Source organism: Lissotriton helveticus, chromosome 5_1, assembly GCF_964261635.1.
Source record: "Lissotriton helveticus chromosome 5_1, aLisHel1.1, whole genome shotgun sequence".
Taxonomy (NCBI): domain Eukaryota; kingdom Metazoa; phylum Chordata; class Amphibia; order Caudata; family Salamandridae; genus Lissotriton; species Lissotriton helveticus.
Window position 1 is genome coordinate 455,042,362 of NC_136065.1, and position 144,179 is coordinate 455,186,540.

Here is a 144,179-nt window from a genome sequence, read left to right on the forward strand (position 1 = left end):
GCCTTCATACTGAGGTGAAAAACTTACAGATAACCGATTTCTAAAGGAAAACAAGCACATGTGCACAGGTTAGTACCTGGTGCACAAAGTGTTCTATGCTATGTAGAAATTGTCATGCTGAGATGATTCTGTCTAATAATTCAAAGCTCCTAACAATACTTAATATGTTTTACCTACAATCTGTGCCCTGTTAGAAACATTTGCTGCAGAGAAAGAAATCGTGTGTGGAACATGCTGACCACAAGTCATCAACTGTCACCTTCACACCGTTAGTTTTCAATGCAAATATTTATAACAAGTTAAATAACTCTACAACCCTAAGATGCATTAGGAGCACATACGTTTTGCAAACACTTACACTCATTAGCTGGACACAGGCTACACAAAATTAGGTAGAAAATTAACATGGATCTGTCACTATGTAAACTATAAAAAATACTTGCACACTCATTGATTGATGTCATTAGTGATGTTTTCAGTTATGTCATTTAAGATGTCATCAGTGATGTCATGTCACTGAGCATGTTATGAGTGATGAGTGCATGGTGGGGGCGATAGTTATTGTTAGCTTTGAAAGCATACATGGATGAACAAGCAGCTTTTTAAATGGCTGAAGGGTGTTCCTATCAGTGTTTAACCAAGGGTGCATAAGAGGACTATGCCGTACTATTATAATACCACATTCTGGCAACCATTTTAGGTTTAAAATACAAGGGCCTTATTTATGAAGGCCTTGCGCCGCCGGTGCGTCACTTTTAAAATGGGAAAAAGTGACGCACCGGTGGCGCAAGGCCTTCATAAATAAGGCCCCAAATATTCTGCCTATCACTGTACTGATTTCAAAGATGGTATGCATCATCATAAAAATCACAGTTTTATTACAAATCCGATTTGGGCAGTGCAAAGCAAAGTCAGTGATGTTATATAATTGCACTACAGAAAGGCTGAATACTTAAGTCCCGTCACACAATCGCACTCTGTATGAGCTGCTCACCGTTACTCTCATGAACCAATATCACTCCATCCTACCTGCGTTCAGAGCAAAAGCACTCATTCCTGCTAGCCCCATTCAGCCAGTTGCCATGTTGCTTCCCAAATGAATGACCATCCAAAGGTGCCCTTCACCTCAGCCACGGATTTCAATAAAGAGTTAATGTTTTCCATGTATCACTAGTCCATAAGCGCTGGTTCTGGCATCAGATGAACAAACCAGCTATCCGGCAATCACAATCCATGATTACACAAATTATTTCTGTGTTTTTTTTAGTTCAAAACGTTAATGTTGTCACTGACAAATTCACCTAACTATAGTGTTACTTTAACCTTTGTATTTTTCAGTGAATATCTATATATATATATATATATATATTCCAAAAAACACCTTTGCAGGCAGTAAAAACGCACTCGAGAGATCTTTTCCTTTCAGTTATTTATTGCACACAGTTCTTGCAGTTACCAACGCGTTTCACCGCCCACAGACGGCTTGATCACGGTCAATACTCTTCCACTTTCAACTACCTATAAGGTGTGGTTTGTGCAAAGTCACGTGATTTACAACACTTCCTGTCAATGATAGAGGATTGTGGATGATGTAGTTGCATGGTATGTACATTTTGCTAAATACATTATTAATGACGCAACTCACAGTGCTTATACTTTTCTCTTTGATGTATAGTTATGACACCCAAAAAGATTTATCAATCTCGCCCTCTGGTGGGCCACATATGTATGATATTCTCAGTTGGTTTCTTGCCCTCCAGTGGGCTTGCGGCATCTGCATACTATATACATCCTTCAATTGTATGCAATAACCACGTAAGATTTTGTACTTAACCATCATATAACTCTATTAAATATGAGCTGTTACTATATTTCATTGACATTTTTTGGAAGAAAAAGAATTATTCTACATATATACAAAGTCCCAATTCGATACTGCTGCAGTTCAGATTCTTACTTATTTACAAATGCATTTACAAATGAACATAAAGTTCTTCACTCTGATTCAGACCTTCCGGATGTAATGTTCTGAAATTTAATATCTGCCGGGATTCCCTGCATCTTAGTTTCCGTTCCCTATCCCCACCTCTTTCATGTGGAACAATGGTTTCCAATGCGTAGAATTTTAGAAGTTTCCAGTCCCCGTTGTGTGATGTTTCCATGTGCTTGGCCACGGCATTAGCTCTGTCTTTATTTGCCGTTGCCCTTATGTGCTCTAGAATTCGTAGCTTTAACTCTTTCTTTGTGCTCCCAATGTACTTCAATGCGCACGGGCACTCAATCACATATACAACGTATTCCGTTTTGCAATTAATTAGTTGTTTGATGACCCAAGTTTTCCTATTCGGCAATGCTACTTCTTTCTTATTCACCGCAATTTGACAAGCTTTGCATTGTTGACATTTTTGAAAGCCCTTTGTTTTGAGCCATTGTATGCCTTTTTTCTTTATTTCCGGATTTTGGTGGTGACTATGAACTAGTTTGTCCTTCAAACTCGTAGCTCTTCTATATGTCACCTCCGGATGCTTGCCCATGATTTTCCCCACAGTTTCATCCAGATGCAAGATTTTCCAGTTTTTCCTTAGGATACTAACAATTTGTTTAGATTCTCTTGAGTGGTCCATGATTAGTCTTACTTTTTGATTCTCAATCTTCTTGGGTTTTGTTTGTAATATATCCTCTCTTTTTATCTCATTCGCTCTTGCCCAACCCTTCATGATAGTACCTTTTTTGTACCCTCGTCGAGCGAATCTCTTGGCCATTTCGCAACTGTTCGCTGTCCAATCCTTATCCTGTGAACAAATGCGGCGGAGTCTCAGAAATTCCCCGTATGGGATATTGTTTTTTACTGAGGGTTGATGGAAACTTTCCGCATGAAGGGTGGCATTTGTTGATGATTCCTTCCTGTAGAGCGTGGTCTCCACTTTGTTCTCATTGATGTAAATTTTCGTGTCCAAAAAGGTTACCTCCTGCCGATTGATAGTATAGGTAAATCGCAAATTTGTGTCTGTGGAGTTCAATATTTTGAAATAGATTTCAAATTCCTCCGCTGTTCCGTCCCATACTATCAAGAGATCATCAATGTATCTCAGCCATTTTGCTATTTTGTTCACATGATGATCGTTGTCTGGATGCCAGGCCACCTGTTGCTCCCACCATCCCATTGTGAGACATGCAAAAGCTGGGCTGAAGGAAAACCCCATTGCACACCCCTTGACTTGCTGATATATTTCTTCTCCAAAAAGAAAAATATTTTGAGTAAGACATAACTCAATCATGTCCAAAAGCATCTGGTTGTGTCTGTTGAATTGTATGTTCCTCTCTTTTAGAAAGAATGCGCATGCATTTATGCCAATGCTGTGATCTATGTTGGAATATAAAGCAATTACATCCATTGTAATCAACATGTAGGTAGGTTGCCATGATAGGTCTTGCAGGTTTTTCAAAAGATCACCCGTATCTCTTAGGTATGAACTCAGATTCAGAACAAACGGCATGAGGAAATAGTCAATGTAGTTCGCCACAGGTTCCATGAGCGAGCCCTTTGCCGAAACAATCGGCCTCCCTGGTGGTTTTAGTGGGTTCTTATGAACTTTAGGTAGGAAGTAGATGGTCGCAGTTACAGGGTGTTTTGTTGTTAGAAATTTACTTTCATCCATGTCAATTAGATCTTCACTACACCAATCCATTATTTTCTTATCCAGATTTGTTTTGAAAAGTTGGGTGGGATTTCGCTCTAATTTCCTATAGTATTGTTTGTTTTTCAACTGAGAATGTGCCTCAGTTATATAATCTTTCTTGTCCAAAATAACAATATTCCCACCCTTGTCGGCCATTTTTATTGTTATCTTCTGATCTTCCATGAGGTTTTTTAGAGCAGCTCTTTCTTCCATTTTTAAATTGTCCCGATATTTTGTGCCTTTAATTTTATAGATGTCTTGGATTACCGCATCTTGAAAGAGGTCGATCTTGTTTCCTTGTGGCAACTGTGGGTAAAACTTGGACTGTGGTTTTTTTCCACTGAGGCCGGCTCCTTTTTGGGGGCAGGCCACTTCTTCAGGGATCACATCGTTTTCCTCCGTGACGTCCAGATTTACGAGCGTCATTAGTGCTGGCAGATTGCTTGTTGTAAGGCCCTGCACCTCCATATTCATTTCCGTTTGTTTATTCCTTTTCCTTTTCGCAAAGTTTGACATTTCCAGATTTTCCTGAAATATCTTCGCCAGTTTGATTTTCCGGATATATTTGTATATATCTGTACGTGTCTGCGCCATATCCATCGTTTCTGTGGGGCAGAAGTTAATACCGTACTTTAATAGTGATTGCTCATTTGGGTTTAGGGGGAGTGATGATAGATTTATTATCACCAAATCATCTGTTGTATTGGCCTCTTGCCAATTTACTTCAAGGTTTTCTGACGCATGCTCCTGGTTTTATATATATATGCCTACTCCATCTAGGTACAGATAGAGCACTACAATTTGTTCCCGAGGCTACTAGTCAATCTTTTTAACTTTTAACTTTAATCTCATTAGAGTATGGACCACTGATTTTTGTCACTTTTATGTATTATACACACATTTATAGGGCACATGTTTTAGATCTTTAATCTAGGAATCATGAAATGGACATATGTATTGGGTTCCGTCTTTTTTAACTGACTTCTTACTGCGTATTTGTTTTTTAGATATTTGGGCTGTTGTCAACTGTGACTCCCCATTTATTATCATTTTAGGATGTGACACTGGATAGTGTATTTGCACATGTTCATAGATATAAGTTTACCAATGAATCGATTAACGGACGTACTAGTCCCTGGGACAGAGGCTTATTGATTAGCCCTATGGTCAAGTATTAGCACTCCAATATATAGCAGTTTACTCATTCTGTACAATTGTATATCTACTGGCCTATCAGAGTTGTGTGCACAGTAATGGATTTTTTATTCTGTGTATTTGCACAGTGCAAAGTATTAGTACTGTAATATTTGCGTATTTGCACGGTAATATCTATTTATTTATTGTACAGACTTTGCACAGGACTGTGTAATGTATTGGTACTGTAATAACAACATATTTGCACAGTAATATTTATCATGGCGTATCTTGCACTGGCAAAACTGTCTATTTTAGCGCATTTTGCACATAGAAATACCCTCAACTCTGTAGCATTAGCATAACCAAACGCAACAATGGATCTAACTATTTGGCCATCTACCATTATGATTGATGTTTATCTATCATCAATCGGATGTATGCTGATCCACAAAGCCATATCTTCACTGGGGCCTGTGCTACTTATTGGAAAAACTTATATTAAATTAAATGTTTCCATTCCTTCACAGTTATTGTAATTATTACGAAAAAATCGATAAGGGTGCAAACACGAAGATAAAGATCATAAAAGGTAGGCTGTGTAGCAATGCTTTTGCATACGAACTCCCGAGCTCTCAAAGAAAATAAAAATCCTGACAATGATACTTTACATTATAGATAAAGAAACACACGATCCAGAAAGTGAATACTAGAACATACGACCAGCAACGATTCAGGTACTGGTTTCGTTATTTCGCGAATGGTAGAGAGGTGATTGACAAGAATTCTATTCAAATACTAAAATAGAGTTTCATTTTTCTTTTTTACATATATCCTGTAGATAAATAAAAAAGACAGAGCCCTGATGAGAACCCATAAAGTGACAGGAATGGGTTCAAAACGCGTCGGCTTTTGAATCAGGAATGCATTAATTTGCAGCACATTTAATGACTTTGACAAATTTAATATGCATTAATTTGCTACTTGTTTAATAATAGTATCTAAATGTTCACTTTGTCCTTTGTTTAGTTAGATATTATTTATGTGAGTCTAATTGTTGATCCAAATGAATATGGTGTTTATATATGTAATGTAATTTATGTGGTGTTTATATATGCAATGTGGAATGTAATTTGCTTTGAAAATTTATGTTGGATTTGTTGAATGTATTTAAGTGTCTTTTTTGTACCTAAACTTTTCTGAATATAATGAAATAAAAAGCAAAAAGGTATTAAGGAAATATACCAAACAGACCATATAGTAATACTGGTTTGTTTTCCTCAATTGGGAGGTGTCAAGTAAGGTGAAGTAGGCAATTTTTTTGTACACTCTTATTTCCATTCAGCATTGTACTAGCTATACACGTGCACTTAGTTTAAATTATCTTTGTGCTTTACCATTTCATTTATTCTATCTACATAATGTCACACAGCGATAATAATGTTATTCAATTTAACTTTATTGACTAGGTACGCTGGATCAAATTTACATTAATGGAAGAAAGATGTTGTTTTCCCGATTTTGTTGATTTCGAAGTATGTCCATAATTATCATGATGATGTCACCAATCATGTGGGGTGAACTGATTTCCTTTATAAGGTTTCCAAAGACGCAGCGTGATCATGTGGTCAAGGCCACAGGTCGTGGCCGAAACGCGTCATGGGCAGCACGAGCATTCAATAAAACTGTATATCTAAGCACCAGCAAGATACCGGAGTTCATTGTATCTGTGGACGCTTGCATTTTCTACGTTTGGATGCGTGTCTTGTGATATGCATGTATATATATAAATATATATATATTCGTCCAAAGTTTGCCCCACACTCGAAGACGCACACAAAGGCAAGCAGCACAGCTTCCAAGCAGTGTTCTTTAGTTAGGCAGAAACAGCAGTGCTCTCAGATACTTCTTTGGCCTCTCCCAACGCGTTTCGGAGCACTAGCTCCTTGCTCACGGGACGGCAGCTTGCGAGCAGATGCACGAGTGGCAGTCTGTTGATCAGCTGTTATATCGCCCTCCCATCTGCAAATGGCAATGTGATCGGAGGCCCTATGGAGGGTTCAAAACTATTGCTTGTAATGCAGAACCCATTCAGGGTAATATTTGATCAAGAGGACTACGAGTCCCAGAAAACTGAGTGATATGACCCCATGGGAGGGCGCTATAACAGCTGATCAAGGGACCGCCCCCTCGTGCATCTGCTAGTCCCCCGAAACGCATTGGGAGAGGCCAAAGAAGTATCTGAAAGCACTCATTTGAGATGTCATCAGTGATGTCACTGACCATGTCATGAATGATGTAATATGTGACGTCATGAGCAGTGCATTGCTGGTGCGCAAGTTATAGTTAGTTGAACTAACTATAACAGTGGAATTTCTATGGTTTTGTTAGAGTGAAATGTCCAGCTAACTATAACATCCCTGAAACCTATGTTTTTTTCAGTGAATATATATATATATATATATATATATATATATATATATATATGTATATATATATTACCTACTGGCGATAGCCAGTAGGTATATATAGTTAGGATTTTTTTCCTATGGGATTTTTGAAAATTCTATGTCGAATAACTTTGGCGTTTGAGGACAGAATTGGCTGAAATTTTCAGGAAAATGGAACATTTTGTTTCTGAGCAGCTCCTGAAAATTTGGGGGGGTTTTGTCAAGGGGGGGCCGAGAAAAAAGGGGGTCCCAAAACGTGTTTTTCCCATGCAATTTTCCATAGGGCGGTTGGCCTCACTTTTAGCCTGAACGGCTGAATGGATTTACACCAAACTTGGCAAAATTGTAGGGACTGGTAGCCCGATGTGCCTTTGCTATGTCTCAAGATATAGGCTCCAGTGGTTTTTACGAAAATTAACTTTGAAAAATATATATTGGGCTACATTGGGCTATATATATGTTGGAGCCCAAATGTAGCCCAATGTAGCCCAATGTAGCCCAATGTAGCCCAAAGATGGCCACCAGAGACAAAAAAAACAAATGTAGCCCAAATATCAGCCAGATGTAGCCCAACTATAGCCCAATGACAGAATGTCCCAGAGTGTTCTAAAGAACAACTAGAGTGCTAACAGTCCTACTTATTACAAAGGTATGGCACACCTGAAGCCATCTTGATTGGAATAAAGTGGTAACTCTTAAAACATTTAATTTAAAAAGGAACAAAATGAGGGGGTTCATTTTGCCATAGAAAGTATGATTAGCGAATATATGACGAAATCCCGCATACCATCAGTCCGCAAAAAAAATCCCGCATGTACTATTAGGCCGCAAATTAAAATAACGAAAACTTTTAGAACGAATATGCCTTTAGCATACACTAAACAACTAAACTACCCTAAACCCTAAAATACTACCCCCAGCATGACACTACACAAACAGTACAACACTACCCTAAACCCTAAAACACTACCCCCAGCATGACCCTACACTACACAAACACTACAACACTACCCTAAACCCTAAAACACTACCCCCAGCATGACCCTACACTACGCAAACACTACAACACTACCCAAAACCCTAAAACACTACACCCCAGCATGACCCTACACTACGCAAACACTACAACACTACCCTAAACCCTAAAACACTACCCCCAGCATGACCCTACACTACACAAACACTACAACACAACCCTAAACCCTAAAACACTACCCCCAGCATGACCCTACACTACGCAAACACTACAACACAACCCTAAACACAACCCTAAACCCTAAAACACTACCCCCAGCATTACCCTACACTACGCAAACACTACAACACTACCCTAAACCCTAAAACACTACCCCCAGCATGACCCGACACTACGCAAACACTACAACACTACCCAAAACCCTAAAACACTACACCCCAGCATGACCCTACACTACGCAAACACTACAACACTACCCTAAACCCTAAAACACTACCCCCAGCATGACCCTACACTACGCAAACACTACAACACTACCCTAAACCCTAAAACACTACCCCCAGCATGACCCTACACTACGCAAACACTACAACACTACCCTAAACCCTAAAACACTACCCCCAGCATGACCCTACACTACGCAAACACTACAACACTACCCTAAACCCTAAAACACTACCCCCAGCATGACCCTACACTACGCAAACACTACAACACTACCCAAAACCCTAAAACACTACCCCCCAGCATGACCCTACACTACGCAAACACTACAACACTACCCAAAACCCTAAAACACTACCCCCAGCATGACCCTACACTACGCAAACACTACAACACTACCCAAAACCCTAAAACACTACCCCCAGCATGACCCTACACTACGCAAACACTACAACACTACCCAAAACCCTAAAACACTACACCCCAGCATGACCCTACACTACGCAAACACTACAACACTACCCAAAACCCTAAAACACTACCCCCAGCATGACCCTACACTACGCAAACACTACAACACTACCCAAAACCCTAAAACACTACCCCCAGCATGACCCTACACTACGCAAACACTACAACACTATCCTAAACCCTAAAACACTACCCCCAGCATGACCCTACACTACGCAAACACTACAACACTACCCTAAACCCTAAAACACTAGCCCTAGCATGACCCTACACTAAACAACCACCACAACTCTACACTACACTAACACAACACTACACTACACAACACTACACTACACTACACAATCACTAACCCACGAAAAAATTAACACAAACCCACTTACCTCTCTCGTCATCGTGGTTTTCACAACGCAAATGCATTTACCATACATGCCTTTAAAACGTAATTCTTTGTAAAGGCATGCGCGATAATTGCACATGCGTTTTGAAAAAATGCGGGATAATGGTATGCGAGGTCAATGACCTTGCGGGATAATGGTATGCGGACTGAAAGTCTGCGGGATAAAAAATGCGGGAAAATGGCTGCAAACCATGATTAGCAGCAGACTTCCCTGGTGAGCACTAGCTTTACTACAGTGATCTAATGAGCAACTAGAGTGCTAACATTCAGAATTTATGGCAAATGTGTGACACATCTGAATGCCTTCTTGATAGAACCAAAGTAAACAAGCATTGAAAATGCAATAGATCTCGCCCTCGTTTAAGTTAAAGCCATTCTGTTTGTAATGAGGTGGCTTTTTAGCTTTGCTTTTATTAGTGTTTTTAAAACTTTCATGTAAATAACATGCATATGTATGCATATATGTATATGTGTGCATGCATTTATATTTATATAGATATGCAGATTATATATGTTTATATATGTATATTACCTACTGGCGATAGCCAGTGGGTATATATAATTAGGATTTTTTCTCTATGGGATTTCTGAAAATTCTATGTCTAATAACTTTGGCGTTTGTGGACGGAATTGGCTGAAATTTTCAGGAAAATGGCACATTTTGTTTCTGAGCAGCCCCTGAAAATTTGGGGGGGTTTCGTCAAGGGGGGGCCGAGAAAAAAGGGGGTCCCAAAACGCGTTTTTCCCATTCATTTTTCCATAGGGCGGTTGGACTCACTTTTAGCTCGAACGGCTGAATAGATTTACATGAAACTTGGCAAAATTGTAGATATGGTTTGCCCGACGTGCCTTTGCTATGTCTCAATATATGTGCTCCAGTGGATTTTGAGAAATTAACGTTTAAAAAAATATATATATCTGTGACAGCGCTCCGGTTAGCGCCCCGGTTTGCGTACCTGACGCGTAACGGAACTTCGCGAAGCGAAGCTGATTGGCTCTCCGGTGTCTGTCAACATTCTAAACAGTCCGGAGCGGCCGCCATCTTGTCTCTCGGTACGATCGAGAGACAAGATGTGGTGAAAAACGAAGGGGGAAATGAAGGAAAGGGGGCAAGGTAGACCACTCCTGACCCCTTAGGATTGATGAAGGGGATATTAAAGTGCCCCGCGGGGCAAAAAATAAAAAAAAAATTTTTTTGCGATTTTACGCCGTAGAGGCGCGTCCCGGTACGCGAACCGGGCAGCTCACCGGGCAGCTCACCGGGCAGCTAACCGGGCAGCTAACCGGCAGCGTAGCTGTCAACATTGTAAACAGTCCGGAGCGGCCGCCATCTTGTCTCTCGGTAGGTTCGAGAGACAAGATGTGGTGAAAAAAGAAGGGGGAAATGAAGGAAAGGGGGCAAGGTAAACCCCTCCTGACCCCCTAGGATTGATGAGGGGGATAGTAAAGTCCCCCGCGATTTTTCGCGGTAGAGGCGCTTCCCGGTACGCGAACCGGGCAGCTAACCGGCAGCGTAACGGGAGTCCGCCATCTTGTGTTTTTGGAGCGTCCGGTTCGCGTACCGGGTAGCGTCCCGGTAAGCGTAACAAGGGGAAAACCAAGAGAAACAGTAAAAAGAAATTAAGGGAATAGATTTCCAGCAAACTTGGCAAAATTGTAGGGACTGTTTGTTTGATGTGCCTTTGCAAGGCCTCAAGATATGTGCACGTGTGGATTTTGTGTAATTAAGGTTAAAAAAAATATATATATCTGTAAGCGTGCTCCGGCACGCTTACGTTACGGGTTTTGTTTGCGCTGCAGAGCCGATACGTCATGGTTATGCGACGCGTCATGAGGCGTCTCACGTGGCTACGTGATACGTCACGTAATAAAGAATATATTTTACAGCTATAGATATTAGCTTTTAAAAAACCAATGAAATTCACTGAAAAAACCATAGGTTATAGACCATATATAGTTAGGAATTTGCATTTACAAAACCTTGAAAATTCACTGAAAAAACCATAGGTTAGAGACCATATATAGTTAGCTGGACATTTTATTGACATAAAAGCAATGAAATTCCATATATAGTTAGTTGCACTAACTATATATCTCGCACCCGCAATCCACATATTACATCATTCATGACATGGTCAGTGACATCACTGATGACATCTCAAATGACATCACTGATGACATCACTGATGACATCTCAAATGACATCACTGATGACATCATGACACACCAATACCAGTTACTACATACGCACTCACTGATTCCTACGTCTACACACACATTCACTCATTCACCCATACAATCACTCATACATACAGTCACTCATTATTACAACACTATCATATGCACTCATACACCTATGCAGACACTCACACACTGCCACTCATCCATGGAGTTACTCACACACCTAGTCAGTCCTGTAAAGAATCAATCACACTTCCATTTCCTCATCTATACAGTTAAACACAGAACACCATACTTCAGTGACATCACTGATGACATCACTGATGACATCTCAAATGACATCACTGATGACATCTCAAATGACATCACTGATGACATCATGACACACCAATACCAGTTACTACATACGCACTCACTGATTCCTACGTCTACACACACATTCACTCATTCACCCATACAATCACTCATGCATACAGTCACTCATTATTACAACACTATCATATGCACTCATACACCTAGTCAGTCCTGTGAAGAATCAATCACACTTCGATTTCCTCATCTATACAGTTAAACACAGAACACCATACTTTTCACACATATACTAACACATACTTACTCTCTTATACAATCACTGATACAAGTACACATTGATATGCACAGAGTCACACACCTCCCAGCCAGCCACACACACACTCAGTCTTCCATACATCCACTCATTCTTCAATATGTAAAACATATTTAAACTTTACAAAAACACACAGACACTAGATGATGTCATCAGTGATGTCATTTGAGATGTCATCAGTGATGTCATCAGTGATGTCATTTGAGATGTCATCAGTGATGTCATCAGTGATGTCACTGACCATGTCATGAATGATGTAATATGTGACATCATCAGCAGTGGATTGCGGGTGCGCGATATATAGTTAGTGCAACTAACTATATATGGAATTTCATTGCTTTTATGTCAATAAAATGTCCAGCTAACTATATATGGTCTCTAACCTATGGTTTTTTCAGTGAATTTTCAAGGTTTTGTAAATGCAAATTCCTAACTATATATGGTCTATAACCTATAGTTTTTTCAGTGAATATATATATATATATATATATATATATATATATCAAACACACAGAGTTTCCCATTTAGGAGAGCCACATCAGCAGGTAGGTTCAATTCTGTTTTATTCAAGAAGCTGCAGCAGAGCGGGTGAACAAACGCCATAGTTCATAGCGGCCTGACGCGTTTCATGCTATCAAAGCATTTCTTCAGAGGCACAAAGTCCATTACCAGCGTGCAGCGTCAGCACTCATTTGTATTCCTACCACCTGCCCCAGTGGGCGTCGGCTCTCGCTGAGCCCGATGGTCCTTGTAGTGCTGTTGGTATTGCTCCAGTGAGTTGCTGGCATGCTGTAACAATTGAGACAAAAAATAAATTCACAGTGGGTCTGGAGAGAGTTCATAGCACGCTGTGTTGCACCATACTACTTCAAGACAACAACCTCGCTGCCGGTCCGGTCCTGGTCGTGGGAGAAGCCCTGCCATACAGTCTGTGGTAAGTGCTGCAGTCACCCGACTGACGGCACATTTGGCAGCGAGGTTGTTGTCTTGAAGTAGTATGGTGCAACACAGCGTGCTGCAGCTTCTTGAATAAAACAGAATTGAACCTACCTGCTGATGTGGCTCTCCTAAATGGGAAACTCTGTGTGTTTGAAATATATATATATATATATATATTGGAACCACAGGTTGCTTACAAAGCAATAAGGACGCACTCAGGAAATTGCAGCAAAGCGGGTTTATTTATCCAGCAACACGCTACGCGTTTCGACAACTGATTTGTCTTGATCACACGTGAAAACCCCCTGGTGGTGACAATGAGTTATACATTTCGATCATGTAAACATAGACAAGGGACATACCAGCAGTTCCACTACATTAATGTAGAAAAGCGACCGCCATTTTGAAATGGTAAAAAGTAACCATGGTATCTCCTACTCGGACAGTGCCTGAGAACAAGTACTTGATGCAGCACAAGTTACTGCAACCGCATACACAAATATTTGAACATTTAAACATGTGAGGACAAGTGCCTTTATAAACTTTAAAAATGTTCAAATGAAAAAATGCGAGTAAATATTACTGTATCTCGTAGTAGGATAGTACCTACAAAACAAATTCATATTACCATGCAAGATATTATCATGCAACATTGTAAGGAAGGATAAGGACTAGTGCCCTTCCAACTGAACCAGTTATTCCGTCATAGATGTGAATGTAAGTCAGATTCACTAGGTACATTGGTTAAGGCGGTCTGGAACAGTAATCAAAACATGGACTCGTCAATAGACATGTATAGCCATGTACCAGAAAAAGTCTTGTAAACAACACGAATATGTATACATCGGACAGCAGGGAGAGTGAGAAGAAATCAAAAAAAGTGAAAATTCTACTTTCATTCTTGTGGTAGTGTCATTCATCCAAAATTCCATATGATAGAGGAGCGTGACAATAAATGTGACAGGATTGAACACAGGAATTCTCCATCATATCCTGATATGGTTGGGATATGGATGTGGTTGGGGGAGGGGAACCACACCCCCCCCCCCCATTTCCTGGGATCCCTTAGTTCTATGAACAGTATCAATGTTAGCATCACAACAAGCTGTGCAGAATGAATAAGTTAAAAAAGATATAATCATTCATGTTTTCCTTTGCAGGTTTACATTGATTTTATTTGATTTTAACTGTATGTTTTATGTGTTTTTTCAGGATATGATGGAGAATTCCTGTGTTCAATCCTGTCACATTTATTGTCACGGTCCTCTATCATATGGAATTTTGGATGAATGACACTACCACAAGAATGAAAGTAGAATTTTCACTTTTTTTGATTTCTTCGCACTCTCCCTGCTGTCCGATGTATACATATTCGTGTTGTTTACAAGACTTTTTCTGGTACATGGCTATACATGTCTATTGACGAGTCCATGTTTTGATTACTGTTCCAGACCGCCTTAACCAATGTACCTAGTGAATCTGACTTACATTCACATCTATGACGGAATAACTGGTTCAGTTGGAAGGGCACTAGTCCTTATCCTTCCTTACAATGTTGCATGATAATATCTTGCATGGTAATATGAATTTGTTTTGTAGGTACTATCCTACTACGAGATACAGTAATATTTACTCGCATTTTTTCATTTGAACATTTTTAAAGTTTATAAAGGCACTTGTCCTCACATGTTTAAATGTTCAAATATTTGTGTATGCGGTTGCAGTAACTTGTGCTGCATCAAGTACTTGTTCTCAGGCACTGTCCGAGTAGGAGATACCATGGTTACTTTTTACCATTTCAAAATGGCGGTCGCTTTTCTACATTAATGTAGTGGAACTGCTGGTATGTCCCTTGTCTATGTTTACATGATCGAAATGTATAACTCATTGTCACCACCAGGGGGTTTTCACGTGTGATCAAGACAAATCAGTTGTCGAAACGCGTAGCGTGTTGCTGGATAAATAAACCCGCTTTGCTGCAATTTCCTGAGTGCGTCCTTATTGCTTTGTAAGCAACCTGTGGTTCTAATTGGATTTTCGGCTTGTGGTTCGCCGAACTTGGACGCCACCTGACTTGGGAGGTACGATCCCGGTAGAACCCTTCTGTGCCTTCATTCATATATATATATATATATATATATATATATATATATATATATATATATATATATATATATATATATATATATATATATATATATATATATATATATATATATATATATATATATATGTATATTTACATATGTACATAGAAATGTATATATATATATTTATATATCTACACAAACATATATATATATATATACATCGTCAACGTTCATAGATGTGAAATTAAGAATAGTGAATGCATGCTTACTTATACAAATTTACCTCAATATCAATATTTTTGGTAGGAAGATGTTTTTATTGTTCATATTCTGACATACAATAAATCAATTCATGCTCTGTTCTAGAGTTCTTTTAGAGTCGTTGTCTGGTGCCTACAACATAAGGAAGGATCCAAGTCCTCCCCTGCGAACAACTGCACTTCTTGATGTTGAGTGGGAAACTATCCCCCAGATGCATCAACAACCCATTTTGCGATTCCTTAATAGCGAAAAATACCGATTCGCTGTTAAGGAATAGAAAAATGGAATGCATCAAGAAATCACTAAAAAAATTGTGATTTCTTAGAATTCCTTAATTGCAACTCGCAAATTGCAAGTCGCAATTAAGGAATACCTTCCCATTCATTCCTATGGGGCTAGAGGCCCATAGGGATGAATGGGAAGACAATCTCAATTTGCGAATCGCAATTAGCGAATCGCAAATTGAGTTTGTGATATCAAGGGTGCAGGGGTGTCCAAAAGACACCCTGTTGCACCCCTGAAATTGATCTGTGCATATATGTTGCGCACACACATGCCCTTAGGGCATATGTGTGCGCAACATGAAACTTTGAAAAATGCACTTTAGTTCATTTTTCAAAGTTTTTGCAAATTACCATGAAGTTGTACTTCATGGTAATTTGTGTGCCCTATTAGTGAATTCGCTATTTTTAAAACTTTCATGCATTGCATTTAAGGAATCTCAATTTGAGATTCCTTAAATGCAAATAATCGGAATTTAGCGATTTCTCAATTTGCGATTTTTGCATTTGGGATGATGCATCCCAAATGCAAAAATACCGGTCGCAAAGGGGCAGATTCTGAGAATCTGCCCCTTTGCGAGCCGATTTTTGTTTGATGCATGTATATGCCCACCTTTAATTTTAGAGAATTTGACACTATGGATTACAGCAATTCATTACTCTCGATTGTATCGTCTGTAATGTTCACAAGGCTTTACATGACAGTAAACGGTTGTTCTGAGGTTTCATATGTAATATAAGGTGGATTTGTAGAGCGCTACCTGTCACCAGTGGGGTATTCAGGTGCTGAATAGATTATTCAACAGCTTTCAATCAGGTAAACAGATAGTAACTGTTGAAAAAACTGGCATTGTTGGGACTCGGTTAGGGCCTCTGATGACATTAAAGTAATTTCAGCAAAGCCGTGTGAAGAGGGACTTTAGGAGAGATGGAGCCAGTACTTGAATATTTCAATCCAAGAGCTGCCTAAAGTATAGATGTGTGGTGGTCTCGACGCTCTCCAGTCTTTATATGGCCAATTTACTCGATTGCCTCAGTCTACGAGTGATTAACGCCCGAAATTAGGCTCCATGTGATCGTCACTCCTTATGTTTGCTGATAACCTCTTTTTGATATGCCAAGCGCCTATTGGCTTACAACAATAATCAGTAAAGCTGAGCCAGTTTAAATCTGAAAACTCCACCAATTTATAAAAATGTTATTTGGTTGAATCAAAAAATAAACTGCGCAGATTATGCTAACTCTGCCCCACATTCTCCACCAGTAAATGCAGTATTGAAACTATTTCAACAACATTCATGTTTTAGAATAATTTCTCTTTACATAGTGGCATGTGATCAATACTTTGACTATTCCAGACAGTGGGCGTGATTACTTCACACATTGTTTCAGGGTGGACTGAACCTCTGATTGCTGGCAGGAGAAGCCTTCTCATTTAATTTCTCTCCATGGACGAGTCAGGCTAAATTAACTTTCTGGGATTTGATCATTGTGCTGTTCCCCAATTCAAGAAGTTCAAAAATAGTCGCAAGGAGTCCTTCCATTTGAAAACTAACTTGATGAGCTGAGCCAGACAGGAATCGTGAGAACATTTTCATTTGCCATGCTTATCGAGTTAATTATATGGTACTTTTAATTTTTTTACTTCCAGGTCATCAACTGGCTCTGAGTACAACAGAAAAAATGGCTCAGCTGGAAGCAGAAACTAATGTGAAGTTGGGGCTGAGCCAGCGATACAAGTTGATGCTGCATCCAGTGTCAGCCGGTGCACAGAGCAGTGCCAAGGACTACGTACAGTTCCTTCAGTGAGTTTGTAGCAAACCTACTAAAGGTAGACTGAGATGATTGTAGTAAGAAATATCAAATCCTAAATATCAAGGGGGCACAATAGCATGACGACTTTATCAAGAGACAAAATATCAAAGAGGTAGGTAAGTATTTACTATTCTAAACTCCACATTTGCATACTTTGAAGAGATCTATAGCCCCAAGGTATGTATATGTAGAGTTAGGTATACAAATTTACCTTTTGATATTTTGTTACTCAATTTTGTGGTCACCATATTGTGACCCGTTGATATTTTGGGTTCTATATTCCCAGCCTGCACCAATAGAGCCCAGTATTCTTCTTAATCTTGACCCTTAATCGCCTTAATCCTTCTCAGGTCCCTTCATATCATCTTGTTGGATGAGGCTATTCATTTATGTTTGTACACTATTCTACTCTCTCCTTGAGTTTGCAGCTACTCACCTCTGTCACACTTAGTTGTAAACTCTCCGTGCAAGAAGCTCTTCTTCTTTATTCTACTTCCTTCTATGAAGTCTCTAGTATATTGTATTTTCGTCTCCAGTATGCCCCCTCCAATGTACCTCAAAATGTGGTGGCTTGTCATGATCCTCCACAAAGAATGGAAGCTCCTCATCTTAATAAGTTGGCACGTTTCTAATCACTCCTCTGGGCAGGATACCTCATCTTTATCATGCTCCTTTGAATACTCTCCATCTGCAAGAGTTTTGCCTCTTCATCAGGCAGTTTTGTATCCTATTAATGTCAGAGGGCACCGTCATGTGTTTACATCCCTTTAGTTCTTATCCTAAGAAGGACCCCTCATCGTCATTACACATGCTTCTCCACTTACCTTGAGATTAAGGCTCCCTATTTTCATCATGTATTTATCTTCTACCTCAATGGACTGACATACCTCCTCCTCATTGTGTTGCATTCTATTCCATCATCTTTAGTGCTTTGTTATTTTAATTGTTGTGTAAGGTTTTACTGTATTTGTTTTAAACCATGCTGAAAAGGCTTTGTGAATGGAGACCAAAGTCTTGTTATCTTCAAACTCTTTTTTTTCAATTCCTTTAAAGGGACCAAGAACGAAAAGTCGGTCCTGATGGATTTCTGGACTCAAAGCGCTTTACCAATAGCTACATAATAAAAAGTGCAACTCCTCGGTCCAAAAGCCTGTCACTTCTAAGTGGTTCACGAAACAGGACAGTTGTGGATCTCTCGGTAAAGAAAGCCAGAGACCTGGAGGAGCATGAACACAGATTAAAGGCCATCGAGGTAAGCGTGCCAGTACTAGAGTAGTGTTTCTGAGTTCACTTCTTCCGTGCTGGGATCTACTCAGCTGCAGAACAACCCACTTCCAAACCTCTAATTTTTTACACAACGCATGTGCAATTTAATACATTGTTGTTTTTCAATTACTTAATGATTATCTCTTTCTGTTGCACTGCACGCATTTATTAGGACTGCACATTGTTTAGTAATATTGAAAAGTCAACCTCATTATTACTTTTAGATATATATTCAAATATTAATAACTTGAAATACTATTTTGCTGATTATAACAGTTCAATCTCATTGCTTCAAGTGACTAAATGCAAATAAAGCAAAATACGTGTTGATTTTTATCATTTAAGGCAATAAAACCCAATATTCTGAGTATTTCGGGTGCATTCAAATTATGTTTTTGAGTCCATTGGTTATAATAGCTTCCTTATTACTTTTTTGGATGTGGATTCAAATAAAGTTAACTGCTTGTTACTTTTCCACTCAATAATACAAATTCAAATCCCTTTGGGCCATATTATCAAGAAAGGGCGATACATTATCGCCGCTTTTATCGGCAGGAAATTGCCGCTAAATCAGCAATAATGGGCTTGATAATATGCCCTTGTGAATTCCCATAGAAGCCCAGGTTAACACCAGAACCTGGGCTTCTATGGGAATTCACAAGGGCATATTATCAAGCCCATTATCGCCGCTTTAGGGGCAGTTTCCTGCCAATAAAAGCGGCGATAATGTATCGCCCTTTCTTGATAATATGGCCCTTTGTTTCTTTGGCATTCTCACTGATAAAAGACTATAGGCCTCACTTATATGTTAGTTTAAGGGTCGCATTTACATTATGGTAGGGCAAAAACTCCACTGTGATTCAGTACCCGCTCAACCAAACCTGCAGTTCTCCTGTCTCATTTAGAAGTGGGGTGATTGTTAGGTAGGCGGCATCGCTGTGGCATGTTTTTACTATTGCAAAACTGTTAATCTGTAGCCATCTACCACTGTCTTTCTGGTCAGTGCGTCACATCTCTGCACTCTTTAGGGCAGGCATTTCTAACATATATATTTTACTGTCCAGGCCCTGCAACACACAGGAGAACTGAGCAGGAGAAATGATCAATGGACACCAAACATCAGGAAAAAATTCTCTGTGTACCAGGCCAATTCATTTTAATTTTAATTTACAAACTAAACATCCACTTTTACAATGGAACTGTAGATACACCCTACAGCACGAAGAATAAAGGTGATAAATTGTGAAGGGGAATGTTATTTCTTTTCCTTTTTCATTTCTCACATGCCCATTGTTGGGAGAATGATTGAACTTTACACAACATGTTGGGAAGCACCATTTTCAATAAGATGGAAACATGATCATCCAGAAAGGGGGGCAAGTGGCCAGTTGAGTGAGCGGCTTCAGTGATAACCTGAACAAAATCTCCCAAGCTCAAATTCCCCAGCAGTTTAGATGCAGAGGGCTTCTACTCATGACGGTCCCAACAATGCAGGAGAGGGGCACACATTTATTACACAGGTTTGGGTGGCCTGATCAAAACATATTATGAATTAGCTATCCCACAAAACTGTCAATAAATTCAAATGCTCTCGAAAATCAGATCAGTTGCAAGTGCCATGTGTAGGTCGAAGATCTCACATTTGAAAAGACTGGTTGGCGACAAATATATGCAAAAAGAACAATTGATGGACATAATGCAGAACAATGTAAAACATTCACCCCAGTACAGAGATCTGGGCCTAAATCCATCGTTTTTTGCTCACCATGCCATTCCAGTTTGGACCCAACCATATGCAAATCAGTCTTGACCCTGCGCCCAAAGGGAACAGTCCAGCCCGAACTGCCAGGCCAGGTCCTCTCTGGACTGGAAACAAGCATCCTGTGACCGGTTTTGGGCTTTCATCCCTCATCAGCCAGGATAGCTTGACTCCAATGGCATGGAGAGCACCGGACCCACGTCTGGCATACCCGTCCAACTCGGGTGACAAATGCAAAATATATTAAAGAGAATTCCGAGAAAGTCATGCAACCTATATAGTGACAAGACAGTGGATAGAGCATTCAGGGAGACCACAGAAACATATGTGGACACTGCCAGCTGTGTTTTTCCTTGAAGAGGTCGGTGTAGCCACTGCGGCCAGCATGCCAGTTAATGGCAGGAGTGATGGGTGTGATCCCTGATCTATGGGTGAATGGGACCGGAACTGTCCTGATATGTACATAGGTTGTGACCCAAACACAATGCATATAACACACTATTGATTGATTAACTACCAAACGATGCATGCATCACCACCCACAAGGGTTGCTGAAAAATGAAGTCTATCAATCGTCCGGCAGGATGTCTGCAGGCAGACACACAGCAAAGAAACTGCCACTACCAGATGTTGGAGCTCTGGTAGAGTATTAGGAGATGAAGTCCAAAGCAGTGATGGCCTGGCAGCAGAAACGTGAACTGGTACACTGTCAGAATCAAATCAAATATGATCTGGACTGTGGCAAACGGAGGACAGAGAATGTAAAGGTGAAAGCTATCTGGAGAGAATAAGAAAGAGGACTGTGCTCAGCGCATGTAGTTCTGGTTCAGAAACCCACCGATGGATGCAACAGCTGCTAGTTGTTAGCAGGGGGTTGGTAGTGACACTATGTACAGTTGACATGCTCATCCCATTTTCAGCTTGGGAATGTTGAATGCTCCAGGAAGTAGTTGCTGTTCCTACCACTGTTCAACCAACATTGAGACTCTGTACCTTGACTGGCATTCCTAGTGCCAAATCTGCAATCCACAGTCAGCAAGTTGCACTGGAATGCACTGGATAACCTTAGCAGTGTGGCCTTAATGTCACTCTAAGATATCTATCTCCCCTAGCATCAGCCACATTTTTTGCGGTTTTATTGTGCCTTTTACCTTGGTATAAGAAGCTTCTTTGTGGCCTGGGTAAATACTTCTCTCGACTGAAAGGGTTCTTGCCAAAGTTTAGCTCCTTCTTTTACTCAACAATGCTTTATTTGCACGTTTTTAATTAAAAAACACCTCCAGAAATATGAAACTTCTATAGTTTGCCATGTGCAACAAATAATCTACTAGGTTTCAAATATTTCTCGATTTGAAACCTCGGAGTTGTAGTAAACTAGTTGGTTTCGATATTTGTCCTTCAATAGTTTCTTCCAATCCAGATTTGCTACCTTTAGCGGTAATGTCATTTTTGTCACAAAAGTCATTTTGTACCTGAACATTAGATATGAAATTGCATGACTTCTTCTTCAAAAACGTTTTCCAAAGCTCTTGGTGCATTTAGACGTTTGACTCTTTATTGACACGTGGGCAACATTTACATTCTTTCAAATACGGATTCTGGTGCTGGCTCCAAATTTATGCCGGGGGTATTAATCTCTGCATAAATGGATTATTTCAAGTTTTCTGATTAGGTTGCTGCTGAAGTAAAATCCTGTCTTGTGGCTGAGATCAAACACTGTGCCTCTGCCCAACATTAAACATAGAGGGCTCTTAATTAGTCACTTTGACATGTAAAGTTAAAGTGTTACAGATCACCAGAGAACACTTTCTTATTTCAATAGAAAATAACGCTGAATTTTTTGCTAGCATATTTTATTAATACATTTAAATAATCAACTGTAAACTAGTTCAGATGATTAAAACTAATGAAAAAAGTGATACAATCCAGTTCTCTACTTACAATATGGGATTCTACAAGAAAAGTAAGATGGATATTTACCCTCTGCAGGGCAAAAGCAATTTCATTTACGCATCTGCCTTTAATAACATGATGTTGCACACCCAACAAACCTTGCAATGTGTCTTTATATAAATAGTTAAATGAACATTAGAATGTGATGTCTTTACATAAACATTTAAATGAATATTAGAATGTAGTGCATAATATACTGTCAAAAAAGGATTACAATGAAAAGAAAGGTATTCATATTTCCAAGCAGTCACATGCTATTGCATGATAACTATTCAGAGCATTTTTCCTCTAGAACAGGAAATTAGGTCCATCCCAAAAGCCACATTTTCTCTAACTGTCACAAACAAAATTACAGACTTCACCAGAGAAAATTGTAACCAAAGGGAAGGCGAGCTCACGAGTTTCATTGGGGCAAAATAGGTTAATACCTAAATATTTAGATGTTTTTAGCAAGATGCAAAGGCAATATGTTGCAAAAGTGATTATGAACAAAGTATGATATAGGTTACCTGGTTAGACCTTCTCAATTCAAGGTTTCCTTGATTCCTTTCTTTGAGAGCGTCATTAAATAACGCTCCAAGCTGCTGTGTACTGTGGTTTTATTCATGACAACTTCTTCCAAGGTTGGTCATTTATTTTCCTTCCAAATGTTTGCATAGAGATGTTCCATCGGACACATGTTTTACCCTTGCATAGTTAGCGCTGTGGGCTTTGTCAAGGCTTGTGGTTAGAATTCAAAACTCGAGTTAAAATTATGGTAACCGTCATTGCTTAACATATACAATGTGAAGGGTAGCACACCATTTGTTTTGAAAGTAATCCTATTTTCAACCACATTTTTAAATTCAACAATGCGTGCTTTCACCAGTGGCGTGCTCAGCCCATCTGGCACGCAATCAACTGAAGAACATCCTAATGGGACCCATTCACGGCCCCAACCTGTGGCACAGCTTTTTAAATTGCATTAGCATGCATGTTTTTCACTTGTCACTTAAGTTTTATATGTATCCTCTTCATTCAACTCTATTAGCTGTTTCTACATTCAACACATTGACGAAGTTACCTGCGGGTAAGAAAATCAATGATTCAGGAAGTTTTGTGAAGGCAATAAGCGATGTCAGAAGCATACGTAGTAAGAGCATTGTGGCAATTATTCAGAGTAAGAGGGTGGATTATGGTAACTCGAGGAGTTGGAATTAAAAATAATGTATTAATAATGAATTATGGGTCCATTTGAACAGTGACTATTGTAAAAATAACAGCGAAATGTTTGAAAGTGTGATTTTTTGTGTTTAGCGCCAGGTCAAGCAATGCATGTTTACATGTTTGTTTTCAGTTTCCTCTGACGAAGGACCCTTGGAGGTCTGAAATGCATTGGGACTTAAATAAACTGCTTTTTATGGATTTGGCATTGGAGCGTGTTCTTGGGAGAGGTTTGGATGGCCCCGCAGGAACATAAGAAATATGGAAAATAGCTTATCCCTGCTTGTGGATGACAAATGTGTTGAATGTAGAAACAGCTAATAGAGTTGAATGAAGAGGATACATATAAAACTTAAGTGACAAGTGAAAAACATGCATGCAAATGCAATTTAAAAAGCTGTGCCACAGGTTGGGGCCGTGAATGGGTCCCATTAGGATGTTGAACCGTCATTGGTTGCCATTAATATTCTCTGGAGGATATTGTATTCTTTTTTGGTGGATTTGGAGAAAGTTTCATTACAGCACTCAGGGCCCGATGTAGGTAGCCCTTTACCGATCGGAATCGGCCGAAAATACCGATTTTCGGCCGTTTCCGATCGGTAAAGGGCTATCGAGATGTAGGGGCACATTTTCGGTAATTATACCGATTCGTTATCATTACCGAATCGGTAAATTTACCGATTCGGTAATGATAACGATTCGGTAAAATTACCGAAAATGCAATGTAGGTAGGCTATGTTCCATCAGCACATGGCTTACAGAATCGGTATTTTACCATGGAATACAAATCCATGGTAAAAAAACGATTCCTGTGTACATGCACATCTGTGCATGTACACATGTGCCATGTGACAGACAGACGTGCCCTTAGGGCATGTCTGTGTGCCACATTGCACACATGCCCGTTTTGGGGGTGCTAGAGGGTGTCAAAGTGACACCCCCTGCACCCTTGTGAATTCTTTAATTACCGATTCGGTAAATACCGAATCGGTAATGCCTAATCATTCCTATGGGCTTCAAAGCCCATAGGAATGAATGGGCATTACCGATTCGGTATTTACCGAATCTGTAATTAAAGAATTGTTAAGGATTCGGTAACGAATCCAGATGTTGGGACCTACATCCCATTTACCGATTTTGAAATACCGAATCGGTAAAATTCGGTATTTCAAAATCGGTAAATGGGATTTACCTACATCGGGCCCTCAGTTACTGCTGTTTGGAACAGATCATTCGAATTACCTGCATGTAATAGAAGGGTAAATGTAGTTTTAGGTCTAAGATCTGAGGATTTGGGGAGGTGATCAAACACCTAATGAGTGGGTGATCTGATCAGCTCTGACAGCAAGATCGGAGGCAGAAATATTTTTGTTCCTAAGAATGTCAGATCTAGAGGTTGTCCTTTTACATGTGTTGGATACACACCTACCCGTTTAAATGACAGAAAAGTTAGCTTCCTAAACAAAATTCTGTTGGTGTGACTGATCAGACCAGATTTTCAAAACACCTGAAATAGCTAGGTGGCTTAGCCAGATCAACAGCTGTGGAGATTGTTCATAAATGATTCAGCACATTCAGTGATATGTTTCCTGGTAAAAAAAAAGCAGAGCAATAAGGAAAACGTTTAATTAGATGACCCTTTGAATGTACACACAAATAATCACTCGCGAAGACTGGCTCGCGGGGAATTAATATAACATTTACTAAATTGTTACAGATTATCAAAATACCCCTCCTCTGACTCTTACTTTGGCGAAATGATTCATTTTAACATTACAGTTTCTGAATTACTGAAATTTCAGAGCCTAGAAGCCATTATTTAGCAATTAGTCAGTGAGAATGTGTTTGCATTGTAATTGTTGTTTTTGCACTTGTCAGGAGGCACAACAGTCAGTGGAAATTTGCACCCGTGGAAATCAGTCCACGTAGTATGGAAATGGAATTATAAAATCGCGCCACCTAAAACTAACCTATGCATTCTATCTGCTAGTATGCCACACTGTGCACACATTGTCCCAAATCCAGTCGATAAATTGAGCAGGACAAAAAAGCAGGTTGGCTGGTGTTTGGTTACTTTGTGACTTTTATTCAAATTGCATAAACTCTTGTTAAAAGTATTGGATATCCTTCTGAAAATTACATCAGCAGCCAGTTTCAAACAAAATGACATGCTTTTATCCTTGCTGCATAAATATTCCCAACGTTTGTCTAGATAGACTGTGAATTTGCCTCCTAATATATTGATTATGGTAACTTTATGGGAGGAGATGGAGCCGAGCGGCTAGAGCTGCTCCTTTAGGAGGAACCAGGGTGGAAATTAAATCCCAGTTTCCCTTCAACATCCTTTGATTCTGGGCAAATCAGTTAACCTACCCGTGCTTCACAAGAAAAAAAAACGTGTAACGTAGTCTGCGGCTGTAAAGTGCTCAAAAGCCCATGTATCAGGTTCTTGCAATTATACTGCAAAATAGTATTTTCACTTGCTCCCCCTGCTGGTTAGAACATACCAATGCAGCCTTTAGTCTTACAACTTTTTCAAGTAACGTGTGACGTGAACACGTGTAGTTTTTAATTATTAAATGCAACAGAAACGCCATGTATACTTTTTTTACTGCAGAATGCTATGTGGCAGCATAAACAGGAGGAGAGGGAATTGAACCGGGCTCAGGGGGATGTGATGAAGAAGCAGCGCGCCCTGAAGAGGATGGTGAGGGACTGTGAAACGGGTAAGGAAGTCTGTTCTGTGTCCACTTTGTAAGGCGTCCTCTGCAGATGCTCATGTGACAATCTACCAATCGGTTTGAAGATGGCTTCGCCATACAAGGTGAATGGATGCATGCATTCTCTTGCAGGCCACTGGCACAAGTCTGGGAAAAGTCCAGCCCGAACTGCCAAGCCATGTCTTCCCTGGACCAGGAACAAGCATCCTGGGACCGGTTATGGGCTAACAGCCCTCATCAGCCAAGCTAGCTTGAATCCAGTGAGCAAGGGACCCACGTCTGGGCATACCCTGCCAATTTAGGGCGAACAAAGTAAACACAAGGAGATGATGGACAGAGCCGCAGCGGCCGGTAGTAGGTGTAACTGTAGGGCGGTGACGTGGGGAGGGGCAGGGTGGGGGTTAGTAATGTATGGATTACGGACTTTAACAGGTAAGTAAACATAAATAAATAAAACAAATTTCGTTGCGCGCACTGCATCGCATTTAGTGATGTAGTGCACACAACAAAATTCATTTTATTTATTTATATGTTTACTTACCTGTTAAAGTCCGTAATCCATACATTACTACCCCCACCCTGCCCCTCCCCCTCCCCACGACACCTCCCTGCAGTTGCACCTACTACCGGCCGCGGCTGGGACAGAGTGCTGAAACTTTTCAGACTCTCACCCCCAGTCACAGATCTGGGTTGAATCCATCATTGTTCTTAAGCTAACTTCGCCACCCGAGTTCAGAAATCAGTCTTCACCCTGTGCCTCATGGGAACAGTCCAGCCCAAACCGCCTGATCTCCTTGTGTTTGCAGAGTATGCTTTGATGCCAGGACTTTTTAATTAGGGAGGGCCACAAACTTCCCACAGTTATGCAAATAAACACAGATAGGCTTTATCCAAATCCCAAGGTTAGCCGGTTACATTTCAAGAATAGAAATTAGATTTGATATTGTAGTTCTCTTTGGTGTCTCAGATTCACAGAAGGCACTTACTCATTTTGGTTTTCACAGAAGGCACTTACTCATTTTGGTATTCACAGAAGTTAGGAGTCCTAACTTAAGGACTCCTAAATGCCTTCTGTGAATACCGAAAGTCTTAAAGTTAGGATTTTTCTCAGTTTAGGAGTCCTAAAGTTAGGACTCCTAACTTCTGTGAATACCAAAATGAGTAAGTGCCTTCTGTGATGACCAAAATGGTAGTAAGTTTAGGATTTTGTCTTAAGTTAGCTCTGTGAATCGGGCCCTATGTTCAGTAGGTAACAGTGGTGGGGGGTGGGCAGGGTAAGGGGGGATTTCGAGGGTAGATGCAGAGGGAAAATTAATTATTTATTTAATTTTCCCTCAGCATCGTCCCTCGAAATCCCCCCTTACCCGGAACCACCGCCTCACCGCTGTTACCTGCACGGACCACGGCTGCCTGCTTTTTGAAGGGGAGATAGAAGCCAACGCTGAACGACCCCTCTGTGTCAGGAAATAAGCTGAGAAATGCTCATTGGTCACCACCACTGATCAGATAAAGGTGACCTCTCCCTGCTCCAGGACAGTAAGGACACTGCCTCTAGCTCTCGACTTATGTGTGATAGCTTCATGCATTCTGGGTGTGGTAGTCTTGTTTCACTTTCATATAACTAATTAGAATAACACACCTGAACTCAATAATTTGAAGGTGAAAAGTTCACGATTCGAAATAGTGTCCGTAATTAGTACCTTAGGGTACGGTGGTCGCTCTAGATCAGATTCCACAATAGAGTGCCTTAGTCATACTTTTGCAAAACTCATTGTTAGCATTACCTTCCAAACAAAGGACCAAATACACTTTTAACATTTATCGGATTAATAGGATGTAGGTAGCTGACTATTCAGAAACATCCACCATTTATTATTGCAGGATTTGTGTAATATGGTGTATGTTCCCCAGGCTGGTGTAGTTGTATTACAAGTTGTGTACCCTTTACAAGTATAATAGCTAAGTTGTTACAATATAGTTTAAAACCATCATTCTAATGTTCAAACCAACAAACATGCGATTTCATTTTTTTTCAGAATAAAGCTAAGCATCTTTCTAGGAAAGCAGAATTATAGCAATGGCTGCTTGCACAGGTAAATGGGAATGTTAAAAACAACTAAATAAATTAAAAAAAACTCTTACCTTGTGTTCGACCGCATCGCAGTCTTCAGCAATGCGGTGAGCCAAGGTAAGTGGTTTTCTTTATTTAGTTGGTTTTCCAGTCGTATTTTGGATACCACTATTTTAAGCAGCAGATACAAAATAAGTGTGATAGAATATATTGCATCAAATCCTTGATGTTTGATGGGCAGTTCCATGAAGGTAGACATGTTGTGATTTTTCGGTTTAATATCCTGGTCACAAATGATTATAAGGATGTTCCAGATCATGTTTTGGTTTCTCTGAAAAAACCAAGTGTAAAACAGAAAACTGCAGATTAACTGACCCTTCATACTAGAAAAATTACATTGTGCCACATTACAGAAAGAAATGGACCATGCAAATTTCCATACATGAATCATGATATACCAGTTTCCAGACAAGCCACCAAACATGTATTTTAAATAGTCAGCAGTAAAGAAGGTTCAACAGGTTGGCTCTTCTCCTATGTTTTGAGCCCCTAACAATTCAATTCTTGCCTCATGCTGAATCTGCTCACATTTAGTCACATTCGTTACAGCTTATCAGGCCTACTGAACATTATAAATACTCTATACATGCACACATGCTTCATTTAAATTATTATCACAGTTGGTACTAGTGTCCTACTTCTCTGTTGTCTCACCAGAGCACTCAACGACGATGTAGACAAATCTATTTTTTGACTGAAATCTGTTTAAACGTATATGGTTTGGGCTTGTAGATACTTGCGGCTAAATGGAGGATGGATGAAGCTAAGGGTTTAGTGCTGCCCATAATTACAGAAGTGTGGTGGATATAGATTGTTAAGACTTCTAAGGAAGAAGGAGGCATATTAAAAAACACCTTGATGAATACATTGGCAGGATGTACTATCCTCCTAACTAGTCATTAATAAATGTATTATTGAAATGTATAGCACTTTTAAGGGACATTTAAAAGGGGATACCATGAATAATGCAGAAAGACTAAAAGAGAGCATCTGAAGGCAAAGAAGCAGATGATTTAGGAATCTGATGGGCTGAAAGCGATTTGGGGAAAGGCTGTGTATATGATATGGTACTTGTCAGGGCTCATGGATTTTGATTGATAGAGTCTGAAGATATTCTGCCCCACAACCTAGCTCCACAAGTGTGTGAGTGAGCAAGAATAGCAGTATTAATCCCTCGAGGGGAATGGAAATGGAAGTGAGGGTAAGAGAAGAGACAGATGGAATGGAGCAATCATATCAACCACAAGTCTCTCAAACTTTAGGGGATTCAAGTTAACGTTTTCAAAGTTTAATGTCAAACTTATACTATAGGTATTCGGAACATGGTGCAGAAAGGTTTGATTGATCTTAGGGAATATGATATTGGTGATTGTGCCTAATGGCTTCATGATGACAGGGCACAGGGAGCCTAAGCCACAGATGTATTAAGCCAGTAACAGCAACAGTGGAATCCTGGGCTAGTGGCAAACCTGGAATTCATGGAGGAATCAATAGAACAAGCACAGCAAAACGTAATCCAAGTCACAGTTCAGGCAACCATTCAACAAACCCAACCAAATTGTAATCCTGAGGGCAAGTCAGAAATCATGCAAAAAGGTCAGGGAACCGAGAAAACCAAAAAGGGAGCAAAGCAACAAAGATGAGGAATGAAACAATAGCGAAAGAGCAATAGGCATGAGCCAATGCAATATGGAAAGTTGCATGGCACCTGGTTCTGCAACCACTCCTCACCTGGAGGTCCCTCCCCTGACTTAGACCAATGATGATCTTGACACCCCCAGCCGCCACAAACCAGTCCTACAAAACCATGCTGGTTTCTGATGCATATTCTAATGCGGCCAGTCCCAGGTGAATCCCTGAGTCTGCATAGCTCCCTTATTCCGTACTTCTTAGTTAAAGATATTATCAAAGACCAAAAAGTGAATCCCCGGGGTGGGGTAGAACAGGACTTGACAGTTAGAGTGAGCAGGAAATATGACAGAAAGGCGGAAGAGGAGATGATTGGACTCTCACTAAAAGTCATACGGCAGTAGTTGAGATAGGAGGCATGAACCACATTGGTGAGGTGAAAGCAGGGTTGTAAAATGAAGGAAAAGGCAGGCACACAGAAAGATTGGCGACATGGGAGTATAGTGAATGAAACAGCTTCATGCACCAAAGTGGAATCTGGAGACAACGGAAGATGTATAAACTACAAAGTGAGGGAACGAGATGTGAACTGAGCACACAATAGTTTCCGAAATGGCGGAAACTTCATTGGGAGTGGAGAGAAGGGTCAATGTGCGGCAGGAAGTAAGGCATGAAAAAGTCACACACATGATATGTGAATGGACGTGCAGGAAGGGGAGTTATCTTCCTCATGCACTTAAGAGGGAGAGACATGTCAGTGGCATAGGAGGACGGGTTGAGATTCTCAGTGGAGAAGTTGATGAAATAGCTGTGAGGGATAACGGAAAGGAGGGTCACACAACCACTGGCAGTGTATAGGGACACCTCCCTAAATTAAAGCATCACATTTCAGACGTTTGAGAATTAAGGACAACAATGTTATGGGACAAAGGATGATAGTCAATCATGTGCCTTGCAGTTTGAGGACATGTTTTTAGGGAGTGGAGACATTCATACAATCATGTAAAGGTGACGGTGGAAGTGCAGAAAGTAGAACAGTTTCTTTCTTTAGTCAGAAAAAAAGAAATGGAAATGGCAGTTTGATGGGAAGAAGAGGTATTTAAGACTTATCAGGCAAGAATGGTATTGAATAGATTCTATAGCACGGGAGCCACATCTGTGGTGGTGTCGGAGGGGCATACATAGTAATAATGAGGCAGATAATTAGCAGAAAAAATCTTGAATTGGATGTTAACATATGTGGCCCATTAAATATGTTTAAATTAATTTATGATTGTTGAAATAACCTACTTTTTCTTGTTTGTCCCTGCCTTTAACCCCTACCACTGACTTCATCTGCTGTTTGCCTTCCATCTTAACTCCAAGTTCACCTTTCATTTTACCATCTATTCTGTCTCCCGTTCTAATTTGTCTAAACCCAATTTTCCTCTCTTTATCAAACTTATCTTGTGATCTTAATTTTTTAGCTGTTCAGAGGAAGATGCAAGATGACCAAAGAAAAATGAAAGAATTAAAACTACAACAAGAATCTGCCAAGCAACAGTTCTTCCAGACAAGAGAACAAGTATGGCTTTTTAAACTACCATAATGTTAAATTGACTTCATCATCGTGTAGAATACACGTGCAGTACATTGTATGTAGATGATTGTTCCCTTTTATTTCTTATGCCGTTAAGTGCACTAATGATCTAGCAGGTACCCTGTTTGAAGATCTTCGCCTCGCTTTTTATTTCTTACTGACAACACATGGAATAGCCTCCAATAAGTCTGAAGAAAGAGTCATGTAGGGCATGTAACATGCTCTAAAAAACATGTGGATCTAGTTCTTTCTACTTGATTTCAGGGATAACTGACCAGTGCCCAGAGACCTCAGGTTATAAGGTACTGTGTAAATGTAGTTAGTCATTTAGTTCGAATATTGGAATATATGCTGACTGGCCACACTGGGACAAGAAATTGTAGAAGCAAGACAGTGTTAGTGAAAAGAGGATCCTTTGGGTTCCAGAACTTCTATCCTGCTGTCATGAATCAACATCATCTATTTTTGGGCAATATTAGTCGTGGGGATCCTGACATAGTTTGAAGAGTCGTGGGGATCCTGACATAGTTTGAAGACGAAGGAATAGAGGCATAGTTTGTGGACTTTATTCTTTACAGTTGTTCAACCAGAGCCTGAAGGAAGCTTATGAACAAGACAGTAATCTCTGAACAATAAGCTTGAATATTCAGAGCCATTAAAACCTTTTGCGGCCATGGTTTCAATTGTGAACATACAACCATGAGCTGAATTATTAACAATCTTGAAAGGTGGCAAGCGAGGCATAAATGTAGACACAGCGGATACTACTATGGTCATAATCAATTTCAATCTGTCAATTGCAGATATAAATGCTAGGCTTGAGTCAGGTTGCCTTACTTGCAAAGTTGTTCTTCTCCCATCTGCAGCTCTTGCTACAGGCCCTCACTTAACCTGCTTTTGCACCATAAACATACAGTGTCCTACCAATAATGATTCACTTGTGCGGCTGGGACTCCAAAACATGGCAGTCCACTTCATCAAAGGTCTAGAATACTCACTCTTTCTCTCATTCGTTGTGTAGACATGCCTCTGACTGACAATGAAACATCACACTATCTTCTCGTACCTCTGTGTATCACAAGAAGCATGTCAGTGTCATGCACCACCCGATCTCTCCTGAGAGTTCTTTATGATGTTATGTTATGTTAATCCTTCCAAACATTTACGCTCAGCCTTCCAAAATCAGCTTGCCACCTGGCAGTGGAGAGATAAATTAAGTGAAGGAAGGCCCTACTCTATGACGGATCCAAAACCTAGAACTCCTCCCAAGACACATGTATGCGGAGTGACTTCCTGAAGTTCCTAGTGAGTGCTGTGAACACCATTTCCTCAGCTAGTCATTTGGTTTGTGGATGACCACACTGTCAGCTGGGCTTACCTTCTCTTCCCCGATCTTTTGAATGTTCTGTTATTGTCTGGTGGTTGCTCCACGTCTAAAGATCCAAACTGTGCTTGCGGGGGATCCTTTTGCCAAAAGTGCTCCTAAAGATGGGGAGGAAGAACTTTCGGAAAAGCTTTAATGCCAAGCAGCCACATTGGTTTCGCAGTCATCTGACATTTTTTTACCTCCAGAAATAAGCCCCCAAATTGAATGCTTTTTTATGCAAAACAACAAAAATGTTGTGTCCATGCAAGCAGCTTTCTACTTGCATGTCAGAGCCGTTGTTCATTTTTTCTACCTGATTCAGCCATGTTTGCAAGTCAGACTTGACTGGAAAAAGCTGCATCAGGTCGTCCAACCTAAATAGGAAAGGCCTCCATCTTCAGTAAAGGCAGTCCCATTGGGGCAGTCTGACTCCCACCAATAATAATTGACCATTGGCAGCTCTGAAGGAGGCTCCGCCAGCCATTAATCTGCTCTCTCCCCTTCTTTAAATGGTGCAAGACTCCCAAATTTTGCAGAGCGGGAGTTCTGCAAATGTATGGAAAGGCTCCCACTACACCAAACACTAAATGACTTCCAAAGTATTTTCTATGAAGAGTTATTTCTTGATCCACTCTTAGAGGGGAATTACTCTTCAATATCCAGACCTGATTCACAAAGTGGTTTCTGTGAGTAGTTGTGCCTTACTCCGGGCTTACGTAGATCTTACTCATGAATTTGCAGGAGGAGCAAATGCTCACTCACAGAAAATAAAATGTAATGCGTAAAGCCTTTCGCTGTAGTCATGGCTTACTCTAAAACATTTTTAGAAGATAGTAGAAAAATGACATGAAGTACAATACGGAGGTATTAGTACTTTTGATGACATGCACTTTTTCACCAAACAGTTAGTATTGTGTCAAGGTCTTAAATGTGCGACACATTTGTTATTTCTGATCTGCTTCTCATGAAGTAAAAGCTGCAGACCATTGTCCTATCAAACAGAAGTTTAGGCAATAAAGTAGGATGTTGGCCAGTGTTAGCTCCTTCCCCCAGTGGATTGTTACGGTGCCTAGGCATGCGCTTTACACTTATTTCTACCAGTGCGTTCTTGGCTTCCTTAGCTTTTCTATCTGCATGGCGGTTCCGCGACCCGAGGCAGAATCATGGCGGAAATGGCGATTTGAGGAAGCCAAACCCCATGGGTTATTTCTGTTTACCCTCACTTAGTCTAGCCTGAAAGCCACTTTCACCACACTCACAATAAAGGGAAGTGCGACTGATGAGGAAAGTCATGGGGAAATTGTCTGTCTGATTTGATATGGGTCGAGGAGTAGCATGAGAGCTTAGATCATTAATGATCCTGATGCAGAGCATTTCCTGTAGCATGGAGCTCCAGGTTTGCTACTTAGTAAGATAGCTCAGTGATAACATGTAATTTCTGCGGAAAGGTTTGTGTCATCCACAGGACACAAGTTCTAATTCTGGTAAAATAGTTCAGTATGCTATGAATTGCCTGCAACCATCTAGATGTCACCTGGAAGGCATAATAAACACCTATCACCAGTTCCACAACAATGACGTTTGCATTGTGTGTAATATAAAGAGTCACTATTAGTGTAATTTCACACATAGACCAACATAACATATATACACAGGGAACTTGATAAAGTGAGATTACTCTTTTCTACTTACCTTTTGGCCAACTTGACAAGTCCCACCCATAGAGTACCTCCGCTTCCTCTGATGGCCTTTGGAGTCTGAATGCAAGCTATGCTCCCCTTGACTTCTGGTGCCCCTGATGCTTTCCAATGGAACAAAAGGCATAACTCTCTGTCCTTTAAAGGATTCTTTAGAGTTATTCTAAAGGTGGGGAAAAGAGACTTTAATGTGCCTAAAACTCCACATAGCAGTGTCGCTCGCAGATGTTTGTACCCGTGTCACCATATGACAATAGGACTTCAGAAGACCTGGTTCTTCGAGCAGTAGCGGCACCCCCCTCCCCTCAGCGCCTTGAGGCCCTCACGGGTAAGTAGCGCGCTTTACAAGTACTCTGATTGATTGATTGATTGATTGAGGTGGGTTACGTCTCCAAGTCAGACCGGAGATCTGGTCCTGGAATAGGAACAGACGTTGAAAATAAAACCCAGGCAGTTCCCACCCTATGCAAGCACTAGTTGTGATTGTTACTTTATTAGAAGTGAGTTTGGAATTTATTTGAAAAGCTACTGATACATTTGAGGTATTTTCCATGTGTTTTACTCTGGGTGGTTTTAAAATAGATATTAATCAGTAGCCTTTCAGCATTTAAAAATGAAGTATTCATTGCAAGTACCCTTCAGGTGGGAATTCCCAGCCCTAGATGGAATGGTACTCTAATATGTTGCAAACGAAAGGAGATGGTGGACTGAAACTTTTCACACATTCACCCCAGACGTGGGTCCCTTGCTCACTTTGCCACTGGATTCAAGCTAGCCTGGCTGATGAGGGGTGTTACCCCGAAACTGGTCTCAAGATGCTTGTTTTCAGTTCAGGGAAGACCTGGCTTGGCAGTTTGGGCTGGACTGTTCTCATGAAGCTCAGGGTAAAGACTGATTTGCATATAGCTGGGTCTGAACTGAGGTGGCGAAGTGAGCTAAAGAAGGATGAGGAATTCAACACAGATCTGTGACTGGGGTTCTAAAAAGTTTCAGCGCTCCGTTCATCATCTCCTTGTGTTTACTCTAATATGCCGATCAGAATATCGTCTCCCCTAAATAGAGGTAAAAACAGAAAATCTGCACCCAATAGAGTGATAATTTTGTATACTATATTTAGGGCGCTATATGAATGTCTAGTGATATTTCAGAAGATGACTTTTTAACATAGAACCGTTTAGAATATGTCTCTTCCGACTTATTTAACTATGGACAATTATTCCACAACACACTTCCCCCATTAATGTTTGAAAAAACTATAGTTTCTTCTTTTGAATGAAAGATTCAGCCAATCTTGAGTTGATGGGTTGATAAGCAACTAAAGATTTAGGACTTCTCAAGCGTGGTGCTAAGATGATTTCTGGGCAACTGGCTGAAGCCTGAAAGCCAATTCCTTCTGCCTTTCACTTTGAAAATGTAAATAAAATCTTTCTAACAAAATCGATATATCTTCTGTGTAGGTTTATGACCTTAAATCCTCCTATATGCTTGCCTTTTATGCAATATAAAAATGCATAATGCAGTGGACCAGATGACAATATTACACATGCATTAAATTGTTCTGTGAATCATATTGCTCAATTCTGACTGCTTTATAGGCGACCAGGGCAAATTTGCTGCAGAACAGACTGGATATACTGTCTACCAGAGACCAGGAGCAGAGGTCCAGCAGGACGCTGTGAGTGCTTACCTTGGGGACTTTAAATAAGGGGACGGGGCTTTGACATAGGTCTGCGGTTGGGTGAATCAAGGGTCCATCTTGAGTCTGGTTCCATCTTCTCTCCTGATGCATAGGACAAGATTGGAGCTACGATACGCACAGATGTTCCAGGAAATGAAGAAACGTCATGCAGAAATGGAAACGCTGCACCGGGAGTATGAAGAAAAGTTGAAACGAAAGGAACGCGAGGAGTTCCAGATCAAGAGAGAACTGGCAGAGCTGGCGACAGCAGTGAGCACTGAAGCACAAAGCAGTAGAACTCTTAAGAGCAGCCTGAGAAGGTAGACTGGAAATGGCAGAGTAAGGCATGCCTGAGAATACAGAGTCTAGTACAGCATGTCCCAAGCCCAATATGTGGAACCCTTTTCCAACTTGAGCTGTACACCCAGAAGTAGGCCAGAATACAATGAGAACTCCATTTGGATCCTGGATCAATGATCTTTAAAAACATGAGCCATCATGTCTTAAACTAAAGTGCCTTCTATAGCACTCACCAACCTTGAGTGCCCTTTGCTTCCCTGCACCAGCTTTCCAACAGCAGAGCCTCAGCTGTCTCCACTGGCAGATGCCGCTGACCATGTCCCATCCTCCAAAGGGCCAGGGGCCAATTTACTGCCTTTTCTGTTTGGTACAAACGAAAGTACTCCCTCCAGTACCTCACATCTCTATCTTTTCTTCTCTCTCGCTCTGTTACTGCATCGTTATGTACCAACACCCGCTCTATGATAAGCTCTCTCTGCCTCACCTATGTCTAACTCACATCTTTGTAAAAAAACGTGTCTCTGCTACACCTCTTTCTTTGTCGAATGACGTCACCCATTTCTCTACCACTCGCTGTGCCTGCCACTGTATTTCTTACTCTTCACATTGTCTCTTTACCTCACCTCTCTCTACCTCATTGTTCTGTTTCCCTCTATCTCTACTACATCAACGCCATCTCTCTCTCTCTCTCTCTCATCCTCATCTTACTCCTTACCTCACAACTCTATCTCTCTCTTCATATCTCTATACTTTTCTTCTCTCTTCATCTTTCACAGCTCTCTCTCTACATCAAATCTCTCTCCCTCACCTCTCTCAATCTCATATCTCTCTCTATTACGCCTCTCTGTCATCTCTCTCTACCCCTCTCTCTCTGTGTCACTCCATAACCCCAATTTAACAAACCATTCATTGACTATCTAATCTCTCCGACTAACCTCTTTCTCTCTTTCAACCCCTCTTCCCTCTACTTAACCTTTCTCATTACCTTCCTCCTTTCCCACTACTTCTGTTTCTCTATCTCTATCTACACCCTTCTCCCTCTGTCCCCACCACTTCTCCATTTCAACTCACCTCCTACCTCACCTTTCTCCCTTCCCATCCCTGCATATCTACCTACCCCACCTCCCATTCTACTTCTGTCTTAGAGCTCTCTCTCTTCCTCACTCTCTTTCTCTAGCTCTACGTCTGTATCAACCTCAGCTCTCTTTCTCTGCTTCACCTAAGCCTCTCTGCGTCACCTCTCTTCGCTGCACACTTCATTTTACTTTCTACCCCTATCTCTACTTTCTCTACCTTGCTCTGTGCTTGTGACCAACTGTCTCTCTAGACCTTTTCTCATGTTGCCCATCTCTCTACCACACAGTGCTCTGTCACGCTAATTCTCAAACTTGGGCCTGAATCACAGGGGTAAATTTACACTTTGTAGTAAGTTTACTATTTTTGTAGTATTCACAAACTAGGAGTTTAATTTTACTAATAGTGGGGCATAATACCAAGATTAAGCGATATTTATCGCTTAACACGGTTAGCGGCAATATTAATATCGCCGAGCTCCTCCAATTTTTATCGCAGATAAACCTTGCTATTATCAAGGTTTATCTCAAAAGCGATAAAAATCGGCCGTAATGCATGAATATCGCTGAAAAGTCAGCGATATTCATGCATTACCGAGCTAATGCTCTTAGCCATGTTATCCACCTACCATTCGATAACGTGGCTAAGAACTGCTCTGGGCAGGCGTTAGCTTTTGGAGATATTCGCGCTTAGCGCAAATATTTCCAAAAGTACGCCTTTGTAGGTAATAGGAGATAGCGATGTTAGCGACTGTTTACAGTCGCTAACATCTTGGCACACCCACTTTGCATGTCATTAGCGATAAATATCGCTGACATGCAAAGTGGGCCCCAAGATGATCGCTATCTCCTACTAGCTGTCACTAACTGGTGTTAGCAACAGCTAGGTAATAGGGCGATAAAATTATCGCCGCTTTAGCGGGAAAAATTCCCGCTAAAGCGGCGATAAGGCCCTTGGTAATATGCCCCAGTAATTTTATGACTGTGGAGACTCCACACTTGCGGCGGTGACCCCGTACATAAAAATACAGGCCTTTCATATCTTTTTATGTGCAAAGTTGTCCGCTCCGACTATTGGTAAAATTAAACTTGCTTTTGTGAATGCTAAAAAAGAGTAAACTTACCACAAAGTGTAATTTTACCTTTGTAAATTAGGCCATTAGTGTGTTTCTGTTTCTCTGGCTGCCAGAAGTCTCTCTACCTGTCCACTTCTACCTCTATCATCCTTTATCTTTCTAATGCACCTTTCTTTCTACTTTACTCCTTTTTGTACATCACCACTCAATGTACCCCCTTCCTCTCTCCTACATTTTCTTTTCCTACCCCTAGTGCTGTCTACCTCTCTTTCTGTTTCTAAAAGCTTATTATCTCTCTACCTATTTACCTACTTACATCTTCCTGTTTTTTCCCTCTGTATCTTTTCCCCTGGTCATATCACCTTTTCTCTCTTTACGTTACATCTCCGCCCTCCTCAACTATCTGTCTCTCATCTTTTTCCATACCCCCCTTTTCCTTATATTTCACCTCTCCCACTATACTCTTTTCTGTACCTCTCCGACCTTCTCCTTTCTTCCCCCTCCTCTTGCTTTTATAATACTCAGCAGTCTGACTTAATTGCATAGCCAGATCGAGAAGACCACACTTAAAAAGAGGTAAAGCGGGGAAAAAGCAGGGGAAGAGAAATAAAGATAATGTTATCAGATTTCAACAAATGGAATGGAGAAAATCCTTGGAGTTGAAGTAAGAAAGGCAGTAGTGAAAGGGGTATGTTTGTAATTATGAATATACAGCACTAAAGCTACTATTTCAAGTACTGTGTGCATAGGTCATATTTTAATAATATGAACTAGTCCACTAAACATCCTCCAAGTCGACCTTGCTGTGTCTTTCTTGCAATGGGAGGAACAGGCAGATTAGATACTGAATTCCACATAAAATGTTGTGGCAAGCAAAAAACGAATTTAGATCCTAGAGCTAAAAGGAATGGCTTTATCAAAGTTTGTTAAACCTTTCTTATGGTATTCGTTGTGTGAACACTGCGGAATCCTTGATGCCCAGCGGTCATAGCGGTCCTGCGGCAGTCCGACCGCCACACTCATAATACTGCGGGCAGCCAACCACTAAATTCATAATAATGCCCTAAATCAGCCGCCAACCACAGCAAAGAACCATAAATGGCAGAGGTGATGCCTGATACAGACAGTATAACAAATGGGGTTGGTGATGGACGGAGCTTCTGAGCCAATCAAACACTCACACCCAGTCAAAAGATCTGGGTTTGATCCTTCACCGTTCTTTAGCCCACTCTGCCACCCCAGTTCAGACATGGCTATATGCAAATCAGTCTGACCCTGTGCCTCATGGGAACAGTCCAGCCCGAACTGCCAAGCCATGCCTTTCCTGGACCGGAAACAAGCTTCCGAGGACCGGTTTCTGGCATTACAGCCGTCTTCAGCCCGGCTTGCTTGAATCCAGTGGCAAAGTGAGCAAGGGACTCACGTCTGAGCATACCCTGCCACACTTATGGCGGCCAAAGCGGTACAAAAGGGGGTGGTGATGGACGGAGCATCTGAGCCAATCAAACACTCACACCCAGTCAAAAGATCTGGGTTTGATCCATCACCGTTCTTTAGCCCACTCTGCCACCCCAGTTCAGACATGGCTATATGCAAATCAGTCTGACCCTGTGCCTAATGGGAACAGTCCAGCCCGAACTGCCAAGCCATGCCTTTCCTGGACCGGAAACAAGCTTCCGAGGACCGGTTTCTGGCATTACAGCCGTCTTCAGCCCGGCTTGCTTGAATCCAGTGGCAAAGTGAGCAAGGGACTCACGTCTGAGCATACCCTGCCACACTTATGGCGGCCAAAGCGGAAAAAAAGGGGGTGGTGATGGACGGAGCATCTGAGCCAATCAAACACTCACACCCAGTCAAAAGATCTGGGTTTGATCCATCACCGTTCTTTAGCCCACTCTGCCACCCCAGTGACATGGCTATATGCAAATCAGTCTGACCCTGTGCCTCATGGGAACAGTCCAGCCCGAACTGCCAAGCCATGCCTTTCCTGGACCGGAAAAAAGCTCCCGAGGACCGGTTTCTGGCATTACAGCCGTCTTCAGCCCGGCTTGCTTGAATCCAGTTGCAAAGTGAGCAAGGGACTCACGTCTGAGCATACCCTGCCACACTTATGGCGGCCAAAGCGGTACAAAAGGGGGTGGTGATGGACGGAGCATCTGAGCCAATTAAACACTCACACCCAGTCAAAAGATCTGGGTTTGATCCATCACCGTTCTTTAGCCCACTCTGCCACCCCAGTTCAGACATGGCTATATGCAAATCAGTCTGACCCTGTGCCTCATGGGAACAGTCCAGCCCGAACTGCCAAGCCATGCCTTTCCTGGACCGGAAACAAGCTTCCGAGGACCGGTTTCTGGCATTACAGCCGTCTTCAGCCCGGCTTGCTTGAATCCAGTGGCAAAGTGAGCAAGGGACTCACGTCTGAGCATACCCTGCCACACTTATAGCGGCCAAAGCGGTACAAAAGGGGGTGGTGATGGACGGAGCATCTGAGCCAATCAAACACTCACACCCAGTCAAAAGATCTGGGTTTGATCCATCACCGTTCTTTAGCCCACTCTGCCACCCCAGTTCAGACATGGCTATATGCAAATCAGTCTGACCCTGTGCCTCATGGGAACAGTCCAGCCCGAACTGCCAAGCCATGCCTTTCCTGGACCGGAAACAAGCTCCCGAGGACCGGTTTCTGGCATTACAGCCGTCTTCAGCCCGGCTTGCTTGAATCCAGTGGCAAAGTCAGCAAGGGACTCACGTCTGAGCATACCCTACCCTGCCACACTTATGGCGGCCAAAGCGGTACAAAAGGGGGTGGTGATGGACGGAGCATCTGAGCCAATCAAACACTCACACCCAGTCAAAAGATCTGGGTTTGATCCATCACCGTTCTTTAGCCCACTCTGCCACCCCAGTTCAGACATGGATATATGCAAATCAGTCTGACCCTGTGCCTCATGGGAACAGTCCAGCCCGAACTGCCAAGCCATGTCTTTCCCGGACCGGAAACAAGCTTCTGAGGACCGGTTTCTGGCATTACAGCCGTCTTCAGCCCGGCTTGCTTGAATCCAGTGGCAAAGTGAGCAAGGGACTCACGTCTGAGCATACCCTGCCACACTTATGGCGGCCAAAGCGGTACAAAAGGGGGTGGTGATGGACGGAGCATCTGAGCCAATCAAAAACTCACACCCAGTCAAAAGATCTGGGTTTGATCCATCACCGTTCTTTAGCCCACTCTGCCACCCCAGTTCAGACATGGCTATATGCAAATCAGTCTGACCCTGTGCCTCATGGGAACAGTCCAGCCCGAACTGCCAAGCCATGCCTTTCCTGGACCGGAAACCAGCTTCCGAGGACCGGTTTCTGGCATTACAGCCGTCTTCAGCCCGGCTTGCTTGAATCCAGTGGCAAAGTGAGCAAGGGACTCACGTCTGAGCATACCCTGCCACACTCATGGCGGCCAAAGCAGTACAAAAGGGGATGGTGGTGGACGGAGCATCTGAGCCAATCAAACACTCACACCCAGTCAAAAGATCTGGGTTTGATCCATCACCGTTCTTTAGCCCACTCTGCCACCCCAGTTCAGACATGGCTATATGCAAATCAGTCTGACCCTGTGCCTCATGGGAACAGTCCAGCCCGAACTGCCAAGCCATGCCTTTCCTGGACCGGAAACAAGCTCCCGAGGACCGGTTTCTGGCATTACAGCCGTCTTCAGCCCGGCTTGCTTGAATCCAGTGGCAAAGTCAGCAAGGGACTCACGTCTGAGCATACCCTACCCTGCCACACTTATGGCGGCCAAAGCGGTACAAAAGGGGGTGGTGATGGACGGAGCATCTGAGCCAATCAAACACTCACACCCAGTCAAAAGATCTGGGTTTGATCCATCACCGTTCTTTAGCCCACTCTGCCACCCCAGTTCAGACATGGATATATGCAAATCAGTCTGACCCTGTGCCTCATGGGAACAGTCCAGCCCGAACTGCCAAGCCATGTCTTTCCCGGACCGGAAACAAGCTTCTGAGGACCGGTTTCTGGCATTACAGCCGTCTTCAGCCCGGCTTGCTTGAATCCAGTGGCAAAGTGAGCAAGGGACTCACGTCTGAGCATACCCTGCCACACTTATGGCGGCCAAAGCGGTACAAAAGGGGGTGGTGATGGACGGAGCATCTGAGCCAATCAAAAACTCACACCCAGTCAAAAGATCTGGGTTTGATCCATCACCGTTCTTTAGCCCACTCTGCCACCCCAGTTCAGACATGGCTATATGCAAATCAGTCTGACCCTGTGCCTCATGGGAACAGTCCAGCCCGAACTGCCAAGCCATGCCTTTCCTGGACCGGAAACCAGCTTCCGAGGACCGGTTTCTGGCATTACAGCCGTCTTCAGCCCGGCTTGCTTGAATCCAGTGGCAAAGTGAGCAAGGGACTCACGTCTGAGCATACCCTGCCACACTCATGGCGGCCAAAGCGGTACAAAAGGGGATGGTGGTGGACGGAGCATCTGAGCCAATCAAACACTCACACCCAGTCAAAAGATCTGGGTTTGATCCATCACCGTTCTTTAGCCCACTCTGCCACCCCAGTTCAGACATGGCTATATGCAAATCAGTCTGACCCTGTGCCTCATGGGAACAGTCCAGCCCGAACTGCCAAGCCATGCCTTTTCTGGACCGGACACAAGCTTCCGAGGACCGGTTTCTGGCATTACAGCCGTCTTCAGCCCGGCTTGCTTGAATCCAGTGGCAAAGTGAGCAAGGAACTCACGTCTGAGCATACCCTGCCACACTTATGGCGGCCAAAGCGGTACAAAAGGGGGTGGTGATGGACGGAGCATCTGAGCCAATCAAACACTCACACCCATTCAAAAGATCTGGGTTTGATCCATCACCGTTCTTCAGCCCACTCTGCCACCCCAGTTCAGACTTGGCTATATGCAAAGCAGTCTGACCCTGTGCCTCATGGGAACAGTCCAGCCCGAACTGCCAAGCCATGCCTTTCCTGGACCGGAAACAAGCTTCCGAGGACCGGTTTCTGGCATTACAGTCGTCTTCAGCTTGGCTTGCTTGAATCCAGTGGCAAAGTGAGCAAGGGACTCACGTCTGAGCATACCTCTGCCACACTTATGGCGGCCAAAGAGGTACAAAAGGGGGTGGTGATGGACGGAGCATCTGAGCCAATCAAACACTCACACCCAGTCAAAAGATCTGGGTTTGATTCATCACCGTTCTTTAGCCCACTCTGCCACCCCAGTTCAGACATGGCTATATGCAAATCAGTCTGACCCTGTGCCTCATGGGAACAGTCCAGCCCGAACTGCCAAGCCATGCCTTTCCTGGACCGGAAACAAGCTTCTGAGGACCGGTTTCTGGCATTACAGCCGTCTTCAGCCCGGCTTGCTTGAATCCAGTGGCAAAGTGAGCAAGGGACTCACGTCTGAGCGTACCCTGCCACACTTATGGCGGCCAAAGTGGTACAAAAGGGGGTGGTGATGGACGGAGCATCTGAGCCAATCAAACACTCACACCCAGTCAAAATATCTGGGTTTGATCCATCACCGTTCTTTAGCCCACTCTGCCACCCCAGTTCAGACATGGCTATATGCAAATCAGTCTGACCCTGTGCCTCATGGGAACAGTCCAGCCCGAACTGCCAAGCCATGCCTTTCCTGGACCGAAAACAAGCTTCCGAGGACCGGTTTCTGGCATTACAGCCGTCTTCAGCCCGGCTTGCTTGAATCCAGTGGCAAAGTGAGCAAGGGACTCACGTCTGAGCGTACCCTGCCACACTTATGGCGGCCAAAGCGGTACAAAAGGGGGTGGTGATGGACGGAGCATCTGAGCCAATCAAACACTCACACCCAGTCAAAATATCTGGGTTTGATCCATCACCGTTCTTTAGCCCACTCTGCCACCCCAGTTCAGACATGGCTATATGCAAATCAGTCTGACCCTGTGCCTCATGGGAACAGTCCAGCCCGAACTGCCAAGCCATGCCTTTCCTGGATCGGAAACAAGCTTCCGAGGACCGGTTTCTGGCATTACAGCCGTCTTCAGCCCGGCTTGCTTGAATCCAGTGGCAAAGTGAGCAAGGGACTCACGTCTGAGCGTACCCTGCCACACTTATGGCGGCCAAAGCGGTACAAAAGGGGGTGGTGATGGACGGAACATCTGAGCCAATCAAACACTCACACCCAGTCAAAATATCTGGGTTTGATCCATCACCGTTCTTTAGCCCACTCTGCCACCCCAGTTCAGACATGGCTATATGCAAATCAGTCTGACCCTGTGCCTCATGGGAACAGTCCAGCCCGAACTGCCAAGCCATGCCTTTCCTGGACTGGAAACAAGCTTCCGAGGACCGGTTTCTGGCATTACAGCCGTCTTCAGCCCGGCTTGCTTGAATCCAGTGGCAAAGTGAGCAAGGGACTAATGTCTGAGCATACCTTGCCACACTTATGGCGGCCAAAGCGGTACAAAAGGGGGTGGTGATGGACGGAGCATCTGAGCCAATCAAACACTCACACCCAGTCAAAAGAACTGGGTTTGATCCATCACCGTTCTTTAGCCCACTCTGCCACCCCAGTTCAGACATGGCTATATGCAAATCAGTCTGACCCTGTGCCTCATGGGAACAGTCCAGCCCGAACTACCAAGCCATGCCTTTCCTGGACCGGAAACAAGCTTCCGAGGACCGATTTCTGGCATTACAGCCGTCTTCAGCCCGGCTTGCTTGAATCAAGTGGCAAAGTGAGCAAGGGACTCACGTCTGAGCATACCCTGTCACACTTTTGGCGGCCAAAGCGGTACAAAAGGGGGTGGTGATGGACGGAGCATCTGAGCCAATCAAACACTCACACCCAGTCAAAAGATCTGGGTTTTATCCATCACCTTTCTTTAGCCCACTCTGCCACCCCAGTTCAGACATGGCTATATGCAAATCAGTCTGACCCTGTGCCTCATGGGAACAGTCCAGCCCGAACTGCCAAGCCATGCCTTTCCTGGACCGGAAACAAGCTTCCGAGGACCGGTTTCTGGCATTACAGCCGTCTTCAGCCCGGCTTGCTTGAATCCAGTGGCAAAGTGTTCAAACGCTCCGTCCATCATCCCCTTTTGTATCGCTTTGTTCGCCCTAAGTGTGGCAGGGTATGATCAGACGTGAGTCCCTTGTTCACTTGGCCACTGGATTCAAGATAGCCTGGCTGATGAGGATTATGAATCCGAAACCGGTCCCAGGATGCTTGTTTCCGGTCCAGGGAAGACATGGCTTGGCAGTTCGGGCTGGACTGTTCCCATGAGGCACAGGGTCAGACTGATTTGCATATAGCCATGTCTGAACTGGGGTGGCTGAGTGAACTAAAGAATGGTGATGGATTAAACCCAGATCAGTTGACTGGGGTTGAGTGTTTGATTTGTTCAAACGCTCCGTCCATCATCCCCTTTTGTATCGCTTTGTTCGCCCTTAGTGTGGCAGGGTATGCTTAGACGTGAGTCCCTTGTTCACTTGGCCACTGGATTCAAGATAGCCTGGCTGATGAGGATTATGAATCCGAAACCGGTCCCAGGATGCTTGTTTCCGGTCCAGGGAAGACATGGCTTGGCAGTTCGGGCTGGACTGTTCCCATGAGGCACAGGGTCAGACTGATTTGCATATAGCCATGTCTGAACTGGGGTGGCTGAGTGAACTAAAGAATGGTGATGGATTAAACCCAGATCAGTTGACTGGGGGTGAGAGTTTGATTTGTTCAAACGCTCCGTCCATCATCCCCTTTTATATCGCTTTGTTCGCCCTAAGTGTGGCAGGGTATGCTCAGACGTGAGTCCCTTGTTTACTTGGCCACTGGATTCAAGATAGCCTGGCTGATGAGGATTATTAATCCGAAACCGGTCCCAGGATGCTTGTTTCCGGTCCAGGGAAGACATGGCTTGGCAGTTCGGGCTGGACTGTTCCCATGAGGCACAGGGTCAGACTGATTTGCATATAGCCATGTCTGAACTGGGGTGGCTGAGTGGACTACAGAATGGTGATGGATTAAACCCAGATCAGTTGACTGGGGGTGAGTGTTTGATTTGTTCAAACGCTCCACCCATCATCCCCTTTTCTATCGCTTTGTTCGCCCTAAGTGTGGCAGGGTATGCTCAGATGTGAGTCCCTTGTTCACTTGGCCACTGGATTCAAGATAGCCTGGCTGATGAGGATTATGAATCCGAAACCGGTCCCAGGATGCTTGTTTCCGGTCCAGGGAAGACATGGCTTGGCAGTTTGGGCTGGACTGTTCCCATGAGGCACAGGGTCAGACTGATTTGCATATAGCCATGTCTGAACTGGGGTGGCTGAGTGAACTAAAGAATGGTGATGGATTAAACCCAGATCAGTTGACTGGGGGTGAGTGTTGGATTTGTTCAAACGCTCCGTCCATCATCCCCTTTTGTATCGCTTTGTTCGCCCTAAGTGTGGCAGGGTATGCTCAGACGTGAGTCCCTTGTTCACTTGGCCACTGGATTCAAGATAGCCTGGCTGATGAGGATTATGAATCCAAAACCGGTCCCAGGATGCTTGTGTCCGGTCCAGGGAAGACATGGCTTGGCAGTTCGGGCTGGACTGTTCCCATGAGGCACAGGGTCAGACTGATTTGCATATAGCCATGTCTGAACTGGGGTGGCTGAGTGAACTAAAGAATGGTGATGGATTAAACCCAGATCAGTTGACTGGGGGTGAGTGTTTGATTTGTTCAAACGCTCCATCCATCATCCCCTTTTGTATCACTTTGTTCGCCCTAAGTGTGGCAGGGTATGCTCAGACGTGAGTCCCTTGTTCACTTGGCCACTGGAATCAAGATAGCCTGGCTGATGAGGATTATGAATCCGAAACCGGTCCCAGGATGCTTGTTTCCGGTCCAGGGAAGACATGGCTTGGCAGTTCGGGCTGGACTGTTCCCATGAGGCACAGGGTCAGACTGATTTGCATATAGCCATGTCTGAACTGGGGTGGCTGAGTGAACTAAAGAATGGTGATGGAATAAACCCAGATCAGTTGACTGGGGGTGAGTGTTTGATTTGTTCAAACGCTCCGTCCATCATCCCCTTTTGTATCGCTTTGTTCGCCCTAAGTGTGGCAGGGTATGCTCAGACGTGAGTCTCTTGTTCACTTGGCCACTGGATTCAAGATAGCCTGGCTGATGAGGATTATGAATCCGAAACCGGTCCCAGGATGCTTGTTTCCGGTCCAGGGAAGACATGGCTTGGCAGTTCGGGCTGGACTGTTCCCATGAGGCACAGGGTCAGACTGATTTGCATATAGCCATGTCTGAACTGGGGTGGCTGAGTGAACTAAAGAATGGTGATGGATTAAACCCAGATCAGTTGACTGGGGGTGAGTGTTTGATTTGTTCAAATGCTCCGTCCATCATCCCCTTTTGTATCGCTTTGTTCGCCCTAAGTGTGGCAGGGTATGCTCAGACGTGAGTCCCTTGTTCACTTGGCCACTGGATTCAAGATAGCCTGGCTGATGAGGATTATGAATCCGAAACCGGTCCCAGGATGCTTGTTTCCGGTCCACGGAAGACATGGCTTGGCAGTTCGGGCTGGACTGTTCCCATGAGGCACAGGGTCAGACTGATTTGCATATAGCCATGTCTGAACTGGGGTGGCTGAGTGAACTAAAGAATGGTGATGGATTAAACCCAGATCAGTTGACTGGGGGTGAGTGTTTGATTTGTTCAAACGCTCCGTCCATCATCCCCTTTTGTATCGCTTTGATACAGACAGTACCAATGGTGATGCTTCATACATACAGGGCCAACTACAACAACAGTATTTTTCTTTCAGAAAGGATGACTACACTGCATGTAGGGTATCCAGCCTTTAAAGCACTATCTACATAGCCAACTTTGCACAAAGGATGCAAAGAAATCTATAGCAAACGCCTTGCAAGATCTGTGCAGATCTAACTTGTGAGGTTAAAATTGTTTTCTCTGAGTAATGGTTGACCTAAGACCAGCAAGCAAAGTTTCTAGTATTAAGTTTAATCTAATTTAAGTAATATTGTACAGCAGTAATATCACGTAATATTACACACATAACCAAATGGACCCTTAGTGCCTTTTGGTAGCAGCATAGGCCAAGACATCGTCTCTCAAAAGGTTGGACGTGCCACAGTTAAATCATGCATGCTCTTGCACCTAATATAGAAACGTGAATTGATGTCCAGACTTTACAATCAAAAACGGAAATCGGTTTTATTAAATCACCCCTAAGAGGAAGAAAACGGCTTAAAATCTGTAGTTTTACCTGTAAAATGTGTCTAATGGGATGTCCCAAAGTCACTTTGGAATTGGAAATTCCTCAATAATTCACATTATAAACTCTTTTAACCTCTTAAGTGATTGATTAATGCACACAGTATAAGAAAATGGTAATTTGGAGTTCTCAAAGAACAAAAGTTGTAGTAAAGACAGAAAAGCGACCCAGACAAACCACAAAGTTTCCGCAGCTCTGAAGATGAACTCAGTTGGTCCTCCTAATCAAGTTTTGCTCAATGCAGTGGCATAGCAAGGGCAGGGGGTGGTTCACCCCACGTGGCACAAGTTTTGTTTTGGGGTGGCGGCCTCCCTCCCCCGGTCTTACCTGCAGCATCGCCAGTACCCCCTGCCCACTCTTACATACGGCCGCAGGTATCGCCAGCAAACCCCTCCCCCTCCGCTATTGCATATGGCCCCGAGGGGACCCCTGCAAGTACCGTCGCGGGTGGCAACTAAACTAGCTGTGCCACTGGTTCAATAGTACTTTTAATGGCTCAATTAAAGCCTGATTGGATGCTGCAGCCAAACTGGGGTGACAAAGACACTGCCTCCAGTGGCACAGTCATGGCTAGCAACTCAAATTTAGAAATAACCTCAAGGGCCAACGACTCCAGGTTAGTGCATCTAACCCATTTTGTTTCCTGAATTACGATATTAACTGCCCCATAGAAGAAAGCCCACCCATGTACCACCGCCTTTGCTGGTCTTTGCCTTCCAAATAGACCGCTGTCACAGGCTACAACAGCTGACGGCTGGAGTTCAGCCCCTGTTCCCACTGTCAAGATTACAATGTGGCTCACCGCCAAGCCAACTGTGGGAGCAAGACTTCCACACTCGACCTGGTAGAAACGCAAGATATAAGGTGAGAACTCACCTTATATCCAGCTTCCACTCCTCCTTCCGTCACGGAGACCATCTTCCAGATTCTCCCTTTGTTGCAGACCCTCGCCCACAAAGAAAATACACACCATTGATGTCAACTACTAAGGTAAGCCACTCGTACATTTCTTCACTGTTACAGTGGCTGTGGACCTGTGCTTTTGGACAAGGTATGTTTTTCATAGGTGTAATTCATATGTGTATATTTTCAGACTTGCTTTGTGTGAATACACACATATGTATTTGCACTGTGTAACAAATCCAAAAATAGTGAGGTTCCTAGCGCATCGACCCCCTTCCATCTGAAGATCACTGCTATGAGAATGCTAGCACAAGAGAAACATCGTAATATGGTGGGCAGGATGCCGCCAGCTTGGCGTCGATGACTGACCTGCCACGGGCCCGGGGTAAGACCACCATTGTCATAATCAATGAATCAATCAATCAGGGATTTGTGAAGCGCACTACTCACTCGTGAGTGTCTCAAGGTGCTGGGGGAGGGGGATACGAGCAGCTCCGTCTCATTCGAACAGCCAGGTCTTGAGGCTCTTTCTGAATGCTTGCAGAGTGGGAGTTCGTCTGATGCTGAGGGGGAGTTCGTTCCAGGTCTTGGCCGCAATGTAGTAGAAGGCTCTTAGTACTGTTCTGGCTCTGTGGATGCATGGGATTTTCACCAGGGCAAGGTCGGCAGAGCGGAGGTTTCTCTGCGGCGGCTTAGAAGGAGATTCTTTCCTTGAGGTATTGGGTCCAGTGTTGTGGAGGGATATGTAGGTGTGAGTGAACAGCTTGAAAGTCACTCTCTTTTCGACAGGTAGCAAGTGGAGGTCTCGCAAGTGCTGGGTGATGTGGTCTTGTTGTGGGATGCTGAGGATGAGTCTGGCTACGGTGTTCTGGATTGTCTGGAGTTTGCGGAATAGAGATTTTCTGAACCAGAGATTTGTTATTTAGGCACCTAATTGTGTTTTGTTGTTATTAAAGACACCAGAGTTCAACGCAAGGACAGCGCAGGATGGAGAACATTAATCAAGAGTCGGAATTTGTGAATAAGCAACTGCAGCTCGAGAAGCAGATGAAGGGCCTTGAGGCGGACAGAGGTGCGCTGGACAGAGACCTGCCAGTAGCAAGAGACTTTCTGAATGAGAAGAATGCAAAAGGTGATTGACAACCTCCCTGTGTCCTTGTGAAAAAGCAGATCTCAGAAATAGGATGATATTATTGCAAAATAAAGGGTAGCACAGCCCCATGTTACAAAAGGTCTCTGATATGTAAAACATGACACTGTGCAAAGTGTGTGCGGTGTGGCATCAATGATCAAAGTTAAGAATATTCAATAGCCATTTGTTAGGGGCTGATGGTCACTCTAATACTATTCTTTATATTTATGATTTAAAGCACATGGGGCAATATCCTCCACAAAAGGGGTTCAGTGACCGCTGACGTTTTTATGATGTCTGGTAAATCACGAAGGTTATAATCAACAGGTGAAAGACACAAATATTGTTTATAAAAATAGTGTGACATGAAGATTGTGCCAAAAATACTGTCACCACCAAACTATCATGGAGTAGAGTATCGCAGGTAAAAATATCACTTTTTTAGTATATAATATCATTGACTTTAAAATAGTTGTAAAAATATAGTTTTTTTAACTAATGTAATATATATTAGCATATTAATTTCAGGTGTTCTCATTGTTAGTAAAATTATTATTATTATTTTGTTATTTTAATTTGTAATTTATCATGTAGTAGTGGGTTACGGAGATTGTTGTGAAAGAGGGCAGTAAATAATAAAATGATGTATTAATTTAATTTTAAGGTTAATTAATTTTTAATGTATTTTGAATATTTAATTGTTTATTAAGTATGTAGATTGTTTAATTGTCATTTTATCTATTATGCCTAATTTGTTCATTTTAATGTACATCTTAATTCTTTTATTTTTGTTAGTAATTTATATTATAGCAGCGGGTTGTTGGGTATGATGGGGAATTTTAATATATTTAATTAACTAAATTGTTTAAGTGTTCTATTATTTATTTAATTTTAATTTTTACTTTCTAATATACTTTTACATTTTTATACTTTTATAATTTATATTTTGGTAGTGGGTTTTTGATTCTGCAAGGAAATAGGGTGGGAAGTTATTGAAATTAAATAGGTGTTTTATTAATTAATGTTTTTAATTAATTGATCAATTGATAAATAAATATGTATTTTTGTAATTGTTACCTTATTATGTGAATTATTTGTTGTATTTAAAAAAATATTAATATAATGGTGCATACTGTACATAATATTTACAGTTTATTGTTTATTTATTAATACTTACATTTGTATTGTTTTATTGAAGTACCTTATTGATTATTGTTGTATTTGTTAGCGTTTTATTCTTTTTAGTGTTTGTGGTTTTTGGGTTGGAAGGGGGAAGTACATTTAATTCACTTAATTTAAAGATTTGTTTAAGAATATGTTATAGTTTATTAATTTAGTATTGCCTGGTTTATATAGTATGTCTTTGTATATATAGAATATGGTTTAATCATTTCCCATGGTTCGGTATTTAAATGTTTTATAAAAATTGATTTTAAGTTGGAATGGGATATGTAACCCCTCTGAAGTCTACCACTTTCCCTACTACTGTTGCTCAGACTGGAGAGGGAATGGTAACTGTAACCCCTTCAAAGTCTAACATTGTCTCTACTGTTGCTTACACTGGAGATGAAATACTAGATCTAACCACTCTAAAGTCCAACACATTTCCTACTGTGGAGTGGATAGAGTAAATATAACCTCTGCGAAGTCCAACACTTTCTATACTGTTGCTTAGATGCGAGTGGGATAGTAAATCTAACCTCTTCAAAGTTCAACACTTTCCCTACTGTTGTTGAGGCTGGAGTGGGAACAGCTTAGGCTGGAGTGGGAAATGTAATTCAACCCCCTCAGATGGCCAACACTTTTCCCTACTGTTGCATGCATGGGAGTGGGAATCGTAAACATAACCTCTGGAAATCAAACACTTTCTCTACTGTTGCATATACTGGAGTGGGAATAGTAAATCTAATCCCTTTGATGTCCAACACTTTCCCGACTATTAATTTGACTGGACTGGGAATAGTAAATCTAACCCTTCTGAAGTCCAACATATTCCTAACTGCTGCATGCATTAGAGTGGGAGTAGTAAGTGTAGCCTCTCCGAAGTCCAGCACTTTACCTGCTGTTGCTTAGATTAGAGTGAAATAGTAAATCTAACCCCCTTGAAGATCAACACTTTCCATACTGCTGCTACACTTGAGTGTTAATAGTAAATCTAACTGCTCTGAAGTCCAACTCTTTTTCTACTGTTTGATTAATTGGAGTGGGAACAGTAAATACAACCTCTCAAAAGTCCAACACTATCCCTACTCCTATTTATATTTGATTGGAATTGTAAATCTAACCCCTCCGAAGTCCAAAAACTTCACCACTGTAGCTTAGACTGGAGTGTAAATAGTAAATCTAACCCCTTCAAAGTCCAGCACATTCCCTACTGTTGCATTCAATTGAGTGGGAATAATAAATATAACCTCTCTGAAGTCCAAAACAGTTCCTACTATTGCTTAGATTGGAGTGGAAATAGTAAATCAAACCCCTCTAAAGTCCAACATTTCCCATATTGCTACTTAGACTGGAGTGGGAATAGAAAATCGAACAGCCCAGAATTACAACACTTTCCCTACTGTTGCTTAGCCTTGAGTAGGAACTGCAAACCTAAGCTGAGTAAACAGCTGCTTTATGGCGTACCTTGAAGTACATTAATGGGTGCTTGAACTTTTGTTCTCTTATTCTTCATCGTTGCCATAAATTAACCTTGACTTTTTAGTGGTGTTGATGCAGTCCACTTATACACTTTCGTTTTCGATGACATAGGTCGGGGCTCGGCAGACAGTTCATAATATTTCTACTCAGGCATAATATTTATTGATGCACCACTATCGATAATGAAAGGTATTGAGCAACAAGTGACCTTTAGTGTGATCTTCAGACAATGTTTGAATAACTTTAGCACTTTGTCATGTCGGTTTCTCTTGGACTAGTGTTTTTCCTCACAGGAGGCCAGTCCAACATACCCAAGCTTTTCTGAGGTTAACATCGACATGGCACACCCATGTTCTTCACTTTCATTTGATATTGACGTGGAAGAACTATTTCACGAAGATTTAGATGTCAATCGACTTCATTTGGCATCAATTTACCTCAGCTGATGTCGTTTGACCTTATGGGCATGCGTCGAACGTCGCTTCCGGAATGTCCGAGCGCCCATTTTGTCTTTGCAGTACAGTAGAAAAGTGGTCTCAATAGTGGCAATTTCAAAGCAAAAAGATTAAAGCATTCACAGGATCACCTTCAAGAGTCTGCAATAGACGCAGTGTATTCTCAAAACATCAATGGATTGTTAAAGACATCACAATTGTCTATGCATTTGAAAAAATGAAAAAATGATGCTCAGGTTGGGGGGAGAGAATAACATGCTCAGGGTAAATGTGCTTTTGTGAGGGTTGTAAAAGAGGGATAGGTAATGTGCCATATATACATTATATTTACATGATGAAACCTGTCCAGCCTATAACAGGCAAATTACTACAACATAAACACATAGCAGTGTGAGGACGCTGATAACAAATCTCAGTTGTCAAAGCTTGTCTTAAAAGGAGCACAATTCAAAGTTTTGACCTACAATGTTCCATCAATGATCCAGCCTAGATTTCAATCCAGAAGTTGTACCTTCTTGATCGTACCTAGTAATTATCGGATGCATATAATTCTGAAAAACTTAAAATTCTGAACCCTCAGGGGTTTGTACAGGGGTCTGAATTTAACGGGCTACTCATAATAAGGGTCTTAATGTGGGCCTTAATATTCGTCTGGAATCTGGGTAATTTCATGATATTCTGATTTCCAACATGCTTTGTGCTCCTTGGAGTAATATATACACATCTTACCAACAGCCATGATTTCCTCCAACATGCAATTGTTTCACATTATTGAATAATCTTTTGACATCAGATATATATTTCCTTGTACAGAGACAAGAAATATTTTGGAATTGGCGAATCAACTAGAACAAAATTTGACGTCTCAGAGGAAAAATGCTGAGGAAGTTTCTATCCTGAAAAGCAAGAAAGTTAACAGGACATCAAAGGTACTTAGAAAGGCATGGGGTTTTGCAATACATGCTTGAAATGTGGTAAATGTACACTTTATATGACTTGTATTTGAATTGAAACAATAAACTACATGCAATTACTTACATTTTTTTAAATAAATAATGATTGTAGGATTTGTCAAATGTCTCAGCCCAAATGTGTCCATAGATACCCTATACAGACTAAAGTAAAGATACCCTCTGTGCCTCATTTAGAGTTGGATGGCAATGCAACACCACATGATAGGTGGTGTAATTTAATAGCATGTTTGAGGGATTTCCACCAGTGGTTTAACCTCTAGATTTAGCACATCTGCTGGAAATAAGAAAGTTTTTATTTGCCAACTTTGAATCATACCCATAGATTTTTAATGACTTTATAACTAGTTCCATGTCCTGTGTCCCGTGCCCTGATTACCAGCACAGAGCAAAAAATACTTTAAATTGGATCAGAAACTTTAACGTACATTTTAACGAGTGACCAAACCCCATGGGGAATTATGTTCTTATATTATTATTAATTAAACATGTCAAATATGTACAAGCCTTTATAAGCAAATTACACCAAGCTGTTCACCACTTCGTAAATCACACACAACCTCTTACATGTGCCGAATTAGTCACTATGACGAGAGTATATTATTTAACCAGCAACAAACCCATTAATAAAGAGGTTCTCTACATTAGAGAATGTTTTTCCTCGATACTGCGCACATCTGGCAGGTGCCCACCCAGCAAACAGCACATTGTATGCTGTTTGTCCTGTCCTCTGCTGATATCCTCCCTATTTTGATTATTTAGAGTGAGCCACTTGTACTGCCTCCATAAGTATTGTCATTCATGAAACTGATCACTATTATTGAATATAGTTCCAGGACATAAGTCGAGGTGGTGGAGGGATACACGCATTAGAGATCCTCTGCTTTCTAGTTTTGGGCCTACCAGGTACACTAGTATCCTCCGCAGATTGAGGGACATTTCTTGCTCTTGAGAACGTATACTATGGGAACTAACATTTATCGTCCCGTCACAAGGCTGCCTTTAGAATTGCCACCACAATGGGCCAAAAGGAAGACGCATGGGAGCTTTCCCCCTCCTAATAATGATGTTCATGCATGTGATCTAGCCATTGCATTCAGTTCTGGGACATTTCACCACCAGAATTTCATTGTCCCACACACACAGCGTCAGCTACCATGTGACACCACAAATTCAGCACTGCAGTCATCTCATTCCACTATGCAATACTCCCCCGTGACTATTTTCCTGACTGCCACTCTTATCTCTGCCCTCTCTCGCTGCTTCAAGGAAGACCAAAAGAGTCAGTGTAAATTAAATTGTTTCACACAGGTGTAGTGGTGGACCGTGGCCAGGAAGTGAAGCCAGGACTGATACAGAGATCCACCTTCATGTTTGACCACTTCCTTTAGCCTGCACATTTCTTTTTACTTGCTGTTTTAGGATGAGCCTAGGCAGCACACATGCGTTGTCTCTTGACATGCTGTATCTCTTTTGTGGGCTTTTGACACACCCATCAATTTGCATTGATGATTGTTTGTGTCGTTCTGAAATGTGTGTTTTTCATTGGTGCATTGGTTGTATTTGTCCCTCCTTTGTGTGCTTGGTTCCCTCCCATGGCGACAGGCCCTATTACATGTACTCTACACTCCTGTTCATTTATGCTTATTGCGGCACACTATTTTTGTTTTTCCTCACGTTTGTGTTATTGAAATGTGGTGTTATATGTGCTTGAAGAGTGAAACACATAAACACACTCTGCTGGCGGCATTTGGAACTAGGTGAGTGGGTACAAGTTTCTGCATTTAAATGCTTTTGTAGCCCACGTGGCTTTTCTTTTTTCAGCACGCATGGCTTCTTTCTCAAGGAGAGTTTAACAAATGCTTCAACCACGTTTTTTTTGCATCTGCCCACGTGGCTTCATTCACGGAGAGAGTTCAACCATTGCTTCAACCATTGGCATAGTTTTGTAATTTTGTTTAATTCCTATTTGGTTTTGATTGCCATTGTTTAAGTTTATTATTTGTTACGATCTACATGTTTTTTTAGGGGAGAGCCCAGTTCCCCAGTACCAAAGCCGGCAGCTCTGTATATAACGCAGCATCCTCTTAGATATCTACTTTGAAAATCAAACTTGTTTTGATGAAAGTTGACATTGCTGAAGCTTATCTATTCTGCTCCCTCTGTGTCCCACAATATTAGACATAATCATCATCATAATACTAATAATGATAATAAATAAAGTAAGACAATTCTAATGAAGAGAGAATAAATAACCACGTATGTCAAAATTTCCTTTAGTGTCATAATAACGAGGTTTTGGGGATGGGCTTGTTTCAGGTTTCTTTTCCTGGGCTGGGCTTATTGTGGGCTTGTTTTTCCGAATTCTAGTTCTTATTTCCTTTTTGCTTTCGAGAGTCTACACTTGATTTTGCCGATGTTCCGCACTCATTATCGCAAAACTGTGGATCTCACACTGTATGCTCATGTATGCCTGACTACAAAACCAAGATGCTCTAAATAAACTTTATGTAGACCCCGAAAAATAATCATTTTTCTCTTCCTGTATCACCTGTATTTAGTTCAACTAACAGTATCTCTCCGATCTATTTATTGAACATAGGTCACATCATGAGTGGCTTCAGACAAACACATGCTTACAATTTCAGCTTTTTTGTTGATTTTTTATTTTATTTTATTACTTGTAAAACATATGAGTTTCATGGGCATAATGTCAGACATGCTGCTTCATTTCTAAAAAATTCTTGCACATGCACTCTGACCTAATAGTATTGGATTTTACAAATAAACTACATTTGAAATTTTCTCTCCCACGCAATTACGTTAACATTCTTTACCGTTAATATAATCATTCCATCTTGTTCATAAACTGTTCTAGAAAAGTGTTGCAGAAAATACCAAAAGAGAAAGAAAAACTCACAAAAATCGAATTGAGAAATACAATTTAAATTCTTTATATTTCATTGAAGCTGCCAAAAAATCTCAGGAGTTTGTCTCCATTGTGCATGTTCAAGGCAAGTATTGTTGCTTTAATGAAACTCGTGGGAAGCCTGTTGGGTAATATACTTCCAATTAACGCTTTGAGAGCGGAGACATCAAAAACACAACATTCCTTGATTGATGCCTTTATTATGACACTTTTACTCATATGGGGAGTTTCTTGAGACCTGTGTTAGATGTGGCACACTTCCATAATGTACAGGTATTTTGGTTTTGAGAAACGCTAATTCCTTTTCTTGATCATTGATTATGTTCACGTTCTTCCATGTCATCCAGGAGAACATTAATGCATTGAGTTACCCGCACACAGTTCAATGTGTGCTTAGGTTGCACTGTGCTGGTGTTTTCTAATTCATTTTTTACACAAATTAACAAAAGAAAGAAAGAGACACCACCCACACCTAAGTACAACACTCCCTCCCAGGTACATGGACCCTGATGCAACAGTTGCTTCTGCCATTCCAGGTCCGTCCTTCGCTGCCCTTCCTTAGCCCCAGGCCGCATTTTGGGGCAGATTTACAAGAAAGTGACACATCTATAGAGATGCGTCACTTTCCCTGTGCCACCCTGAGAAACCCTTGCGACACCATGGATGCACAGTATTTACAATACGGCACACCATGGCACAAGGATTGGCGCAAAAGTCATGCATTGCTAGAGTCGTGTCGCAAGCACGATGCAACTGCAGCAATGCATGGGAGGTCTATCCTCATTGTGCTGCATCACTCCGTACTCCTGCTCCAAGCAGGCATAAGGTTTTGACACAGTGGCGTCCTAGAAGTGGCTCAGTGAAATCTTGTAGATTTCACTGTGTCACTTCTACGAGGCTTTTTTGCCTGGGAACTCCCACCCTACATACATTATACCTGACACAGGTATAATGTGATGCAGGGCTTCTCAACGGGACACATCTCCCTAGATGTGTCACATTGTAAATGGGCCGCATTTTTATGCCGCCGCTGCTTCACAAAAAGTGACACAACAGCGGTGCCAAAATTATGGAAGGGGCTTGTAAATCTGCCCCTTTGTATTTAGAGAGCCTCTGGGTTTTTCAAGCCCTGTCTGGAGTATGCTTCCAAGCCCCCGCTAGAAATCTTTTTTTCCGCATTTGTACACCAGCCCTAAAGGCTGAAGGACTAGCAGAACTGCAGGTGTTTTCCCTGTCCAGTTTCAGGCATCCAAGAAAGAGAGCTGACACCTCTACGTCTTGCTTGAAAAGTTTACAAAAGCGGGTTTGTTATTGGTCTTCAGGCAGCTCCGTGAATAGATCTCTTGTTGCATAAGGTTACTGCGAACCATCATTTCACGGTTATTCCTTCTCTGTCAAGTTGCAGAGTGTTCAAGCCGTTATCTAGTCCCTTTGCTCTCTCAGGTGAGTAAACCACTAAAACTACAGTTTGTACAACTGTGAAGTGCAGCCAATTTATTCAAATTGGTTTTATGGCAATTCTTTTAGTGATTAGATCACACAACTTTTGCACATTTATTGAGTCTCACTGGGGGCCTAAAGATTAATTTCTACGATGCTTAGTCTGAAAGGGTTCGTGTCTTGCTGTCAAGGATGCCTTTACCGATGATGGAGTCTGGAGCGACAATCATTTGTGGCACCCCCCCAATGCACTCCTTCTTCATGTATTGCCTCACTATCCCCCTCCAACAGTGCCCCTCCTCGTTCCATATCCACTCTCTAACATACATTTAATTTTTTTTATGTGCTACTCATAATTCACTGACACTCAGGGGCATATAAGCAAGAACCTCGTTAAAATTATCGCCGTTTTAGCGGCAGGAAACTGCTGCTAAGACGGCGATAATGGGCTTGCTAATATGCGTTATAGAATTCCAATAGAAGCCCAGGTTAGATGTCCTGCACATCTACCCGGGGGTTCTATTGGAATTCTATAAGGCATATTAGCAAGCCCATTATCACTGTTTTAGCGACAGTTTCCTGCTGGTAAAATGGCGATAATTTGAACGGGGTTCTTGCTAATATGCCCCTTAGTTCTGTGATCTGCATGGTACATGTTCTTTACAGCAGGCACATTAATCCTCCGTACTACTTTACGATGAGTTTAAACTGCCACTAGACAAAATTCAGATCGTTCACAGGTAGGAACATTGACCACCAGAGTTATCTTGACATTTTAATTGCTGCCTGAAAACTGCTCGATGCACAAGGAAATTCATGCGCTTTGAAACCAAAAGTTATTTTTAAACACGGCGCCTTCCACCAAAGTAAGCTGTATGTTCGGCTGCACGGGTCGCACCGACCTAAAGCAAGCCCTGTCTGCTCTCTTTGTTGTAAGGTGTGTTAGATTCCAAAAAATGTAATTTAATTTATTTAATATTTATAGAGCACAACATTCATCCCTGGGGATATTACGGCGCTAAGGACTACGGTGATGTGTAGGATCCACAAGATTGGTGGATCAGAAATCAGTCTTTGGGGAATAGGTGTGTTTTGAGTTGAAGAATGCTGTTAAGGATCAAGAAATTAGGAGTACCTTTGATCTCACCTTTTTACGTTTTAAATTATTAATGCATGCTTTAATTTGACACTTGTACAGTAAGCACTAAACAGATCTCTTTCAAGTGACAGCTTGTTTCTATAGCTTTCGCATCTGTTGCGTCAACCTAGCATGGGTTCTGTGCTCCCAAAGGGTGCAACACGCTCCATACATGATTTGAGCCAAATATAGTTAACTAAAATATCGATTTTTTTAATGTATTAAAAATAATATAAAAGTAATTAAATAATAAACACAATTAAATAAAACGTAGTTAAAATAATGTAAAAAAGCTTAAAATAATAAATGTAATGTTAAAAGATTTTTTTAACATACATATTTACTTAATAATATTATAAAATAATGATTAATCCTAATTATAAAATACTTAAAACATAATTACAAATATATTTACATATATATAAATAAACCTATTATCTAAATATAAACATAAATAATATATAAATAATTAAATAATACTTTTTATGTTAATTAATAATGTATTCTACATTAAATATAACAAAATTAAAAACATAGCTAAGGGAATACAATTAGTATTCATACTCCAACAATTGCAAAAGTAAAGAATGTGTTGGATAGAGGGAGGGTAAAAATTACTATTCCCACTCCAGTGAGTGCAACAGTAGGGAAAGCGTTGGATAGCGTAGGGGTAAAAATGACTATTCCTACTCCAGTGAGTGCAACACTAGGGAAAGCGTTGGATAGCGTTGGAGTAAAAATTACTATTCCCACTCCAGTGAGTGCAACAGTAAGGAAAACGTTAGATAGAGGGAGGGTAAAAATTACTATTCCCACTCCAGTGAGTGCAACAGTATGGAAAGCGTTGGATAGCGTAGGGTTAAAAATTACTATTCCCACTCCAGAGAGTGCAACAGTAGGGAAAGCATTGCTTAGCGTAGGGGTAAAAAATCACTATTCCCACTCCAGAGAGTACAACAGTAGGGAAAGCGATGGATAGCGTCGGGGTAAAAATTCCAATTCTCTCTCCAGTGAATGCAACAGTAGGGAAAGCATTGGATAGCGTAGGGGTAAAAATTACTATTCCCACTCCAATGAGTGCAGCAGTAGGGAAAGCGTTGGATAGCGTAGGGGTAACAATTACTATTCCCACTCCAGTGAGTGCAAAAGTAGGGAAAGCGCTGGATAGCGTAGGGGTACAAATTACTATTCCCACTCCAGAGAGTGCAACAGTAGGGAAAGTAATGATTTTATATTTAAATAAGTACATTAATTATCAATAGCAATAACAAAATAATTAAAATGAATTACCAATCACAAAATATTTCATAATTAATTATAAATATGAATAAATATTATTTATTAAAAAGTAATTACCTATTAATAATTATTTATCAACCAATTAAGTTTCAATACCAAAAATGTAATAAGTAATAAAAATGTTACCAATTAATAATTAATTAACAATAAATTATTCAATACACAATAATTTCAATAATTACTTAATTACAAATAAATGACTTCACACCCTATTCCCCTATAACCTACAACACACTCCAAATAATAAATTAATACAATTAACATAATTATCAATTAATGAATGATCAAAAATGAATTACCAATTAATAAAAAGTAATTACCAATTAATAATTAATTATCAATAAATTAATTAGCAATACAAATAAATGAAAATAAATACTTACTTAATTACAATTAAATTTCTTTCCACCCTATTCCCCTATAAACCCACAACCCGCTCCAAATAATAAATAATACAATTAACATAATTATTAATCAATCAATTAATAAAAATCAATTCACAATTAATAACAAATAATTACCAATTAATAATTAATTAACAATCAATTAATTATCAATACATATAAATAAAAATAAATATTGACTTAATTACAATTAAATTACTTCCCACCCTATTCCCCTATAAACCCACAACCCGCTCGAGAACTAAACGCAAAATTAAATTAAAAAGAAATAATAATTCATAAACATGTATATTTAATTTACGATAGTTAAACTACTTGCCACCCCATTCCCCTACAAACCCACAACCCGCTACAGAATTAAATTACGCAAGAATTAAATAACATAACATTCATTACTTTAAAAAAATTAAACATACATTACAAAAAAAAAATATAATTTTAACACATATACTAGCATACATAACAATAAAAAAATCGATATTATGGAAAATGATATTTTAAATTCGATATTTTGGAAATCGATATTTCTTACCTCAATTTCGATATTCTATCCAACTATATTTTGGTAATTCGATATTCTGGCATCTCTATATTTTTGATTCGATATTCTGGCCAGTCGATATTTCAAATTCGATATTTAGGGTGTTCACCTTTCTGAACATCTGCCTTACTCTGAAATTAATAAGGTTTCTTTGGGAAGAGCAACCAGTCCCTCTTTCTCTCTCGTACAACCAGCCCCTCTCTCTCTCTCGTACACTCTCACACCCCTCTCTCTTGCTTTCTCATGCACACTTCCTGCCTCTCTCATGTGGTTGACTGAAGGTCTAAGAACACAGTTTCTTTCCTGTGCCTTTGTAAGGTTTCCGTCCCTCAATCCCATGCTCTCCCCCTCTTCTTAGGGTGTCTACTGCATACACAGGCACTCACTCTTTAAGTGGCTGTCGCCTGCTTTTCCATTCTTTCTCTCTGTCTCACACACTCTTTCTGCTCCTCTATCTGGAGTTCATCCACACCTTTATGCAGAAACTACCTATCACTCTCTGTCTTCCTGTAAATCTATTCTGTGCAGCTCTCACCTCAATCCATCCACCATGTCACATAATTCCCCTACACAAATCCACTCTACACCACAAAATTCCACAACTAAAATTTCCAATCCAACCCACATAATTCCACTCTAAACCACATACATTGACTCCACTCCAAACAGAAACGACAACAGCTCTTACTCTCTCAAATGAGAGACCTATTGACATTGCCAATGCTTGTTTTTATTGCAGTGCCACTGCCATATCACCACTCCACTCCTTGTAATACTCCTTTTTATGGTCTGGCTGGACAGTGCAGGCAGCTATCAGCAGACAAATATATATGCATCACTAGAGAAGGGCTTTGGCTCTGCCCAGATGTTGGGAGCCAGAAATACATGTCTTGATTGGGCAGAAGCTGTGTGCTTCTAAGAAAAAGTGTTTGCCCTCCATGCAGCTATGATCATTTAGGTAATTTATCCAGCTGTCTGAGGTTGAAATTTCAGAGGTACGCAGATAACATTATAATGCTAATAAAGTGTCTTAGATAAGCAGACCATGTATGTTGTTTTTTGCCTGGCAACAGCACAGATGTTTGGAGGGTAACCATTAACCTACATGCATTTTAGGTCTGGCTTGACAGTGCAACTTTCACCTGACCTTTATCCCACTCCAATATTATTATCCAATATTATTATACCGTTCTATACTTCCGCACAAATACATATCCATTGCCACGAGATCTACCTATATTGATTCACATTTCCAGTGGTTCTTGTTTTGGTTATTTACTGCAAACCCAGTATACAGGTCATCGCTTATGGGAATCAGACTGATTGCCTTCTACTTCCTCATATTGATGTTTCTTTTATTGTGGCGTGTTAAGACAGTGGTTTATGCTGCACATTCTCCTGGGTTGTTATGGTAGGAAATGTCATCGTGCCTAGATAGCAAGTGTAAACTGGTATCCTAGCAGAGTATTGAACTTCTGTGTATATTTTATTGCACATCTTTTTGTATTGTGCTGTTTTCTCACAGGTTTTAGTTTAGTTCCTGGGTGTTTCATCTTATTTGTTTCAGTATGTTATGGTCTCAGACAACATAAAGGGTGTTACTCAATGACTCCAGGTAGATGTATCCTCTTTGAAGAGCTCTCACTACGTCATTAACAGGCATTTTTTAGGGATCAATGTGCATTGGGCTGGGCAGCTATTTGCCTGCTAGTTTACCTTGGTATGCACCTGTTACAACGCATTCGTTACTCCGCACTACCATTACAACGCGACTTTTATAACGCATACCATTACAACGCATTGCGCTGGGGGGCGCTATAGGATAGGGAATGGTATCATTTACTATCCAACACCTTCCCTAGGGTCCACGGGGACTGGAGTTAGAATAGTAAATTATACTTACCACTATCCAGCACCCCAAAGCGCTATGCGTTGTAATGGTATGCGTTGTAATGGTCGCATTGTAATGGTAGGTAGTTGTAACGGTATGCGGAGTAACGTCATACATCCGTTTACCTTTCTGTTCCTGCAGTTGATGGTTTGGACAGTACTGTTGTAAGCCTTTTTCCCTAATTAGTAACATCTCCCTCCTGTTGGAGGATGGCTGCACTACCGGGCTGGCCTTGAGGCAGTGTGAGGGATGTGGCCCCTCAGGGCGCTGACTTGGAGGGGGGGACACTGACATCTGGGGGGGGGGGGTTGCAGAGTTTCTTGTGCGTCCAGCTTTCAGGCAACAATAAAATTGTCGAAATCACTTTTGTGTTTAATGTTCCTGCGAGAAAAAGAGAGAAATCGTAGTTTTGCCTAGTGGCAGTTTTGACTCGCTGTAAAGTAGCACAGAGGGTTAATATGCCTGCTGCAAAGAACAGATATGTATTTTTTGTGGATAGCTGGGGGGGGGGGCAAAAACGATTGTCGCACCAGATGCACCAGCATTAAACTTGGCCCTGCTTCAAGTGTCTCAAAATATGTGCTCACATTGAAAGTCATTAGTGTTGCAGATGTGTGGGCAACTGCCTAAAGGTAGTGGCTGAAAATTCAGCACTGTGAAGTATAGTCACATACTGCAAGAACTCTACAAGGAAAAGGCAGGAGGACTTGGGGGAGATTTACAAAAATGTCAAGCAATGCAGCAGAGCCACCCCGCGAGGCTGTACTGCATTGCGCAACAGGGAAAGAGCATTAGAGGGCCACATCTTCAGAAATATTGCTCTCTCTCCCCTTTCAGTGGTCGTGCGCCATGCACACACCTTAGCTCCATAGCACAAGGGTGTGTGCATGAGTCTAACATAGGTTTTGTACAGGGAGGGGACCCTTCTTGTACAAAATACTATGCCTAGACACGACGGAAAGCGTTTCCCACTTTGTATGTGTGCTGCATTGTGCAGCACACATGCAAAGTCACAAAAGCACAGAGAAAGTTAAGCATTTTTCCTGTTAGAGTCTCCTTTGAAGGGGTTTTACATTTTGGCGCAAAACCATGTCTACCAATCTTTGTATATATGGTTTTGCATCAAAAGGCATGGGTGGTTGCATGGGAACGGCCATGTTCTACCCATGTAACGCCCCCTCGGCTGAGAGGGAACTTTTTTTGCGCTGGAAAGTAAATAGCAAAAAAAAAACATTTTGCACTGGTTAGTGTCACTTTTATGAAGCTAACCCAGCGCAAAATGTTTGTAATTCTCCCCTTCAATGTTCTAATTAGTTTCCAGTAATCCACATGGCTCTGAACCCTAGCCATACCCGTAAAGAATAACAAGGGACAATAACTAACTTTTATGTTAAATTTAAAGATTTTGTGAAGTTGCTTGTTTCTCATATATGACTCACACTGTTCTTTAAGTACTGTGATGAGAAATAGTTAGGCTCCTTAGAGTTAATAATAGAAAATCTAAACCCAATGATACGATATCTGTGAAACTCGATTTTTAAAATGATATTCTTTTATAATGACGTTTTTTTATAACTAATAATGATATGTTGACATACATTACCTGAGCATTACCTGAAAGTAATAATAGCATCATTGACTATCCTATGAAATATCAAACTTTTTTATTTTTAAACTAAGTTTCACAAAATGGTGTTTAGGGCCTAGGTAGAAGTAATAGCCACCCACAGGCATTACACACTAAGGTCATTTTCTATACAGTTTTTTGTGTGGTTTTTTTTGTATTCCTCATATACCAAAGATGGGTATTCTAGGTAGGGAACCCCCCCTCTCTCCTATGTTTAAGATGTTCCGCCTTCGGTGCCCAGCCCTAAGGAGAGAGAGAAAGGGGAAACCCCTCTAGCTTATACTGTTTGCTTAATCCACTCCAGTCCTCTTTAACCAGGGAGCCCTTTATTGGATTGGAGAAAAAGTCCCAACAGTACCCAGGTGAAATCATTGGAATATCCTCATCTGTTCCGCCATGCCACAAGGGCCGCCCAGATCTTATCATTGCTAGTGCTATCACAAGCCATATCCGATTTGCTGATATAGATGACATATTTCAGGGAATCTGGATAAGTTGGGGGTTTTACGTCCTTCCAGGATCTACATATTTCCCATCTTGTTAAGATCATCACATAGAAAATAAATTTATCCGCCATGTCATTCGGATGGTATTCTGCGACTAGCCCAAACAGAATTGTCCTGGAGTAACCACAATTCGTATTCCCAGTACCTCAGCCAAGAACTCTTCTATTTTTGGCCAGTATTCTATGAGCATTGGGCATTCTGCGAACATATGAAGATCATCAGCGGCAGGAAATTTGCATCTTGGGCAACCATATTCTAGGCTTGTAATTTTGACTAGTTTTTTCGGTGATAGGTATACTCTGTATAGAGTGAAGAGGTGATTCCTTTTGAGGAGGGCGGACTTAACCACAGAGTTTAACATCACAAAGGAGTCTGCCCACAAGTCTTTCAGGTTATCATGATCCAAGCCCGCAGCACCACACCACAACTTTTGAATTTCTAACTCTGTCACTCCCTCTGCCTCCAACATAGCCCAGTACCAGTGAGATATCTCTTTTTTCCATCCCCCCTTTCTTTTTACTAGATCGAACTTTGGATTTGAAGTATTGAAAACCCATGGTATAGTGGCCCACCAGGCTGAAAGCTGATAATATTTAAACCTAGTAGGTGTTCCCCCTGTTAATCTAGAAAGGGATTCCCAGTCCATAAGCTGTGAGTTGTTTTGTAGATCCTGCCAATACATTATCCCTGCTAATCTGAGGGGACGTGATAACTGATCTTTAAGGCACTCGGGTGTTCCCAGAGAATCCCATATCGGAGCCTGGGGCGCATAGTAAGGAATTCCCAACTTTCTTCTAAGGAATATCCAGTTTTTCAGAGCCGTACCCAAGATCTTTAATCTCACTTTTTTGTAGAACCTAGGGTCGCCAAACTTAAATAAAAAGTATTCATGCCCCTGCGGTATGCCATGCAATAATGCCTGAAACAGTCGGCCTAAAGATGATTTGTCAGCCCTATCTGCCAATAATCTAAAGTTTTTAAAATGAAAGGAATGGCAATAGATAAGTATATCTGGCAAAGCTAAGCCTCCTGATTTTAATTTTCTTCTCAACTTTTTCCAGGAGATTCTTGATAACTTCGAGTTCCAGATGAAGGAACCAATTTTCCCCTGTATTTTATGTAAGTTAGCTTTTAAAAATCAAAAATGGATTCAAGATCTTCTCTGCTCCAACCAAAAGGGAAATACTAGAGGAGTGGCGATGATAATCCGAGCCAATAGTGGGATTAGAGTAGAGAATTATGAGACTGACTGCTCGGGCAGATGGTTGACCACGTCCCTAGTCGTAGATAGATCTCGACTGGCCTGCGCAGTATATTACGGGCCTAATCGAGACTCCCCAGAATTTCTGATAAGTCTCAAATCTAGTCTCTGTGACCTAAACATGCCTGTTATCTTGGGGGGTGATTTCAATTTGGTCTTTGATGCTACTTTAGATCACACTTCTAGGGCCACGTTTACCCCTCCACATAAATCAAAAACGGAGCTAAAAATATCATGAAAGACCATAATCTATTAGATGTGTGGAGGATTAAAAATGGCAAAAGAAGGGACTATTCTTTTTTCAGTCATAGATACAGGCACCACTCACGAATAGACTTCTTTTTGGTGGAGCAGAATTTACTTTCAGCGGTCGATTCCATATTATACATCCCAGCCCTGTTATCAGACCACTCAATGGTAGAAATAACGATTAAGCTTACACAGGGGAAACAAGGAAGAAGATGGACCCTTGATAGAACAATCCTCCAAAGAGATGATGTAAAAGAGGATCTAGTCAAGCTGGTAGTCGAATACTTTGGGTTCAATAGTGGTACTGCACCCGACCAAATTGTCTGGGAGGCCTTTAAGTCCTACCTGAGGGGGCTCCTAACCACCTTTACGATAAAGAGAAATAAGGCCAACAGAAAAGCAGATGAAGACTCTCTCCTTATAATAAAACAAAAAGAACAGGAGCTACAGAGAGCCTCATTGAACCAGGAGACTAACTTGGCTACTATACAGAGGGAGCTAGATGGTTTAAAACCCGAGTACCAGGCAAATTTAGACAAAATAATTATAGACAGGTGGGATGCTAGTAAATTACAAAATTTCTCCTACGGAGAAAAATGTGGACGCCTTCTTGCTTGGAAGACTAGGTCGGATAGAGTCAGAAATCAAATAAAAGGATTAAATCTGCATGTTACGGGGGCTCTATCGTATGACAACACTCAGATCTCGGAGGAAGCTAAACTCTTTATGCAAGATCTCTATACAGAGAATAATGATTCCTCAACTCAAGAAGCTGTAGACTGGCTTAAGCAGCTGGAGATACCTCAGCTATCAGAGACAGATAGTGCCTTTTTGAGTTCAGCTATTAAAGAGGGAGAGGTATACAACCAGATAAAAAAGATGGCCAAAGGAAAAGCAGCCGGCCCTGATGGGCTCCCGGTTGAAATATATCAACTAGGCGCCGACATAGTCGTTCCTATTCTTATGACTCTGTTTAATAAAGTACACCTGACAGGAGAGATTACTCCACACACCTGGTCAGAAGCTACAGTCACCCTGATTTTGAAGCCTAATAAGAACCCTCTGGTCATCGAATCTTACAGGCCGATCTCGCTGCTAAATACAGACTATAAAATCATTGCGGGGGTTTTGGCAGCGAGATTGGCCAGAGTTATTAAAACTGTGGTGCACGAGGATCAGAGGGGCTTTATGCCGGGTAGCCAATTGAACGAACTGACCTTCCAGGCCATTGCTGATATAGATGTTGCCACTGACAAGAAACTCCCCCTGACTATTGTAGCCATTGATGCGGCTAAGGCATTTGACCAAGTTAATTGGTCTTATCTATGGGAGGCACTATCCGGATTTGGTATCTCGATAAATTTTATAACATCAATTAGAGCACTCTACTCTAATCCCAAGGCAAAAATTCTTGTTAATGGTCTCCTCACAGATTGGGTGACAATATCACGTGGTACCAGGCAGGGGTGTCCCCTTTCTCCGTTATTGTTTAATTTGTACATTGAACCCTTTGTTATTCGGCTAAGATCAGATCGTCTGATTAAACCCTTTAATATTGCAGAATTGTCTTTAAAATTCGCTCTATATGCAGATGATCTTTTAATGTTTACTTCTAACCCAGAAGAGGCAATCCCCCGACTCTTTGACCAGGCAGAAGCTTTTGGGGCTATTTCGGGCTATAAAATAAATAAAGAAAAGACGGAGATCATGCAGTGGAATCAGGAGGTGGTGCTTCCGGAGGTAAAATCACGCATGAGATATCTCGGAATACATCTGGCTCAAGACATCACGGAGTTATCTAAAATAAATGTAGATAGAATCTATAAGGAGATATGTGGCCTCTTACAACATTGGTCAGGTCTCCAGTTGAATATTTTTGGGAGAGTAAATTTAATCAAGATGGTCATCTTGCCCAAAATCACCTTTCTGTTCAACTCGATTCCACTAATGTTTAGTCCGAAAGACATAGCGAAAATAAAGGGGAAAATTTTCTATACAGTCTTACGACAAAAATATTCACACAGTCAAAATGACACCACAAACACAGATTTAGCACAAATGGGTTCTGACTACTCTACAATTCAGTTTGTTTGTTTTGGGGTTTTTGTAAAATAAACTCAATCTTTAATAAGTTTTTCGTACATTCAGTCCTATATATGGGCTGACCAGTTTCTTGCAATTAGGCTGGACGGCAGCGATATCCACACCATATCAGGCATTTTTTAACGAAAAGCCCAGGCACCACAAAAGGGTAGAGAAGGTTGTTGCAGGTCTCATGGGAAGATGAGGAACCCAGAGTGCACACTCAGAGCATGTCCCCAATGGACCCAAGTACGAGTGCGAACTAGGAGTGAACCTCCGTGGCAAATCTCTGACGAAATCTCAAAAAAAGATTTTAAACAAAGGGCTGGGGTATGTACCCACACCATTGGCGAATCAGTTCAAATTGCATAAAGAGTTACATGAGTTTTTCTGAGCAGTAAGGCGCAAACATTTTCTCAAGAACAAATCATACACACAGAATCAGGGAGACACAGGCCTTAGGATAAAGCCCACCTTCTGTCCACTGACTATGAGCACACCCCCTAAAATACTTACATTGAGCAGGCAGTATTCAAAGAGATTGAGGAATAGCATACAACAAAACGATTTGACAATCTCCTGAGAATTGAAAGGGATGCCTTAACGGAGCTCAAGAACAATCGAGATATTGCAATCAAACTGGCAGATAAGGGTGGGGCAGTAGTCATTTGAAAAAAGATGATCATTGGACTAAATATTTAAGACTGTTGGGTGACCGTAAGAAATACCAACCCCTTGAAACTGACCCCACAGAAGCCCTTTGCAATGAGATTAAATGTATGGTTGAGGGAGCAGAGATAGGGGGTTTGTCTCTAAATATGAGGAGCAGAATTCTTGGTGTACCACCATCCAGTTACCACCTACTTTTATACCCTTCCCAAGATCCATAAAAATATGATCCTCCTACCAGGGAGACCTGTAGTCTAAGGGATAGGGTCAGTGTTAGAACCCACATCATGCTTCTGTGACTTCTATCTGAAACCTATAGTCCAGAAGACTCTGACTTATCTTAAAGATCCAAAAGATCTCTTGAGATTGATTGAGGACTTGGACTTTGATGCATGTAGGCAACTCCTGTTTGGTTTAGACATCAAACGCCTTTATGCGAGCCTCCCAAAAATGGAAACCTTATAGGCTTTAGAAGAGGTGTTGTTCTTGGAAGAGTGGAGATATGCCACACCTAGACACTTTGTCTTTGAGTGTGCCTGATTGCCCCTCTGCAAGAACTTCTTTCAGTTTGAGAATCAGCTGTACCTACAGACCCACGGGACCTCTATGGGCAGTGTTTTTGCTCCGAGCCTGGAGGTTCTGTATGTACATAACTTTGAATCAAAGTTTGTACTGAATAAGATCAATGCTTTTAGATCAAGGATAGTGACATGGAAAAGGTATATTTATGATGTGCTAGTGGTGTTGTAGGGGGACAGTCACACATGGCCACATCCTTTATCAATTGGCTCAATGCGTGCAACCGTAACCTCAAATTCACTTTCACCATGAGCAGCATGTAAATGGTATTTCTTGACGTGAAAATCACAATGGAAGGGGGGAAGTTGAAATCTGTAACCCAACCGAAACGAACTGAAAGGAACAACCTATTAAGCTTCCTCCCGAGCTCCCTACAGAAAATCTACCTTACAGTCAGTTCTTGAGCCTAAGGCGAAATTGCAGTGAATCCAAAGATTACAGGGTCCAAGCTGAAAACCCTAGTCGAGAAAAAACCTTTGCTGTTTGATGGTCTCTCTGTGCTGTATCATGGTGTGTGCGTGCTTCAGACAAGGGACTGTGTGCTCCAGCCAGCATGACTGCACGGAGGAGCGCGCACGCACCCTACAGGCTCAATGGTTCTCGCTGGGCAGTTTGCAACTATCCGCATGCAGCCGCTGGTCTTATGGTCTTGTGGGAATGTCTCCTCCCACTTTCATGTTGCATGTGAGTGGCCCTTTTGTCAATCTATTGACATCATTGTGTAGTCATTTGGGCTATTTATTACATGCTCATGTGAGGGACTTCCTGCTCCCATAGGACTGGTCATCCAGGTTGGTGACACCTATGACATCAACCTACATGCATCCCCGGCTCATGTGAACGAGATTAAGGAGATAGCCTAGTTTGCATCTAATACTTCCTGGAGGTACGAGACATTATGTATTCTTTTCTGTTTATTCACCAATCGTGAGTATGCACTCCAGTACTGCCCACTCAGGCTGCCCTATGGTATTTCAACGTCCAGTCCTGTTTTACTTGTTGAAAGGTGGAAAAACCACCTTTGAACTTTCCTCTGCATTCTTTGTACCTGGTTTCAACTGTTCTGTGACTTTCCACTTAAAATCCATGACTGTATGACCTCACGTGATGTAGTTGTGGCTCAATTTAGTTGTAATTCTAGCACACCATACATTACTCCGGTGCTCCACAATCCATATCCGGACCTTACGTATTGTCATCCCTATGTACTTCATTTCATGGGGCAAGTAATCATGTAGATGACTCTGTTAGTGTCACAGTTGGTATATTTCCTGTTTTGCTATCTCTTTGGTAAACCTAGATCAAGCTTCCTAGTGCCTTTTGTGAGATTACATATATTGCATTTACCACAGGAATAATGGCCCATTTAAAGGTATTTATCAATTAAAGCTTGGTGCAGGAACATTGTTCTGTCACCATTTCAGTGATGGTTGGCCTATATCCCACAACAACCCAATGTACTCAGTGAAGGTGGAATGCTTTTGTTGCCTTTAATTATTCTCTTGGTATCAAAACCAGGCTCAGTAAACTAAGTTGATGGCAAATATGGTATTTTGTTTAAATTCCCTGTATTTCCAGCATTCAATAACATATTAAAGTGTATTACATTCTGTGTAATAGTAACTGAGTTCCTTTCGTATCAGCTCTCCGCAATGGAAAATATACAGCGACATGTGATGGAACTCCAATCGGGCATGCAAGTCCCAGAAACCCCCATTTCACTAGAGCATGAAGAGAGAAGAAAGATACTGACAGAGTCCATCAAACATTTACAGGTATTTATCGGAATAGGACAGAAAAATGTGAAGGAATTTAATGCCCTTAATAATATATCAGAACGAGAAACAAGAGAGAAGAAAAGAGAGATAGAGGAGCATTTCATTTTTAGCTAGTTAGACTGGCATTTTTTTTTGTCTGAGCATAAAGACTTTTCTGTTTCTTTTCTAAAATAATACATTTCTCAGCTTCAAGAATAAATTAGACTGTTATTACAAATATTTATATTTACCGAAAAGTGCAACATTACAATTCTTACCTTTTGACTACTCCGTTTGCAACTAAGGTATGCAATTTTCATATACACATTTAATTAAATCTACCTCTTTCAACTATAAATGTAAGCACTTTGGAAAAAACAATTAATTTTGATTAACCTAGTAAATTCTAAAAACGACTTATTGCCCTAAGCTCAATTTGTGTTTAGTACTGCTTACGACAAATTGTCATCAGAGACCTATGGCACCATAGGCACACTTTTGGTAATAAGCCAAGAAATTCTGCTGGCAATCCCTTTCACGTGGTTAGGGGAAAGGGGACGGGGATTGGGAGTGAGGAGAATATGTACTCTGCCAGACCCTGACATATTAATATGTGTATGAGTTGCTGTTTGCAAATGTCTGTAAAATGCATATTTTTGTCTATACATTTCAGAGAATGTGCTGTAAAAAGTTCCTCTAAAATTAAGCATTTGTGCCCGTTTCGAAAAAAACACCATTGAGGGAGACCATCCTTCCCCAACAACACTTAACAGTGTTGCCCTTGTCCCTGTGCCCACTTGGTGCAATATGCTGCTGGCATTATGATATTTTGCAGGGCTAGTTTAAGTTTACAGTTTATCCATTCCTTGATGCCCATACAGAAATGACATGCCAGCGCTGCTCCCAATAGTGATTTGGGTGAAGAGACGGGAACCTGCAGACTTCAGCCCACATCACTCATGGCAGTCAGTACATACTAGAGAAACTAGAGAAACAGTTGCATCGCACTAATATAGGCATTGGGCCAGTCTCAAACAGTGATTGACCACCTGCATTTGTGGCACGACCCTCCGTCAGCTTCTGATTGAAAGGGAGGCACATTTGGAAGGTTGTGTGTCTGTTTGTGTGGGTGTGTGTGTGTGTTACGTTATGTTATGTTGGAAGCTTGTATAGCGCCTGGTTACTCCAGTTCTGAGTGTCCCCGCGCTGAATTCCGACAGGACCGAGATAGTTAAAAAGAAAGCTGGGTGGACACTACTGTTGATTTAGACTTTTTCTGAATAACCAGGTTTTAAGGTGTTTTCAGAAAGCTGTTTCAGAGGGCTCCAGTCTGAGATGTGAGGGAATTAAGTTCCACTGTTTGGATGCAAGGAACCTAAACGAGCTACCACCAAAACGTTTCTGTTAAATTTGGGGACACCGACAAGTCCTGTCCCAGTAGATCTTAAACAGCGCATAGGATGGTGTGGTCAGATCATCGGAAGAAGGTATTCTTGGACCTTTGCCCTGTAATATTCTGTGAACATAACATAGGTCTTTGAAGGATATCCTTTCCTCAATATGGAGCCAGTGAAGTGTTTCCAGGGCTCGCCCTGTGGGGCAAATTTGGGGATGTTCAACAGCATACGTTCTGCCGCCTTTTGCACCCTCTGAAGCATATTTATGCTCCTCTTGAAAGACCCCAAATAAAGGATGTTGTAATAGTCCAGTCTAGGAGCCACAAGGGCTTGGTCCGCCAGTTTTTTTTGGCAGTCCGGAATAAGCCAGAGGATTTTCCCGATCATTTTTAGGATCTCAAAACAGGTACCTTTAAGAGTGGAGATTTGGTCCGAGAGTAAAACCAAACTCCAAGGTTTTTAACTTTGTGGTTTGGGGGCAGTGGGGAACCCATCTCACTGGGCCACCAGATCGAGGACCAAATAGACGATTGCTTCCCCACCACTAAAATATCAGTTTTACTGGCATTTAATCTCAGGCAGCAGTTTCTCAACTAGTTAGCCAAGTTAGTTAGACAAATCTTAAAATCCTCTGTCGCTTGGCCGTTGTCCTGGGCCAAGGTAAGAATCAATTGTGTGCCGTCCTCATAAGACACCGTACGCACTCCATGTTTTCCAAAAGGTCTGCCAATGGAAGCATATACAGATTGAAGAGGGTCGGGTTCAAAGCTGAGCCCTGAGGTACGCCCTGTTTCAACTGTCGAGTGTTCAAAACAAATACTTGTAGGGTGACTTGGATGGTGTGACCCTCCAGGAAATTAGCCAGCCAACCCAATGCTGTGCCACCCACCCCTGCACGTTGCAGTCTGTGTAATAGCAAACCATGAAAGACAGTGTCAAAATCGGCACCTATGTCGAGCCATGCCATCTAACCAATATGTTTGCGTCGAGCATGACTAGAGCAGCCTTTTGACCGTCATCTGCTATTTTGCAGATAGATGCAGATGCGAGTAGCAGTGCAGATTCTGTCCTGAAAAGTGGTATAAACCCAGATTGTGTTTCATGGAGAAGAGTCTCCTCCTCCACAAACTGCATGAGTTGTTGATTAACAAATTTCTCAGCAATTTTTACAAAGAAAGGCAGTAGTGATATAGGTCTGAGGTTTTCAGGCAGTGAAGGATCTAGAGTTGGTTTCTTCATAAGCAGAATCATCATTGTGTGTTTCCACTCCATGGGAACACGGCCCAAACAGAACAATTGATTTAGCAGCTCAGTTACTACTGGTGCAATGGCTTCTCTGCCCAGTTCTAAATCGTCGGGGATGCGGGTTCCAGAGGAGATCCAGACTTAACATTCAGCATCAGACTATTGGTTTCACCCCCCGAAATAGGGTTTAAGTTAAGGAGCTTGCCTGCAGCAGCTAATGGAGTACAGGCCACGGTTGTCAGCTGAAAAGTCATGGCACTCTCAGGGAAGGAGGTGTAGATGTTGTTAATTTTATCTAAGAAGGATTGTGCAATCTGATCAGAAAGACCAGTTGAAGATGGAATTGACACAGCTGTACATTCTAAAGAGGTTACAGTTTTAAATATCTGGAAGAGTTCCCTCGACAAATTTTGGGATTGTTTAATTTTTTGGGCGTAATAGTTTGCACGGGCATACCTGAAATCTTTGTGATGATTTTTCAGGGCTGGAAGATACACATTTGTATGGCACTCATCATACTCTTTGCGCCACAGGCGTGTCTGTGTGTGTGTGTGTAGAGGGTGCATGGTTGAATGGTAAGATTTCATATCCAAAGGCATGAGGTTACTTATCTTCATGCATTTTATTATTCAATATGCAATGCTAGGTACTTGTAATTGTGTGTTTTATGAAATGGATGTGTTCTTATGTTGACAATCTGTGGACTTTAAATGTAAAGATTATTTATTTGATTTTTCTACTGTTCCTGAGCAAGAATTTCCATCACACGTCCTGCAAATTCAACAGTGCTGAGGTTTAGTTTAATTTTAGTCTAATTTGTGTGATTGTATGACAGAACCTGTTCATTAAAAATGGAGTCTTTACATGTTTAAAGATATCTGCTGGCAATTGTTTCACACTTTGTTTCCAGATAGATTTGTATTATTTCTATCCATTGATTACTTAATGTTCCCCAAAAAGTATGCCTTACCTTATTTTTGATTTTATACAATGGCATTAAATTCGAAAAGTAAAACTATCAGATTTATCTTGCTCACTTAAACATTTATCATCTACATTTGCAATATTTATTACATTTTGAGTAAATACTCTATTTCTAACCATGGTATTTTAATCTTCAATCAGTAAGACAGTGATTTCTTCATTCATTTAAACTGTGAATCCTCATCTAGGATGTATATCCTCAATATTGAGTAGGAAACATTGTGGAACCTTAATTTAGTGGACAAATATAGTGGGGCACAATATCGAAAGGTAAGTATGTATGGATTTTCCATACCTAACCCCACATATATCTACGTTGATGATTTATAAATATACATATCTTCAACGTATGTATAGAGTTAAGAATAGTAAATCTATACTTCCTCTATATGCACTTTACCTTTCGATATTTAGTCCCTCAATATTTTGTCCATGATATTCCTATTCTTGATATTTAGTCTAGAAGTCCCATTTTCCATAAGAATTCTAGTTTTCTTATTACCTCTCTGTGCGCCATCTTAATGAATCCAAACTCCACCTCGTTTTTAATGGTAATTTCCATCCACCTCACATAAAATCGCATCAATTTGTGACAGCTGTATTATTATAACTTTTCTTAGTGCATGTTCTTTTTTAGAGTTGAAAACTTTCATGACGTGATCCTTCTAATACTGCACATTTTACGTGCAATTATAGCACATACATTTCAAGAGCGAGCGCCATTGTTTGTCAGTACATGTTGTATGATGTATTATGACTACTAAAGGTTCGCATTCCACATAGTTGTAATGTATAGACTGTTATATCAGTTACAAATATCTAAATTTATGATCAGGGGCAGATTATTATCATGCTTGGTTAAATGCTGCAATGTTCAAGTGTCAGTTCTTCTATTGCTGCCTTTCTGGGTGTTTTTTCTCCAGGCAAGACTTATACTTGGTTTCCAAAGTTGGTTTGTCATTTCGGCTGCAATGCAGTGGTCCACCTGGGGATTTTATAAAGTGATTAGCGGATTAGTATCCACAGAGGGTGAGAGGAATTTTCATAGGGAGCACTCATTGCAGCATTGATTTTGGCCTTCTACTACACTTTATAAATATTTTTTTTAATGGCCTCAATCTGTTGATAGCGTTTCTTTTTAGGAATGAAAGTGCATACAACTGCATTACTTTTGGCATAATATCTGCAAAGAAAATTGCGCAACTCTTAGGTTTTTTAAATATTTCCTGAATTCTTGTTATGTAACACATGGTAATAGTTGTGTGCCTAGATTTAGATTTACATCAATCAGACGTACACTGTCAAGTAATTAATTAACATTAAAATGGTATATTACTTACTTTAATGATTGTGTACTTGGTCTCCTCTCTTGTCTAAAAATCTCAGTATATAAAGCAAAACATGCAAAGATGTCATTCTGAATATAAATTAATAAATATTTGTAGTGTTATCTCACAATCAAGAAAAACGTGTCATAATCAATGTACAATTAAATATCTGCTATCATCAAACGAAATTCTTTTTCTTCAGTCACTGATAAATTCTGTAGTTTGGTCTTGAATTGAAGGACAGTGAGGTCTCCGGTTATCACCCATTCATTTTGTATATCTTTGACATCATGTTAATCTTGTCTTCCCCAAACAATTTAGAAATCTGTGTCAAATGCAACAGATTCTGAAAAGCTCATGTTTAAGAGCATGCGCACAGCGGAGAATTCCTGGGAGAAACAGGAGAAAGTTGTTGCCCGACTGCGAGAGAGTCTCGCTACACTGAGGAAGGAAAATTCTGCTCAAGTGAGTGCACTAGGATAACATTGAGTATCAGGAAACATCTTCTTTGTCTTGAAACAGAACCACGGAAGCGTGAGTTAGAATGTATGGCGGGGGAAACAAAAATGAAATCAATATTGTAGAAGACAAAGGAAGGAATGAGACAAGGCAAGAAGTGTAGATGAATTGTAAACTAAAGTATTAAGAGAAAAAACAGGATCTCAAGTAAAAGTATGGTAGAGTTAAAAGCATTGAAGGGAAAAATATTAGGAGAATCGGACTGTTGTCAAAGTTAAAACCAGTATGAAATGCAATCAGTTTTGAACTTCTTGGAAGAAGATAAAAGTGACCTAAAAATAAATCCCTAATCCAGGCAAAATCTCCAGCAGAGATTCTTGAATACTTTTCTGCCATCTAACCAATATGGTTGCGTCAAAATATTCACTACAGTCATCCACACGTGTATAGCACATCATAATTCAGCTTAGGTGCTGCATCTTAATGGAAAACTGAGTGCCGTCAACTTATGAAACTAAGCATAAGTAATAATGCACAAAAGTAATCATTTGGCAACATGCCTTGGAAACTCTGGGGACTGGCTGCCTCTTTTGTAATACAAGAAACAAAAGACTGTAGACGTTTTAACATAGTAAAGTTATCTCTCGGTCTAATAAAGCACTGAGGAAACACATATACCCCAACACCCATTACTTGGTTCATATCACTCCTTCCACCAAGCTCTTCAGAATGGAGGTGCAGGTATTTTAATTTTGGTGGCTCTCTGTGCCATCAAAAGACCCAGGTACTTCAAAGCAGAGAGTTAAGGCTCACTGATAACAGAAGAAAATTGAACAGTGTCAATACAACAGCTTGTGCGGCTTCAAAACAGGCAGATAAGGTGTTTGTTACCACTCACAGCCAAAGTCTGGAACAGAGATGAGTTATATTTACTTTCTGGGCCAATTTACATAAAGTGCCCTGGTGGTGGCACAGGAGGCATGTTTGTTTATACCCCCAGGGCACTTTTGTATTTGGGAATGGGCACTCACTCAGCCATTCTTTCATTTAGATTTAGCTGCTGCACATACAGAGCAGGTGTGGTTCTAAGGGGGGATTTATGACGTTACAACGCATTCCATTACAACGCATGCCATTACAACAATTTTTTTTAAACTACCTTTACAACGCATTCCATAACAACGCATACTACATTTACAACGCATACCATTACAACACATACCATTACATTGCATGTATGGTAAGTGTTGGATAGTGTAGGGGTAAAAATTGCTTTTCTAACTCCAGGGGGTGCAACAGTAGGGTAAGTGTTGGATAGTGTAGGGGTAAAAATTACTATTCTAACTCCAGGGGGTGCAACTGTAGGGTAAATGTTGGATAGTGTAAGGGTACTATGCGTTGTGATGGTATGCGTTGTAATGGTATGCGTTGTAATGACATGCGTTGTAGTGGTATGCGTTGTAGTGTCATGCGTTGTAATGGTTGCATTGTAATGGCATGCGATGTAATGGATGTTGCGTTGTAAAAGTTTTGTTGTAATGGTAGTGTGTTGTAAAAGTTGCATTGTAAAGGTTGTTTCCCTTCCAAACTTGGAGTTTGTAATAATGTAAGGAAAGTAGTGATAGAGGGGTGTAAATAAACTTAGAAAGTATTAACTAAGTGAAGAAAATAAAGAAGAGAAAGGATGAACACAGAGAATAAAGAAGGTAGAGGAAAGAAAGTGGACGTTTCATAGAGGAATACTTTTATTGAAATTCTTGCCTAGAGTACTTAGACTTCTCCGCAATGAAAACATTTGTTCTTTCTCCAGGTCCAAAAATCCCTTTCAGAAGCAAACAGAAAGGAGCAGGAGTTGATGTGGCGGCTCCTGCACGAACAGTCAGAGTTGAGAAAGGTGAGCAGATTTTATCTACCATCAATTTGCATTTCACTCTACATATGATTAAGACTCGGTTCTGGGTCGAAACGCGGTGGCCTGCTGAATATATTTCCAACTGCAACTACAATTTTTGTTACCTGCGCTCGGTTGGAGGGCTTGTTTTTCACGATATGGAGGGTGCATGATTGTTCTGATGAAATCTATTTTTATACATTTGTTTTTTAATTCAGTACATGCTATTTTAATAATGCCTCCCTATTTATTTCCATGAAATAAAAACTTGACTGACAGTGTCAAAAGACTGCTAACATATCCAGATGCCCAGAACCTAGCGATCTCTTTCTATTAAATTGTTACTTGACGTTGTCTAATGTCATTTGAGGACCTCTTACTGGCAAAATGCCTAACTAGTGATCATCAGCCATACGCTCAGAGTTATTTAACAGTGCAGGTAATACAACAAGAGACAGGCTTTTAAACTCTACAATCTGGAGTGGTCTCCTCATTTGTAGTCATACTGTACACTTAGGGGCATATGTACAAGCACCTATCGCCACCACAACGTCACCTATAATGACGTTGTGGTGGCAATAGGGTTTGCGCCTTATGTACAAGGCAGCGTTAAGCCACTTAACGTGGCTTAGCGCTGCCTTGTAGATAAGGCCCCCTTTCATGCTACGGTTAGCGTGAAAGGTGTGGGCAGTGGGTGTTGTGGTGGGCATTCCACCGCAACACCAATTCATTTTGACACTGCCTCCTATGTACAAGGAGGCATCGACAAATTTAAGACCAGGTAAAAAGTGGTCTTAAGATGGCGAAACGAGAAGAAATGCATTATTTCTCTTTGTTTTTGCTTTTTCCATGTGTGATGCCGTGTGCAGCACACTTGGAAAAAGCAAATTGCCATGGTTTGTTTATGTACAGGAAGGTGTCACTTTCGTTTGTGCTGCATGAAGCAGCATGCATGAAAGTGATAGGATGTCATTTCTAGGATTGTTTATGTGCAGGAAGGGATGCCTTCCTACATATAAACAATCCTCCCCTCCACGCAAACACCCTTGCACTCTGGTGCAAGGGTGCCTGCGTTGGTGCTAAGTTTCTAAACTTAGCGCCATCGCAGGGGGGGAACGCAAGGCTGCACCACATTTTTGTAAATATGGTGCAGCCTTGCATTTCAGAAGTGGAGGAGAGAGGCGTTAGGCCAGGAAGGCTAACGCATCTCTCCTCCACTTCCTTGTACATATCCTCCTTAGCTTTGATTGTGGTAGTGAATATCAAAGGCAGAATATCAAGGGATCACAAAATCGTGGCCAGAATATTAAGGGACAAAATATGGAAGAGGTAAATTGACAGATGGAGGTATGAGTTTACTATCCTTACCCCCTATCTACACTCCTTGAAGATATATAGATATATATATCTCTCAAAACTGGTATGTAAATGTAGAGTTAGGTATAAAAAGGGCACACAAATCTAGCTTTTGATATTTTCTCTCTTGATATTCTTGCCACAATGTTGTGACCCATCAATTTTATGTCTCTGATATTCCAAAAGCACACACTTGGTTTCGGTGTGGGTGTAAAAACCCAAGCTACAGAGAACAGTGGTAAAACAGGAGGCCTTGTTATCTCTCCCAAACACTATCTCTGCATGTGACATAGCCACCCCTCAAAGGGAAACCCAGGCTGACTTCACGGGATGCCCTGCCCTCTTTTTGTGGACAGCCATGCGATCTTTCTTCCAATCTGATTAGCTGTCCAGTGAATATTCATATTACCCACAATGCTTGCAGCCCTCTTGGGCAGGAAGTATATTCAAAGCTTAAAACTGATCTGAAGAAATATGGAGCATTTTTTCAGGGGATGTTCACAGTGCCTAATTTGTAAATAAATAAGTGCCAGGGTTCTTGTCCGGAGAACACTGCAGTTTGCACCACTCATTGCACTTGACAGCGCTGCCATTGATAGTAACAACACAACTACTAACCATCACACTCCTACAAGTGTGACAATTCAGACTATTCCAGGCCCCCAAAGCCATAAGAAAGGCTTGGACGGTAAGTAATAGTAATTTTTAATGTATATTGAATTAATAAGTTACTATTGTTGTAATCATCGGAGACGGTGCCGCCTAGTGGCAGACAGTCACAAGCACCGGTGTTGACAATTAAGTGCCAGTGCCGAGCACCGGAAACCACCAGATAAAATTAAGCACTAGGGGGCTTTATTTATGAAGACCTGCGTCAGTTTTGCGCCGCTGTTGCATAACTTTTAGTGATGCAGTGGTGGCGTAAAGAATGTGCCATGTTGCGCCATATTTATGAAGTGACACATCTAGGCAGATGTGTCACTTTGTAAACCCCTGCGATACATTATACCTGTGTCAGGTATAATGTATGCAGGGTGAGCATTCCCCTGCAAGAAAGGGTCGTAGGAGTGGCACAGTGAAATCTATGAGATTTGCTGTGCCACTTCTAGAACGCCAATGCCTCTAAACCTTACGCCTGTCTCATGGCAGGCGTAAGGGTGATGCAGGCCCAAGCCCCATGTGAAAGAACATTGCTGGAGTTGCCTCACACTTACGACACAACTCCAGCAATGCACCACTTTTGCGCAGCAGATACGTCAGTAATACTGACGTATCTGTCAATCCTTGCGACATGATGCGTCATAAAGTAAATACGACCCATCATTCGTGTCACAGGGAGGGTGCACTGAGAAGTGTTGTATTGCTGCGTTCACGCAGCGATGCGACACTACTCATAAATGAGGCCCTGGGTGTACAACATGTTCCCCAGGACTCTGGTAGTCTGGGCTTCACAAGAGTTGTTGCTCTCTTGCTTCTTCCAGCTATGACCTGCCATTTGCAGAGCCAGTCCTCCAACTGATCACATAGCTGACGCAGCAGATAAATAAATATGGTTCTTACATCTATCTTTATTTCAGTGGCACAGCCAAAAAGAAGATAGCTATGGGAAGCTCCTGAGACACAGAGCCTTGATGAAAGAAGAACAGTATCTCCTTCAACAAGCAGAACAGGTGAGCGCTGAACTGCACTGAGACACTTGGTTTGAAAAGCATAGAGGGTGTGAACCGAATACATTGCACTGATCTGGGATGTGCACTACAGAAATGTATTGAGACATAAATTGTGATGGAGTGATGTGTACGGAGGACCTGAAATCGTTATCGTGAGGAGTGCAATATAATAGAAAAAAGAGCTGTAGAGTGCTTTATAACTGGACTGGAAAGGTGTATTGTATGTGGAGGGCAGTTTGAGCAACATTAAATGATTGAGGGGCATATGTAGGTAATTTTCATTTTGCGATTCTCAAATTGCGATTTTTAGGGAATCGAAATTAGAGAATTGCAAAACTAAATGAAGGTAGAATGAGCACATTTTATTGATAGAAGGCCCATAGGAATGAGTGGGAAGACATTCTCAATTTGCGATTCTCAATTAGAGAATCGCAAATTGAGTTTGCAATTTCAGGGTTGTAAGGGTGTCAATAGAACACCCTTTTGCACCCCCCTGAAATTGACATGTCTGCACATGTGGCCCACATACATGCCATGTATGTGACCCACATGGCACTTTAAAAAATGCCAAAAAGTGCATTTTTCAAAGAAATCGCAAAATACCACCAACCTGAAGTTGGTGGTATTTTGCGATTCCTTAAGCCAAAAGTTGCACAACTTGGGTGCTTCCTACATTGCATTTAAGGAATCGCAATTTGCGATTCCTTAAATGCAATAGCAAAATAAGGAATCGCAAATTTTGCGATTCCTTCTTTTGCATGTGCGTTTTTGTGTGCTACATAGCACACTGCCCTAATTGCGATCGCAATTAGGCTTCCCACATATGGCCCATAGTCATTGTGATGAGTGGTGGATCAAGGGACCTGTGAGAAGTGCGATTTGTTAAATGCAGTGCACTGAAAACTCATGACCTCAGACCCAGGAATGCAGGGGCATATTACCAACGATTAGCGATATTTATCGCTAACGATGCTTAGCAACACATTTTTAACGCTAAGCATCGCCAGAAATTATCGCAGAGATAACTTGCTATTAGCAAGGTTTATCTCAGAAGTGATAAAAATCCTCGCGCTAACTGCCAAATAAGAGATTATCGCTGGAAAACCAACGATAATCTCTCGAAGTTTGGCGTTAGCTTGATGATAGGGGTTCACAAACTTAGCCATGATATCCACCTTCCATAGGATATCATGGCTAAGTCAGGAAAATACCAGGTGTAAAAAAAGCAGTGCTAACCGCGGTTAGCGCTGCTTTTTTTTATCACTAACAGGGTTAGCGAAATCCTTGATAATAGGAGAAATGTCGCTTAACAACATTTCTCCTATTATTTTTCTCTGAAACGCCCCCTTTGCATCTCATTAGAGATGCAAGGGGAAGCATAGAGAAAAAGGGTGCAAACATGCGAATTTGCGTGTTAGCACCCTGTTGCTGATAGGGAGATAATTTTATCTCCGCTTTCTTGGCTTTTAAAGCCAAAAAAGCGGAGATAAATCCCTTGATAATATGCCCCCTAGTTCATTGACTCGTTGAAATGTTGTGAGTGAGGTCTGCATTGAACCAAGGTGTTAAAACAATAGAAGCATATAGTATGAGTGCAGCTCTCCCTTCTGGACTTCTGGCTCTGTTCTCCATGTTTAATGACCTTTTTGATTACACTACTTGTGAATAACAGCCTATTATTAGTATAATAAAAAAGAAAACCCTTGCTACAAGCGACGGTCCAGCAGCAGCCAGAGGCAGTAAATCTGTCTGATGGCTGGCAAGGCTCATAGATGTGCCTGGACCAGTTATCAGACAGATTTCCCAGGGTTGTCAAAGTCCCAGCCATGGCCTCAGAATGCTAGGGGTGCCTTAGCGATTGAATGTTGGCCTCTCTAGGCCTCCTTGACCATCTGGGTAAACACAAACGAGCAGTCATGAAGTAGCTTAAAGCGGGTGATGTGGTGTGAGTCTAGGCACAATACTACACAGTTATAACCACTGGATTAAAAGAGGCAGGGCCCAGCCAGAGTGGTGATATCACAAAACTTTAGAAACAACTCAAGAATCCGCAAATACATTTACATTGTATATGTAAGTAAGTCATAGAAAGCACACAATATAATACACAAAACAATACACAATAAAATATTGCTATAAAGCTGCATGGCTGAAAAACCAGGACTGTGGGGCCTCACTCTTATGCGTGCCAAGGGGTTTGCCATCCATGTTTCATCTCTTTTCTTATTACACTTCAAGTAAATAATAATGCATTATTCACTATGATATAATAGAAAAAAATCCTACCCGTGCTGCAGCCTGAGATAATGAATCTGTTGGATGGCTGTCACGGGCGCATAGAGGCACGAGCACCAGACATCACAGAAATGACTAGGGCAGGGTGAGTCCTAGTCCTGGCGTTCAGTGCCAGACACACCAGAGAGCCTCTCCATTTGTGATCACATCAGTGTTACCTGTAAAGGTAGCCCTGGGAGCATTAGCTTCCAGTTATGTAGTGTCCTGGACTACGCTTCAATCACCTCAACCCCTCCCATTGAGTCACTATGTGGGGTGAGCATAGGAGCCACACTGACCTCACCGTATACCGTGACAAGTTGAGAGAGGGTGAGACGAAAAAGCAAAAGGCTGAAACTGGGACCTGCTCAGGTATAAACAACTGCCAATGGCAGTAGCGGTCGCTGGTATTGTGAAGGGGTGGGGGGGAAGGGGAATACAAACGAAATAAAAGAAAATTATAATTATTAAAATGACACTTACCTGCTTCAACGGCCGCCTTGCTCCTGATCCTCCCGTCCTTGTAAGGAGCCTGCTGCACACTGTGCATGCTCCAGACAAGGATGCCAGGATCAGGAGCTAGGCAGCATTTGGAGCAGGTGTAATTTTAATAATACTATTCCCAGCATGTGAGCAGTGCTGGGATTGGTCTGAATGCCTCGGTTCGGCGCTCAGACATTTACTTGGAGCCAGTGTTGGTTTCTCCACCCAGCTGTACAACACAGAGAATGGCTAAGTGCGCATGATGGTTTGGCCGGCCAAACCATCAAGCACACTTGGCAGTGCCCACCACCTTCAGTTCATATATGACAGGTCACTATTACAGACTATTCAATGGAGGCCCATTCCTTAGGTTCACACTATGGACGGGGGGTGTATGAACCTTGGACCAGGTATTGACCGATTCAGAACAAGTTCACAAAGGATTGAACCTTTCTTAAGACAAACACCCACCTGCAACCCATTAACAAGACTCACGTCAAGTGCTCACCAATTCATGTAATTCACACCAAGAACTGGCCCATTTTTGAGATTCACACCAAGCAATGACCAATTTAAAACCTTCATGCCAAGAACAGATTCATTGACCAACACTAAGAGCTGAACCTCTAAAGGATTAGCAAATCATCCTGACCTTATAAAGATAATCACTCAAATGACTGACTAAATCACCATACTCAAGGCAAGGACTGACCCATTCAAGGGACTTATATCAATACCTGACACATTTATTAACTCACACCAAGATTTGAACTGTTTATAAAGCCCACACTGACTACAGGCATGCTTATGAGATTCATTCCAGGGACTGAAGAATTCTTGAGATAAACAAGGTCTGACCCATTAGTGAGAGTCATTCAAAGCAGAGGCTGGCACATTTACAAGACTTAAACCAGTGAAATATGCAACCGTCTGGCTCCAACCAAGAGCTGACCCTTTCACGACTACCACTTCAGGCTCACATAGGTATAAGCCTCTCTCCCATCAGTGAATGAGCATAACCTTCTATGATTGTCTAATGAATGTTTGAGATTTTACAGTAGACCTTTATTTCTTACTCACTGACTTATTCGACTATCTACCATTTGTACAAAGAAATCTCTGTGTAAGTTGTTTCAAATATCCTAACATAGTTTATCCCTTACAGGAACATACACGCATTGCCAAGGTCAAGGAGAGACGCCACGCTGATGTGCATACAGCGACAATCTCATGAGAAGCACCAATGGTCACTGAAAAATTCTCTACACTTGCCAACTCATGTTACAGTCTCAGAACGGTGTCATCTAATATTACCATGGCTTTGATTCTGTTGATTTATCACTTTACTCCATGTCTTAATAAATGAGATGCTCCTTGCAGGTATTATGTTGTTTCTGCATCCTGTCCGTACCACAAAATATACTGAAGTCTACTCTTCTCATTCAATTGTGTTTCTTTGATTTGCTTGGGTAATTTCCAGAACATTCTGAGCATGAATGGAACAGTGCCACAAAGCACAGCAAAAAATCTGGCACCCTTATTCTAGGTGATACAGGATAGTGCGTTCTCTGCGGCCACAAGCATGAAATCTCAAAGGAAATAGGACAATAAATAAGGATGTTTTTCCAATCATGATAGAAAAGTGATGCCTCTTTGATAACATTTCTATAAGGAATTACCAATCCAGTGATAGGAGAAGGTTCCTGTTTCTGCACCCTAAAGTTGGCAGCATGTAACCCACAATTTAAGATGATCTAGCAATACAGGCAGAGCCTATTCCAAAGATGACAGTAGGATTTTGTATGCAAAATCCTACAGCTCTGTATATTTTCAAGTGTGGCATTAGGATATTTTATGTGTATTGATAAATGTGCACCAACTTACATAGCCAAGTGAAAACAGAATGGTGTTGTGTCTGCCCATAAGCTCTACAAAGTGGGAGCCATTTTATGGAAGGAATATGTGTATGATACTTTGCCTAAGGATGTAGAATCACCACCCTATTCAAAGTAAGTATGATGGCACGGTGCAGTCATACCTAAAACTGTGCAAGTCTGAGCAAATCTGCATAGAACTGGGAAGATATTTACAAATGGTTTTAACTCTGATGCAATTGTAATCATAAAAAGGCACACATCTATAGAAGTGGTAGTACTACATATTACTGGGATGAATTGAATAGATCAGAGTGATGCAAGCGATGCAAGCCAAAGGATTTTTGACCCCAACCTCCACTCAAGGGTACGAATTCCTTATGGAACTTTAACCTGTGCATATAGGCTGGGGGCATGTAGAATGGGAAAACAGATAGAGGTCGGTCTCGGTAGCCAACCTATGGGCTGCATCATAGGGACTTGTCTGTAGAATGAGTGACTGCTCCCAAGATGACAGAAATCGTAACAGGGTATTTGATTCGTTGCCCCAACCACTTGGTTCTGAGAAGTCAAGAAATGCAATATTGGGGAAGTTACAAATCTCCATTATACGCTAGACTGGAGTATACAAGGAAAAGCAATCATGGTGATAGTGAGTAGCGCGTTAGCCACATGCTTTACTGCCGATCTGTAGGAATGTAACCAAATTCTAGCACAACTTTCTTCTAGCTTTGTTTGGAATTAACATGGCCTTTGTGTAATCAGACACCCAATTCCATGGGAGCATGGGAGCATCACTCATCTGTCCTTCGGAGAGGTGTGCACCCTGAAAATCGTATCCAAAATATCAAGGCATGCAAACATTGAGAACAAAATATAAAATCCAAAATAACGAAAGGTAAATTAAGTATAGATTTACCATGTCTAACTCCACATATATGTACCTTACTGATAACTCTCTCTCTCTCTCTCTCTCTCTCTCTCTCTCTCTCTCTCTCTCTCTCTATATATATATATATATATATATATATATACACACACATATATATATATACACACACATATATATATATATATATATATATATATATATATATATATATATATATATATATATATATATATATATATATATATATATATATATATATATATATATATATATATATATCTATAGGATTTAGCAAGGATGCCCTAAGCATTCTGAGAGCACACGACGGCGCTTTTGCTATCCAGCATCACATATCATCTTGCCTTCATGCTCCACATCAATTTAAATTGCCGACACGTTTCAGGGCCACCATGCCCCTTCTTCTTGGGCATCATAAAACAGCAAAGGATGCACGCACTGTTTCATTTCCGGTTTTTATTCACAAGTGCAAGCCCCTCAGTGGGCGTTAACTGAGTGTAATTCCCCTGAAGGATTATGGGGCTTGCAGTCCTTAGTGCATGTGTCTTTCTACACTAATAGTAAGCTCCAATGTCAGTTTGTTGATTTTGCTTTCCATTAATCCTTAAGTAGGCTGCTTTGCATTCTTGCGCGATGTATTAAAATATGAAGCGCTGCACTCCTGAGTCTTTCAAAGTTGGAGACTCGAGTCTCTACCTCCGGAGGATAACGTTCCGCCCCCGATGGTGATGGTGCTCTCAGCGCGGCTGGGTCGCCGCTAAAAGTATGATTTAGCAAGGATGCCCTAAGCATTCTGAGAGCACACGACGGCGCTTCTGCTATCCAGCATCACATATCATCTTGCCTTCATGCTCCACATCAATTTAAATTGCCGACGAGTTTCAGGGCCACCTTTGAAAGACTCAGGAGTGCAGCGCTTCATATTTTAATACATCGCGCAAGAATGCAAAGCAGCCTACTTAAGGGATTAAAAGAGGATTGAAAGAGCAACATTGAAGGCTAGTGCGCTGGATGACAAGACACCCTTCTTCCCTAGTCTGGAATCTAAACATAGTACTTACCAGACTTATCGGACCTCCTTTCGAACCTCTACACTCATGCAAACTGCAATTCTTAACGTGGAAGGTAGCATTCTTAATTGCCATCACCTCACTCAGGCGAGTTAGCGAATTACAAGCACTAACAATTCAAGAACCTTTCATGCAAGTACATGCTAACAGGGTGGTTCTTAGAACAAACCCTAAGTTTATGCCAAAGGTCGTATCCAATTTCCATATTAATCATTTAATAGAACTGCCAGTGTTCTTTCAAAATCCACAGTCAGTAGCTGAAAGAGCCCTGCACACACTAGATGTAAAAAGAGCTCTTCTTTACTATGTGTACAGAACGAAATCATTTCGAAAGACAAAGCAATAATTTGTTGCTTTTGCACCACAACATAAAGGAAATCCAATATCAAAGTCAGGAATAGCCAGATGGATAGTTAAATGCATTCAAATATGTTATCAAAAGGACAAGCACACTTTAACCGTCCCCCCAAGAGCACACTCTACAAGGAAAATGGGGGCATCCATGGCTTTCCTAGGGAATATTCCTCTTGAAGACATTTGTAAGGCAGCCACATGGACTACCATACACACTTTCACAAAACACTACTGTGTAGACGTGCAAGCAAAACAGCAAGCTGCTGTAGGTCAGGCTGTCCTCAAAACTCTTTTTCAAACTGCTGCGGCTGGCACAGGTAACCACCGCTAGAGGGGATACTGCTATACAGTCTATGCACAGATATGAATTCAGCAGCCCACATGCCTCAAACGGAATATGCTACTTACCAGTATGCATCTGTTCTTGGCATGTGGGGCTGCTGACATTCATATCGCCCGCCCTCCTCCCCGGTGCCTGTCGCAGCCGCAGCATTTTCTTTTGCATGGCCATCTCTTACTTTCCTATCTCCATCTCTGCCACAATGGCGAAAAACAATCTGAGGATGGAGAAGATGCCCATGCACACAATAGTCCAGGGCAGGAGTCACCTATCTCGTGATACTTCGAAGACTCTTCCAAGACAACAAAGTGCAATCATCCGGACCCAACACTAGGCGGCGATCTATGCACAGATATGAATTCAGCAGCCCACATGCCTCGAACATATATATATATATATATATATATATATATATATATATATATATATATATATATATTCCCAAAGTTGTCCTGTGCTTAGAGGACGCCACTCCGCAGGGATTGATTCTCCAAGCCTTTATTAGCAGCAGGCAGCCTTCCAAACAGTGTGTATTCAAAGACGCCCTGACGTGTTTGTTCCCTCCAATGGGTGATTTTCTGCCTTTGGTGGCTTTCCGAGCACTAGCCTTCAATGTTGCTCTTTCAATCCTCTTTTAATCCCTCCAGTGGGCCTCCGTTTCGAAAGCTGTCTGTAATGTTAAGCAATCCCTGTGCCTGTACACCGGCACAATTCCGGAATGTGGACCCGCCATTACTTCACGCGGGCGGTGCATCCTCCCAGGGCCGGACTGCCACGTTTGAAACCTCTTCCCAAAGTTGTCCTGTGCTTAGAGGACGCCACTGCGCAGGGATTGATTCTCCGAACCTTTATTAGCAGCAGGCAGCCTTCCTAACAGTGTGTATTCAAAGACTCCCTGACGCGTTTGAGGCAATTGGCCTCTTATTCATAGGGCACAGCAGTTAGTGCGCGGCTGCGCATTACAACCCTTGAGTTCCCACTTTGCATGCCGCTCCTACATGGGTATTTCAACAGCATGCTGGGCGTTGTAGTGCTATTTGTTCCCTCCAATGGGTGATTTTTTGCCTTTGGTGGCTTTCCAAGCACTAGCCTTCAATGTTGCTCTTTCAATCATCTTTTAATCCCTCCAGTGGGCCTCCGTTTCGAAAGCTGTTTGTAATTTTAAGCAATCCCTGTGCCTGCACACCGGCACAATTCCGGCATGTGGACCCGCCATTACTTCACGCGGGCGGTGCATCCTCCCAGGGCCGGACTGCCACGTTTGAAACCTCTTCCCAAAGTTGTCCTGTGCTTAGAGGACGCCACTGCGCAGGGATTGATTCTCCGAACCTTTATTAGCAGCAGGCAGCCTTCCTAACAGTGTGTATTCAAAGACTCCCTGACGCGTTTGAGGCAATTGGCCTCTTATTCATAGGGCACAGCAGTTAGTGCGCGGCTGCGCATTACAACCCTTGAGTTCCCACTTTGCATGCCGCTCCTACATGGGTATTTCAACAGCATGCTGGGCGTTGTAGTGCTATTTGTTCCCTCCAATGGGTGATTTTTTGCCTTTGGTGGCTTTCCGAGCACTAGCCTTCAATGTTGCTCTTTCAATCATCTTTTAATCCCTCCAGTGGGCCTCCGTTTCGAAAGCTGTCTGTAATTTTAAGCAATCCCTGTGCCTGCACACCGGCACAATTCCGGCATGTGGACCCGCCATTACTTCACGCGGGCGGTGCATCCTCCCACGGCCGGACTGCCGCGTTTTAAATCACTTCCCATAGTTGTCCTGTGCTTAGAGGACGCCACTCCGCAGGGATTGATTCTCCGAACCTTTATTAGAAGCAGGCAGCCTTCCAAACAGTGTGTATTCAAAGACGCCCTGACGTGTTTTGAGTCAACATGCCTCTTATTCATAGGGCACAGCAGTTAGTGCGCGGCTGCGCATTACAACCCTTGAGTTCCCACTTTGCATGCCACTCCCACATGGGTATTTCAACAGCATGCTGGGCGTTGTAGTGCTATTTGTTCCCTCCAATGGGTGATTTTTTGCCTTTGGTGGCTTTCCGTGCACTAGCCTTCAATGTTGCTCTTTCAATCCTCTTTTAATCCCTCCAGTGGGCCTCCGTTTCGAAAGCTGTCTGTAATTTTAAGCAATCCCTGTGCCTGCACACCGGCACAATTCCGGCATGTGGACCCGCCATTACTTCACGCGGGCGGTGCATACTCCCACGGCCGGACTGCCGCGTTTTAAATCACTTCCCAAAGTTGTCCTGTGCTTAGAGGACGCCACTCCGCAGGGATTGATTCTCCGAACCTTTATTAGCAGCAGGCAGCCTTCCAAACAGTGTGTATTCAAAGACGCCCTGACCCGTTTCGAGGCAACATGCCTCTTATTCATAGGGCACAGCAGTTAGTGCGCGGCTGCGCATTACAACCCTGCATCTCCCACTTTGCATGCCGCTCCCACATGGGTATTTCAACAGCATGCTGGGCGTTGTAGTGCTATTTGTTTCCTCCAATGGGTGATTTCCTGCCTTTGGTGGCTTTCCGAGCACTAGCCTTCAATGTTGCTCTTTCAATCCTCTTTTAATCCCTCCAGTGGGCCTCCGTACAATAGTACAAATAGCGTGTACTGTCCGAATAGTCAATAAAGTTTTATTGAAAGCCTGTAGAGTGCAATGAAGTCAATTCACATGTACAGAAATATCGTGCTAGATCGAGATAACTGCCCAGAGTGGTGCTACTCAGTACGTGTGTCTTATGTATATCCATGTAAACAGACAGTATCCCAACAGGTATCATTCATTTAGACAGTTATAAAGATACGTACAAACATTATCATTGACAGACAAAAGAGACTCAATATATCCGTTTTTATGTGCCAATGGCATCAAAATAACACAAACAAATTTAGAGTGGACAGTACTATCAGCACTGAAAGTTTAAAATTAGACAACCCAAGTTGTACTTGGTGCAAACAAGGTGCAAGTGGTGTGCCCGGCAGCGACGCAAGTGACAAACGTGCTCAGCGTGAAACGGCGCAAATAATACAAGTGTACAGTTTTTACAGTGGTACAGTGTGACTAGATCCTTAATAGGAACAAATTATTTAAGATATTCAAGGGTGGTCACAATGTAGGTAGCGCCTTTTAATTGGGCTGAGGAGTCGACGACGTTTCGATCCAGTCAAGTATGGATCATCCTCAGGACAGGGTTGTAGAGTGAAGCAGTGCCGTCTACTGTGACGGAATGTTCCAGGGCGTCAGCTTGTTCGGAGCCTGGAATAAGGCTGTGACCTGTGAGGCGTCTGTAATCCCGCAATAAATTTAAATGACAGGGACCAGGAATCAGCGGTCAAGGACAATTGTCGAAGATCGCGGTGGCCGGGATTGAATCTCTGGCTGCATGAAGAGCGTCTTCCGGGTGAGTCAGGAAGGCTCGGGACTTAAGTATATCCGGCACACTGAAGTAAGTATGCCAATAGTGCAAAAAGGACAGTGCCTGATCGGCAAGGTGTCATTGAGAATGGTGTAAAAGTACAATACAACACCAATGTGGCCCTAACTTTAGTGTCAAAGAAAAAGGCACCACAAGGGTACCCCCAGGTTAGTCACAGTAGTCACTAAGTAGAGAAATGCACCTACGGATGAAGGCAAATGCCTATCCCAACTAAGGCACAAAGGCAGAAGCTGCTGGAGTATTGCCAAGTGGCCAAGTCACATCTATTATATATATCTATATATATATATATATATATATCTGATTACCAGTCCAACTCCACATCAATTACGGAAGGCACTGACACCGTGAATCTTCAACTCAAGAAAAATGTTTATTCCATGAAACTGCAAAAAGACGCGTTTCGGCGGAAGCCTCCGCCTTGCTCACTTCATCTGCACAAGGTAATGCTAACATGTTTTATGCATTTCAACACATCTGAACAAACCTATGGTGTGACTGGTTGTTCATCACCATAGTAACCATGAGTCACTCTACTAAACATAATGGACATGGAAGAGTTTAAGCGCACTTCTACCTGTGCATATCACCATCATAGTTCTTGCAGTATAAAATACTCTTTACATTTTTCACATTTGTCTTGAGGGTAATATTCTTGTTACACTGTATCAGCAGCCTAACCAAAATTATAAACAAGCCGATTTTTACAATTCTCATACATTGCAAAAGTCACATTCAAGCGCTAGTGTACAAACGTGAGTGAAATAATGTCGAACTCATAATCAAACTTAGTAATAATTATAAGGAATCTCGCACAGAGTTAAATTATCCGTTGCAATTGATCACATTCTATTGATAGGACTGCGGGTTTTAGGGCTATTTATAACTACGAGCTGCTTCTAAGTAGAGAGCACTCATACTCAAAGTTACATGTGCCTAAGTGGATACATAGCACTTAAAATTACGTGTAACTCAGTTAATCGTATCCATTGAGCCCAAATAGAAAACGGACCTCATCTCCAAGTGGAGTAAGGGAATTATCTTGGTAAAGGCTATATCAGCATAAATGCCTCGCTAACAACCCAAATACATGTCTATTTGTATCAATAGCAGGTCTTAAGTATATCTTTCTGTGCTTCCAGATGGTATGATCTGTACTCTTTCTTAAAGTAATTATGTGTTAGATAACGTGTGCATAAAGGAAATTTTTAGCCTAAAACAAAGTATTTACATAAATGAAGTTGCAGATGTATTTAAAGAGTGGGTTTCAGTTAAGGAAATAGACTGCGTTGGATTATAAATGTACTGTTAACGCTTCATCCGAATTTAATCCATTCGGGATCTTGGAATCTAACAAGATAATGTACCTAGATTCCAGGCGTCTAAGGGCTAACCTGCGGTTTCCTCCTCTAGGGTTCTTAGGGACACTGTCAATTACATAATAGGAGAGATGTTTTATGTTGCCTTCATGTACCTTGTTTATATGTCTGGCCACTGGGTACGTTTGATCATCATTGTTTATGGCTCGCATGTGTTGTAGGATTCTGACATGTGCCTGATGGATGGTACTCCCTACATAGCGCTTTCCACAGCTGCAAACAAGTACATAGACAGCATACTCTGTCTTACAAGAGTACCCGCCTCTGATCGTGTAAGGTCTATTTCTAAAGGGTACTATCACCTCTTTAGTATTGATACCTTGTTTACAGGCTTTACATTTCTCACATTTTTTGAAACCTTACTGGGTTGGGGGCCATGCGACAGTTTTGACCACCGCCGGTGCATTACAGACCAATTGGCTTCGCATCGACTTTGCCTTCCTGAATGTTATTGAAGGTGTGTTACCATTCAATTGGCCTATTACGGGGTCATTGCGTATAAGTGGCCAGTGTTTTTGCAAAATTCTCCTGACATGGTTGTGATATGTGTTGTATCCCGTTATCATTCTAGGAAGGTTACCAGTGGACTTTAATTGACTATCTTTATTTGCCTCTTTAGTTACAAATAAAAGATCTTTCCTGTTCTTTTCTTTGCATTTCTGTTCTGCCTTCGCCAAAGTAGATGTTGTGTATCCTCTTTTGCCCAGCCTCTCAAAGAGATTGGCTTTTGCCAAGTCCGTACCTGCTGCTGTACTGCAGTTGCGGGTCAAACGCAGACATTCCGCGTAGGGGATCGACTTCTTGAGTTTGACCGGGTGAAAACGTTGTGCATGAAGCACAGCATTTCCTGCCGTAGGTTTTCTGTATGTTCTGGTTTGTATCCTGTTCTGCTCTACATACAGTTCTAAATCTAGGAATTGGATGGTATCTGTGCTCGTGGAACATGTGAACTTCAAATTCAGTGCATTGTCATTTATTTCTGTGGCAAAAGCTACAGCACTCTCAACAGACCCCTTCCATAAGATGAAGATATCATCTATATAGCGTTTATAGAGTATCACGTGTTCTCTCATCTTGGTCTCCTGCGTGGTTGCCAGTACTTGCTCCTCCCACCAGCCCATATGCAGATTAGCATAACTGGGGGAGAAGCAAGTACCCATAGCTGAACCTTGTAGCTGTTTGTAATGCAGTTTGTCAAAAAGGAAAGTATTGTTATTCAAACACCACTCCACCATTTGTAATAACATTAAAGAGTGTTGGTACAATGAAATCGGTCTCTTGTCGAGGTAATGTTTTAAGGCTCTCAAGCCATCAGCATGGCGAATACTTGTATATAAAGACTGCACATCCAAAGTCATGAATACATATTCATCTTTCCAGTCAAACTCATACACTTTTCTAAGGAAATCGCCACTATCCTGTACATAGGCTGGAAAGTCTTTGACATAAGGTTGTAGGAAATGGTCCACATAAGTACTCGTGTTTTCAAATAACCCGCCAATGGCCAAGATTATTGGTCTCCCAGGAGGTCGTGTAGGGTTTTTATGCACCTTAGGTATCAAATATAATTGGGGCATGGTAGGATAGTCATTTTTCAATAAGTCAAATTCTTTCTTATTGATCAGCCCCATGCCTTTCCACCTATATAGTTCTGCATGGTACTTTTCTTGGATTCCAACAATTAAGGTGGGACTCACTCTGCAATAACATTCGCGATCGTGTAGTTGACACAATGCTTCCTCATTGTACATCTTGAGGGGCCACAACACAATATTCCCACCTTTATCAGACCATCTCACTACAATGTCTGTTCTAGATTTTATTTTTAACATCAGTGCGTTATATTCTTGTCTTTGATTCTGATTTTTAGTACAAAACTTCCTCGTGCTCATTAGTGATAGATATTTCAGTTCTTTTATTACGTTTTCTGAAAATAAATCAAGACCATCTTTCAGCAGGATAGGCATGAACACCGATTTGGGCTTAAAATGAGTTGTGACCGTTTGGTGTGTGTTCAGATTCGCTTGGTCCGCTATTTCCCCTGGCGTCAATTGGCTTAATGATTCGTCGTACTCCAGTGCATTCATGTCACCTAGAGTTGCCATATCAGCAATAGATAATATGTTATCAGTTCCAGTGCCGGTCTCTTTGTCAAGGATTTTTCTGTTACAGTTCCAGAAATGTTTTTGTAATTTTAATTTCCGTATATATTGAAACAAATCTATTCTTGTTTGGGCATAGTCAAAATTTGTAGCTGTACAATATGTAAGTCCCAAGGATAGAATTCTAGTTTCCGGTGTGGTTAGCTCCAAATCTGTTAGGTTGATAACTGTATTATCCAAATTTCTGTTTTGTTCGTCACCCATTATCGTTTCCTGTTCTTTCTGTAGTTTGATTTCGCTTTCTTCGCGGCTCCGTTTGCCCCAGCGTCTGTCCTTTCTTCGTCTGCTTTTTGATTTTTGTCTTTTAATTTGCCTTTGTTCCAGTCCTGCCGCGTTCTCAGTGGTCGTAAGGATTGTAGGCACTGTAAACGAAAAAAAGCTAGTTCTTGTGCTGGGTTGGGGATCGGGCCCATTGCCCCCAATGAACTGTTACTGTCTGAATCCGATTCAATCGATGTACTGTACTCCGTTCCACTTGTGGCGGGCGTTATGTCTACCCCGCTTACTGTTGCTGAAAGTTGTTGTCTTTTAATGTTATCCAATTTTCTGGTGAAGGTGTAGATTCGCCCATTCATATAGTCGTTTCGATCTCTTTGAAACTTAATGGCCTTGCGTTCTTTAATTTCTTCTTCGTGTTTCAAAAGTATTTTTTTGATGTCTTTGAGCATATTGGCTATTTCTTCCTTATTCTCCCTGGTGTCCAGATCTTTCAAGATTTCTTCAATTCTAGATATCAGTTTATCCCGATCACTGGCTGCATACTTAATTAGTATTTTGAGACCGTTTTGTGACCACTGGGCATTATTGTCGGCCCATTCTTGTAATATATCCTGGTCCGGATTTTCATATGTCGGGGCCACTAAAATTCGGAGTCCTCGTGGGACCCTGCCTACGTCGAGATATCGTTGAAGGGATTTGATTTCCCACCATTTGGCCACCTCTTTTTTGCGCAATTTTTCTAACACAATCTGCACAATCTATATATATATATATATATATATATATATATATATATATATATATATATATATATATATATATATATATATATATATATATATATATATATATATATATATATATATATATATATATATTCACTGAAAAAACCATAGGTTATAGACCATATATAGTTAGGAATTAGCATTTACAAAACCTTGAAAATTCACTGAAAAAACCATAGGTTATAGACCATATATAGTTAGGAATTAGCATTTAAGAAACCTTTTTTTTACTCACACAAAACCATTGAAATTCCATATATAGTTAGTTGCACTAACTATATATCGCGCACCCGCAATCCACTGCTGATGATGTCACATATTACATCATTCATGACATGGTCAATGACATCTCAAATGACATCACTGATGACATCACTGATGACATCATCCATTGACTGTGTGTTTCTGTAAAGTTTAAATATGTTTTACATATTGAAAAATGAGTAGATGTAGAAGTGCCTAAATAAAAGATTTAGTAGGTGCGTGACTGACTTTATGAATGAGTAAGTGATTAAATGTGTCTCACTGAGTGCATGGGTTAGTGACTAAACTGTCTTAATTTGTGCATCATTATGTCTGTTGTTCTGTAAAGTGCTGCATGTGTTGATCAGTAGCTATATGAGTAACTATATGGGTTATTGATTGATTGTCCAAGTATTTGTATGGGAGACTGAGTGTGTGTGTGGCTGGCTGGGAGATGTGTGACTCTGTGCAGATCAATGTGTTCTTGTATCAATGATTGTATAAGAGAGTAAGTATGTGTTAGTATATGTTTGAAAATGTAAGGTACTCTATGTTTAACTGTATAGATTAGAAAATGGAAGTGTGATTGATTCTTTACAGGACTGACTAGGTGTGTGAGTAACTCCATGGATGAGTGGCAGAGTGTGAGTGTCTGTATAGGTGTATGAGTGCATATGATAGTGTTGTAAAGATGAGTGATTGTATGTATGAATGATTGTATGGGTGAATGAGTGAATGTGTGTGTAGACGTAGGAATCAGTGAGTGCGTATGTAGTAACTAGTATTGGTGTGTCAATGGTTTAAAAAATTATATTCTGTATTTAACACTGGGTGTAACAGAGGTTATATTAAAGTGTGAGGAGATGCATTATATTGTCACATGAATGATGTCATCAGTGATGTCATTTGAGATGTCATCAGTGATGTCATCAGTGATGTCATTTGAGATGTTATCAGTGATGTCATTTGAGATGTCATCAGTGATGTCATCAGTGATGTCATTTGAGATGTCATCAGTGATGTCATCAGTGATGTCATTTGAGATGTCATCAGTGATGTCATCAGTGATGTCACTGACCATGTCATGAATGATGTAATATGTGACATCATCAGCAGTGGATTGCGGGTGCGCGATATATAGTTAGTGCAACTAACTATATATGGAATTTCAATGGTTTTGTGTGAGTAAAAAAAGGTTTCTTAAATGCTAATTCCTAACTATATATGGTCTATAACCTATGGTTTTTTCAGTGAATTTCATTGGTTTTTTAAAAGCTAATATCTATAGCTGTAAAATGTATTCTTCTTTAAATCAAAAAATATATTTGATATGTTTATTAATAATTTGTTTTATTATTATTATTTTTTGTTCGCTCCCGGTTCGCGAACCGGGAAGCTTCCCGTTAGCTCAATTTGGTGCCGCGACCCGGTCCGCGAACCAGTAAACGTTCCGTTTGCGCAACTGTCGCGTTAGAAATCAACATCGTGACGCATCGCGGAAGCGCGACGTATCACGTTGTCGCGTAATGCGTCTTATGACGCGCCGCGTTAGCGCACCCGGAAGTGCTCCGGTAAGCAAACTGAGACGCGAAGCGCAGCTCCCCGGAAGCGATCCGGGGCGCGTCGCGAAAGCGCGACGTATCGCGTTGCCGTGTAATGCGTCTTATGACGCGCCGCATTAGAGCACCCGGAAGTGCTCCGGAGCGCGAACCGAGGCGCGAAGCGCAGCTCCCCGGAAGCGATCCGGGGCGCGTTCCGCAGCGCGTAACATAAGCGTAACAGGTCATGTGACTTGTTAATAAAACTTTTCATTGGTTCATTTCACTTTTGGTTTCCTAATGATGTAAGTCTAGGTCAGGTGACCTAAAAATAACACTTTTCATGGGTTTAGAACTATTTTTTTTCCCAAATGATGAAAACCCCTCCTTCTTTCCTCACTCTGACTTTCATCTTTGTGAGAGGAAGACCCTTTGTGATCACTGAGCAATGTCTTCATTAGTAGCTTCAGCTGGTGCACCCCCACCACCACCACCACCTCCTCATAGGAAGAGAGGACCACCTCCACAGTTCATTACCAACACAGAGGAGGAAGAGGATGTAGAAGAGGAAGAGGAGATACAGGGAACACAGTTTTTACAAGAGGAGCACCGGGTATCTCATCATAAAACTAGTTTCATTTGGCAGTTTTTTTCTTTTCCTGAAGGACAGAAAAAAGTTAATGCTCGATATGTCACGTGCCTGATATGTAAAGAGGGCTTATCTAGAGGCACAGAAAAGAAGTATAGTTACGGCAACTATACTATGCACCGTCACATGGTGAGGTGGCATCCACTAAATTACAGCCGGGCAGAGATGCGTGACCTTCAGGATAACCCACCAACTCCTGTGGCCAGGACATCAACACAGATATCTCTGTCGGGGCCAGAGGCACGGGAAACAGTGCCAAACATTCAGGAAAACTTTGTCCACATAAAGATGGTCCGTTTATATTGCGGTACATTACTCTCATGTGGCAATATGAGCATTAACTTAATAAACAGAGCATTTGAAAACCACAAGTGCTCTAAACGCCCCAGAAAATAAAAAAAATTTTTGCTCCTGTTGAGCCCTTTCCAATGCCTGTTTTTTGTTGTTTCCCCTCCCAAAAAAACAAAAAAAACATAAAACTGTTCAAAAAATACAAAAAAAACAAAAAATGTTCAGAAAAATAAAAAAAAATATAAAACAACAAAAACATTTAAAAAAAAAGTTCTTTTCAGAACTACCTCCCCTTTATAAAAAAATTGCTAGAATGTTTAGCACTCTGCAAGCTCTATTTCTTTTGGTTCGCTTCCCGGTTCGCTCGCCGGTACGCGAACCGGGAGCGAACCAAAAAAAATTTACAAAAAAAAAAGAAGAGTAAGTATAAGGGAAGTAAACCGAGAGTAATGTTAAAAGAAAGACAGCTATAGGGACTAAACCAGAGATACTGTTTAATAGATTTATTTACCGAAGAAAAGAGGGAAGAGGATATAATTCTGAAAAACAAAATAGATAAGGAAGTGAAAGAAAAAAAGGAGAGTAGAAGAATAACAAAGAAGAGTTTGTTAGAGAATGTGAGTGAATGTTCAAAATAAGATTAAAACATGTGGAATAACAGAGAGAAAAAACAGAAAGCAGAAAAGAAGAAGTAACAGAAAAAGAATAATGAAACAGCAAAGAAATGTAAATAACATAGGGGCATATTATCAACATAGGCGATAAAAGTTTTGCAGCTTTTATCGGCAGAAATGTGTCGCTAAAGCCGCTTTTGCTGCAGAAAACTGCAGCTAAAACCGCTTTTGCAGCAGTTTTCTGCCGATAAAAACAGCAATAATTTTATTGGCTGTGTTCATAATATGCCCCTTAGTGTGCTTCAACTACACAGAGAAAGCATAATGAACAAGTAGTGAAAGAGTGATCAGTCAAAGACACTAAGAGTAATAGAGACGAAGTGAGTGAACAAGAGTGAGGAACTATGAGAAGAGAGGGACTGAGAAAAGGAGTGGAAGGAGTAGAGTAAGTAAGTAATAGAGAAAGGAATGAGGGAAGTAGCAAAGGCAGGAAAGTGAGGGTTAAAGAAATGAAGCAGTGGAACTAATAGTAGTTAAATGTGATAGAAATGTAATGAAAAGAGTACAAAACATTTACCTTATAATTGTCGTTAACTTAGTCACTTGTTATTTTTATACTTTCAATCTGTGAAAGAGAGAACAAACATTTGAAAAATATTAAAACATGTATTTAAAAATAGAAAAGACAAGGGAAAAGATTGAAGGACAAACAGTTTTTCAACAACTTTGACACTTATAGAAGCTTCTGCTTCTCCAGGCCCCCTACACAGTCCTAAAGATATACATTTTAAACTAACAGTATCTTGATGCAGTTGAAGTGAGGCCTATCTTGGAACATGGTGCATCTTTTGCACTGCTGTTGTCTCACAAAAGTGACGCAACGGCAGCGCAAAAGAGGTGCACAGCCATCATAAAGCTGTCCCTAACATTTTAAATGATTGTTTCAGGATGCCAATAAGGTGTGCCCTATCCAGAGGTTTGTTTGAGGTGAGGCCTACTCAGGGTTGCAGATGAAATTTAGAGTTGTTGAATAGTACAGAGGAGATAATACATGTGCAGGCCTACCAACGAAGTGAGTCATGCCCACTGCACTCTTGAACAAATGTCAGACCTCCTCTGTCTCCTGGAACAGGCCTAAACCTCATCTACACAATGTGATGTGTAATGTTAGGAAACACAGGTAATATAATAGAAAAACGTGCAATTTTTTTTGCTCATTCCACAATCACATCACCTGTGTTTCCTTTGCTTAGGTATCTCATTGTGGAAATGTAGTCTATCATATGAAAGACTACGTAAAATGTGAGCACTGTATGCAACAACTTTGACACTTACAGAAGCCTCACCTTCTCCATGCCTCCTACACAGTTCTAAATGTACATCATAAATACAAACAGTACAGAATTAATTATACATGTTAAATGGTTTATTTTTGCTGTTCTCGGAATGTATCAAATTTCACTAAAAACAGTGAGTTGAAGGTATTCATCATATAACAGCGGGGGAAAAAAAACACAATCAAAATGATTGTGTTTAAAAAACCCATATAACATAACCAATCAGAAATCAGAACTCCTCAAAAGTAACTTACTTTCCATGACGTCGAAGGATGTCCTATGAACAGCTTACAATCGGTTGTGCTGTTTTTATTTTCAGCCCGCCACTTTCTGAAAGAAAACCTCCATCGTTTTGAGAAATATGTTACATACAATAAATGACTTCTCGCTCTCTACCACACATTTCCACAAGGCCAAATCATGTAAGAGCCATTTATAACTCTTGGAATTCTTGTAAGCAAATCCCGTCATTTTCTATTTCCGCAACTTTCAGAAAGAAAACTTTCAAGATCACTTTCACAATCCTAGACTAGTAATATCTTACCCTTCTTGCTCAGTCATGTTCTACATTTCCTATGACACTGATACTGCTTACTATGAAGCAGACTTACACTACCTCTATGACTACTACAATTATTTAATTCTCTACATCACTTTTAATCACAAAGCAATATAAAACAGTAGATAAAATTATATCAACCCCATGAATCATTATACGCCAGTTACCTACCCTAAATTCTCTTTTCTGAAAACAGAAAGTAAGAATATTTTTAAGTAAAAAGGCAACATTGTATCGTAGTCAAATGGCAATAATTTCCAAAACAGCAAATTGTTTTACATTTTATATAAGCTGTGTAATAAGCGGATCTTGTCAAATGTCCATCATGCCATATAATAGCTGCAGTTACAAATGTTCTTCCTAAAATCAACGACTGTGTAGCCACAACATTTGTAATTAAAGTTGAAGACTTACTTTCATCAGGTTTATATACTTGGATTTTTAAAATGACATTATAATCAAAAGTTTGGACCAATAATCTAGACAGCATTGCAGACTTACATTCCCTCTACTCCATGTTTTGATTCGCAGCTTGAATTGGCTTATAAAAAAGAAACAGTTTTTCTGAACTCATTCAAAGTGCAGTTATTTTTCCATGACGTCAAGTGTTATGGTAAGAAGACCGTTTGCTTTGGAAAATACTCTGTTGTCCCTCAACTAATCTGTGCCCACCACTTTCTGTAAGAAAATCTTCTTTTTTTCCAGGAACTATTTAATACTCAAAAATAACTTATGTCTCTGTACTACACTTATCCTCAAGGCCAAATCGTGTAGGAGCCATTAGAACCTCTTGAAATTCCTCAGAGCACATCCCGAGATTCTTTCCCTAAAATTTTGGTTTTAAAAACACCAGGTAAGAATTTTTAAGGTCATACGGCAATTTTTTTTTGAAAGTTAAAACAGAATCGTTGCAGAATGACCAGCCGTTTCTAGACTTTAAATAAGCTGTGTAATGTCCTGATGTTATTGAAGGACCGTCATGATATATAATTGCTGCAGTTACAAAAGTCCTTCCTGATATTGACAACTGTGAAGCCACAAAATTTTTAATTAAAGTTGTCAATTTTGTTCCATCAGGCCTACATCGTTGGAACATTAAAATGACATACTGGCCATATGTTCGTATAAATAATGTTGACATCATTTCAGATTTACATTGGCTACACTCCATGTTGTGATCAGCTGCTTTTACTAGCTTATTAAAGGACACTAATTTACTGTCTGGCAAAGTTAAATATATATATCTTTCTGAGTCTACACTAGTAGTACTTGATACCCTACAGTTCTCGCAGTCATGCTGCCATTGATAAGAAAGCCCAAACAGGTGATCTACATCTACACCTTCAGCATGCAATACATCAAGCATATACATTAAAAACTCCTGACAATCTTGCTGAATATTTTGAGAGAATTGTGTTTGACCTGAACATCTGTCTAACAGATTTCGAATTTCAGACACACTTTCTATTTTTGTTCTATCAGTGCTACATTTCTCTAACACAGAATTTAACAAACTGCAAAATCTGTGATCCGAATTGACCACAATCTCTTCTTTTACATTTTCTAGAGAAAACAAAACATTAACCACTACATTAGCATAGCAGTTGACACCAGAACTGTTTTCAAATTGAAAACCAACAACATCTTCAACAGAATCCTTTTTCTTTCTGCTTATAATTTCAGGTTCATCAACTTTTCGTCTTTTTGCTACAACCTCCCTAGTATTGGTCACATTTCTTCGTTTCCGGCCTACCACACGTTTCTCAAACAAAGGATATTGAGGCAAATGTGGCGCATACTCTCTTCTTAACCTATTGTATTCCTTAACACAATCTAGATCCGCACAAATGTTTGTGACATCACACTCAATCAAGTACAATCCCGATAAAGTTCTAACTCGTGACAATGCCACATATGCCATACCCTCCTTGAACACAGAACTGCCAATATTCACCAATGCACTGTCTACACTTAAACCTTGTGATTTATGGATTGTCACCGCATATGCCAAGCAAACAGGAACTGCTTACGGCGAACATATAAGTCTTTTACAAGCAAAAATCTAGCAGAGCAACGACCAATTAGCTGTACTTCCTCAATGCCATCAAATTTAATTTTTAAAAATTCAATTCCATCTCTATTTCTGTATTTCACAAAATCAACAACATTACCCATTGATCCATTTACCAAACCTCTTTCAACATGTAAATTCCTTCTTAAAATTATACGGCAATTTAAGCACACATTCAGAGTCTTTTCAAAACCTGCAGTTTTAGATATAGTCTTCTCTAATGAATCCAATTTTGTTTTCAAATTCTCAGACAAAATAATTGTTGATCCCATATGCTCTACTCTGTCAATAGCTTCCAGTTTCACAATCTCTTGGTTTTCTAAATGCAACATTTTGTTGTTGAAGATGGCACATCCTGCAAGAGTTGGCATCAAACATATTCCAGATTTCTTCTCAGTAATTTTCTGAAAAATATTCTCAGGCACAACGTCTTGTTCTGGATATAAATTTGACAGTAATCGTGCATGTAAAGCTTCTTTCCCATGCTCGGTCACTTTTCCAATTCTAACATCTTGTAGAATATTCTTGTAAACTTCATCCTTCGCCTGACGCATATTTTCATGCAGTTCAGCATAATTGAAGTTTAACCATATATTGACGTTGCCAATGCTCCCTAGGCACTTCCTGGTATCTTCATGCGTGAGCATTTTGAACACAGGTTATCCTTTCACTGGTGTCAGCTGCAGAAGATCTCCGAAAACAATGATGTGTTTGCCACCAAATAACACATCATACTCTGTTTTAAGAACTTCTTGCATTCTCAAATGCACAAAGGCAAGCATGACATTGGAAACCATGCTTACTTCGTCAATGATAAGAAGTTTCATTTTCCTCAAGACTCTTGAAACTTCACAACAAGCATCTCCAGATAACTTGAGGTATTGTAATTTGTTATCATGCTCCACTGGCAGCATCAGTAGACGATGCAAAGTAATACCTTTAATGTTATGTGCTGCCAGTCCAGTTGGAGCGGTGACAACACAAGACAGCGATGACTCAGTCCTTTCCTTCAAATAACATGAAATTGCTTTAATGAGGAAACTCTTTCCAGTTCTCGCTTCTCCACTCACGTACAGTCGGACAGGCTTCAACGACGTACATGAGCACTCTTTCTTCTCATGACTTAATCCATGATCAATTTGCTTGGTAACTTCGTCATATATTTTCCTCTGCTCAACGTTGAGTTGTCTTTCCAAGTCTTCTAAGTTAACCGCATCCTCCTGAGCATGTGCCATGGCTCTTTCCACTTCATTCATGGCAGTGGCAGCTTCATTTTCGATAACAGGTCCTCCTAGTGGATCCTGACTCAATGAAACAGAACTCTGGCTGTCCTGAGAACTGTCTCTGGCAATCTCGGCTGCAATCGTTGCTTCCTGCTCGATTTCCGCATTCAACATTTCTACATATTTGGGAAAAGCAGGACTTTCTATGGTCTCCTTGGCGGCAGTGAAAGAGTCTTCGTAACAGAGGAAATCTCCAAGCAGTTCCTCTTGTGCACGCCAAGGCTTGAAAAGTTGTAAAAGTGCTAAATAGAAAAACTCCTTTTTTTCAGGAGATTCGCCACTCAATTTACGATGGTTTACCAAGTGGCATTTTCTTTGCTTGACCAGACATCCCTCACTTCCAATTACAGCATACACTCCTTTATCAATATCTTCTTTGATGTTCCTCTTGAATATGTAATTTTGTAGAACCTCATACAGACAAACATTCTCAAGGTGACTGCTTCGATTTGGATAATATGTATCCAACATGTTGGTCTTCAAAATGTCAGTACTGTTTGGCTCCTTTTCCGCCAAATACTCAATTTCCCGCACAGGTTTCAGAACTCGATTACGCGTTGCAGCAAGACCAAGACTCGCCCAAACGATACTCCTAGATTTGGCATAGAGACTTGCTGAAGACAACCGGTCAGAACATTCGTAAGCTCCGATTTCTCGATGCGACAACATCTTCAGACTGAAACTGTACAACTTCTTACTGAGGCTCTTTTCATGGGAAATGTCCTCCCACATATCCTTCAATTCTGTCTTTTCTTTTTTGGTGATGTAAGATGTCACATACCGAGCCACAGCCATACAGTTATCAGCCACAAACGGTATACAACCTTTACAACGCAACTTTTACCACGACCTACCATTACCACGCATTTTTTACAACGCAGGATCCATTACAACGCATACCATTACCACGCATGTATTTACAACGCAGGTACTTTTACAACGCATACCATTACAACGTAAGTATTGGTAAGTATATTATTTTATTAAAAATATTATTTGGGTTTTTTTGGTAAAGGGGTATTTTTAGGGTTCAGGGTCAGTTTTGGGTTTTTGGGTAAAGGGGTATTTTTAGGGTTCAGGGTCAGTTTTCAGTTTTTGGGTAAAGGGGTATTTTTAGGGTTTAGGGTCAGTTTTCAGTTTTTGGGTAAAGGGGTATTTTTAGGGTTTAGGGTCAGTTTTCAGTTTTTGGGTAAAGGGGTATTTTTAGGGTTCAGGGTCAGTTTTCAGTTTTTGGGTAAAGGGGTATTTTTAGGGTTCAGGATCAGTTTTCAGTTTTTGGGTAAAGGGGTATTTTTAGGGTTCAGGGTCAGTTTTCAGTTTTTGGGTAAAGGGGTATTTTTAGGGTTCAGGGTCAGTTTTCAGTTTTTGGGTAAAGGGGTATTTTTAGGGTTCAGGGTCAGTTTTCAGTTTTTGGGTAAAGGGGTATTTTTAGGGTTCAGGGTCAGTTTTCAGTTTTTGGGTAAAGGGGTATTTTAAGGGTTTAGGGTCATTTTTCAGTTTTTGGGTAAAGGGGTATTTTTAGGGTTCAGGGTCAGATTTCAGTTTTTGGGTAAAGGGGTATTTTTAGGGTTCAGGGTCAGATTTCAGTTTTTGGGTAAAGGGGTATTTTTAGGGTTCAGGGTCAGTTTTCAGTTTTTGGGTAAAGGGGTATTTTTAGGGTTCAGGGTCAGTTTTGGGTTTTTGGGTAAAGGGGTATTTTTAGGGTTCAGGATTAGTTTTGGGTTTTTGGATAAAGGGGTATTTTTAGGGTTCAGGGTCAGTTTTGGGTTTTTGGGTAAAAGGGTACAGGGTAAAAATTAAATATAATTAAATTTAAATTAAATTAAATTAAATTGATTAAATTAAATTAAATTAATTAAATTACATTAAATTAAATTAAATTAAATTAAATTAAATTAAATCAAATTAAATTAAATTAAATTACATTATATTAATTTTAATTAAATTAAATTTTAAAAAATATTATATACTTACCAATACTTACGTTGTATTTGTATGCGTTGTAAAGGTATATGCGTTGTAAATACATGCGTGGTAATGGTACTTCGTTGTAATGGATCCTGCATTGTAAAAATTGCGTGGTAATGGTAGGCGTGGTAAAAGTATGCGTTGTAACGTCATACATCCGCCACAAACTGTATATCCATGTTAGCATTCCACATGGACAAAATCACTGGGTTGTAGTCGTTGATGTACTTGGACTCTTCATTCCTCTTCAAATTGTATGTGTTTTTAGGTGATTTCTTCATCACATTATGTCGCAGCGAAGACATCAAACTGTTCACTCTTCCTTTAGAAATCACCGGTCGTGGAAAGGCGAAACGACAATTGGTGTAGAACTTGTCCTTGTTTCTGAATTTACGACGACAGTACTTTCCGCAACGATGGCTTTGGAAGCGTAGAACTTGTTCTCTTAGGCTTTTGTCCTCCTTTGCGTTTGGAACAGCACATGTAGAATACTGTTCTATGAAACTCATCACTAAGTCTTCTGGATCTGTTCCAAATTTAGGTGCATCCTTGATCCACAGCAGCATATGTATATGAGGAGCACCTCTTGCTTGGTACTCCTTTCTCCAGAAGAAATCCAACACCTCTCCAAGAGGTGGATTCTTCTTATTCATGATGAAAGACATCATAGCTTCAAATCTATGATTAAAGTACCTGCATACATTCACTGGATCCAAAGAGCACAGTTCTCCGGGTGTCTTGAATTCGATGTTTTCGATGTTTCCATTTGCCTCTCGTAGAAATTCAAGTAAGTCTTCCCAGCCATACTCGGCACAGCTCAGAGTGAGGAACCATGTGGGAGTTCCTAAGTTCCTCAGCATACATTTTAAATCACCATGACGACGGTACCAGTACTCATTAGTACCACGCTGACACGCCATGAGATTAATCAGGTGACAATCCAAAATACTGTCTTGGACACTGACTTTATCCATAAAGTCACTTGCCGAGATGTTTTGCATCTGTATACCACTTTTCAAGATGTGGTTCACTGCATATGACAGTCCAGACAGATCGCTTTCAAACAGGAGATGAAACAAATAGGGAATGCATTGTCGAAACCTAGCATCTTCTGCATACAATCGTAAAGTCCGGTATTCAGAAGCAGGAATTTGATGAGGTCGCTCATCATATCTTCCTCCTTGACCTGTTGGAAATAGCTGTGGGAAACACCGAGCTTCCAAACTTTCCTCCCAGACACTAATGGGACTCCCTTTGGCTTGTTTCATTTGAAACAACTCAATAGCATTCCCCATGACTTCCTTGGAATGCAAAGGATGAACACTATAATGTTCATATATTTCTTCACTTTTAGAGGGTTCTACTTTCTCAATTTGACCAGCACACAAATCGCTATCCTCTTCCTCACTTACTTCCTCTTCTGCAACATATACATTCTTATAGTACTTATTATTTTTTTTCAAATACAATGTTGCCTTTTTCACTTTCCTAACATCTACTAAATCTTGCCATATTTTCTTATTCTTTGACGGAACCCCATTAACTAAGATAACCAGAGGTTCCTCTTCCACTTTTTCTACTCCAATTGTGTTAATGTTTTTCTTCAAATCTAGAGGCAAATAAACAACTCTTCCCTTTAATCCTCTCTGTAAATCTGATGGAGGCAATTTCCCTGTTTTTGGCGCTCCATTCTTACAATAGCCTGAAAGGGATGGATACTTTGAATCAAAATAGATTCATAAGTATTTAAATCCTTCAATTCAGAAGGAATCTCAACCAATTCCAGATTATTATGAACCGCTCTAGCAGGCATCTGGTTTTGATTTAATTTATTACAACAATAAGTACACACACGTTGATCCGATCCCAAATCAAAAAAAAATTCTACCATCAAGTATGTTGCGAAATCCTTCCATTCACTATTATTTTCCCTTTCACTTTTTGCATATAAATCCACTAACTTAGTCTGATTCTTATAATAAGTGCGTCGACAACACACACAAGTGAAATTAGGCCTCTCACTTGATTTCACCTGAAACGTGGCAATTTCCTTCTGAAAATTATCTGTACTGGAAACCTGTACACTATCTTCCACATTACCCTCTTCTTCTGGGTCAATTTCAACATTCTCCTCTTTACTTCCAAAGTAACAAAACTCAATTTCTTCACACATATTCTTCACATCTATTTCAGAACCATGCAAAAGAGCAGCGCATAATTGTCTAAGCATAACTGCTGGACTCTTAGCATAATACAACATTCTAACTAATTTCCTCACTTTATTATGATGCACTGCTAGCATCCTGAAATGATGAAAAACACTCTGGCATACTCTCCTGGAAAAACAAGCCAGTGAATGACCATGCAAACCTGTCACTTCTCTCACTCTGCAAGGATCTAATTCTTGCAACAACTTCATTTTCTGCTTCAAACTTTTCTTATTAAATGTCCGTACAAAATCACAAAGCAAATTGATGGAATCCTGTCGCACACTGCAAATACTACTACACTTCCAGGTGTACACAGGTCCCTTAGGACGTCTTCCTAAAACCTCATTACCTAACATCTCTTCTGCCTCTGTTGTCACAAGTTTTTCTTTTTCAACTGGACAACCATCTTTCACCTCATAAGCTCGACCGCTGGTGTCAACTGCATGCACCAAATCATTATCCTGGAAATAACTCTCCTCATTGAAAAATGCCTCACAACTTGAACTATGCATCCATTCTCCGGAAAAAACTTCACAAAAATTACTACGATTAACTGTTCTCTTCCATCTACTATTTCTTTTGAAATCATAAATTGCCTTGTTTAGCTTTCTAATTCTATTGATTATCAAAATAAATAACTTTCGTTTAATTTCAAATGCCTGATCAATAACTTTCTCAACTTTTTTTTTTCTCTTATAAAAAACAACTTTCTGTTGACCTTTCTTAATATTTTTTAACAAATTGCCAATTATCCTGTTGCGGAACATTCGTTTACGAATGTCCCTAAACTGTTGTTTCCTTCTACTATCATGCACAGAGTTATCTCTTGCTCTAGCAGTAACATTTTTGACTGGCCTTTCCTTTCCGTTTAAATTGCTTCTCTTTTTCTGGACAAAAACATTTTCTGTAGTACTACTTTTTTTTCTAGAAATGTTTCTTATGAATGTTTTCGTGGTCTTACCCGGTGCTTTCTTGGTGACTTGACGATTTTTTATTGTAGAGGACTGCTGCAGTAAATGATGGACCTGCTGTCTTTGACGTTTTGTAGCCTTTCTCATTCTATCCTTAGTTGGCATTCTCAAAATTTGAAATGATCTGCAGTTGAATCTGTGGTAAAATATAATAAAACATGTTATTAACCACTATTACCAAACAGTAAATCAATAACAGTCATCAAAAACTTAACACACTACTTGACATTTTTACATAGAATATTTTTTAGTGCTTTGGCAAATTTAGAATACACAAATATCAGAAAAGAAATGGAATTCTTATTCATTTTACCTGTCCTGTTTTATATGTGAATCTGATCTAATTTTATGAGCATATTTTAATATTTTATTGAAGACACTACACATAACCTGTTTTTGAAGGTGTGTTTAATTTTAAATGAAACGGTTTACATTTTTATTTTTCATTTATTGTAAATTTTAAAAATAAATGTTTATAGTTCCATAGGCTCAAGCAAGTCAGCTTCCCACCCTATGTCATACAATTCTGACAAATCGGCATCCTCATCATGTTCTTCATCATCCTCAGGATTTAAATCATCCAAGGGATCTACTTCCACTGACGTTTCAATTACAAGTTCAATGATGAGGTCGAGATCAACTGATTGCTGATTGTCACTCATGGTTGATGCTGTCGTTATCTTTAAAGAAAGAGAACAACAATGAGATGTTGCAGAGTAAGAGACAAATCTCAGAGATTATAATAGTAAAATTGTTTAACAAGAGTAACATTTTGCAGCTATTATTTAGCCTTGTCCAGCGATGCTGAGGAGGTGAGGCCTATGTCCAACTTTTCAGTGAACAGGACTCATCTCTTCTTAACCTTGGATAAGCCTCACCGACTCTGTGTCCCCTGCTCATACTTAAATGTACAGGGGCAGATTTATGCTAAGTGGCGCATCCCCACGGATGCACCAGTTAATGTGCACCGCTGCACTGCCACCCATAGTGTGCCGCATTTACAATGTGGAGCACCATTGAGCAAAAACAGCACAGATGCGTCACACATCTGTGCCGCAAAAGCAGCACATTGCAGGAATCTTGCATAAGCGCGACATGTCTACTGCAATGCACAGGAGGAAGCCTCAGATTGCATGGTGCATCACTTCTTATGCCTGTTTCAAACAGGCGTAAGGATTTGATTCAGCAATGCTATAAAGCTGAGTCAGTGAAATCTTCTAAATTTCACTGTGTTAGTTTTACAGGGCTTTCATGCAAATTAATGCATACCTTGCAACAAAACACCTATATGAAAACTGACGCAGGTTTCATGTGGCACATGACTTTACAGCATGACACATCTGCCTAGATGCATCAAGTTATAAATATGTCGCCACATAGCAAATCTTTTGCACCGCCGCTGCGTCACAAAAGTGACGCAAAAGAGACATACACCTATCATAAATCTGTCCCTAACATTTTAAATGATTGATTCAAGATTACGATAAAGTGTGGCCTATCCAGAGATTTGTTTGAGGTGAGGCCTACTCAGGGTTGCAGATGATAATTACGCGTGTTGAAGAGTACAGAGGAGATAATACATGTGAAGGCCTACCAATGAAGTAAGTCATATCCACTTCACTCTTGAACAAAGGCGAGATCTCTTCTGTGTCCGTGGACAGGCCTAAACCTCATCTGCACAATTTCATTCGTAAACTTAGGAAACACAGGTGATGTAATTGAAAAATGTGGAGTTTCTTTTCCTCATTTCACAATCACATCACCTGTGTTTCCTTTGCTTAGGTATCTCATAGTGCAGATGGAGTCTAGCATATCAAAGAGTACACAGAAGTTCAGCAGTGTATACAACAATTTTGACATGTACAGAAGATTCAGCTTCTTATCTTGTTGGAGATGAAGTGAGACCTGTCTTGCAACATGATGCATCTTTTGCATCACTGCTGCATCGGTTTCATGTGGCACGGGACTTTACAGCATGACACATCTGCCTAGATGCATCAAGTTGTAAATATGTCGCCACATAGCAAATCTTTTGCACCGCCGCTGCGTCATAAAAATCACACACAGTGACGCAAAATAAGCTTACACCTATCATAAATCTGTCCCTAACATTTTAAATGATTGATTCAGGATGACGATAAAGTGTGGCCTATCCAGAGGTTTGTTTGAGGTGAGGCCTACTCAGGGTTTCAGATGAAATTTACGCTTGTTGAAGAGTACAGAGGAGATAATACATGTGAAGGCCTACCAATGAAGTAAGTCATGTCCACTTCACTCTTGAACAAAGGCCAGACCTTTTCTGTGTCCGTGGACAGACCTAAACCTCATCTGCACAATGTCATTCGTAAACTTAGGAAACACAGGTGATGTAATTGAAAAATGTGGAGTTTCTTTTCCTCATTTCACAATCACATCACCTGTGTTTCCTTTGCTTAGGTATCTCATAGTGCAGATGGACTCTAGCATATCAAAGAGTACACATAAGTTGAGCAGTGTATACAACAATTTTGACATTTACAGAAGATTCAGCTTCTTATCTTGTTGGAGATGAAATGAGGCCTGTCTTGCAACATGGTGCATGTTTTGCATCACTGCTGCATCGGTTTCATGTGGCACGGGACTTTACAGCATGACACATCTGCCTAGATGCATCAACTTGTAAATATGTCACCACATAGCAAATATTTTGCACCGCCGCTGCGTCATAAAAGTCACACACAGTGACGCAAAATAAGCTTACACCTATCATAAATCTGTCCCTAACATTTTAAATGATTGATTCAGGATGACAATAAAGTGTGGCCTATCCAGAGGTTTGTTTGAGGTGAGGCCTACTCAGGGTTTCAGATGAAATTTACGCTTGTTGAAGAGTACAGAGGAGATAATACATGTGAAGGCCTACCAATGAAGTAAGTCATGTCCACTTCACTCTTGAACAAAGGCCAGACCTTTTCTGTGTCCGTGGACAGACCTAAACCTCATCTGCACAATGTCATTCGTAAACTTAGGAAACACAGGTGATGTAATTGAAAAATGTGGAGTTTCTTTTCCTCATTTCACAATCACATCACCTGTGTTTCCTTTGCTTAGGTATCTCATAGTGCAGATGGACTCTAGCATATCAAAGAGTACACATAAGTTGAGCAGTGTATAAAACAATTTTGACATTTACAGAAGATTCAGCTTCTTATCTTGTTGGAGATGAAATGAGGCCTGTCTTGCAACATGGTGCATGTTTTGCATCACTGCTGCATCGGTTTCATGTGGCACGGGACTTTACAGCATGACACCTCTGCCTAGATGCATCAAGTTGTAAATATGTCGCAACATAGCAAATCTTTTGCACCACCACTGCGTCACAAAAGTGACGCACAGCGGCGCAAAAGAGGCACACGGCTATCATAAATCTGTCCCTAACATTTTAAATGATTGATTCAGGATGACGATAAGGTGTGGCCTATCCAGAGGTTTGTTTGAGGTGAGGCCTACTCAGGGTTTCAGATGAAATTTACGCTTGTTGAAGAGTACAGAGGAGATAATACATGTGAAGGCCTACCAATGAAGTAAGTCATGTCCACTTCACTCTTGAACAAAGGCCAGACCTCTTCTGTGTCCGTGGACAGACCTAAACCTCATCTGCACAATGCCATTCGTAAACTTAGGAAACACAGGTGATGTAATTGAAAAATGTGGAGTTTCTTTTCCTCATTTCACAATCACATCACCTGTGTTTCCTTTGCTTAGGTATCTCATAGTGCAGATGGACTCTAGCATATCAAAGAGTACACATAAGTTGAGCAGTGTATACAACAATTTTGACATTTACAGAAGATTCAGCTTCTTATCTTGTTGGAGATTAAATGAGGCCTGTCTTGCAACATGGTGCATGTTTTGCATCACTGCTGCATCGGTTTCATGTGCCACGGGACTTTACAGCATGACACATCTGCCTAAATGCATCAAGTTGTAAATATGTCACCACATAGCAAATCTTTTGCACCGCCGCTGCGTCACAAAAGTGACGCACAGTGACGCAAAAGAGGCATACACCTATCATAAATCGTTTTTTTTAAGCCCTTGCTCCATTTTTAGATCACTTTTAACATGGCTATGTAAGTCAAATAATCAAGATCTAAATTTGCCAAGCACAGATGGGGGCGTATTTACAAGGACCTTGCACCACAGGGAAAGGTCTTAAATTAAAATGGGAAAAATAACATCAGAGAGACACAAAGGCCTTATAAATATGCCCCAAGCAACCTATGAAGCTCTAGCAGTACATATCAAGAAACCTAATTTTTTTCATAAATTGTTTTTAAACACATCAACTAAATCAATTAGATACCTACATTCAAGGGGAAATGACTTAAAATGGCCTAAGACACATGAAAGCGTTTTTTTGAAGTCCCTTGCAACATTTTTGGGTCACTTTTAACATGGCTATGTTAGTCAAAGAATTAAATTCTAAATTTGCCAAGCACAGATGGGGGCATATTTACAAGGACCTTGCACCACGGGGAAAGGTCTTAAATTAAAATGGGAAAAATTACATCAAAGGAAGTCAAAAGCCTTGAAAATATGCCCCAAGCAACCTATGAAACTCTAGCAGTACATATCAAGAAACCTAATTGATTTCAAAAAACGTTTTTAAACACATCTTGTAAATCAATTATATTCATACATACATGGGGAAGTGAGTTAAAATACCCTAAGACACATGAAAGCATTTTTGTAAGACCCTTGCACTTTTTTCGCATCACTTTTAACATGGCTATGTAACACAAAGAAACAAAATCTATTTGTAAAACACTTGACACAAAGCAACATTTTAAATACACAACTTTCTTCATAATTTTCTCCCTAAACCATACTATTCTCTACCAAAATTAAATGAATCTTTTCTCACCTTAGCAAATACTTTATGAGTTTCAAAACAGTCTCAGAAACACACCAAATTGTCTTTAGCAGAGCAAAAGGTATGCACTCCAGAGTCTGCAGCTATGAAAAGCACAGAAATGCTGTAACTCATCACACATATCTCTCATGTCACCCAATCAAAACTCTTCCCTCACTTTTTTCAAATCAACACCCTTCCCCCCTCTGGCCTTTCTGCCTTTTTTGCATAGCAACCACCTCCTGAAAGACCTCTCATGTTTGCAAGTTCACACAACAATGTTTCAATTGAACTCTGAACTCTCAGTGCACCTGCGTATCCAGTGCAATCTTTCATTAAATGATTTTTTCTTGACCATTCAAATTACATCTTTCAAACAACACATCCATGCACCCTAACTTTCTGTTTTCAGCAATCAAAATCCACCAATCACTGTTACTGCTTCCTTAACACAGAAACTCCACAGTTTTTTTCATTTTAAACTCTTATTTTTCCAACTGCCATTTCATTGCCACACTTCATCTGACTGCAGCAGAACCTTCTCTCACCATGTTTTCTGTCTGGATTGTTGGACATAGTTACATCTACTGGGCTCAAAGGTATGCTGAGAACAGAAATTTACCTAACCTCAATTTACAAGATGTGGAAATTAAGTGGTTTGGCCACAGAGGATTAAAATGTCACCAATTGATACCATTGGTGAAAACCTTTATGCATTTGCCAAAACCTGACCTGTTAATTGTGCACTGTGGAGGTAATGACTTGGGCACTTTGACTGGTGTAGGTCTAGAAATGCTTTTAAAGGACACCTTTGAGCAATTGATGGCACTTTTTCCTCAAACTGCCTTGGTATATTCAAATATATGCCAAAGACAGAAATGGAGGTGGTCGAACCAATTTTGTCCACAAATTGAGAAGTCGAGGAAGCATGTAAACAAATCTGTTTCAGCTTACATGAGAGACCATGGAATGGGCTCCATGTACAACAATAACTTGCGTTACTACATGCAAGATATCTACAAAGGAGATGGAGTTCACTTCTCAGATGAGGGCAACAGAGTTTTCATTTTGAATTTAAGACTGTGCATTGGTACCTACTTATAAGTACCTAAATGTACCATAAACCCAAAAGCTCTTCTCAGAGCTACCCTACATCTGATCACTCACAATTATTATTTTACTCTAACTTTTTTCACAAATTTTCAACAAAGTACGCTCCCCGGAGCGCTACCCGGTACGCGAACCGGAAGCTAACCACGCGAAATTTTTTAACAAAATGTTTTTTTTCCGCACATATGGGCCTCCTCAGCCACCCTCAGAAAACCTAGGGGGTCAAGATACGTCTACCGTGCCCCCTTCTACCCATTCTGAATATTATTTGCCCTCCTTTTTTTTTTTGTAAATATTTTTATTGAAGTTTTTCCCCTCGTTTTTTTTTTTTTCCCCCCCCTTCCCCCATTACATGGACAAGGCACAATAAGATTCATAAGGCAGCCACATTCTCAGCCACATGTTCAAGACAAAAAAAAAGGGATAAATATATTACAGTGTACATACTACATACAAATCCTATCAAGATATATACAAATACAAATAATATATGTTACCTCCATAATACATATATACCTCAAAATACCTTATTCATTTCCAGCCTTCCAATCAATCAAAGGACCCCAGATTTGTATGCCCAGCTTTTTACCCTTTCTCCCTTTCTTAGAGTAAATAGCTGTTTCCAATTTTTGTATTGACAAAGTTTTCCCGAGCCATTGATGATACGTGGGAGGATTTGGATCTAACCAAGTTGAGGCCACAAGCAATCTAAAAATCGCCATTGCTACAAACAGAAAATATTTACAATCAATTTGTCCGTTAGGGGAGAGAATATTATTTGCCCTCCATCTTGTATTTTAATTCGACCGAAACACAAAATGGTGGACTCCCGTAACGCTCCAGGTTCGCGTACCGGGGCGCTCACCGGGAAGCGCTCCATCAAAAAAGGTGGGAAAGTAATTTACAGAAGAAACCCTGGAGACACTTTCACCAAATATAGATTTGCTCATACTACATACCAATCCCTACCATTTTCAAAAATTTGGTTGGAATTCCATTTAGCCGATTAGCCTGTAGACCTCTCTAAATACCCTGAGGTAAATTACTTCACAAAACACATCTGAAGTGTTGGAATTCACAACCAATTAAAATGTTACTTTAATTTTCTATTTTTTTTTACCTGACATTTGATTGGTTATGTACCTGAATATATATAAAGGAAGAGAAGGAAACACAGCCATTTTGACTACTACTTCCTGGTGTACATTTCAATAGGATTTTCACTAATAACTTCAACTTCTTTGTAAAGGTAAGTTGTTATTTTAAAAACTGAAGTATATTGTGCACTTTAAGTTAATATGGTAAACTTTTTCTGATAGTTATATACTATCCCTCTGTAGTAGTTATAGATTTAGATAGACTGATCTGTTATAGTTATGGATGGAGTTACGCTTCTCTTTTATAATTATGAATTTACTTACGTTAAATTACATACACTTTTTTATATTCCTACTTCCACTCTGATACTATACACTGCCCAAAGATAAATTCACTGTTAAAAACTGCCTATCTAAAATTAATCCCAACAGTGCCCTATCTCTACTAATATATTTTTTTTTTATGCAAATTTCAGACAAAATGGAAGGCGAACAGAAAGTTTCATTTGAAATTGTCCTTGCAGAGACCAACCAAGAAATCATTGATCCAAATGACATTGAATTTATGGATGAAACTTGGGACCAAGAACTACTGCAATGTGTGCAATCAGTAGATGTCCTCCTTGAAAATGAGGACATTTTACACACTCAAACATTACAAGCTATGTTTAATGAAAATAATGACATTTCAGACAGTGAAATATTAGACATTTTATTAAATTTTGAAACACAATGACAATAATAAATAATTGCTTAAAAAATAAAGAAATAAAAAAAATCAACAAAACAAACAATCAATTAACATACAATATTTGAAAAGTCTATCATTCTTTTTTCCTTATAGTACGCGCCCTTTTAAAGCCTCCACATCAAACCTAGGGGGTCAGGGAGGATCTACTATGCCCCCTTATGGTCATTTCCCCCTATGTTTTGGCCTCCTCTTGTCTCTCGATCCTACCGAGAGACAAGATGGCGGCCGCTCCGGACTGTTTAGAATGTTGACAGACACCAGAGAGCCAATCAGCTTCGCTACGCGAAGTTCCATTACGCGTCAAGTACGCGAACCGGAGCGCTGCCCGGAACGCGCTTACAGATATATATCTTTTTTTGAACGTTAATTTCTCAAAATCCACTGGATCACATATATTGAGACCTAGCAAAGGCACATCGGGCTACCAGTCCCTACAATTTTGCCAAGTTTCGTGCAAATCCATTCAGCCGTTCGGGCTAAAAGTGAGGCCAAGCGCCCTATGGAAATTAACATGGGAAAAACATGTTTTGGACCCCCCTTTTTTCTCAGCCCCCCCTTGACAAACCCCCCCAAATTTTCAGTGGCTGCTCAGAAACAAAATGTTCCATTTTCCTGAAAATTTCAGCCAATTCCGTCCACAAACGCCAAAGTTATTAGACATAGAATTTTCAAAAATCCCATAGAGAAAAAATCCTAACTATATATACCTACTGGCGACCGCCAGTAGGTAATATATATATATATATATATATATATATATATATATATATTACCTACTGGCGGTCGCCAGTAGGTAGTTATAGTTAGGATTGTTTTCCATAGAAAATCCGCAACATTCTATTGGGAATAACTTTGGCGCCGGTGGACGAATCTTCGCGAATTTCTCAAAGAAGATGGCCCGCTCCGCTCTGCTCCTTCCCTGAAAGTTTGGGGGGGATTTGTCAAGCGGGGGCCGAGATAAAAGGGGGGTCCCAAAACGTGTTTTCCCAATGTTAATTTCCATAGGGCGGTTGGACTCACTTTTAGCCCGAACGGCTAAATGGATTTCCACCAAACTTGGCAAAATTGTAGGGACTGGTAGCCCGATGTGCCTTTGCTATGTCTCAAGATATGTGCTCCAGTGGATTTTGAGTTATTTAGGTTCAAAAAAATATATATATCTATAAGCGCGCCCCGGTACGCGCACCGGGGCGCGCACCAGCGCGCTACGCGAGTTCGTGAGCAGAAAGCTGATTGGCTCTCGGGTGTCTGTCAACATTCCAAACAGTCCGGAGCGGTCGCCATCTTGTGTCTCGGTAGGATCGAGACACAAGAGGTGGCAAAAACAAAGGGGGAAATGACCAAAAGGGGTCAGGGTGGACCCCCCTGACCCCCTAGGTTTGATGTGGGGGCCATAAAAGGGCTCCGCGGGGGGAGCGCCCGGTACACGCACCGGGGAGCGTACCCGGGAGCGTACCATGGGGAAAACCCAGTGAAACAGTAAAATAATAATTTAAAGTGCTTAGAGGTAGGGTAGCTCTGAATAGAGTTGTTGTGTTGTGTGGGTGATTTAAGTACCAACATGTAGGTACCAATGCAGAGTCTTAAATTCAATGTACACCGTCTCCTCTGTAGATAATTTGCATGTTGTTACAGAAGTTATTGTGGTATATGGAATCTATACCATAGTCTGTCAGGAAATCAGAAACAACATGGAGGCAGGAGATGAAAAAGAGATGTCAAATACACATTGGTGATAATATAGTGGGAGAAAGGAAGTAACTATGAGCAAAATTACTATGTAACACAAAAAAGTTGCACAGTATACTATAAGTCTCACTTTATATTATAATCATTTTGGTACTATTTCATGAATTATATATAAAAATGAATAATGTCTCGAACAATTTTTAATTATTAAATATAAATTTATTGTTGTGAATCTTCAAAATTTAATAGAACTTCCAACATTAGATCATCTTGAATCTCCTCATAATTTTGATTCCTAGATTCTATGCTTTCTACACAGTCAATTAGTTCTTGGTCCAGAGACTGATCCATAAATTCCAAGTCAACAATATCTTCTTCAGGATTGTTCTCATCCACAATTTCAAAAGAAATATTAACTGTGTCTTCTTTTCCTTCCATTTTCTTGCTGTAAACTGCTTAAAAAATAACTATATCAGTAAAGTTAGGGCACTGTTGGGTTTAAGTTCAGACAGGTACTTCTGAGTTTTTAACAGTGAAGTTATCTTTGGGCAGTGTATGGTATCAGGCAGGAAGTAGAAATATAAAAAAGTGCATGTTATGAAGCCTAAGTAAATTCATAATTATACCAGAGAAGCCTAACTCAATCCATTACTATAACAGAGAAGCCTATCTCAATCTATAACTATAACAGTGGGACAGTAAATAACTATCAGAAAACGTTTTTCAAAATGAACTTAAAGTGCACAACATAGTTCCCCTTACAAATTAACAACTTACCTTACAGAAAGCTGTTGAAGTTTTATGAGAATATCCTTTATAAATGTACCTCAGGTAGTTCTAGTCAAAATGTCTGTGTTTCCCTCTCATGTTTCATATATATTCATGTACATAACCAATCAAATGTCAGCACATAAAAGTAGAAAATGAAAGTAACATTTTAATTGGTTGTAAATTCTAACACTTTATATGTGTTTTTGTCATGTAATTTACCTCAGGATATTTAGACAGGGCTACAGCCCAAATGGCTCAATGGAATTCCGCCAAATTTGGGAAAATGGTAGGGACTGGTATGTAGTAGGGCCTATTCTATATTTGGTGAAAGTTTCTCCAGTGGTTTTTATGTAAATTAACTTTCAAAATTTTTGGGGAGCGCTTACCGGTGCGCGCCCCGGTACGCGTACCGGCAGCGCTACGGGAGTCCTCCATCTTGTGTTTCGGTAGATTTGAGACACAAGATGGAGGATAAACAACGTTGGGAATGGGTAAAAGGGGGCACGGTAGACAACCCCTGACCCCCTAGGTTTTCTGAGGGGGGCTTAGGAGGCCCATATAGGCCCAAAATTTGTTTTTTTGTTTTTACATTTTCGCGGGGGGAGCGCCCGGTACGCACACCGGGAAGCGTACCGGGGAACACACCGGAAAGCGTACCGGGGAGCGTACTTTGGTGAAAACCAGTGAAAAAAGTTAGAGTAAAGTAATCATTTTGAGTGATCAGAGGTAGGGTAGCCCTGAAAAGAGCTTTTGGGTTTTGTGGCTGATTTAGGTACCTACAAGTAGGTTCCAATGCACAGTCTTAAATTTAGGAGGAATATTCTATTCCCCTCATTTGAGAAGTGCACACCATATCCTCTGTAGATATCTTGCATGTTGTAACGCAAGTTATTGTTGTATATTGAACCCATTCCATAGTCTCTCATGTAAGCAGAAACAGATTTATTCACCAGTTTCCGTGCTTTCTCAAATTGTGGACAAAATTGGTTGGACCACTTCCATTTCTGTCTTTGGCATATATTGGAATATACCAAGGCAGTTTGTGGAAAAAAGTGTCATCAATTGCCCAAAGGTGTCCTTTAAAAGCATTTCCAGACCTACCCCAGTCAAAGTGCCTAGGTCATTTCCACCACAGTGCAAAATTATGAGGTCAGGGTGTGGCAGATGGTGAAAGGTTTTCACCAATGGTATCAATTGATGACATCTCAATCCTCTTTGGCCAATCCACTTGATGTCCACATTTGGTAAATCAAGGTTGTGAAAATTTCTGATAGCTGCATACCTTTGAGCCCAGTGGATGTAGCTATGTCTATTATTCCAGACAGAATACATGATAAGAGGAGGTTCTGGTGCAGTCAGATGAAGTGTGGGAATTAAATGGCAGTTGGAACAGTAGGAGTTTGCAAAAAAAAACTGTGGAGTGTCAGTGCTCTTGAATCACAAGCAATGATTGGTGGATTCAGATAGTTGAAAACTGAAAGTTAGGGTGCATGGTTCTGTTCTGTGAAAGAAGTAATTTGAATGGTTAAGAAAAAGTCATTTAAATAAATATTGCACCGGATTAGGTGGTGTATTGAGAGGTCAAACATCCTTGCTGAGTTCATTTGCAACATTGTAGAATAAACTTTTAAACCAGTGAGGAGAGAGTTGCTATGGTAACAGGTAGAAAGGGCTGATGGGGGGAGGGGTGTTGGTTTGAAAATAGAGAGGGAAGAGTTTTAATTGGTTAACATGAGGGATATGTGTGTAGAATTAGAGGTTTTCTGTGCCATTCATGGTTGCAGTGCCTGGAGTGCATACCTTTTGCTCTGCTAAAGAAATATTGGTGTGTGTGTCTGACACTAGTTGTTTATAATGATCTGTCCACATCAGCAGATAAGATACTGCCAGAGCAAAGCAGGGGCGACGGTGTATGTAAAGCACAAGGTGCTCTCTCATCGTTTTCCCCGTTGGATGCCAACATGCTGGCCGATTCACTGAAAAAGCCATGAACACTGAATTATCCGCATTTCTAGAGACATGGCATATTCTTGATAGCACCCAACATGGCTTCAGGGCAAATCATTCCACGGAAACTGCCCTGCTGAGGGCGGCGGAAGAAATCCGGATGGGAATGGATGAGGGAGGTAGGGTCACGTTGATTCTATTGGATCTAACGGTGGCCTTTGACACCGTAAACCATGAGGTACTTATCCAACGGCTGCAGGATATCGGTGTCAAAGGACTAGCGTTGGATCTCCTCTCCTCTTTTCTGTCGGACAGGGAGCAAGTTGTTTCCTGGAATGGCCATCAGTCAGACATCTTTACTCTACCGGGAGGAGTTCCTCAGGGCTCTGCGTTATCTCCTACCTTGTTTAATATTTATGTCTCCCCTTTGGCCAAGATAATAAAGAACCTTGGCTTTAAGCTGGTGTCATACGCTGGTGACACTCAGCTGATTGTCTCCATGTCCCACTCTGTAGACGTCAAGCCCGCTGATTTCGCCGGCTGTATGTCGGCAGTCATGCAGTGGATGAATGCACATTTTTTAAAACTGAATACAGAGAAGACAGAAGTCCTAGAATTTGGACAGAACGCCTCCATCTGGAACCACAACTGGTGGCCTACGACGGCCGGAGCCTGTCCGGTACCAGTTGTGAAAGCAAAGAACCTTGGGTTCATTTTTGACAAAGATCTGGCTTGGAAGTCCCAGGTGAACCAGGTAGTGTCTGCATGTTTCTTTGTGCTTAAAGGGCTGAGAAAGATCTTGCCGTTTATCCCTTACCATCTTAGGAAATCGGTTTTAATTGCCACTATCTTTTCAAGAATAGATTATGGCAATGCCCTCTATCTGGGAGCAGGGTGTGCACAACTGGCCAAACTCCAGTCTATCCAGAATGCCTCTGCCAGATTGCTACTCGGTCTGCCCAAACACCACTCTACTTCACAGGCCATTAGGCAGCTACACTGGCTTCCAGTCCAGAGTAGGATTGACTTCAATGCGCTGTGTTTAGTGCACAAAGCATTGGCGGGAGGGGGGCCTCCGATCTCCAACATCTGTTTTCAAGGTACACGCCAACCCGTCCGCTGAGGTCTGCCTCTCGCAATCTGGTTGTGGTGTCTAAAATTAACAGACAACGTTGGGGAGGGAAGAGCTTCTCACATCTGGCCTCGAAGCTTTGGAATACATTACCTCAACAGCTAAGGCAAATCCCCAATCATTTGCGGATCAGGAAGGAAATTAAAACATGGCTCTTTACTAAATAGGATGGTGGCAAGTTCTTCAGCATGTTACCCTACACAGCGCCAAGACGCCTCAGCATTAGTGCGCTTTACAAATATCAGCACTCACTCACTCACTCACTCACTCACACTGTTCTCAATCTCCCAAAGCATTTGTAAAGGTGAGTAATGATTCATTTAATATAGATAGAGACTTGTATACTCTATGGAGAAGATTTGGAAGCAAATTGTGGTTTTTTAATGTTGCTTTGTGTCATGTTTTTTGATAATGCTTGGTAAAAAGTTTTTGCTGCATAGAGGATTTGTATTTTGTGAAATAGTGAGGTTTCAGTAGTGAAATTGAATACTTGTATATAGGACCTGCGCTCTGTTTCTAAAATGTTATTTAAAAAACGATTTTGGGGCAAATCAATGGCTTTTACATTTTTGAGAAGGAATAAATAGTGTCTGCATGATTAAATAAATATATTTGAACCTTTCACAATGATGTCACCTGTGTTACCTCAGATTAGGAAGCAGATTGAGCTTCTTTCTTGTTGGTTTGTGTAATGTTTTTTGATGATGCTTGGTATCAACATTTGCAAGATAGAGGAATTGTATTTTGTAAAATAGTAATGTTTCACTAGTGAAATGGAATGCTTGTACATAGGATCTGCGCACTGTTTCTTAAATGTTATTTAAAAAACGATTTTGGGGCAAATTAATGGCTTTTACATTTTTGAGAAGGAATAAATAGTGTCTGCATGATTAAATAAATATATTTGAACCTTTCACAATGATGTCACCTCTGTTACCTCAGATTAGGAAGCAGATTGAGCTTTTTTCTTGTTGAATTGTGTCATGGTTTTCGATAATGCTTGGCATCAATGTTTGCAAGAGAGAGGAAATGTATTTTGTAAAATAGTGAGGTTTCAGTAGTGAAATGGAATGCTTGTACATACCTGCGCTCTGTTTCTTAAATCTTATTTTAAAAACGATTTTTGGGCAAATTAATAGCTTTTACATTTTTGACTAGGAATAAATAGTGTGTGCATGATTAAATACATATATTTGCAGTTTTCACAGTCACTTGTGTTACTCTAGATTAGGGAGCAGATTGAGTTTTTTTCTTGTTGCTTTTTGTTAAGTTTAATGATAATGTTTGGTATCAACATTTGCTAGATAGAAGAATTGTATTTTGAAAAATAGTGAGGTTTCAGTAGTGAAATGGAATGCTTGTACATAGGACCTGCGCTCTGTTTCGTAAATGTTATTGGAAACACGATTTTGGGGCAAATGAATGGCTTTTACATTTTTGAGAAGGAATAAATAGTGTGTAGATGAGGTGAGGCATGTCCAGGGGTGCAAAGGAGGTGAGGCCTGTGTCCATGAGTGCAGTGAAGAAGACTCACCTCCTCTGACCCTTGGACAAGCCTCATCTCCTCTGTGCCCCCTGGACAGGCCTCAATGTATTTGGTATAATTGATGGTAACAGGGTGCAGATGAGGTGAGACATGTCCAGGGGTGTAGATGAGCTGAGGCCTGTCTAGGGGTGCAGATGAGGTCAGGTCTGTTCAGGGTTGCAGATGAGGTGAGGATTGTCCAGGGGTGCAGAGGAGGCGAGGCCTGTCTTCAAGAGTTTGGCTACTAGAATAGTGGTAATTTATACTAGGTTAACGGCGCCACAGGGAGATGTGCACTTTTCTCGTATACAAGTAATTGGATGCCGATTTCTTCACGGTGCTACAAGGAGAAGAGAACCACTCTCCCTCTTCTAGTTAGGCGATGCCACAAAATGTTTGTTACTCCTTAGCACACGTTTTGATATTATATGATATTGTTAAATACAAGTGTTTCCACAGTACAGTTCATACACCAGCAAAATTAAATGTCTTAATCCTTTTGTTCAGGGTTTGTCGCTGTTTATTGAAGGAGACGTCACAGCCAACACGTGTTTCGTCGTACTGGGGAATGTAACCCCCGACTTTTTCAAGGCTGTTTAAAGAAAATGGTAATGTTGTAGCCCATTACTTTTGATCATAACATTTGATCAGTTTTAATACATAACATTACATGGTTTTTAAGATTAGGTGGTAGTGCAATATTCCAATTTACATTTTTTGTAAGCATGCTCGTACTGTGACATTATTAGTTACCACATTTGGTACATGCTTACTGGTATTGATAAAGATTCGTTTGCAGTGTGTTTTTTCTTAACATCATAGAAAGTATGAGCCCATTACAAGGTATGGAGAGACCGGTGATGGTGTCATTATCATTATCTTGGGGGTGACATGCAAGATTCTTTTGGTTGTGATTATTTTGTGAAGTTTAACGTGGGTTCATGCTTATCTAGGAACCATGCATTCTTGTACCTATTCTCTGTTGCTGTATCTCGTTCTGCGTGAGGGAATAAGGAAGCAAGATGTAAATCCTATTTGGGACATCTAGTACTACATACGTACTATTTTTAAAGATTTTTTGTAACTTTACTCACGTTAGTTGAGGTGATACTTCCAACCCTCAAAGGGGTTCTGGTGTGGATATCGTGGGTATTATTCAAGCTTCGATGATGTGATGACCAAAATAATGGTTCACTATCTGTAAGTTGTAATTCATATATCAGACTTTAATTTGGTACACTCAGAAAATTTCTGTTTTTGACAAAGTCGTGCTGTCTTTGAGCAAATATGCCTCCTGGCGTCCTATGCATTATATTGGGTAACTGATTATCAAAAAGGTGCTATTAAGTTATTTATGAGTATAAAAACGTATATAAGCTATATATACAGCGTAGTGCTACCCGATGTAAAGTATTTGTTTCTTGAGCCATAATATTTTTAATGAGCGAAGGGCTTTACCGATATTGGAAGTGCTCCCCGTCTCTTGCCCCCAATGTGCATATCGCCGAATAACACTAGTTTTATCCCTTTCTTTTATGGTGCTCCCCACGTCTCTTTCCCCGTGTCCATAACTTATTATTAAAGCTAGTTCAATCGGGTCTGTTTCCTTTTTATTTTTTCAACTCCGACATGCACCAGAGTTCCACACGAGTCTCACACACAAACGTGTGGACCCTCCCCCGGGTGGTTAATCATAACCTCCGCGCTCTTAAATCTTACCTTTTTGTTGTGTTCTTACGGGAGTAAATCCGTCCCGTCTGCCTCACGTAAGATGCAGCGTTTGTTTCAAACGACTGGCGCCATATATTTAGCAAGGAAGCGCTGCCCAATTACTGGCAGGCGTCACTTCCTGGTTGCTTCATTTGTAAGCCTAGTACCGGTTTCAACATTCTTGACTGCAACTGCGGCAGCCATTTTAGACTGCCTATTTAGTGTATTAGAATCAGTCCTTTTAGTGGTTTTCTCCACTGTTGTCCTCTTATTGAGGTATTCAATATATGTATTAAATACAGTCACGTTTTTTAAGACATGAGCTACACAAGTTAGGTAATTCCCGTTTGGTGTTTATATCTCAATTTTATAGTTGTTCAAATTTGTTAACGCTACCATTGGTTTAATCATATTGGGAAAATGTGTCTCTTTAAAGAAAATAGTAGTTAAAGCGTTTTAGTTGTTACCGGTAGTTGCTTCAATTTACATTGTGCCTAATTCTAATGAATCCTGTGTTTCACATGTGAGGGCATCAAATCGGTGGTGGCTGAAACCCACCCACCCGTGCTTCCAATCGTGCTAGTGTGTAGTGTGATTTTCACTGTTCTCTATAGGTTTTGTATTGGGCCAGTCACTATTGATATCGAATTCTCCATCCCAAATGGGCTCAGAACAGTTTTATGTGCCATTAAGTGGCCTCATTCTCGTTCAGTGGTACAGGCTTAACATACATTTATTTTCTTTTTTTTTGAATTAAATTATAGCACAGATTTACATTACATAATATACAATGTTACTCTTTCGTTGTAGTTCCTCTACATTGCAGATATTCGTCACTCTATGCATGTTGTTTCCTAGGTTCTTCCTATGTTTACAGTGGTCTACCTTATGTATGCTTGTGTTGTGCTTATGTGCCTAAAAAATAAAGTAGCTCCTGGTCAATGTTAAGGCCCAGTTCTACACTTTTCAGAGTCATAATCCAGATAGCCTCTCTCCGTCGCAGGGCTAGTTCCCTGTTACCCCCTCTGGGGTGGATAGGTACATGTTCCATCCCAAAGTACTGGAATGAGTGGCTCGATGTTTGTGCAGGGCAAACTGACATGTGAGCTGCCACTGGGTAGCGCATGTCTCCTTGTTTGACTGCCCTGATATGTTCGTTTATTCTGTCTCTTAGCATTCTTTTAGTGCTCCCTACATATCGTTTGCCGCATTTACAGTCTAGGGCATAGACCACAAATTTACTACAGCAATTGATAGTCGTCTGTATTCGGTATTCCTCGTTATGTGGTCCTTTGAAACCCTTCATCTTTTTGTAGGCCCATTTACATGCTGCGCACATTCCACAGCCGAAAAAGCCTGGGTCTGTTAGCCAACAACTTTTGGTTGTTTTTTGCGGGTAACTCGGGCTCAATATGTTTCTCAATGTTGTCCCTTTTCTGTATGTTAGTGTTGGCTTTTCTGTTAAGTGTTTCTTCAGTATGGTCTCTTTGCTAAGTAGGTGCCAGTGTTTGTTTAGACTCCTACGCAATACAGGAGCCCAATTATTGTAACATGTCACCATTCTAATGGTCTCTATATTGTTTACTTGTTTAGGCTTTTCTGTTAGTGTGTCTATTCTGGCTAGTTTGTTTACTCTACTTTCCGCTTTCTGTAATACCTTCTGTTTGTAGCCTCTGTTCCTGAATCTTTTAATTGTTCCTTGTTTTTGTGTTTCAAATTCTGTGTCCATACTGCAATTGCGGCGTGTTCTGACTAATTCCCCATAAGGGATTGCATTCTTTTGATGTTCTGGGTGGGAACTAGTCGCATGTAGCAGGGAATTGCAAGTTGTGCTTTTCCTATATAGTCTGCTTTGTATCGTCTTATTCTCAATATAGAATTCCACATCCAAGAATGGTAATTTCACATTGCTGTGTTCCATAGTGAATCTGATATTTTGATCATTATCATTTAGGTATGTGTGGAATTCTTGTAATTTCTCTGGTGTACCTGTCCAAATCATCAAACAATCATCAATATATCTTCCCCAATATAGTATATCTTGGTTCCATTCTGAAGCTGGTGGGCCCCAGATTCTCGTTTCCTCAAACCTCCCCATCACTAGGTTGGCATATGAGGGCGAAAATCTGGAGCCCATCGCCACTCCTTGCTTTTGTCTGTACCACTGATCCTTAAAGAGAAATATGTTGTTATCCAAAATTGTTTCAATCATTTCTAAAATCATCTCAGTATGTGACCAAGCACTGGCTGGTCTTTTGTTAAGCATTTGTTTTACAGCTGTCAGTCCCGTGTCTCTTTTCATGCACGTATATAAAGAGACAACGTCTAATGTGACCATTGTCATGTTTTCATCCCACGGCAGGTCTGCCATGGTCCCCAGGATGTGTTTCGTGTCCCTTATGTACGATGGGAGGTTTTGTACTAGTGTTTTCAGGAACACGTCTACATACTCTGAGAGTCTCTCAGTTGGCCCCCCGATTCCTGATATAATTGGTCTACCCGGAGGGAACGTGTGAGGTTTATGTACCTTGGGTACCGTATAGATGCATGGATATCTTGGTCTATCTATCCTTAAATATGTGTGCTCATTTTCATCAATAAGACCTTTCCCATGCCATTGTTTTAATAGCGTGTTAATATATTCTGTCAGTCTCCACATTGGGTTGGTTCCTATCAGTTCATAGCATTCAGCATTTTTTAACTGGGTAAGTATTTCATGGTCATAATCCCTACTTTGCATTACTACCATGTTTCCCCCTTTGTCTGCTTCTCTGATTGTTATTTCTCTGTTTGTACTTAGTTCTTTGAGTGCTTTCCTCTCTTCCTTTGTTAGATTGTCTCTGTGTATGTGTTCAACTGTTTTCTTCATGTTGTGTTTGTCTAAATCTGCTGTTACTGCTTTGTAGAACTGATCAATATTGTTGCCTGCAGTTAGTGATGGTGTCCATTTCGATTTGTCTTTCAACCCACTTGTTATGTTGTAATCAAGGTTTATGTCAAAATCCCTCATGACCCTTTCTGTGAGTATGGCCTCATCTTCACATTCCGTGATTGACAGTAGTAGTCTTGTGTCTAAAATATCCTGAATACAATAATTACCATTAGCCATCATACCCAAATTTTGTTGCACTTCTTTATTTGTCGGATTGGTCATTTCAAAGTGTTTTTTCAATTTTAAGCGTCTAGTAAACTTAAACAAATCAATTTTTGTATTACATACATCACCAACATTGTTCGGGCAAAAACTCATACCTTTTTCAAGAACAGAAATCATGTTATTCGTGAGTTCCAATTCACTCAGATTCATAACAGTAACATTGTTTATTTCCTCTGATTCACATTCTGGTTCCAGGACCTGGTTCTCATTCCTGCTCTGCCCTGACCTGGCGCCTGCTCTTTTGCCTCTCCTTGTTTTCCTTGTGGGCCTGGTTTCTTGCTTTCTCTGTTCCCTTTCTTGATTCTGTTGATTTCTAATAAAAAACTATTATTAGGATCAACTGCACTCATAGCTCCCATTACTTCTATGCTTGTTTCACTTGAATTAATGGTATCGATAGAAGTTGTACTTGAGCCAACCGAAATGGTTTCACTTGGAGTCTGAGTGGGATTTTTGGGGATTAGGTGATCATACTTTTTGGCGAATGTAAATACCCTCCCGCCCAGGTAGTCCCGCTCATCCCTTTTAAGTTTCTTGCTTTTTTTCTGTTTAATGTCCGTGACATGTCGCTGCACTATGTCATCTAGGATCTGGTAGTTCTTAGAGGTCACATCAGGGAGATTAAAATCTTTGATTTCCTGCTCTAATTTGTCTATCTCCGCTTGTAATTTGGCCACTTTTCTTTCACAATTTTCTATTAAGATCATTATCAGATTATTGGAATTATTGGTCAATTCCTTCTCCCAAGCTTGTAATAGATCCGGTTCCAGGTCTTCATAGGTTGGCATGATCTGTGACCTGAGACCCCTTGGGATCCTTTTAACCTTTACATATTGCTTCAGGGTAGCCGCATCCCACCACCTTGATGATTCCGTAATTTTAAGCTTCTCTAACCTCGTAAATTTTTTCTTTGAGACCCTCAGGTCTAGAAGGTTGTCCTCCATGACCTGCCGAGGTACTGGGTAGTTGTGCACCTATATTGTTGAATAGGTCCTCTGCCTCTTTGTCTCTATCTGCTCTATTGTTAGTCATAGAATTCATAGTGGACCCGTAGGCTGCCCCTAGTCGAAGAAAACGTTTGGCTACTAGAATAGTGGTAATTTATACTAGGTTAACGGCGCCACAGGGAGATGTGCACTTTTCTCGTATACAAGTAATTGGATGCCGATTTCTTCACGGTGCTACAAGGAGAAGAGAACCACTCTCCCTCTTCTAGTTAGGCGATGCCACAAAATGTTTGTTACTCCTTAGCACACGTTTTGATATTATATGATATTGTTAAATACAAGTGTTTCCACAGTACAGTTCATACACCAGCAAAATTAAATGTCTTAATCCTTTTGTTCAGGGTTTGTCGCTGTTTATTGAAGGAGACGTCACAGCCAACACGTGTTTCGTCGTACTGGGGAATGTAACCCCCGACTTTTTCAAGGCTGTTTAAAGAAAATGGTAATGTTTTAGCCCATTACTTTTGATCATAACATTTGATCAGTTTTTATACATAACATTACATGGTTTTTAAGATTAGGTGGTAGTGCAATATTCCAATTTACATTTTTTGTAAGCATGCTCGTACTGTGACATTATTAGTTACCACATTTGGTACATGCTTACTGGTATTGATAAACATTCGTTTGCAGTGTGTTTTTTCTTAACATCATAGAAAGTATGAGCCCATTACAAGGTATGGAGAGACCGGTGATGGTGTCATTATCATTATCTTGGGGGTGACATGCAAGATTCTTTTGGTTGTGATTATTTTGTGAAGTTTAACGTGGGTTCATGCTTATCTAGGAACCATGCATTCTTGTACCTATTCTCCGTTGCTGTATCTCGTTCTGCGTGAGGGAATAAGGAAGCAAGATGTAAATCCTATTTGGAACATCTAGTACTACATACGTACTATTTTTAAAGATTTTTTGTAACTTTACTCACGTTAGTTGAGGTGATACTTCCAACCCTCAAAGGGGTTCTGGTGTGGATATCGTGGGTATTATTCAAGCTTCGATGATGTGATGACCAAAATAATGGTTCACTATCTGTAAGTTGTAATTCATATATCAGACTTTAATTTGGTACACTCAGAAAATTTCTGTTTTTGACAAAGTCGTGCTGTCTTTGAGCAAATATGCCTCCTGGCGTCCTATGCATTATATTGGGTAACTGATTATCAAAAAGGTGCTATTAAGTTATTTATGAGTATAAAAACGTATATAAGCTATATATACAGCGTAGTGCTACCCGATGTAAAGTATTTGTTTCTTGAGCCATAATATTTTTAATGAGCGAAGGGCTTTACCGATATTGGAAGTGCTCCCCGTCTCTTGCCCCCAATGTGCATATCGCCGAATAACACTAGTTTTATCCCTTTCTTTTATGGTGCTCCCCACGTCTCTTTCCCCGTGTCCATAACTTATTATTAAAGCTAGTTCAATCGGGTCTGTTTCCTTTTTATTTTTTCAACTCCGACATGCACCAGAAGTCCACACGAGTCTCACACACAAACGTGTGGACCCTCCCCCGGGTGGTTAATCATAACCTCCGCGCTCTTAAATCTTACCTTTTTGTTGTGTTCTTACGGGAGTAAATCCGTCCCGTCTGCCTCACGTAAGATGCAGCGTTTGTTTCAAACGACTGGCGCCATATATTTAGCAAGGAAGCGCTGCCCAATTACTGGCAGGCGTCACTTCCTGGTTGCTTCATTTGTAAGCCTAGTACCGGTTTCAACATTCTTGACTGCAACTGCGGCAGCCATTTTAGACTGCCTATTTAGTGTATTAGAATCAGTCCTTTTAGTGGTTTTCTCCACTGTTGTCCTCTTATTGAGGTATTCAATATATGTATTAAATACAGTCACGTTTTTTAAGACATGAGCTACACAAGTTAGGTAATTCCCGTTTGGTGTATAAATCTCAATTTTATAGTTGTTCAAATTTGTTAACGCTACCATTGGTTTAATCATATTGGGAAAATGTGTCTCTTTAAAGAAAATAGTAGTTAAAGCGTTTTAGTTGTTACCGGTAGTTGCTTCAATTTACATTGTGCCTAATTCTAATGAATCCTGTGTTTCACACGTGAGGGCATCAAATCGGTGGTGGCTGAAACCCACCCTCCCGTGCTTCCAATCGTGCTAGTGTGTAGTGTGATTTTCACTGTTCTCTATAGGTTTTGTATTGGGCCAGTCACTATTGATATCGAATTCTCCATCCCAAATGGGCTCAGAACAGTTTTATGTGCCATTAAGTGGCCTCATTCTCGTTCAGTGGTACAGGCTTAACATACATTTATTTTCTTTTTTTTAAAATTAAATTATAGCACAGATTTACATTACATAATATACAATGTTACTCTTTCGTTGTAGTTCCTCTACATTGCAGATATTCGTCACTCTATGCATGTTGTTTCCTAGGTTCTTCCTATGTTTACAGTGGCATACATAAGGTAGACCACTGTAAACATAGGAAGAACCTAGGAAACAACATGCATAGAGTGACGAATATCTGCAATGTAGAGGAACTACAACGAAAGAGTAACATTGTATATTATGTAATGTAAATCTGTGCTATAATTTAATTTAAAAAAAAAGAAAATAAATGTATGTTAAGCCTGTACCACTGAACGAGAATGAGGCCACTTAATGGCACATAAAACTGTTCTGAGCCCATTTGGGATGGAGAATTCGATATCAATAGTGACTGGCCCAATACAAAACCTATAGAGAACAGTGAAAATCACACTACACACTAGCACGATTGGAAGCACGGGAGGGTGGGTTTCAGCCACCACCGATTTGATGCCCTCACGTGTGAAACACAGGATTCATTAGAATTAGGCACAATGTAAATTGAAGCAACTACCGGTAACAACTAAAATGCTTTAACTACTATTTTCTTTAAAGAGACACATTTTCCCAATATGATTAAACCAATGGTAGCGTTAACAAATTTGAACAACTATAAAATTGAGATATATACACCAAATGGGAATTACCTAACTTGTGTAGCTCATGTCTTAAAAAACGTGACTGTATTTAATACATATATTGAATACCTCAATAAGAGGACAACAGTGGAGAAAACCACTAAAAGGACTGATTCTAATACACTAAATAGGCAGTCTAAAATGGCTGCCGCAGTTGCAGTCAAGAATGTTGAAACCGGTACTAGGCTTACAAATGAAGCAACCAGGAAGTGACGCCTGCCAGTAATTGGGCAGCGCTTCCTTGCTAAATATATGGGGCCAGTCGTTTGAAACAAACGCTGCATCTTACGTGAGGCAGACGGGACGGATTTACTCCCGTAAGAACACAACAAAAAGGTAAGATTTAAGAGCGCGGAGGTTATGATTAACCACCCGGGGGAGGGTCCACACGTTTGTGTGTGAGACTCGTGTGGAACTCTGGTGCATGTCGGAGTTGAAAAAATAAAAAGGAAACAGACCCGATTGAACTAGCTTTAATAATAAGTTATGGACACGGGGAAAGAGACGTGGGGAGCACCATAAAAGAAAGGGATAAAACTAGTGTTATTCGGCGATATGCACATTGGGGGCAAGAGACGGGGAGCACTTCCAATATCGGTAAAGCCCTTCGCTCATTAAAAATATTATGGCTCAAGAAACAAATACTTTACATCGGGTAGCACTACGCTGTATATATAGCTTATATACGTTTTTATACTCATAAATAACTTAATAGCACCTCAGTTACCCAATATAATGCATAAGACGCCAGGAGGCATATTTGCTCAAAGACAGCACGACTTTGTCAAAAACAGAAATTTTCTGAGTGTACCAAATTAAAGTCTGATATATGAATTACAACTTACAGATAGTGAACCATTATTTTGGTCATCACATCATCGAAGCTTGAATAATACCCACGATATCCACACCAGAACCCCTTTGAGGGTTGGAAATATCACCTCAACTAACGTGAGTAAAGTTACAAAAAATCTTTAAAAATAGTACGTATGTAGTACTAGATGTCCCAAATAGGATTTACATCTTGCTTCCTTATTCCCTCACGCAGAACGAGATACAGCAACGGAGAATAGGTACAAGAATGCATGGTTCCTAGATGAGCATGAACCCACGTTAAACTTCACAAAATAATCACAACCAAAAGAATCTTGCATGTCACCCCCAAGATAATGATAATGACACCATCACCGGTCTCTCCATACCTTGTAATGGGCTCACACTTTCTATGATGTTAAGAAAAAACACACTGCAAACGAATCTTTATCAATACCAGTAAGCATGTACCAAATGTGGTAACTAATAATGTCACAGTACGAGCATGCTTACAAAAAATGTAAATTGGAATATTGCACTACCACCTAATCTTAAAAACCATGTAATGTTATGTATAAAAACTGATCAAATGTTATGATCAAAAGTAATGGGCTACAACATTACCATTTTCTTTAAACAGCCTTGAAAAAGTCGGGGGTTACATTCCCCAGTACGAAGAAACACGTGTTGGCTGTGACGTCTCCTTCAATAAACAGCGACAAACCCTGAACAAAAGGATTAAGACATTTAATTTTGCTGGTGTATGAACTGTACTGTGGAAACACTTGTATTTAACAATATCATATAATATCAAAACGTGTGCTAAGGAGTAACAAACATTTTGTGGCATCGCCTAACTAGAAGAGGGAGAGTGGTTCTCTTCTCCTTGTAGCACCGTGAAGAAATCGGCATCCAATTACTTGTATACGAGAAAAGTGCACATCTCCCTGTGGCGCCGTTAACCTAGTATAAATTACCACTATTCTAGTAGCCAAACGTTTTCTTCGACTAGGGGCAGCCTACGGGTCCACTATGAATTCTATGACTAACAATAGAGCAGATAGAGACAAAGAGGCAGAGGACCTATTCAACAATATAGGTGCACAACTACCCAGTACCTTCTAGACCTGAGGGTCTCAAAGAGAAATTTACGAGGTTAGAGAAGCTTAAAATTACGGAATCATCAAGGTGGTGGGATGCGGCTACCCTGAAGCAATATGTAAAGGTTAAAAGGATCCCAAGGGGTCTCAGGTCACAGATCATGCCAACCTATGAAGACCTGGAACCGGATCTATTACAAGCTTGGGAGAAGGAATTGACCAATAATTCCAATAATCTGATAATGATCTTAATAGAAAATTGTGAAAGAAAAGTGGCCAAATTACAAGCGGAGATAGACAAATTAGAGCAGGAAATCAAAGATTTTAATCTCCCTGATGTGACCTCTAAGAACTACCAGATCCTAGATGACATAGTGCAGCGACATGTCACGGACATTAAACAGAAAAAAAGCAAGAAACTTAAAAGGGATGAGCGGGACTACCTGGGCGGGAGGGTATTTACATTCGCCAAAAAGTATGCTCACCTAATCCCCAAAAATCCCACTCAGACTCCAAGTGAAACCATTTCGGTTGGCTCAAGTACAACTTCTATCGATACCATTAATTCAAGTGAAACAAGCATAGAAGTAATGGGAGCTATGAGTGCAGTTGATCCTAATAATAGTTTTTTATTAGAAATCAACAGAATCAAGAAAGGGAACAGAGAAAGCAAGAAACCAGGCCCACAAGGAAAACAAGGAGAGGCAAAAGAGCAGGCGCCAGGTCAGGGCAGAGCAGGAATGAGAACCAGGTCCTGGAACCAGAATGTGAATCAGAGGAAATAAACAATGTTACTGTTATGAATCTGAGTGAATTGGAACTCACGAATAACATGATTTCTGTTCTTGAAAAAGGTATGAGTTTTTGCCCGAACAATGTTGGTGATGTATGTAATACAAAAATTGATTTGTTTAAGTTTACTAGACGCTTAAAATTGAAAAAACACTTTGAAATGACCAATCCGACAAATAAAGAAGTGCAACAAAATTTGGGTATGATGGCTAATGGTAATTATTGTATTCAGGATATTTTAGACACAAGACTACTACTGTCAATCACGGAATGTGAAGATGAGGCCATACTCACAGAAAGGGTCATGAGGGATTTTGACATAAACCTTGATTACAACATAACAAGTGGGTTGAAAGACAAATCGAAATGGACACCATCACTAACTGCAGGCAACAATATTGATCAGTTCTACAAAGCAGTAACAGCAGATTTAGACAAACACAACATGAAGAAAACAGTTGAACACATACACAGAGACAATCTAACAAAGGAAGAGAGGAAAGCACTCAAAGAACTAAGTACAAACAGAGAAATAACAATCAGAGAAGCAGACAAAGGGGGAAACATGGTAGTAATGCAAAGTAGGGATTATGACCATGAAATACTTACCCAGTTAAAAAATGCTGAATGCTATGAACTGATAGGAACCAACCCAATGTGGAGACTGACAGAATATATTAACACGCTATTAAAACAATGGCATGGGAAAGGTCTTATTGATGAAAATGAGCACACATATTTAAGGATAGATAGACCAAGATATCCATGCATCTATACGGTACCCAAGGTACATAAACCTCACACGTTCCCTCCGGGTAGACCAATTATATCAGGAATCGGGGGGCCAACTGAGAGACTCTCAGAGTATGTAGACGTGTTCCTGAAACCACTAGTACAAAACCTCCCATCGTACATAAGGGACACGAAACACATCCTGGGGACCATGGCAGACCTGCCGTGGGATGAAAACATGACAATGGTCACATTAGACGTTGTCTCTTTATATACGTGCATGAAAAGAGACACGGGACTGACAGCTGTAAAACAAATGCTTAACAAAAGACCAGCCAGTGCTTGGTCACATACTGAGATGATTTTAGAAATGATTGAAACAATTTTGGATAACAACATATTTCTCTTTAAGGATCAGTGGTACAGACAAAAGCAAGGAGTGGCGATGGGCTCCAGATTTTCGCCCTCATATGCCAACCTAGTGATGGGGAGGTTTGAGGAAACGAGAATCTGGGGCCCACCAGCTTCAGAATGGAACCAAGATATACTATATTGGGGAAGATATATTGATGATTGTTTGATGATTTGGACAGGTACACCAGAGAAATTACAAGAATTCCACACATACCTAAATGATAATGATCAAAATATCAGATTCACTATGGAACACAGCAATGTGAAATTACCATTCTTGGATGTGGAATTCTATATTGAGAATAAGACGATACAAAGCAGACTATATAGGAAAAGCACAGCTTGCAATTCCCTGCTACATGCGACTAGTTCCCACCCAGAACATCAAAAGAATGCAATCCCTTATGGGGAATTAGTCAGAACACGCCGCAATTGCAGTATGGACACAGAATTTGAAACACAAAAACAAGGAACAATTAAAAGATTCAGGAACAGAGGCTACAAACAGAAGGTATTACAGAAAGCGGAAAGTAGAGTAAACAAACTAGCCAGAATAGACACACTAACAGAAAAGCCTAAACAAGTAAACAATATAGAGACCATTAGAATCGTGACATGTTACAATAATTGGGCTCCTGTATTGCGTAGGAGTCTAAACAAACACTGGCACCTACTTAGCAAAGACACCATACTGAAGAAACACTTAACAGAAAAGCCAACACTAACATACAGAAAAGGGACAACATTGAGAAACATATTGAGCCCGAGTTACCCGCAAAAAACAACCAAAAGTTGTTGGCTAACAGACCCAGGCTTTTTCGGCTGTGGAATGTGCGCAGCATGTAAATGGGCCTACAAAAAGATGAAGGGTTTCAAAGGACCACATAACGAGGAATACCGAATACAGACGACTATCAATTGCTGTAGTAAATTTGTGGTCTATGCCCTAGACTGTAAATGCGGCAAACGATATGTAGGGAGCACTAAAAGAATGCTAAGAGACAGAATAAACGAACATATCAGGGCAGTCAAACAAGGAGACATGCGCTACCCAGTGGCAGCTCACATGTCAGTTTGCCCTGCACAAACATCGAGCCACTCATTCCAGTACTTTGGGATGGAACATGTACCTATCCACCCCAGAGGGGGTAACAGGGAACTAGCCCTGCGACGGAGAGAGGCTATCTGGATTATGACTCTGAAAAGTGTAGAACTGGGCCTTAACATTGACCAGGAGCTACATTATTTTTTAGGCACATAAGCACAACACAAGCATACATAAGGTAGACCACTGTAAACATAGGAAGAACCTAGGAAACAACATGCATAGAGTGACGAATATCTGCAATGTAGAGGAACTACAACGAAAGAGTAACATTGTATATTATGTAATGTAAATCTGTGCTATAATTTAATTTTAAAAAAAAGAAAAGAAATGTATGTTAAGCCTGTACCACTGAACGAGAATGAGGCCACTTAATGGCACATAAAACTGTTCTGAGCCCATTTGGGATGGAGAATTCGATATCAATAGTGACTGGCCCAATACAAAACCTATAGAGAACAGTGAAAATCACACTACACACTAGCACGATTGGAAGCACGGGAGGGTGGGTTTCAGCCACCACCGATTTGATGCCCTCACGTGTGAAACACAGGATTCATTAGAATTAGGCACAATGTAAATTGAAGCAACTACCGGTAACAACTAAAACGCTTTAAATACTATTTTCTTTAAAGAGACACATTTTCCCAATATGATTAAACCAATGGTAGCGTTAACAAATTTGAACAACTATAAAATTGAGATATATACACCAAACGGGAATTACCTAACTTGTGTAGCTCATGTCTTAAAAAACGTGACTGTATTTAATACATATATTGAATACCTCAATAAGAGGACAACAGTGGAGAAAACCACTAAAAGGACTGATTCTAATACACTAAATAGGCAGTCTAAAATGGCTGCCGCAGTTGCAGTCAAGAATGTTGAAACCGGTACTAGGCTTACAAATGAAGCAACCAGGAAGTGACGCCTGCCAGTAATTGGGCAGCGCTTCCTTGCTAAATATATGGGGCCAGTCGTTTGAAACAAACGCTGCATCTTACGTGAGGCAGACGGGACGGATTTACTCCCGTAAGAACACAACAAAAAGGTAAGATTTAAGAGCGCGGAGGTTATGATTAACCACCCGGGGGAGGGTCCACACGTTTGTGTGTGAGACTCGTGTGGAACTCTGGTGCATGTCGGAGTTGAAAAAATAAAAAGGAAACAGACCCGATTGAACTAGCTTTAATAATAAGTTATGGACACGGGGAAAGAGACGTGGGGAGCACCATAAAAGAAAGGGATAAAACTAGTGTTATTCGGCGATATGCACATTGGGGGCAAGAGACGGGGAGCACTTCCAATATCGGTAAAGCCCTTCGCTCATTAAAAATATTATGGCTCAAGAAACAAATACTTTACATCGGGTAGCACTACGCTGTATATATAGCTTATATACGTTTTTATACTCATAAATAACTTAATAGCACCTCAGTTACCCAATATAATGCATAAGACGCCAGGAGGCATATTTGCTCAAAGACAGCACGACTTTGTCAAAAACAGAAATTTTCTGAGTGTACCAAATTAAAGTCTGATATATGAATTACAACTTACAGATAGTGAACCATTATTTTGGTCATCACATCATCGAAGCTTGAATAATACCCACGATATCCACACCAGAACCCCTTTGAGGGTTGGAAATATCACCTCAACTAACGTGAGTAAAGTTACAAAAAATCTTTAAAAATAGTACGTATGTAGTACTAGATGTCCCAAATAGGATTTACATCTTGCTTCCTTATTCCCTCACGCAGAACGAGATACAGCAACGGAGAATAGGTACAAGAATGCATGGTTCCTAGATGAGCATGAACCCACGTTAAACTTCACAAAATAATCACAACCAAAAGAATCTTGCATGTCACCCCCAAGATAATGATAATGACACCATCACCGGTCTCTCCATACCTTGTAATGGGCTCATACTTTCTATGATGTTAAGAAAAAACACACTGCAAACGAATCTTTATCAATACCAGTAAGCATGTACCAAATGTGGTAACTAATAATGTCACAGTACGAGCATGCTTACAAAAAATGTAAATTGGAATATTGCACTACCACCTAATCTTAAAAACCATGTAATGTTATGTATAAAAACTGATCAAATGTTATGATCAAAAGTAATGGGCTACAACATTACCATTT

General features: G+C 40.8%; 1 protein-coding gene across 1 annotated transcript; it reads left to right on the plus strand.

Annotated features, from left to right (window-relative positions):
• Positions 1 to 6,789: 6,789 nt before the first annotated feature.
• LOC144752490 (uncharacterized) lies at positions 6,790 to 88,412 on the plus strand. Its single transcript, XM_078640403.1, has 14 exons — positions 6,790 to 6,910; positions 17,584 to 17,737; positions 18,801 to 18,999; positions 26,546 to 26,654; positions 31,875 to 31,972; positions 36,646 to 36,725; positions 36,842 to 37,048; positions 51,328 to 51,503; positions 55,415 to 55,530; positions 73,831 to 73,962; positions 79,220 to 79,363; positions 81,168 to 81,251; positions 84,182 to 84,274; positions 88,197 to 88,412. Exons 1-14 carry the CDS (start codon positions 6,790 to 6,792, stop codon positions 88,263 to 88,265), a joined length of 1,782 nt encoding a protein of 593 aa, XP_078496529.1. The 3' UTR covers positions 88,266 to 88,412.
• The last annotated feature ends 55,767 nt before the right edge of the window (positions 88,413 to 144,179 follow it).

Bases quoted from the DNA above. Each gene is read 5' to 3' on its own strand.
- LOC144752490 (XM_078640403.1), top strand. From the start codon at position 6,790: ATGCACGAGTGGCAGTCTGTTGATCAGCTGTTATATCGCCCTCCCATC. The intron at 6,911-17,583 runs GTAATATTTGAT...TTTTACTTCCAG, and splicing joins TAATGCAGAACCCATTCAGG to GTCATCAACTGGCTCTGAGT. The intron at 26,655-31,874 runs GTAAGGAAGTCT...TTAATTTTTTAG, and splicing joins GGTGAGGGACTGTGAAACGG to CTGTTCAGAGGAAGATGCAA.